This window comes from Rattus norvegicus, chromosome 4 (assembly GCF_021556685.1).
Source record: "Rattus norvegicus strain SHRSP/BbbUtx chromosome 4, alternate assembly SHRSP_T2T, whole genome shotgun sequence".
NCBI lineage: Eukaryota > Metazoa > Chordata > Mammalia > Rodentia > Muridae > Rattus > Rattus norvegicus.
The window spans coordinates 162,542,009-162,686,187 of NC_141537.1; the positions used below are offsets into that span (position 1 = coordinate 162,542,009).

The 144,179-nt window shown below is 48.1% G+C and overlaps 2 protein-coding genes and 2 long non-coding RNA genes across 7 annotated transcripts in view; 2 read left to right on the forward strand and 2 right to left on the reverse strand.

The window, feature by feature from the left end:
• Cracr2a (calcium release activated channel regulator 2A) overlaps positions 1–6,709 on the forward strand; it is a 113,963-nt gene extending 107,254 nt beyond the window's left edge. For 3 of the 4 annotated variants that reach the window (NM_001431846.1, NM_001431848.1, NM_001431847.1), the window contains 2 exon segments: positions 452–528; positions 1,940–6,709. In NM_001431846.1, coding sequence (NP_001418775.1) covers positions 452–528; positions 1,940–2,024 — 162 coding nt within the window. In that variant the 3' untranslated portion in view covers positions 2,025–6,709. 4 annotated transcript variants of the gene reach the window in all.
• Positions 6,710–20,835: 14,126 nt separating this feature from the next.
• Positions 20,836–102,174, reverse strand: Prmt8 (protein arginine methyltransferase 8). The gene is given in 10 exon segments (NM_001271385.1): positions 20,836–21,742; positions 22,415–22,536; positions 29,538–29,688; positions 35,536–35,651; positions 43,011–43,098; positions 43,649–43,791; positions 58,056–58,119; positions 61,312–61,467; positions 65,217–65,402; positions 102,100–102,174. Coding segments are annotated over 10 exon segments (1,185 nt in total). The 3' UTR covers positions 20,836–21,658.
• Positions 100,962–102,262, forward strand: LOC147995069 (uncharacterized). The gene is made up of 2 exons (XR_015686154.1): positions 100,962–101,042; positions 101,977–102,262. It is a non-coding gene; the product is annotated as an uncharacterized LOC147995069 (long non-coding RNA).
• A 7,108-nt stretch (positions 102,263–109,370) lies between these two features.
• On the reverse strand, positions 109,371–119,670 carry LOC102548836 (uncharacterized). Its single transcript, XR_015686153.1, has 2 exons — positions 111,577–119,670; positions 109,371–109,764 (listed from the first exon to the last, which is right to left on the reverse strand). It is a non-coding gene; the product is annotated as an uncharacterized LOC102548836 (long non-coding RNA).
• Positions 119,671–144,179: the final 24,509 nt, after the last annotated feature.

Here is a 144,179-nt window from a genome sequence, read left to right on the forward strand (position 1 = left end):
CCAGGTCCACCGAAGAATGGTGTCCTGTTAGAGGGGCTTTAGGGGAGCCCTGCTGTTTGTTGAGTGCCAGACCATAGTGGACCTGCCACACTGCTTCTCTCAACTCAGTTTCCCTGCCTGGAAAGTGGGAACAGTGTTGCCTGACCTGGCCTTTCTACCTGCTTCCAAGGCTGGTGTGAACCTGAAACCATCAAGTACATCCTTGACAGAGTCTCAGAGAGTGTGAAAGCACAAGGCCACGCTAGGTGGTGGTGGTTGTGGAAGTGCTGTAGCTTGCCGGTAGCTACAGAGAGAGCTAGCATCCGGTAAGGGCACAAGGAGGAAGAAACCAGCCAGGTCAGGAGGGGAGGTGAAGGTTATAGATAGAAGCAGACGGCTCTCTCCTCAGCTTCCTCTGGTTCCCCGGTCCTTCCAGTTCCCCCCACATACCCGCTCTGCTCTGTGATTCCAGGAGAACAATTTGATCTTCTACGAGTGCAGCGCCTGTTCGGGTCACAACACCAAAGAGTCCCTGCTCCACCTGGCCAGGTAGGAAAGTCATTTGATAAGTGAAACATGCTGAGCCCATGTATGGCCAGCCAGTGATGTCCACCCACCATCCCTAGCCCCCATACCGGCCACACAGGGGCTTCTTGCCCTCTTGAGCCCCCTGACTGCAGAGGCAGAACCAGGACTTTATGGGAGAAACAGTAGTTGGGGGAGAGATAGTGTTCCTTCCTGTCACCTCTACCACAGTCCCCTTCCATCTCGGAGGCTGCCATTTGCCCAGAAAATATGCCTGCAAAGTGTCCCATCAGAAGTTGTTTTGGGGGAGAGGTTGCAAGGGTAGAGGGTGGCTATGAAGGGACAGGGAGATGAGTGGGATTGGGGTGCATGATGTGAAACTCACAAAGAATCATTGAAAAGGTTTAAAAAAACTAGAAAGAAAAAGCCCCCCCTTAGCACTGGCTGGTATCACAGTGGCATCAGTTGAGGGCCAGCATGGGAACAAGTGGACTCTTGGGGTGGAGAGTGAGGAACTAGAGAAAAGTGGGGCTGGGAGAGAGGGAAGCACCCAGGGCAGCCACAGAAAGGCAGGGGCAGTGCTGAAAGGCCCAGTTACATAGACTCAGTCCCCAAGAGCCTGCCTACACCAAAAACTAGGCAAAGCAAACCACACCAGGAGTCTTTTGAATGCTCAAGCTTCTGTCCATCCCTCCATCCAACAAGTACTGAATGGTGCCCATGTTACACCCAGCACTCATATTAGGGCGTCTGAAAATACTTGACTTTGAGCAGTTAAGACTCAAGAACAAGTATTTGTCCATGGGTTATGTCATATACTGAGGAGGAAAGTTCTAGACCCTTCTCTGCCCGTTGACTCACTGACGACATTGGGAATGTAAGCAAATCAATCACGACTTCCCTGCCTGCTAACCGGTTATGAACACCAAAGGGGACATAGGAGGCGAAAGTGCCTGGGAAGCACAGAGCAGAGACAAGACCTGCCCTGTTGCTGGCACCCCTCACCTTTCATGTTTAACCTGGGGCTGTGGCCACAGGCACCAGCCCTCTGCAGAGCTGACCACCAGTCGTGAACATTGGCTGAGCTTCAGATATGTGCTGTCACGGTGGCGCCTGCAGAATCACCAGGATAAAGTCTTGGTCCTTAAGCAAATGCACGTGACCCTGTATGATGGAGTCACCAAGAGAGGGACCAGAGTGCTATTAGGCACAGAGGTTTGCCAAGATGGTCTAGGGTAGCTTCCCAGCAGAGGTGTCTCTAAGAATCCAAAGTGATCGGGCTCTCTGTCCTCAAAATTAGTTATGCATCTGTGTTGTCAGAGGAAGACACTGGTGCTCAGGGGAGGGCTGCTGGTCCACGGTGCCAGCACCCAACTTAGCCTTTACTTTGCTGCTGACCCCATCTCTTCTTTTCCCTCCACCCTCCACTGTCCAGATTACTCAAGGAGCAAGAGGACACAGTGAGGAAGGACATTATTCAGGTTGGCCCCCCTGCCAAGAAGAAATCCTGTTGTGGCTGACAGTAGTTCCCTAGCCCCAGCCAGCTTGCCCATGCCCAAGGTCACCTTCAGCCAGCAGCCCTTCGAAGCCCAAGGACACATGGCTACTTGAACCAGCACTTGGGCTCATATACAGCAACACCTAGCAAGGCCTGCTCTGCCTTGTCCTTGTTGGTGACTTGCCTCCCCTAATGGAAGGAAACACCTGCAGCCAGGAAGGCTGCCTTTTCCGTGTCTTGAAATCTGCTCCCCCCTTCTCATCTACACCCCAATACCCACTCCTTCCCCCTCCTCCAGTGTGGTTTTCTGAAAGAAAGGAGCAGATGGGCTTTTCCAGAAAAGTCACCACGTGCCTTCTCCACCTCCCTTCTCCTCTCCCCATGCCCTCAGGAGGTTCTGCACTGTGGTTGCCATGACAACAGTGCAGGGGCAACTTGCTGCTTCTTGAAGGCCAAAGATGTGCCATTTGGGTGATGCTGGGGTGGCCTGTCTTGCTTTGGCGCCAGTTCTTCCGAAACCAGAGAGCTGCTCTCGGCACACAGGTCACTGACCTTGAGACACCTGAGGTGGCTCCCGGGGCTCTCAGCTTCTCCCAGAGTTCCTGAATCACAAGATTCACAGGCCTCTCCCAGCTCCATCTGCACTCACTGGATCTGTGCCTGTAGGTCTCTGCAGTGTGCTTCCTAAGGACCCTGCAACCCAGGCTCCAGGGTAAACAGTGGATGACAGCTCCATGCCTAGAGTTACACAGCGTGCATATTCCTACTTCACTTTGAAGAAGAAAACCAAAGGGGGGAAGACATCTGAGACTAAAGACAGTGGCTATTTCTAAGACGCATGCCGCACACAGAAACCACTTCTCTGAGGGTTTTTCCAAAGAGGTATCTCTTTGGAAAATCACATCTGATTATTTACAGGGCAGATTGACAGGCGGGCATGTGGAGGGGAATGGCGTCCAACACTAGGTCTGAGATTATCGGCTTCCTTTATTGCATTTTCTTTTATTCCAGGAGGTTGTACTGGCTTTTAAAATGTAGCTGTGACAGTGGCAATTTGCAGGTGCTTGGGAGGTGAGCTGCCTCTAGCTGGTGACTTCAGCAGAGGGCGCTAGGCTTCAGGGAATGACCTGAACCCTGCCAGGGTCCATTCCCTGCTTCTGATCAGCACTAAATGTCTGGGTGCTGGAAAATGCATCCTTGTCCTAGATGGAAGGCAGGCTAGAAAGATCGCAAAAGGTGCTTTTCACACGGGATTGACATTCTGCCGACACTTTCTCTTCTTCGGCAGAAGAACCAAGCACTGGCCCGAGGACCCACACCCAACAAGTGTGGTTCACATAAGAGGATAGAATGTTAAGGACAAACTCCACATAGCCACGTAAGCAAGGAGAAGCAGCAAGCTAGAGTTCCGAGGCATGTTGTACAGACTCTTCAGCAGACCCCTCAAAGAACGAGAGGCCCATCATGCCTAACTGCTTTTGGAAGGCTTTTCTCTTTTTCTGATCTAAAATTTGCAGGGACCAGAGAGCCAGTGTAGGATGCTAACAGAACCTATGCCCACGTGTCTTGAGGAGGTCCACACTCGCCACAGGCCGGCTCCTACCCCAGACCCCTTCCCCATCAGTTAAAGGAAAGGTGGTTTGTTTGATGCGTGCCAGCTTTCTGCTAGGATACGTAGGATGACTTGTGATGACTCTGACGACATACTTATTTTCCTCACAGGCTAGCGCCAGAGCTAAGGCTCAGATCTTTCCCTAGGGGAAGGAAGGGCAATGGTTATGTTTGTGGGTTGGAGCATGGAGAGGGGGCATGGGAGCCACTCGGAAGTGGTGCCCACTCTGTGTGTGTGCAGGTCAGGTACAAGGTTGGATGGCCATGAACAGTGTGGCCAGTTCCTCTGTTTCTGACCATCAGAGATGGGACTGGAATGCACAGGACCTGCAGACTCTACGGGGATCCTCTGGGCCCCCTGATGCCTTAATGCCCAGCACGATATCCCAACTAAGGATACCATTCGTAAATAAGAGGCCTTAAAGGGATTGGAGGAGAGAGGGAGAACACTGGCACCAAACCTTTGGACATGTGACAAGTTCCATGAATCTAGAGGACTAGGAGTAGAAGGAATGGGGTCAGGGAGTTCTCAGGGACAGAGAGACCTTGGTTTGTTTCTTTCTTTAGCCCCACTATAAAGAAAAGAGAAGAATATGGATTTTGGTGGGGCTTGAGGAGTCCCTTGTCCCCAGCTCTCAGCTTCTCCCTGACTCTTTTAAAGATACTACTACGTGGTTCAGAGCCACCCTCAGAGGCTAACCCTGGCCCTGAGGCTGAGAGAGTGCTCAGAGACCCTCTGTCTCCATCCCATTTGCACTCCTGCTGATTTGCCACCTTTCTTGCTCATCTCTCTCAAAGTTTCAATGTCTACCTCACATAGAGCTCAAGAGGCATATTACAGGCTATACAGGCAATAGCCATGAAGAACTCACTATAGTACCTATTATGTCACAGGCCTTCGGTACCAGGACCTGGTTTCACTGGTAGCCTGGAGTCACAGCGCAACCCACTTTCCAGTCATCTGCCCAGAACGGGCACATTTACCAGAACTGGCTCATTTGGACATCTCTCTGTTCAGCCCATTGGCTGGGTTCCGAGTCAGAGGTGACTTTGTTCTTGACCTCGCTGTCATTTCTTCTCACGGACTCCCAGGATTCCTGGGTCTCCTGCTAGGGCCTGTGTCCCAGCAATGGTCCTTGCTGATTCCAGGCCCCAGTCTCTGCCTCTCCCCTCTGTCATTCTCCAGGACTGCGGCAGCCACTTAAATCTGGGGCCAGTCCATGGCTATTTAACTATGAGTGACCTTGCCTCATGACAGTCCCACAGCTCCCTCTCTCTCTTGCCCTTAGCTGACCCATGATTCTTTGTGTCTGCTGCCACCCACAACCCTAAGTTGCCAAGTCAGGAAGTCCTGCACCAAACCAGTATCCCAGGTGTTTCACTTCTGCTTGGGGTTTGGTTCTTTTAGCCTCACTGGGCCTCGCTGGCCTTCATGTTCCCCTGTGGCAGGTCTCTCTTCTCCTCTCCCCTTTAGTCACCTCTGTCCCTTTCTTCATCTAATTCTGGGCTCCCCACTCTCCTCAGGAGACCCTTTAATCATGTGTATGAACTTTGCCAAATGGCTTAACTGTCTCTACAGTGAGCACTGCTCCAGGGGTCTTAAACCAGTCTCAGCTAAGGTGCTAACGAGCTTAGCCGCTCCAGAGCTCTCACTTGCTTGAACAGAGAACTCTAAGAGAGGCAGTGCTTCCAGTCAAATGAATGAGTCGCTAGTGGTAAAATTTCAAGCTCCTCTGGGGTTGGGATATGGAGGCCAAATATTTAACTCCAAGCTGCCCTTACCGCTGCTACTCTTAGAGATCTGTTTGCTTCGTGTATTGAGGGCTCCTCTGCTAGGTAAAACATATTCAAACCATGACATCTTCAGTTTATAGTGGCATCCTTTGGAAGAGTAACAAATTTTTGTCTTCATGGTCCCTCTTTTATTTGCTGTTTTACATGATGTATATTTTTTCTTTTACCTTCCAATCTGTGTATCTTTAAAGCGAGTCTCTGGTACACACCATACAGTTGGCACATTTTTTTTAAATATATTTTCCAGTATCTTTTAATTGCAAATTTTTGTTTGCATTTAATCTAAATGATAAGAAAAGATTGTCTGCCACTTTGCTATTTTCTTCTTATACCTAATATATATTTCATTTCTTTGTTTTTCCATCACTACCTTTTTTTTCTGGTTCATCATTTAATTATCTTATCTGCTTTATTTTAAAAATATGTCCTTTTGGTACTTGCAATGAGGGTTACCATGAACATTTCCATTATGATAATACATTTAGATCAAGAATAACTTAATTCTACTAAGATGTGGAACTCTGATTCTGTATACCTCTATTCTCATCTTCTTTATGTTGATCTATATATCTTATTATCAACAGTTATGTCTTCATATGTCCCGAACCTTTCATATAGATTTGTTATGTTGTTTTATGCACTCACCCTTTAGTTTGACCTTTAAAGGGAGTTAGATGTGGCCAACATACAGAGAGTAGATGTCAATGGAGTTGCTCATCTGTAATTAGGATGTTTATATCTCACTCTACCCCACCCCACCACCAAACTTGGGGACTGTCACAGAAGAGAGGATGTTAAGATTGTAAGAGCCAGAGCTTGAGGAGGACTGGGCCAAAACAGCATCTTCTGAACCTAGCAGGTTCATTGCACTTGTGAACTCACAGCTGCTGTGGTTGACTGTACAAGATCTGGACAAGATCAAGCCAGTCAGCATCACCATAGAGCTGGATGTGCTCATGAACCCTTGCCCTCAGTTGAAGCTACTGATGGCTTCTAGGGAGAGAGAACCATTTTTCTTTAAGGATGTGGCCACTGGAGGTCAACCATGCTCCAGTGGATGACCCTATGTTCACAGATATATGGGCAGCACTAATTGAACTTGGTTATTAGAAACACAAAAAGGACAAGAAGTTGGGAGAGGGTATTGAGAAGAGGGAGTGGGTGTTGGGAGGGGTTGGGGGAGAGATGGGGTAAAAATGATCCGAAATATATGTATGTATGAAATCATCAAATAATAAAAATATTTATTTTAAAGGAGTTATAATTAAAGTGCATGTATATTCTTTTTCATGCTTAAGTGTATAATTTTGTAGTGTGTTTTATTCATTCATGTTTATTCATGTTATCTGGTTCCCTTGTGGTCGTCTGAAGGACTCCCTTTAGTACTTCTCAGAAGGACATACCCACCTCAGTGAGAGTCTTTCAGTTTCTTGATCTGGAAATATCTTAGTTGACCCTTAGTTGGAAAGTATCATTTTGGAGATAGAGAATTTTTACTTGACTTCCTTTTCTCTTTCAGCACTGTGGCTATGCCATCTTACTGCCTCTGGCACCCATGGTTTCTGGTATAAAATTAGCTTAGTCTCCTTGAGGATCCCTTATGTGAGCTGTCTCTCTTCTCTTTGTGCTTTCAAAGTACTTTGTCTCTCATGGCTGTATCTGCATGTCCAACTATTGGCTTCTTTCAGTGCATCCTGTCTACATGCTGTTGAGCTTCTTGGATGATGGACTAAGTTGATGGTTTTCATAAGTTTGAGAAGGCTTCTGTCATTACTTCTTCATATGCCTTCTCTGCTTCTGAACATTCCATTATGCATAGTTGGTATGCTTGACAGTTCGGTAGGTCTTTGAAGTCATTTCTCTTCATCGTGTGTGTGTGTGTGTGTGTGTGTGTGTGTGTGTGTGTGTGTGTGTGTCTGCCTGTCTGCCTGGAGAACCCCAATTGACTTGTCTTCAAAATCACTGATTCTTTCTTCTGCCTGATCAAATACAGATTGTAGGTGCATTTTTTATGATCATTATTGTACTTCATAACCCCAGAGCATACATGTCATTCCTTGTTAGGATCCCTCTGTCTTGGTTGATTTCCATTACTTCAAGTTCTTCAGGCATGGCTTCCCCCAGGTCATTTGGGCATATTTAAAATGGCTTGCAAGATAGCTTAGTAGGTAAAAGCACCTGCCACAAAAGCCTAATGGCCTTAGCTTGAGTCCAGGAACCCATGGTGGAAGGAGAGGCCTGGCCCCTAAAAGTTATCTTCTGACCTCCATATATGTGTGTGGCAATTGTGCACTCTAACTACACACACACATAAACACACACCACTGATGATGGTGGTGGTGGCGGTGGTGGTGGTGGTGGTGGTGGTGGTGGTGGTGATACTACATAAATATTGTTTAAAAATAGCTTAGATTTAAAGTCTCAAATCTGCCCTGTGTGCAAATAAAATCTCTCCTTCCTTCCTTCCTTCCTTCCTTCCTTCCTTCCTTCCTCCCTCCCTCCCTCCCTCCCTCCCTCCCTCCCTCCCTTCCTTCCTTCCTTCCTTCCTTCCTTCCTTCCTTCCTTCACAATGCATATAGTACAGTAGGAATTTGGTCTCCTTGTCAGCTCCTCCCTGAAGGCTCTCCACCCTTCTGCTTTGAACAAGAGAAGATAACATTTAGACATTTGATACTCTGCTCTCCTACCGAGCTCCCAGAAGCCCTTGGTGAGATGAGCTCTCCAAGGAAGTATTCAGTCCCTTGAGTGGGAGAAGGGATGCTGGTGGCCTCATATTTCCATGTACATCAAAGACCACTCCAAACTCCACAGGGAGATGACAAGTGTGGGAAGGTTGAACGTCAAATCTGAAGTTTGAAAAATAAAAGGTAGTTTTCTGCAAAACAATAAAAATAGAGTCTATAAGCAGGAATCTAATCCCTAAGTGGTTGCTGGTTGGGATCAAAGCCCCTACTTGGCTTCCTGGTCTGCCCCTGCCCCTAGGAGCATGATACCTCTCCTCTCTTTGTGCTCAGCCAGGATCCACAGCCTTTGACTCTCACCAATTAACCCTTCCCTCCTTATGATGGATGTGAGGATGAATCTCCAGCACCACTTCCTTGCTACCTCTGTTGGTGTTTCTATTAGAGGACATGTTCATTACTAGTAACAGCCACACTGAAGAACCTTCCACATGATTCATTTGGGCCAATTTAATCAGAATGTCCTACTTAGGAGAACATTGCTGAGAACGTTGGGATTTGGGGAAACCATATGGTGTTTGCAGAGGACCTGAAATCAATGCAGAAACTGGAGAGTACAGGTGAGGTGCTGTCATTTTTCATCCTGCCTGAATCAGGCCCAATAACCGACCCTTGTTCCTAGCTGGGACTTCATCAAGGCTATGGCTCAGATCCAAAAGGATTATGTGCAGGCACTTGTCATGATACCAGGAAGCTCCTCTCCCTACAAATGAGGACTCTGAGGACCACCGAGACCTGTGCAATCATGATGAATGATGTCTGGGTCCACCTGACCTATAAAAACTACAACTCATAAAAACTCTGCACTACTAAGCAAAAATACCTGAAGACCAAATACATGGGTATGAGATTCTGGAAGCGATGGGCTTCCTCATGGAAATGTGGCTATGGAAACACAATCCATTTAACCGTACACTAGGCCAAGGACAGTGTTGGGTTGTGTTTCGGTGCCACCTGTGTGGGCTCTCCTACCCCCTCTGTCGTGATGCCAGTCAAATGGCTAGCTGCTGTATGTGAGCCTCATTCACACACACTGACCACAGAACTCTTGAGAATGACAGACATGGGACTAAGGCCCCAAGGACAGGTCTATCCATCTTTGTAGTCTCGGTTTGGTCTACGTGGGGGAACTGCTGTGCTGGAGGTCCAGGTCCTACAGACTGGGTTCTCGGCGTAGGCAGACTCAGCTGGTTCAAATGAGGTGCTCCTTCTGGCTTTAAAATGCCATGCTGGGGAGCATTCCAGTTGCTGTGATGTGATTGCCTTTCAGACAGTGTGAAGCCCATCAGAGCGCTTCCAGCTCATCCCCCGCAGCTACCCCAGCTGCGAGTGGCAATCTATTACCCCTGGGCAGCCCAACAGCTCAATTGACTCGGGCTCGATGCCCTGTGCATAGCAGATGCTTCCCTGCCCAGCTCTCCTTTGTCCTCCTAGTATGAAACCAGTCCTTTCTACCCCACTGTGCTCATCCTGAAAGCTTTCCCTAGCTCCCAAAGGCCTGCTCAGAATAAGGCCCCCATATACAAATTGTGTGGCCTCTTTTACCCATTGCGGGCAAGGAGGAAAGACAAGACAGGGAGAGTCTAGTCAACTGAATGCTCCAAGCAAATCATAGATGTTACATTACAAGGGACCAGAGCATGGTGGGTTAGAGAGCTGGGGAAACACACTTCTAGATACCTAACATAAGTGTGTGTGGGGGGGGGTGTTCACGGGTAAAATTGCTTCCCATTACTTCTTGAAGAGTTAAGTAAATCGTGTTTCTTCAAGCTCTGAACTTTTATCTAAGCATGCTGTGTTTCTTTCTGCTGTATTTGAAGCTGTGCAGGCCTGGCATTATAAATTGCAAGGTGACCCCAGGAGAGTGCTGGTCTCCTTCAGTGCTGTATTTACCAGGGTGTGGTACAAAATAGATCCTGGGTGGGCGGATGGACCAGAAAATACTTCAGACAGCATGCTCCTAAATGACCCACCTTTATACACATGGTTTATAAAACACTTATGCCCTGAGGCGATGAGAAAGTTCTAGAAATGGAGAATGGGAATGGCTCCATGTGATATTATAAATGTACTTAAAGGTATTGAATTATACATTTTAAAAGGGTTTAAACTGTAAATTTTGTGCCCATTTTCATCACAATTTAAGAAAGACCATTTTTAGAAACATTTGTGTATACATAAAGAAAGGATTGATTTTCTCCCATCTGCAAGTGAAGCCCAAGGGTACTTATAGTTGCTCTTGGGGTACATGAGGAGCTCAGGGAGTGCAGAGGAAAACAAGCACTTTCTGCCTTGGGAACTCTAAGACACACAAGGGGAAGAAACCCCTAAAAGCCCACCAGGAACGTGTCATGCACACAGCACTATAGCACCCACAAACTTCCCACCCCTCAGACCTTTTCCAATACCTGGACTCTCCACACCTCCCTGGATCCTGCAGAGGAAGGCCCTTGGGGCTCTAGGCATGATGTCAACCATTTGCAAGCTTCTGATAATACATCTGCCTCCTCCATTGTAGGGTAAGTCCCCCAACAGGAGAACTATGAACTCCTGTACCTTGTATGCCAACAGGAGGGTCTATGGGCTCCAGAGTAGGTACAAGAGAGTGTATTGAGTAACACTTCAACAGACAACTGAAGGGAGTTTTGTTGCTCCTGGAAGTCTACTGCATCATCCAGGGCAGAAATGCATTCAGAAGCACCCAGGAATACCTGAGCTTTAAAGAGACTTGCACTGAAACCATTGCTGGCAAAGACAGGCTGGAGAGGGAGAGGGAAGCTCATACTCCAGGAGTACAGGCAGGCGTTGGCACTAAGCTTGCTCTGAGCAGCCCCAGAGGTTGAGTTAGAGCCAGGAAACAGCCTATGGCTGAAATATCTCCCACGGGGAATGGACCTCACAGAGCACTGATCAGCAGTGGAGTAATCTTTCCTGGTCCTCTGCTCCTGGGAATAGGAGCAATGGGAAAGATGAATCCCAAGGTTCACACCCCTGCTCTACCCATCCTGAAACCCAATGAAGGGAAAAGCCGCACCCCCTTCCCTATCACCCAGGTCCTCTCCTTCCATCCTCTGTCCCCTCCTTCCTGTGGGTCCCATCTCGTAGAGGGAAGCACCTGGCCTGGGTGTCCCCCCAGAGAGCTCTACAGCTTCCCTGGTGTGGGCAGGGGTGCTGAATCTCTGCCAGGGCCCTGCCAGCCTCTCTATTGTAGCAAGTGGAATTACCAGCTTCAAACCACGGGTCTATTTAAATCAGCCTTTCACATCTGATGGATTTAAAAATATGCTAGAAGTTGGCGTTTTGCATGCAGAAACACACACACACACACACACACACACACACACACACACACATACACATACACACACACACACAAACAAGCAGATGAAGCCTCTCTCCTTCCTCTTTGCCCTTCCCCACCTTGCCACATCCCAAAGCAGTTTCCACTCTTAAGATCTATGACCCTGCTTCTGCCCATCCCTCTCCTCTCAGGCACAGAAAATCTACAGCCTGGGGCTGGTCTCTGTTCAGCTCCTTGAGAACCCCAGAGGGAAAGCCAGAGTCTGACTGTTGGCCACTACCCAGCAGGGGCCACTGGAGTCTCCTCACTACTGTTGTATTCAAGTGAAGACCCAGATGACCTTCCCTCTTGGGCTCCTTCAGGTCTTGGGGACTGTGTCCATATCCTGATCAGGAAGAGGGACCTACCTAGGTTGCTACGCCAGTGAGTGGCTCTGGTCCATTGCCCTTGAAGTCTTCAGCCTTCCCAAGTCTTCACTTGGTGTTTCAGCCAGGACGTTTCACCCCCATACCCACCCACGATACACAGGGAGTGCCTTAGCCCTGCTGTTGATGTTAGGCATCTGAGTTCCGTAGCCCACAGCAGTACTAGACCACTCCGTTCCCTCATCTCCAAGGACTGCGCTCACTGGGAACCCTTCTAGGGCTGTAACTCGATTTCCTCAGCCTAACCCAGCTTTCTCTTGCTGTAAGTTAAACCGTATAGCCTCCTGAGTACCCTCTATTTGAGGCTTGACGAGTGACTCCATTTCCTGTCTTCTGTCTGTGATGGCCACCAGTGACCCAGCTAGTGCATCTGACAATAAAATCAGGAATGTGCCATTATCTGGAAAGAGCACTACTGCCCTCAGTCAGCCTTCCCTGTGCTGCCCCACAGCACAACCCTGCCACATCCAGCCTGCACTGTGCCTCTTGCCTGCCTAGTCCAGGCTACAGTCCTTAGCTCTGCTTCTTAACCTTGGGTGTGTGGGAGTTCAAGTGGTTTAGCTTTTATGCTACTTCTGATAGCTTTACTTAATTAAAAAAAATCAGTCCTTGTCACTCCCCACACCTAGAGATTTTGATTTAATTAGATGTTGGAAGAAGTCCAGCACAGTGGTGGCATTCCTGTAATCCTAACATTCAGGAGGCTGAGACAGGAGGTTTAAAAGCTCAATTCCATCAGAGGCTTCATAGCTCAAATCTGCCTCAAAAGCAAGCCAACCAACAACCGTGGGCTAGGTATCCTGTCCTAGGCCTGTAATCCTAGATGCTTAGGAGTCTGAGGCAGGGGGATTACAAGTTTAAGATGTGCATAGGCTACAGAGTAAGTTCAGGGTCAGCCTGGGCAACATGGTGATACCCTGTCCCAAATGTAAAATATTAAGACTGAGAGAATGCCACAGTGACAGGGGGTGTGCCACCATGTCTAAAATCTCAAGTTCCACCTCCCAGGAGGATGCAAAAGTAAAGAAATACAGCTCAAAGAGAATTATCAAGCAACCTTAGAATTAGTAGCAACAATAACGGAATGGATTAGGAGAAAATGAAAGATCTCAAAAGTTTGTGAATGTCTCCTTGACCTTGGTTCTGCTCTTTGATGTTACTGTCTTTGTCCAGCCCAGGTTTAGACCAATAGGTCTCGATCCTTTATGAGAGCATTGGTGACTTCTCTGTGAAAGACAGCAGTGGTTAGCACTGTAGGTGCCTAACAGTGTCCTCAGCCTGCCCATACCTGCTGTGCCCACTCTGTGGCCGAGCCTGAGAGCAGTCCATTCTGACTGCCCACATACAGGACAGAGAGCTGACTGCCTGCCCTGAGCCTTGGGTGTACCACACACATTGATGAAACTACTTGCTAACTCCCTCCTCGTCATGAGGTGATGTTGGGCCTCAGGCCTCCAGACAAACTAACTTCTGTATCATCTCTCACTGGAAGGGTCCCAGGTCCCACTTTCCTGTGTACAGGTGAATGATCAAAGTTGGCTATGGTTTGTGCATCGAGTGGGTGACAGAAAGCCCAGGTGCATACCAAACTGCAGATTATAGGGCATTGCCACAGTATTCTATGGAAACTGAGGCCTTAGGAGAGGACAGCCCTTCCTCAAAGGGAGGCTAATGACCCTCATGTTGGTCCTCTGTGTTGCCATGTGAGCTCCACATTTAGACCCGTCCTGCCTGGACTAGGAGTCTCTCACTCTACCTCCCCTTACCCTGGGCACCTCCCCAGTCTTCTGCCCTTACAAAGCCCTTGAAGCCATATCACAGGGGACCATCTCAATGGAAACTCTTGGCAGAGTGACACACGAGTGAGCATCTAATCAGATAGGCAACATGAGCAGACACAAATTAACTCCCCACACAAGAGTCACCCAGTGCTGCCAGCCAGCAGCCAGCAGCCTTAATTCTATTTCCTCTCAGTTATTAAAGTGATTTTCCCCCAGATAGCCTATCTCCATGGAGTCCAGACTAATAAGCAAAAATCAAGGCCAGAAGACTTGCCTGCTGACCCATCTCCATTTCCTGTAGCCATGCATCAAACTCCTCCAGGATGCCCTCCAGCTGCCCTGGAGGAAATTTCTTTTGCTCCTTGAATCTTTATTCATCACCCATTTCCAGGAAGAAGAAGGTGGAAGTGAGGAGGAGGAGGGGGAGGAGGAAGAGTGGGGAGGAGGAAGAGGAGGAGGAAGAGGAGGAGGAGGAGGAGGAGGAAGAAGAAGAGGAGGAGGAGGGGGAGGAGGAGGAGGAGGAGGAGGAGGAGGAGGAGGATCCCAACATCCATTATACTCCCTCAAAGTAGGAGACAGGCCCTTCTTGTAAAGGCCAGGACACATTGTCACAAAATAAAAGCAGCAGAATGGGAAAGATCCCTCCATCTAGGTAGGGACCTGGAGATCATTCCAGGTTAACACCTTCATCTTCATAAATGAGAAAACAGAGGCCAAGATGCTGAGTGAATAACTCAAGGTCACATAGTGGGTTCCCAAGGAGAATAAGAGCTATGGGCACAGTGACAGAGGCATCAAGATGACACTGTATCTTCTGATTAGTAGACAAAATTTGAATGAACCAGGATCTGTCTTCAATCCTGAAAGGCATTGGAATGAGACAGTCTGACTTATGGAGGGAAGACATATTTTAGTTCTAGTGAGACAACGTGAAAAATGTGGGCACTGGGGCACACGTGCTCAGAGGAGACCAAGACATGAGATTCCTGGACTCAAATCCTTTTATGGCTGCTCAGAGGAGCAACCTGTAGCAAGAGAGTAGCCACTGCGTGGATTGCTTAGCTTCACACTCATTCCTTACCCCTTCCGCTATGGGACGGACAACAGGGTTTCCAAGAAAGAAAACCAAAGCAGAGAGAGGCTGCAAGGCTTGCTAGTGGTTGCACAACCTGTAGTGGGAGAGTGGAGATTTGGACTAAGTCTTCTCACTCAATGTTGCTAACTACCCCTGTATCCCTTACTCTGAGCTACTCAAGGTTTGCCAGGAAACCTGCCTAGTATCTGGTGGTGCTGGGTCCTAGGTGCCTCTCATTCCAACCTTGGACTGTGTTTGCTGACCTAACATTTCCACAAGTCTGGTCCCGATCTGAGCTTGTACAGAGTCCCAATCCAGGCATCCTCAAGGCCACCTTCAGAATTGTTTCCAGATGGCATAGGGTCAAGTGCCTTCTATCTTTGTCCACAACAAGCCAACCTTTTGACCCACTCGAGACAGAGAGAGGCTCTATCACGGGGTGATCTGCTCCTTCCTCTTTCATTGGGACAGCCTTGAGCATCTACCTGTACTGTCTCACCTGAAGCTTTCAGTTCCAATAACAGGGAGAGTTCCAGTTTATATGCAGCTGTCGAGAGCCACTTATCACACAGGGAGCATCACTATCCCCGCTCCTCAGGCTGTAGCGTTTGATACTGGAACAAAACCAGGAGGAAAGAGTTATTATCATCCTTCCCATTTAACAGGCCAAGAGCCCAGGCAGGAGCAGACACAAAAGGCCAAGTAAAATGCTGCAGGTCTCACGGCTGTACGCCGGAAGAGCAAGGCCTAACCTCAATACTGTTTATCTCCAAGGTTGGCAAGAGTTCAAGGCATCGGCCATGACTGTGAAGCTGTGCTTTGGCTTCAAGCACCACAACGCGCTATCCAGTTGAGCTAACCAACCGTGGCCAGAAAGCAATCATTGCCATATCAGAAACCCATTATGACCCACGGAGCCTCTGAAAGATGCTTCAAGAACACATTCTGTTGGTTAAAAGTGATGCCAAGCATTAGGGCTCTTTGGAAACAGCTGCCTGGGTCTTGACAGTCCAGCAGTCCCCAGACAGAGATCCAGCCTTGTACTGACCCATCTGACCGACCTCCGTCTGCCTCCCAGATAGTTATGTCCATCTGAGCCAAGGGGAAGCTGTCCTTGCAAGAACACAGTAACATGGCACTAGAAAGGACAATGCTAGTGAAGTCACACAAATTGACCCATCACAGATTTCCCCTCTGCAAACCAGGCAATCTTAAGATGAATCTGTTGCATGCCATTCTCAACCCCAGCAACCGTGAGGCAGCCTGGTTTACCACACTCCACTTGAGCCCAGGATCTTTAGCAGCTGCTTGGTGCTTCCTTTCCAAGACTTCATTTCCTTAAGTCGGTAGCGGGTTAAGTCTATCACCAATTTCCAAGGGAAACGGCTGCAAATTGAGCTCATTAGACGGAGTGCATGTACGGCATGCAAATCCTTTGCTGTCACATTGCTGATTAAAATCCTTCAGTGTCTTCCTGTTGCCTAAGGAAAAAGTGTCCTCGACATCGTTTGCCAAGCCCTTGACCTTGGAGCTGAGACTGCTTCACTCGACTCTCTTCGCTCTATTCTGGCCTTCTGCTTGTGCCAATATGAGTCGTTCCCAAGATACTAAGCCTCAGTGGGGCCTTGGCAATGCTGTTTGCAGTGGATCCTTCCTCTACCTCTCCCCCCACTTTTACCCTCCCCTCTGCCCCCCTCCCCTTTTTGAGTCTCAGATTAAAGCTTCGCCCTCAGGGATGCTCTCCTGATCTTACCCTAGGACTCTCAGCTTCGCACTCCCTCTTCCATGATTTTGATCTGATCACTCACGTTTCCTGTCTGTTTCTCAGACAAGGGGAATCCCAGGAGGCCAAGCTGCTTCCTGGTTTGTCCAGAGCTATATCCCCTGCGTAGTATGTAGTCTATGGAGACACAGCCCAAGAAAGAGGAAGCTGGGAGACATCCTTCAGTTGTCTTGATTCCAACAGGGACAACTGTTTGAAAACAAACCATGGGGTTCAAGACAGAATAGTGCCACATGCTATACCTGAGAGCATTGCCCTACACCCCTGGAACAGACAGCAAGGGTACCTTGCTTCTGCCATCAACTAGGTCTGTGCTTCGTGGTGACCCCACTCCCAGGCCATCAACAGTAGTGCTGAGTTTTGGGTCTGCAGAGTCCTTTCCACAGGTCTGTGTGTTGAAGACTTGGTCTCCAGTCTGTGTTGCTGTTGTGGGGTAGTAGCAGAACCTTTAGGTGTGGGCTATAATGGATTATTGGAGGGCATGACTGTAGGATAATATCAGGGCCCAAGCCTATTCTTGTCTCTATGATTGTTTCCTAGCCACCATAGGCAAGCAGCCCGCTCTGCCTGTACCCCTCACCTCAGCATACGGTTCCACTGCAGGTCCAAAGGCAATAGGACCAAGCAACCATGAATCCAAACCTTGGAATCCAGGAGCCAAAATAACCTTTTCTCTTATTAAGTTGATTGTCTCCGGTATTTTGTCACAGTGTCAGTTATTTGTCATAGCCAATATCGATGTCAATATCTCCAGGCCTTGATCTTTTTTTTTTTTTCCTGTACACAAGTGCTCAGGAGACTCACTCCATCTTTCTCTGACCTTCATGGCCTTCCCTGATGTCACTATGGTTCTGGTCTTCAGGTCTTCTGACACACAATGCCATGTAGATATGCCTTTGTCACATTACAGCAATTGATGGCAGTTGGACACTGGTTATTTCCTACTATATAACTGAACAGACATATCTTCAAGGGCTTACACGGTTAGTGAGACCAATCAGCATTAAGTTCTCTTCCTGATCCCTTTCCTGTTCCAACCCCTGGCTTCCAGAATGAACTGCTGAGCCACTAACTCTGGGCATCCCAAAGCACAAGTAGTGTGTACGTACAAACTCAATGCATTATTAATTGAAAGTAACTGTGCCTAGGGGAAGAATTCCCCTGGGAAGTGCTGCCTGCTCTGAATCCCAATGCCTAATGGTGTTTCAGTGCTCCTGCTTCTCACTGGCTGGCTCTACTCTGGCACTCTAAATGGCTGGGCCCTGCCCCAGGGTTATAGTAGGTTCTATGAATCTGGAAGTGGGCAGGGAGCCTGGTGGCAGGTCATCCCAGTCCACATCGTCTGGGGAGGAGGGCTGAGGCAGGCAAATGGGTGGGGCTCTTTCTTTGTTAAAGGAAAGACATACATCTGTGAGTGCCAATCAGCCACCATGTGCAGGAGGCTGGGAAATGGGTTTTAAGGATGCGGCAAGCCTGGGTACTAATGAAGCAAAGCCACAAAGCAGGCTACTTCTGCTCAGGGCTGTGGTTCACTCTATAATGCTGCCCCCAAACTCTAGGCCAAGGCAGCAGCTCTGGGACCTCAGCTATCACTGACTGAAGCCCTGCCTGCACTGGTGCTGCCCTTCCAGACCTGATGAGCCTAGCCCTCAGGACTGGTACCCAGGCTGTGTCTTGATAGTAGATTGTTGTGTCATGACCCCTTTGGGGGTCAAATGACCCTTTCACGGGGTCACCTAAGACCATTAGAAAACCAGATATTGACATTAGAATTCATAACAGTAGCAAAATTACAGCTAAGAAGTAGCAGCAAAAATAATTCAATGGTTGTGGGGAGGTCACCACAGTATGAGAAACTGTATTAAAGGGCCATAGAATTATGGAGGCTGAGAACCACTGCTCTAGAGTCTCATGGGTAAATGGTTACTTTCTAGAAGCCACTTCACCAGCCAGCAACAGTGCAGGCGTTTTTCTGGGCCCTTTGCCTCATGTCTTGAAGAGGGGCACTTACCAACTAATGGCTCCCATCAGTAAAGGGGACAGCAAAGGTATGAGTCTAGGGACCAGCACACAGGAAGGGTTCTTTGCTCTGGTTGTCCTGGGGCTGAGGTGCTGGTAGATGCTGAATAAAGTTGCTTTAGCACATGTTTTGAGAGGAATGGCCTGCTGCTGGCAGTCATTGTGGGTCTCTAAACGATGGGCTGGGCTTGGGGTTTATGCATCATGATGCAATCTGAATATATTTCCTCTGTTCCTGAAGTCCCTCTGAGTGAGATGAGCTAAGTCACATGGTCAGTCTTCACTGGAAGAATCAGCCATGGGAACACATCTCTATCTGTGTCTTTAAGTATATTTCCAGAAAGATTTAATGGAGGCAGGAGGACCACCCTCAGTGTGAGTGGATCCATCTCATGGGCATAAGGGAGAAGGGCGAGCTAAGTGCTAGCATTCATACCCCTGCATTTGACTGTGAGTGCAATGTGCCCAGCCACCTCATATCTGCCACCTTGTCCCCTGCCAGGATGAACTGTTCACACCCCTGCCACAGCATCTCCCCTGCCAAGATGGACTATACGTTAGAAATGTGAGCCAGCAGAAACCCTTCCTTAAGCTGCCTTCACCCCAAGGGCTTTGTCAGAGCAGTGAGAAATGTAACTGAGCAAGTGTGTCTCACTCCTGTCCTGCCCAGGGACTGAGAAGCAAGTACACTCTCGGGAAGGGTGCACGACCTAGAGGACTCGGTGAAGCCAGCACAAAGGGAAGCCGAGTGACTTATTTCTCCGGATTTGGGCAAGAGCGACTTAAATCTACCAGAGACTGAGAGAGTGAGGGAGTTCCATCAAGTGCCTGTGGACTCAGGGGTTCAAAGTACCCCACCCACTCAGACCATTGGTATCTAACAAATATCTCTTGGAAAACCCTTCGATTATTGAACTCATATGTCTGAGTCTTTGCTGGGTATGAGTTGATGGCTTCCACTGGGCCAGAGACCTTGGAAGCTTATCTTCCAGGTTTATCTCAGAAGCCACAGGATAAGAGGCCCAGACTTTAGTACAATAGTTGATAGTACTACAGGTCTCCCTCTAATGTCCCCAAGATGTCCCTTTTCAATTAAATTTCTTTTTTCTAACTCAAGGTTTTGTCCCCTTCTTAAGTTTTCTTGACTGGCATAAGCGGATTAAATGATTATATAATTCTCGCTGATGTTTTTTTCTAAAGACAGCAAGAGTGTGACTGTTTAGGTCGAGGCTCTGAAGAACCAGCCTACGGCAGGGAAGGGCACGTGGAACTAGACTCAAGCCTGGTTCAGCTCTGCACAAACTCTATGGTTCCTCTCTGTGTCCCAATATATGTCGGCTACACAGTGGGTAGTAAGGCTTTTGTATGTCTTCCAAGGCTTTGGGGAAGCTGACAAATTTCCTAACAGAGTCCTAGAAATGAAAGAGGTATTGCCATTGGGTTGGTTTGTCAATTATCCGAGGTCTGTCCATAGACTTTATGCAGGCTCATTCCTGTCTAGGATAGACAGCATTTGGGTTGGCTTTTATTAGAGAAAAATATTAAAATCCTTCTATTAGGGTACTCAAGAGACTGGAGGGTGGGGTCTGGAGAAGGTTGAGAAGCCCCTCATAGAGTCAGGCTATGCTAGGATATGCTGTCCCTGTCACCACCACCTGTAACCCACTCTATTCAGACAGTCCCACCTGGAGAAATCTCTCACCAGCATGCTTCTCCCATGCAGCGCCAAGGTCCCACTCTGCATCTGACCTCTCCTGGGCGCCACCAATCCACAATGGACTCCATTTTTCCATGAACTCTTTTGCTTCTCAGCACTGGGCATGTTTCTGCTATGGGAGACTACACAGGTAAGACTACCTTTCCAGAGGCCAAAGAATAACCTAGAAACAAAGACCAAGCACTTGGCCAAGCCTAACAACGCACATCGTCTTTCTATCTTGTGGAAATACTGTTTCCATATGCAGACCAGGCCAGAAGCCTCTCCATAGGTCTTCAGTCTATGAGTAGCTTCCAGGCTACATGAATATCACTGTCTGTCAGTTTCCATCCCCCTTCCCAGCACCCTCCACCCCATAGCTCCAGGATCCTCTTGTCTCCTCAGGGCAGGGCCTAGGTATCTACAGAAAGATGTGTTCAGGCTGATACAACTTCCCAGATGCTCCTTGCATGGAATGTACTTCCAACGAACGATAAACACTAGTAGGAGCTGTGTAGTAGTAGTAGTCCATGACTTTCTGTCCTACTGTGGCCTCTTAGTACCCACCCTTACCCTCCAGAGCATCAGGAGCACAGGTACCCATTGCTTCTTTCTCATGTGTGTTTATTGAGTGCCCGCAGAGCCCATGGTACTGTGCTCAGGATTCAGAGCCACAGTCTAGTCAAAACGAGACCAGAGCTAGTACACAGAATGTTTCATAGCTGTGTAACATCTGTTAAGGGATCGGGATGGGGAAAACTAATCACGAAACAAATTCCTATCCAAAAGCAACAGAACCTCCTCTGAGAGTAATATAGATTCTAGGCGCACACACCCACCACACACACACACACACACACACACACACACACACACACACACACCTCAGAATGAACACCCAAGTATGCCCACTTAGTTGTATATGCATGCATATACAGATGTTTGTGGGCAAGTAAAATAATATATATGCTGTATACTCATGCGCGCGCACGCACGCACGCACACACGCTCACACACACCACCACCACACAGACAGAAAATCTGGCTTATGCTATCAAAGACGTATGTCTCCAGGTTCTAGCAGAAGTAACCTGTCCTAGATGTCTGCAGCATGCAAAACTTGGAAGATCCAGAGAGTCAGTTTAGGACAATGGGGGCACATGGGTATGCTTCCCTCCTCAGAGCCCCAGCCACAGCACGGAAGGCAACAACACAGCCTTTGTGAAGGGCTCCAGGGGCAGAACCGAGGAGCTGGAGGCTCCCTGTGATAGCGGGGCCCAGGAGAGCCCTGGGCGAGTTCGCCAATCTTCAAGGCAGAGTGGAAAGCTCTGGTTGTCGAGTGTGGTCCTCTTAACAGTATTCCTTGGGGCAGCGTGGCAGACTGAAGTGAGTGCCTCTTCTCGATTGCTCTCCGCAGCTTCCCACATGTGCTAACGCATTTTGTAGTCATTAGATACAGATGTTTCACACAGCTGTCCCTTAAAATCCAAGTCTACTGTGAAATCGAGGTCTCGCTATGAGGAAAGAGCAAAGGGTCACCGTATGAATCTGGGTAGGAGATTGGGGCCCTCCCCAGGTGTAGAACTTCTCCTGGTGCCATGGGGATAGGTAGCTATTGGATTTCTAGCTAAGGGGCCTCCATGCCCAATCCTCAGGAATCCATTCTGGTGCCCATTATCCTCACAAGAAGGGCTCTGACAGCTAACCTTCCTGTCCTCACATGAAAGCAGCCCTGGGATTTTATCTAGGTGATAACTGAGGTCCATGCATCTTCCTTGATATTACCCTCAGTCACTCTGCCTCTGTGCAGGTACAGGGGCTTCTCAGAAAGGTTCTACCAGGCTGGCTGGAGAAATAAACCAGACACTTGCTTTTCCTGGCTCAGCTCACCCTAAATGAAGCAGAACCCATTTATACAACATCCATTCTCAAAGGCTGTCCTGGGAGCTACCAGGAGCTGTCTGTCCTCAAGGTCAACTTCAGAGTCTAGAAAGCCATTGGAGTTTGGAAGAGTCAAAGTTGAGGTCACCCAATTAGGCCTAGTCCTCTGCAAACACAGCTGCTGCCTGCTTCTGCTAGAAGTTTGTCCATTAGACTAGGTGGGTGACTTCAGAGAGCACCCTAGGAGTCAGCTGTGTCTCCCTTGGCCCTGGCCATGTGGGGGTTTTGGGGGTTCCTAGACTCACCACATTTTTGGCATTTGGCTTCATGGATATGGTCCCGTAGATTTCCTCCCCTCTTCGAACAGTGAGGTAGTCTTCTAAGTAGAAGACAGTCTGCTTCCAGTGAGTGTAGGGGGCATCAGGGGCTGGAGAGGAACATGAGAGAGACATACATACATACATACATACATACATACATACATACATACATACATACATACAAAGACAGACAGACAGGCAGAGACAGAGAGAGGAGAGAGTCAGAGATAAACAAGAATCAGCTGAAGCCCAGGACCCACACAGAGGTCCTGAGCTTTCTATGGGTCTTGATTTCTGCCCAGATCCCAACACTCAAGCAGTCGGGAGCAAGACCCAGAACTCCTGACTCAGTCCAATGCCCACCATCCCATCCCAGCCCCAGCCGGACAGAACTGATGATCTTAGTGAGGGGCCAGAGGGGAGACAGTCGGTTTGCTGGAAGCTTCCTCAGGAACTAGCCTCATTGGCATAAGCAAACCTCCTTCCCATGCTCCTGTGTTAGTAAAGACTCAAGAGTGTGAGGTGAACAGAGGTGACCATCCTGTCTGTATGGTCTTTGTAGACTTATGACATCATGTATGGCAATTCTATAGCTCAGCCAGTTTCCCAGCTTTACCAGCATCCTCCTTCTTCCCTCTCCCTCCTTCGAATAGCTTCCTTTGCCTGTGAGTCTGCCCCATTGCAGTACCCAGCACCCTGGCCCAGTCCTGGTGTAGGATTCTAGCCCTGCCTTCCCAATAGTACCAGAGAGAAGCAGCAGGGGAGTCTCACTCCAGAGATCACCCCTCCTGTATAGTTCAAGGCCATCATAATGCGTGTTCCTCAGTGGTATTTATCACTGAACTCCATGTAGTCTCCAGCTAACTGGGAGGGTTCTGTCTCCTGGGATGCAGCCCTTTTCTCGGGCAGTGACTGCCTCCAGAATGCTCTTCCTTTCCTACTCACAACATCCTCCTCCTTCAAGGCCAGCCTTCCTGGACCACTCCAACCTAAATCCTGCACTCCAAGGGCATCCGGAGTTGACATCATCACAGTGTCTGGCATGCTTCAGAGTAAACACCCCCCCTCAATTGTTTACCTCCTCTGCAGGCTCCTAAAGAGTGGGGTCAGACCAGCCTTGCTTAGCAAGCTTAGCTCTCACCACACCCAACCTAGAAGCACCGAGTCTATGGCAAGAGAACAGTGTCAAGAAGCCAAAGCCCAGCATCCTGCGATGTGGGATTTGCCCAAAGATGCTCAACTGAAACCTGTGGGCCGCAGAAACCTCACTTTATAGTGAGCTCCTCTCGGCTTAGACCTTTGTCTTCCCCCAGTGGACTTTCCTTCTTGCTTAAAACCAACACCCACAGCAAGAAGAGTTGGGAAGGCCAGGGGTGTCCTTCAAGCACATCAAAGACTTTGGCACGGGAGATTTATATGCACTTTACGCGTGGCTTTGGGAATTACTAGAACCCATAGTGTTGCTGCAGGAAGAACTGGAGCTGCCTCACAGTCCTAGGAACTGAGTTACTGGTTCCTCCCTGGGTGTTGAGGACACCACCGAGAGCGAGTTCACTTGTCACGCGTCAAATCAGACGGGGTGACCTCAAAGACCTTCTGAAAACCCCCAAGATCTATTTTAGTGGCAGCAGAGAGGCCTTCCCCCTCTCCCCGCTTGTTGTTTGCAATGAGCTGCCTTGATCAAATGTCAGTGGTCAGATAGAGACCAGAGCAGCCCTCAGTGTGTGCATTTGGAAATCAATAAGAATTCAAGGTCACAGGACAACGCAGTCTGAGCATCTGGGGGGGAGGGGATACCACATACAGCTTGTGCCTTGCAGAGACTTGGGCCTCAAGCCCACCTAGCACCCAGCCTGCAAGCCATGCTGCTGTTGGCAGACCACCTGCTCTCAGCACGCTTGCTGCCAATTACCTCTAAATAAACTGTCAAAAGACAAGTTCTGGCTGTGGCTGCGGATGCCGGGAGTGTGGCTGACAGCACCCTCGCCCCCATCTCCGCCTCCACCCACGCAGGCAGGTGTCTCTCCTGTCCCTAAAGACCTTCAGTGAAGGGGACTCAAACTGCCTCCTCTCTCATCCAGTGAGAGGACTTTGAGGATCCAAGCCTCGCTGGCTAAGATCTGCTGGCCAGTGAGGCCAGTCTGCCTCCAGTGAGTGACCCCAAAGCATGCATGCCATCCCTGGGTGGAAGGAACATTGTTTCAAAAGATTAAGAGCCTCCCCAAACGTTTCCATCTTGGAGCCAGTGGCTACAGTCTGTCTCAGGGCTTCTCATCGGAGTTTTCCACCGTGTCCATTAGAAATAGAAGAAATTAAAGGTTTGCATCCCATCCCCATCATTTGCAGAGTTATGACATGATATTTATCCCCTGGGGTGTTGTATGGATGAGATAGACAGGGAAGAGTGACCATGTATTCGCTCTATGACTGTGAATATGGTTCGTGTCTGTTCATGTAGCACAGTCATCCCTAGATCTCCTAGACCTGCTCTGCATTTTTAATTCAGTAATTCTGGGAAGGTGGGACACAGAGGGGAAAGACACGGCAGGACATAATACTGCCCCCATAGCTAACGTGGCTGTCTCCTTTTGCATTTTTCTGGGTAGATGTTGTGGGAAGAACGATAGGGCCTGGTCCTAGAGTCTTCTTTGCCACAGGTTGTTATGGTGACCCTGAAAATCCGGTGCCACCAGGAGTCAGCTGGTGAGCTGGAAGCCCCCTCAGCAACTTATCTAACTAGCACGAGCAAACCTCCTCTCTGTGCTCCTGTGTTAGTACCGTAAAGCCTTGGAGTGTGAGCTGCATAGAGCAGACCATCTTGTCTCTATCCTTTATAGACTTATGACATTTATCCCCTGAGGTGGCGTATGGGTGAGATAGATAGTGAAGAGTGACCAGATATCCCTCTGTGTGTGCTGACATGACTCCTGTCTGTTCATGCAGTGCTAGATCATCCCTAGATCTCCGTTTTGCTTGCCAAAACATCCTTAATTGAAAGCTGAATCATAGGGACACCCCACTTACAACCTATTAGTTCTAACAAAACCACATTAGGGAACTGCTAAGCCATGGCAGCTGGTGGTGTGTTACTACACGAACTGGCGCTCAAGTATCCGCCTGTAAGCTGAGGGATACCAGCAAAGACACGCTGCCTGGCTCTGGTGCTCTAGAACAGCCGGGTTGTATCTGGAATGCTGCATGAGCAGGGTGGTACTCATCTTGTACCGTGAAGATGAGGCTCTGAATGATGTCTGCAGTTCTCTGAATCTGCGATTAAGCTTTCCTTCCTCCTCAGTCCCAACCCATAACCCAGGATGGCATAGCTTTGAGTCACTATGAGGATGAGTTCCTCTTGGGAATATTCTGGGTGTCAGCCAGCCCCGCTGCTTGTAGATTACTGGGAACTTTTCACTCTGGGGTGAATATGATTAATACCATCTGCAGTGCTGCAAATATAAACCCATGTGTTCAAAGGGCTTTGGATGTCAGTTATGTACCAGGTGTAGCTCTCAATTTGTCCTACAATGCCCAAGGTGGTCACAGCTTTGCCTTCTAACTCCATCCTTCCTGAAGATCCTATACCCTTACAAGACCGTCAGGCAAGTCGTGGATACTACAAAACAGAGCTGTGGGAGCTCTGGTCTTGGGTGAGGAGAGAAACAGGGAACCATGGGAGCCAGTGGGAGGAGCCTCTCATAAGATTATCCTCCTGTGTTTTAAGGAAGAGAATTCAGCTTCCTGCTTCACTTCCTAGTGGCTGAGTGATTAGTATTTCTTTGTAGGAGATAAGAATTGTTCTAGCTGTGCACTGAGAGCTGCATTGCCTAATGAACTTTTGGGAAATTAAAGACTGTGCACGGAGAGGCTTCTTTGACCTGGAACATGACCCAGGGCCACAGGGTAGGAAATCTGGAAGAGGCTGCCTGAGACCCACAAAGTTTCAAGCTCAAGGTCATTTCTGGCGCTGATCATCCTACCTTGGAAAAAACCATTTGAAGTCAGCTTCTTTTAGGGCCACTGCTTCCACCCACCTCACAGCCTTCCTGGACTGCATGGCACCATCAAATCTCCTCCTACAGCCACATAGGAGGAGTTCAAGGGGACGGGGACAGCTGTGTTCCTGGCTGGCAGAGCCTGGAGTCTTGGGTGCTGCTGCCTGTTTGAGATGGCTTCTGCCTGGTGTTGTAAAGCAGCCAAAACCATTAGCAGCATCATTTTCGAGCTGCACAGTATGTGATTTGCTCTTTTGAGTGGGTCCCCCAGAACTGGCCGCACTGAGTCTGAGACAGAAAACTTAGTAGGGAATGAGCAGGGAGGGGCGCCTTCCAGGGAGGGGAGGAATGCACCCACAAACTCCCACAACCAATATCTTGGTTTTATGCATGCATGATTGTATTAAAACTCTTTATACCATAGCCAGAACACAGGAATACTTAATTTAGGATAATATTCATCTAGAAACCTTACCAGTTGGATGGCTAGAAATGAAACATTTAGATTTAAAAAAGAGAGAGAGAGAGATATACTGATAGGCACTAAGTTCAGAGGTGGGCTTGCAGAGAGTTCTTCTGTGAGTATGAATTAGTTTATTTACATTTATTAATTATAAATATAACCATCTATCATTTATTCATTATCCATTTTAGCTGATATTTATATTTTAATTAAGTTTGCTCAACAACTCGGGCACTTACATTCCAACAGAAATAATAATAAATTTATTTCCAGCTACTCTTTGCATTGCAGTTAATAATTTAGTTCCGTCCTAGTTAATAATTCATCTCCATTCTAGTTATTGAGTTAGGTGGTAGGTTCATGAGTACTCATTGTATTAATAAACAAATAAGCCAAAAGTGAATTGTGTGCGGGTGGTCCGATTGTCATAGTCTGCCTTGAAACAAACACTGGGATTGATCAACTTGTATGCACCTGTGATCCTAACAACCAAAAGAAATCCCTCTGCCAGTGGGAGATTGAGGAGACTGAATAGAGTCCACGGCCAAGTTCATATGGTCGAGTAAAGAAGTAGTTGGCACACTAGACACAAAACTGGGGCTAACCTCCCAAGAGGACCAGGAGATGAACCGACCACATTGTTTCCTCTGGCTCTCAACAAGCAGGATCAAAGTTTACAAGAGCTATGAGACTTGGTGAGTACGGAGGACACGCCTTGCTAGGGAGACAGGCTTGGCCTACCAGAAGGGAATCAGGCTCAGCTGAACTCTCAACTGTCTTGTTCAAGATGGTCCTGCAGGAAAGCAGTGTTTCTCAAACACAAGTAAGGATCATGGCCAAGGCACAGATAACTGGGCCACTCCCAGGGTCTCTGAATTGATGATCTGGGATGATGCCCTCCTAGATATGAGGGATGGGGCAATAGTTCATGGACTACACATTGCAACTCGCTGTATAAGACACAGGAATCAGAGACTTGGAAGACTACAAACATCCTTCTTGAGCCCAGCTTTATGGAGTTCTGCAAAAACAAGAGGGGTTATGGCTTGCTAATACCTCAAAGGCAGTGGATAAGCTTCTGCCCAGATTTACCATGACTTTCCTCTTGAGTGGGGTAATGGGAGGGAGATAGTCAACAGATAGAGTAAACTGAGCCTGGAGCTAGACACTTCAAGTCCTCACCTTCTCTCAGAAAGCCCAGAGGTAACAGCTTTGAGTCTGGGATGAGCTTTAACCAAACCTCCTGCTCCTGGGGCCATGAGAATATCACCCTGCCACCACAGAACCAGTGAATCACCTCTATCTAGACAGAAGTCCAATAGCGGAGAAGACTTACTAAGAGTCATGGGTCAGGACCCAAACTTTAGAGACCTAAAGCTCTTCCCAGAGTGCCACTGACTCATCACCCACAGGTAGGCTTGGAGCTAGCATTAGCTGAAGATGGGAGAGACAAAGCTAAACGCTCTGGCCCCCTCACTACCAACCCTCCCTAACCACTCTCCCTGTCCATTGCTAAACTGAGTCTTTTTGTCCTTCAAGTTCAAACAGAATCTTACTTCTCCTCTTCAGGCTACTCCTGCCCACTGGGAGAAAGAGCTCAGCTCACCTCCTGATCCTTGAATGATGGCAGAACCTCCACAATGGCCAAGGTCAGGGGGATCTCTAGTTTTTCCAAAAGCAAGAAAGAGAACACTAGTCCTGGCTTAGATGATAGAGGCCAGAGACCCTAGTCTTGGTAGTCAAAGAAAACATTGTATCTAAAGCAAGACTTTGTGGAATTGGACATTGTGTGTGTGTGTGTGTGTGTGTGTGTGTGTGTGTGTGTGTGTGTGTGTGCACTATGTAGACAAGGCTAACCTCAAACTCAGAGCAATCCACCTGCATCCGCCTCCCAAGTGCTGAGATGGAAGGTGTGCACTACCACATCTGGCCAGATATTGGATACCAGGAGTCTTCTGCCTCCTGTCCACAAGTTAAAAGAAAAGAATCTCCATCCCCACCTAGCTAAGAAATTACATACATATAGTAGAACATTCTCTCTGCCACTGAGTGCACACTCAGTTTCCAGGAACTCATACACAGGGCACTCAATCTGTGGACCTTTGTCCTGGCAACTCACGCAGACTACCACAGAAACAAGGGGGTAACAAGTTCCCTCTGATAAAGGACCCTCTCCTTATTCCTGGGTCACTTCCCAAATGAACGTGCAGAAGCCATGGCCCGGGAATGAAATCCCCTGAGCCTAAGGCACAGGAGGGAGCTCAGGGCAGCTGTCTTGTATTTAGGAGTGATGGGAAAGAGCTTGGGTGTGCCCAGCAAGGAGAAGTCTGAGAACCTATTGGAGGGCTAGGGCCAAATCATGGAGCCATCCGCTGCCTGTCCCAAAGGCTATGAGGCACCTCTCAAGACAGAGTAGGCAGAGGACATGGCTTGAATGTGTCTGCTGAAACTCGCGTGCTGGAAATGTGGGTTTCAGTGAGTGTGTTGTGTTGGAGGGGGGGTGATTGGTCTCAGAGCTCTATCCTTATGAACAAACAAACCTATTTATGAATGAATGGATCTGTGGGTTATCATGAGTCTTAGTTACGGTGAAAAGAAACCACCACCGAGGACGCACAGAGCGAAAGTTCCAGAGATCCAGTAGAGAACTCACCTGTAGAAAAACCCATTTTCTTGTGGCACTTGGTAAATTCAATATTAAAGTAGGTGACGAGGGCATGGACATAGTCGTTGCGCTGTATCTGCAGGCAGAAGGCAGATGTAAAAGACAGCTCTTCCGTCTTCACAGTGTAAATGTCCACTTCCTGCAGCCCAGAGGAGAAAGAAACCGGAAGCTTACAACTTCTGCCATGCTGGGCCCGGCAGCCTCAGCCCCTAGAGAAACTGGATTAGCCACTTAGTGGGTGGCTTCCAGGTGGACCCACCGCCCTTCCAACTACCTCCTCCATCTTTTCCAAAGGTGGAAGGTACTAGGAGAGAATGGTTCAGACGGGACTAAGTCCACATCTAAGAGAACCAGGAAGGTATGCCCGCTGGGGGAGGAAGCCACATGTCACCAAACCAAGTCAAAATGGCTTCCAGTGGCCAACCGAGCACTACTGCCTTCTTGCAGTCATTCACAAAGTGTTGGGCCCCCATGGTCAGCATCTTTATTACCTGGAGAGACCTGGAGAGGCACAAGAATCAAAAGGGCAGGGCCCTCCAGGTCTCCCACGAATAAGAAGATTCATCCCCCAGCCACCACCATTTTCTTTTTTTGTGTGTGTTCAAGTTCTCCAAGTTAGGAACACTAAGTGTTGCCTCAGGAGTGAAACATAAGACGAGTTCCACTGACCGTTTATAACAAGGCTGGACTGGGTTTAAAAAATAAATAAGAAGGGAAAACACAAGGCGAGAAGTCTCAGTTTGGACTGGGGAAAGCAGAACACGAAGAACCAATAATTCTCACAAGTTCAGCTGGAGAGTGACTGGAAATCGATGTCGTGCGGAAAGCAAGTGTAATGGAGAGACGGTTCCCAGTGTGCTGTTTCTCCTGTGTGAGAAGGATGCTGATGAACCTGCTGCTTGTTTCCTGTCCTGAGACAGGAAATCCTACCGGAGCTTAAGAAGCATCAAGACAGATGCTGGTGAGACTCAAAGGAGAGCTTCTCTCACGTTCGGGTGTCCCCACTCTCTGTGGGACTCCAGGAAAGATAGTCAGACATCCGTGTGCCTGGTGACTCCAGGCAGTGTTCCAGAGACCCAGCAACAAGATTCAGGAAGAGACAAAATGACATTGGGTAAAGGGCCTCTTTACCCTTGGGGAAGGGGAAGCACTCTCTCAGATTGGCTGGAAAGAGGGCAGATGCAGGATTAGAAAGTAAAGCCCTCTAGTAGTTGGCAGCATGAGGCAGGGATGCAGGGTCAGGTGGAGCATTCCATGAGGCGGAAACTGCATAGTTTCTAAAGCAAAGGTGGAAAGTGAGAAGTAACAGAAGGGTGAACCTTGGGCCAGAGGGGCCACCGTAGACGGTGTAAAATTTCCTATCATAATGGACATCCTCTTGACCTTACTGACAGCACAGTGATGCTGATCGTCTCATATACTATATAGTGCCTTCCACAGGCAAGCATTTGTGCAGTGCTGGGAAGATCCCAGACCTGTTGCCCCGAGTTCCACCCACAGGGCACATTGGATGTCCACTCCAGCTGACGTGGGCCCTTTAACCTTTTCCAAGTGTGACCCGCTCCCAACTTGGTGCTTGTTTCTCTTGTGATATCTGGCCCTTCATCCGCTAATGTTTCTAACCTGTAATGTTGACTGACCATACCAGACTCTTCACCCTCCTGCTGGGAATCGTTCTGCTGCAGGGCTCTGTCTGCATTCAAGTCTGATCCCCACCCCCTCCCTTCAGCATAGAACCAGCCTAGGAGTGCATGGGGACTGCAGGGGGTTATTCAAGGGTAGGAAACCTCTTCAGGGGAGATATCCGACAGACTTTCTTGTGTTCTCTGTCCCTCTAAGCCACACCTCCTCTGAGTCACCTGTAGCTCCAGAAATCAAGAGACTGCCTCAGGGGAACTGAACAGTGATTAACGGTGTGCATATGCACTTGGTGCCTTTCTGCCTCCTCAACCAGGTCCTGTCAAGGTCCCTGAATCTTTCCTTTTTGATCCTCAGCCACCATCCCAGCTTGGCTTCTGGCTCTTATGCTTGGGGCCTTGTCACCTCCATTCTAAACCCCTGCCATTAGAATGGATCCTTCTGGGGACAGAAGCTATACACTTCATTGTCTTGTGTGTCCTTGGTATATAATTGAGCACTGACAGGCGTGGGCTCACCATCCTCCCAGAACAGGTCTCCCTGCCTGGAGCATTTCCTTCCTTCCTGGCCTTTCTTTCACAATCACTTAGGCTGTCAAACTGCCACTCCTAGTCTATAACCTTCAGAGGCTCCCTCTGACTTACACACAAACCTTGTAAATCTCCCCACCTATCTGTGTGTCACTGTGCACATAAATACATGTGCACATACGCACACACACACACACACACACACACACACACACACACACACACAGACACATAAACTTATACGTAAGCATTACTTAGGAAGAACCTATATAAGCTTCCACCTCCACACCCTCTAGTTGATTCTAAAGCTATTAATTTGGGAAACTACGCAACGATCAACGTGTTACTGGTTTCACGCTGGCTTTGCTGTAAGTGACACTCTGAATGAAGCCCACCTGCTGTGCAAAAACTGCATTTCACTATCTAGTCTGACTACAGTTGCCTGTCTCTGGCCCTCTGAGTAAGGTGTTTTTCTCTATCCTCCCCAACCCCTGGGGTCTTCCAGCAAAGTAGTCCCTTTGTCCTGTCTCTCATTCTTAGGGGTAAATCAATGCTTTCTATGTTATAATTCACTGCAGGATTAACTTCTCCTGGAAAAAAGAATTTAAAAAACAAAATAAAACAGGAATCATAGATTTGCTATGTTTGATTTGGCTTTTGCTTTGGAGACAGTGTCTCTTACAGACCAGGCTGGTCCAACTGACTAAGTAGATGAGGCTGGCCTTGAACCCTGATCTCTTGTCTCCACCTCCCAGTGCCGGAATTACAGGTGTCTCCTGTCATATCTTGCAGTGACTTTCTGATCAGTCATTTTACTTTAGGTTTAGAGAACCTAAAACAGCCAGTGACCACAGTGAACAGCAGCAGTCTACACATCGGAGAAGACCGCTAGCGATTTATGTCCTGGAGTCTACTAATCTCAAGTACCCACACATTTCCTTATATCAGCCTGCAAAGCCAAGGCAAGATGATCCTGCTGGTCCTTGCCCCAACAACCTATTCTGGAGCTATTAGCCTTTCTGGTAGTGAGCAACAAGCTTGGGTTCATGGTACAGACACACACACACACACACACACACACACACACACACACACACACACCACATAAACCGTCTAACAGGAATCCCATCTCCAGACAAGTCTCTCTGACCATCCATCAAGCAAATGTCAACTGTCATGTCTTGTGTTAGCCGACAGTATTCCCTGGGTCCTGGAGACATTTGCATCTTAATGGCGGCCTCTGAGGGAAGAAAAGGCTTCCAGGCAAAGGGCGATGAAGCTGTGGATTAAAGTGACAACAGCTGAGGCAGATGGGTCCCATCTGTGGGAATTAGATCAGACCAAGCAAGGCTTTGGGGATCCAAAGACCCAGGGCCCAGGTGCATGTCCCGGTCCACAGCTCAGCCACAGTTATCCCCATTGACGTCCCAGAGCCCAAGAGCTATTGCTGGAAGGGTTCTTTGTCTCGCATCTGTACCCTTGAGACCTCAAGAAAATTCACTGCCTTGGCCTCAGGCAACCCCAGATAGCACAGGGATCCTCCGGGAATAAGCTTCAGAAAAGCTCCTGGCCTCTGCTACCCCACCTCTCAGTAATGTCACAAATAGATGTCTCCAGGCAGAAGTCTGGTCAAAACAGAGTCTTAATTATAATAAAGTGTCACACTCGGCAGTGTTAATAGCTATGAAAACAGCAATTAAGTGTGTGAAGAAGGGCAAGTGTTTTCCCAGAAGGTTCAGTGAGATGCTGCTGCTGCAGAGAGAGAGAGAGAGAGAGAGAGAGAGAGAGAGAGAGAGAGAGAGAGAGGTGGGGAGAGAACACCGTGGGGGCAAACGATCTCAGAAAACACTGAGAGGAAGAAGGGTCACAGGGCAGCATTGACGGTGAGCTAAGGGACATCGCCACCGAGTGGAGTCCATAGACCCAAGACATAGAGCACTTCTGGGGTTACAGGGGAGCAGATGTGACACCCAACCTTCCCAGACTCCTTCTTTATCTAGTCTGGATGTGTAGTATGTGAACACACCCAGTATCTAAGGCCATGGCAAGGATCTTGCTGGCACCCATCTAGGATCCAGGAAAAGAGGAGGAGGAAAAGAGAGAAGACACATGGGAGCTGAGGATGGGGCAAAACTTAACAGTCTGAGGACACCAGCAACTAACACAGCGAAACACAGTGGCCATGTAGCAATGAGCAAGGGCAAAAGGCCACCTGGTACCCCAGAACACTGACAGACAGTATCCCTAAGCTAAGGCTGCTTCACACAGTCACTGATGGCAGCTGTGACCACTATGTCAATAGCACAAGTTGACTTCTACCTATTCTGGAATTAGTCTGTCCGTGGTACTAAGGGTTGAACTCTGAGGTTGGCACATGCTAGGCAAGTGCTCTACCACAGAACTACTGCATTGATTTCTCCCCTTCTTGCTTTGGTTTTTGAGACAGAGTCAAGCTAAGTTGCCCTCCCCCTTTAGCCTCCTGGAACACAGAGACCAAAGACCTGAATTTTGAGGGGCACGTCTTGCCCCGAGAGTGGACCTCCCTCGTTTTTCTTGTTATTCTTCAGAGTTCCAAGAAGGAAAGGCCTCAGGGGTACAGGGTTTGTAGGAAGAGGTGGCTGTATTTCCTCCCCATGGCTCTGGCCAGTACCAGGAAAGGGTTGTGCTAAGAATGAGAGGCCAAGACTCAGACCTGAAGCCAAACCTCTTAGGCAGGACGCTGCAAACTGAGGGTCATCAGGTGACCCTTCCCAATGCCTCAGGGATGGTCAAGACTATGGGCTTCAGTGGATCCTGTGTCCAAACAGTGGTTTCCTCGTGTGGGTAAACAGCAGCCTTTAGAAGCTTCCCCTCAACTTTGGAGGCCATTAGTTGGCCCCCTCACTTCTGCTAGAAATGCTTCAAGCCACCAATCCCAGACTTCCAGAAAGCCAGGGAGCCCCAGGGGCCCAGAGCAGAGGAGGATGCCCTAGCAGAATGAGAGACAGGTGGGTTGATGAGACTTACATAAGGAGCCACACCAGAAAATGAACTCGCACCGTATGAAATGGATGTCTTCCAACCCGGAAGGCTAGAGACAGTCCCAGGTCACTTGTATCCATTTCACTATATGATACGTTAGCACACGGGAGTGCTAAAACAGAAAAGATCCAACTGGACTTGAGCAGTGGTGGCTCCCGGGAGGAGCTGGGGTGGGGAAAGTGGTGAGGATGGGTTTAATGTGTATTGTTACTCTTTCTAATTAGGCATGTTTGGATTAATAGTAATAGTAATAATAATAATAATAATAATAATAATAATAATAATAGATAATAATAATAGATAATAGATAATAATAGAAACCAGTATAGCAAAGATGCTAACCAGTTAGTCATCTGCACTGAAGAAAACCTTGTAAGAAAAGATGTTCAGAGCACAGACAAAAGACGAGGCTCCAGGATGGGCTGCAGACAACGTCCATGTGCACCTGATATGTACTTGGAGGGGCAGTATCATGGGGTCTGAAGGGTAGAATTGATCACCCATCTTGAGTCTCCATATCCCTCCTGTCTCCCAGCAGTGTGCTCTCTAACTCTTCTCCCTTCAGCCTCACTCCCATCACCAGGGTCACCACTCTGGGCCCCACTTGCAGCACTGTCACCCTGGAGTCGCCGCCGCAGTCTCGCTCAGTAAGATCGATAGCTTCTGACTTGCCACCAGGCTCTGACTAAAGGGGCCTTGGTGCCCTCGATGGAGAGCCAGGCAGGAACTGACATTACTCCAGAGTGGCACAGCTAGGTCCTTAGCATACCCAGGCCAACCATGACAAGTCTCCTGACCTTTATTAAACAGGCATTGGTCACCACTTGCTTTGGGTCCACGATATCCACCAGGGGCTCCTTCATAGCAACATCCCGGATGCAAGTCATGTCAAAGCCATAGACGTTCTCCCACCCTGAGGAAAAAAAGAGAGTCATGAAGGCAGGCATCAGGACCCCCAAACACACCCAAGCTCCTGAGCACTACAACACAGCCTGACTAAGACAAGGGGGCAGGGTGAAGCCCCTGTTCCCTTCAATTAAAGTATTATAAGCATCCCTCCACTGCAAGGAGAACCTTGCAGTGAACCAGTTACTCATTCACACCCCTAGAAGAGGAAAACCACATTCTGTTAGATCAGCAGGGGTCAGGCAGGCTGGGAAACTTCTTGAGAAGTTCTCTAGAAGAATGGCAGCAAGGATAGGGCCATTACCCACATGGTGTGTCACCTTTTCTGATATGTGCTTGCTGTCTCCTCTCCAGGGCATTTACTTTCCTGTTTCTGGGCCTCTGCCTAAGCATCCTCTCCCCTAAAGACCTATCTGAACCTTTAGTGCAGCTGAGAGAACCATGAGCTCTTCAATGAACAGATTCATGTTTGAGGCCTGGCCCCATATCTTGCTCTCTGGGCACTGGGCAGACTCCCCCCACCTCCACCCCCACCCAAGTTTCTCAGAAGCTCAGCTTGACAGCAGGTGGGTCCAGAAGAATGCTAATTGCTTTCCATGTCATGGGTCTGAGGAGCACTCACTTAGGGTTCATATCTTACGAAATCACCCTATGTGGGTGGCAACCATTCTTACAGGGCTCTGGGCCTCTTGGCTTCTCATGAAATGCCTTGGGAAGAAAGCAGACTCAGGGTGCAGAATCAGGTAAGTGACTTTGAGTCTGGTGGCCTAAGACCACCCTTTAGTGATGGTGCTAATTACTATTACTGGTTAATTACCTTTCCTCAACGTACCCAACAACCCCTTGAGGGCACCTCCAGGCTACACATGAGAAAACTGACCCAGATAAATTGACATCTGGCTCACGCACAAACCCTAAAACAAAGTTACACACCAGCCCAGTGACATCAACGTGGAGCTAGGAATAGTCAAGCTGACCCTAACCTTTCGGCTGTGTGCCAGGGTAAAAACATGTGAGCACGCAAAGTTCTCCCTGACAAGACAGAGCCTGAGCAGGGGTTCTGGTCACTGGCAAGCTGGATTTCACTTATCTGTTTATTCTGAGGGGTTTAGAAATGCTTTGAAGTAGAGATGCTTTTGTCTAAAACCTTATTAACTATAAATTTTCTTTTAGTGTTCATCACACAAATGGGGCCTCAGGGAACTCGGGTCCCTGTATGTGTTGAAGAGAGTGGGTGTGGAAGAGGGAGGTGCGGAATGGCCAGTGAAAGAACTGCTGTTCTTTTCCAAGGTACACAAAGATCTCTGGGGTGGGGGAAGCAGTCAGGGAGAACAATCATTTCCCAGAGGGTGAGCGCTGGTGAGCTCCTGCCTGCAGGGAAGATGCCAGTCATGGCCAATTCAATCACCAGAGGCTGGTGCCAAACTTGAGACCCACATTGTGGGGGTTGGGGAGGCAACTCATCTGGTAGAGTGTTTGCCTGGCACAAGGAAGCCTTGGGTTCCATTGCCAGCACTGCATAAAACTAAGTGTGATGGTAACACACCTCTGATCCTAGCCCTCACGGGTAGAGGTGGGAGACCCAATAGTTCAAGGTCAGCCTTGGTTCTATAGTGAGTTTGAAGCCAGCCTGATTACATGAAACTCTGTCTTCAAAATATATATATATATAGATGATAGATAGATAGATAGATAGATGATAGATAGATAGATAGATAGATAGATAGATAGATAGATAGATAGATAATAGGTAGGTAGATAGATGATGCCTAGGTGGATGGATGGATGGATGAGTAGATAGATAGATAGATAGATAGATAGATAGATGACTGATAGATGATAGATAGGTAAGTAGGTAGATAGGTAGATGATGGATGGGTGGATGGATGGATAGAGAGATAGGTAGGTAGGAAGATAGGTAGGTAGATGGGTAGATGGATGGATAGATGGATGGATTGGATGGGCAGGTGAGTAGATGGATAGATAGATTGACACATACATACATACATACATACATACATACATACATACATACAAACATCACATTGTAGGGAAAATCCATCCAGTGGGCAGCAGGGTAGACCTCACAGAAGACCACCCTAGAGAATCTAGAGACAGCTACCCATCCTCTTCCCAGATGACACATAACATACTGAGACACCCTGCCTTAGGTTTAACCCCCTCCATGAAGAAACCCATAGCTGTGCACATGTTCTTTCAGTCCCTCCAGGAAACCTTCTACACAGGTGGTCCACAAAAACCCTGGAGATGGCATGGGTGGTTGATAGCCTGGGTGTCTGGAATTCAAACCTGAGCTCTTCCACTTATCTGTTGTGTAACTTTACATAAGCACGAAGCCTCACTCAGCCTCGGTCTCTTTTTCTTTAAAATGAAGCTGTCAGTGATAATCCACCAGGGCCCTTATGAGCATTGATGGCTTCCTATATGCAAAGTACCAGAGACAGTGCCAGAAGCAAAGCTAGACCTAGACATGTGGCAGTCCTCATGATGTGGTTTGAACACCAAGATGGGAAGCTCTTGCTGCTTCTTGCTTCTCTATCTCTAATCTTAAGTGTAAAAGGAAGGGTTTGGTTTAGTGATTGTGTGTTCTGGAATCATCTGTAATGCTTTTTAAAGTGTAAAGCCTGGGCTAGGACTAGACCTACTGGACCAGGACCTCTAGATGGGAGACTCAAGATTTTCATAGACATGAGAAACTTTCATGCTGGTTGATCTTTTGAGGTCTTTTCAAGTCCTGAAGCCATGAACTTAAGAGCTCATGTCCTGTTTGAATCCTCTTCCAGCTACTGTGGGCCCTTCTATGTCCTTGGCCCCCACAACATCTGGCACAGCTCGGGCCCGCAGCTGGCGTCTTTCAAGCTGAAGGTATTCACAAATGGAATACTACCTTTCCTAGCAGCTTGGTTCCCTAGTTACCTCTACTGGGGCCAAATAATGTCTTATGTCCCAGATAGACTGTTTTACTCCAGCTATTTGGTGACAGAGCACCCAGCAATTTTAGAGATGCCCTTTTGGGTTGGGGGGAGTCTGCTGTCCATTCGTTTTCCACCAGCCTCTCTTAACAAAGGTGAAAGCAGAGATGAGAGGAAGTGAATCAGGTGTGTTGATTTGCTATCGAGAGGATATATGGTCTGTTGAAGTGCAGCCGTTGACTATCTAAGTAACATTAGAGGAGCTTATGAATCTTTTGTTGATAGGTTGACACTTATTCTGAAACAGACCGTGGTACACCATCATAACAAATGCTATTAAGGTAACAATATCTAAGCCCCTGACCACAGGCCCCTGACTGAAGCCCCTATTCCAAAAGCCTGTCAGAGGAAAAGCCCTCTTTGTTGGGTATAACTCTCTCCCATCTCTCCGTGTTGCTGTTTAACACACGGTGCCCAGCGTCAGTGAAGACTTACAAGACAATGAAAAGATAATATCCAAAGGGAATGACTAGGTCAGGTCCAGCTATAGCTAAAGTGCTCTAATTGCCCAGGCAACAGAGACTGTCACATAACTATAACAAACAGGCTAAGGAATCCCGAGAGGAAGGGAAAGGGTATGCAATAGATGATAGAAAACTTTATCACTGAGAGGGAAACATAAAGGCCAATGAAATTCTTTAAACCAGAATCATGCAGTCAGAGAAGACATCCTGTCATGATCTTGTTAGTGGAATGGATGAACACATTGAGGAAATAATCAATAAACCTGAAACTGGTTCAGTAAAAATAACCCAAACTTAAGCACTGTAAGAAAAAAAAAATCCAGCATCCACAGTATAATGTCAAACACATTTGTAATGAAACTCCCTGAAGGTGAGAATGATCAGACAGAAAAAAAGAACCATTCATTTGTATGGATGATTTCCAGATATGGTAATCAACCTGCAGACCCAAGCATTGTGCAATAACCCCAATCAGGACGCATGCAAGGAACAACACGCCCAGACAAATCAAAGGAAAACTGGAGAGAGGGAGAGAGGGGAGGAGTGGGAGGAGAGAGAGAGAGAGAGAGAGAGAGAGAGAGAGAGAGAGAGAGAGAGAGAGAGACCTAAAAAAATACACATGTGCACACACACAAAGAGATAATGTCTGAAAAAGAAACAGAAATGCACACCCTTGATAAGCAAACAGAATACTCATTGGATAGCATAGCAGTTACCCCTCCTCTTTCTCTGATGGCAAAGGCCTGAGTTTCTCTGTGAGGGCTGAAGGCCAGGGCTGCTGGCTCAGAATGCCTCCAGGAGCCAAGGGTACCTGAAGCTCCATTTACAGCCTCTCTAGGCAGAATGGAAGGTGTTTATACTATCCTCATGCATGTTAGGCTGCCAGGAGCAAAGCAAACAATGGGGGGAATTTCCTCACATAGAAAGGTATAGATCCAAGAGCAGAGCTCTGGATGGAGGGAGTAAAGAGTGGAAAAACCAAATAGTCCTCCCCAGACCTTCCAAGAGAGTTCATGCTTCAGCCCTCCAGCCACAGCGTGGCTGCCTCTACACCAGTTCAGGCGCCCCACCCTTTGGCCTTCCACTGGCTGGAGTATTGGGTGGTTTGTGCCAGGAATGAGATGGAATAGTGACCCAAGTTTGAGGCTCCATATGTCTCTGCAGTGGGGGACTGTTTTCTCTGATTGCTCTTCTTCCAGATTCAAGCACAGTCTGTATATTCTTCTAATTGGTTATTACTTGTTTTATCCAATTAAACATGAAGACCCCAAGCCAGGACTCTCTCTGCCAGCTTCCCCCTTTAGCTAGTCAATAAACTAAGGGTTGGACCTGTATTTTGTTGTATGTACATGGCTAAGAAAGGGGAGGAGACAGGGAGAGGGGGAGAGAGGAAAGGAGGAAATGGAGAGGAGATGGGGGAAAAGCTTTCAACCTCAACAGTCTACTTTCTGTAGGGCTGGGTAAACCCCACTCTTCCAACCCATGTTCACACTGTTCCTTGTGGTTCTTGGGGCAATTGAAACTTGCTGATAACTGTTCCCTTGGTAACCAGCAACCGAAAACTGTTGTTTAAAAACACATTTCTGTAAATGGGCCTCTTTTCTTTACCTAAAAAAAATGTATTTTAAAAATTAAAAAAAAAGTAAGAAAATTAGCTGTACCCTAAGTAAAGTATAAATGTAAGACTCTTGTTCATTGGGGACTTAGGATTTTGTTGATGTTTGTTGTTGCCTTTGTTTCTTTTCTTGTGGTGCTGGTGGCTGAAATTAGGTAAGTACTCTGCCACAAAACTACAGTCAACCTTTAAAAAAAGAACTCCAAAGTAAACACTTTACAAGGGAAAAAATGGGGCCTGATTCTTGGTTTTGTTCATTAGTTGTCAGCTTTTGTTTGATTGGTCATTAATTCATTTGTTTTTCTCTTTTCCAGAACTGTAAACCTAGTGGTAGGGACTGCAAGAATAAATTACATGTTCTCCAGTTCTGGGCTGGCCCTAAGTGGCAGCCACTGTCCCTTCCTCTGGTGGGTTCAGAATGGCTCTTTGCAATGTGCCTGCTCCAACTGGTTCCAACTGTGCCTGCTCCCAACTGCTTCCAGGGAGGGAAAGGGGAGGCGGTAAATTTGTTCTGGAAAATAGAAGGCAGCTCCATAAAGAGCAGTCCTAGGAGCACAATAAATATTTAAGTAGATGTGAGTGAAGAATATGTTTGAATGTTCTCTCTACATGCTGCACAGAACAATTACGACTCACAAGCCCCAAAATGTAGCTCCAGCCTGATCTGCATTTGTTTTACACATATACTTGACCACTGTTGACCTCTCAGTAGCTTCTTCAGTCTTTGATGGGAAGATGTGTGGCCTAGATTTCAAGCCACCAGAGGCCAGCAGGCTTGGGAGAGCCCAGAACAGAATAAGAGATGCTGGGTTACTCCTTCAAAGGCTATACCTGGCCTATTCCTTCACACAGAATATGTATTCCGATTTAGTCCTTGTGAATCACTGAGATTGACGACATCACCTCTCAAAGTCAGGGAACTAGTTCAAGGTTACTCAGTCAGAAAATGGCAAAGCTCACATTTAAAATCCTTGGTTTGGCAGGTGTCAAAACATTCACCCCAAGGCATCCCACATCTTTTAAATTTCGTTCAGAGACTGCTGTCCTCCTTTCTTGGGGTCAAATATAAGAAATGACAGTGACCTAGAAGGTTTCCAAGGCATGGCCACTCCTTCATTTCTGCCCTCTGAACTTTGACTCTAATCTTTGGCCCTTAGACTTTCAGCTTCCAGAAGGGTGTGTGAATAGACTGTGAAGCATTCGCAGCCAGCCTGTAGGCAGGAGAACCCAGACAAACTGGCTTATGCATCTTAGACCTCCTCTTGCTTCTGACTTCAATGCTAGTGTGCTGGTGCGTTGAAAGGGCTCTTTGCTCCTCTGTCATGTGCAGTTCCTGGTGACGTGGTCACATCTCACCTGACAGAAATATACTGAGTAACATTCCACCAAATACCAGGGCCATGTCACTATGAAATATACTCTTTAAAATGAAATAGAGTAAAAATAGTCTTTTACAACCAGACAAAATATTGGCAAGGATTATTAAAATTTGTTTTGCTTTGAGACAGGGCCTGTAGCTCAGGCTGGCATTGCACTTGAGATAATCCTTCTTCCTCAGCCAAATGCTGAGATTACAGGAATGAGCTACCTATCACATCTGCTTCTTTTGTTAGGGGGAGAAGCATGGGGGTCTTGCTATATAGTTAGGCAAGCTTCGAACTTGTGATGTTTCCATCGCAGCCTTCTGAATGCTGGGCTATAGGCATGTACCACCACACATGAAAGAAAGAAGATGCTATTCTAACTTGTAAGACATAATGGATACATATTTACATATGAGTATACACACACACACACACACACACACACACACACACACACACACACATCTGATTGATTGGAAGTTTCTGCTCCTCCCCCTATCTCATGTATTCTTAAAGGGAACTCAGAAAAGAATCCATATTTTACGTAACGTGATGAGGGATCAAGGTGAATTTGACCAAAATGACTCTCACTGAGGCATGATTCAAAATGATTGGCTCAATGGGAGATATGCCATGTCTAGCTGCACATTCCTCCTGTCCTGCTGTTCTCATGATTCCTACTGCCCAGTGCCGCACTCCATTCTCACCACCAAGACGATTTATCAGTTACATTGTTTGAGTATTCTCTGCAGACCTTGTGCCCTTGGGAACAGAGAGGACTCCAGAGAGGACTCCAGAAAGGGTCCTAGAAAAACTCTTCTTTGACATGGACTGTCCACCCTGAAGTTTTTCTCACCACCCCTGCCCCCCCCCCCCGTTTCCCACCCAGTACCCAGTGGAAGTTCAAAACAAACCTGGAATATGACTTACAGTGGATTTTGAAGTCCTTGTACTGTCTGTCTTCAATTGCTACCACGTACAAAGCTGCCCGGTCTGGAAACATGAGCCCTCCAGGTTTCTGTTGATGAATTGTGGGGAAATGGGTCTCGTAATCTATTCACCTGACAAAGACATCACATTTTGAACTGCACATAGAATCACCGGATGAGCACCCCCTTGCCAGCATTTCTCACTCTGTGGACTGACAGCGTCGCTGGACATGGCAGGAACATTCCACGTTTATTTGAAGTGGGGAGAATCTGAGGGGTCAGGGAAGCTAAAAGGGCAAGTGACATATAGGTGGCAAATTGAAAGGGGGCAGAAAAGCAGCCTTGTGTCTCGGAGAAGCCAAGGCTAACTCCTGGCACTCTAGCAGTCTTACCAAATGAGTCTCTGCTCTAACCAGCGAGGACAAAGTAAGACCTTGCTATATTGTACATTCTGATAGATGGGCATGGTGGGCCAGAGTTGATCGCTCAGTCCCCTGAAGCATTTGTGCTTTGAAGAGAGAGCCCCAAGACAGGTGATCCCCTAACCCATTCCTCTCTGAAGTTATCATATTTCTCCAGGTTGGAAGCTACTGGAAATGTGGCAAGATAGCCACCGGAGTGAGCACGCGGATCACTTACCAACCACTTGTCCCTGGCAAAGATCACGGTGTTGAGCATGGACTCGTAGAACAGACAGTAGCCCATCCACTCGCTGATGATGATGTCCACCTTCTCCACTGGCAGCTCCACCTCCTCCACTTTGCCCTTAAATATGGTAATGACTAGAAAACAAGAGCCCAGAGCTGTGCTGTGTGTGCGAGGACCCAGCTACTGCTTTTAGGATGTGACTTACCTCCTCAACCAGAGGAATTTACTCAGTCATTGAAAACAGGCTAAGCTCTTTGAAAGCTTCTTGAGTGTACCCCCTCAACAAAGGTACTGGATGGTAACTCTGCATCTGACTCTAGGCTAAGCCTCCAGGATACACCACGTCGCGCAGCCTGCCTTAGGCAGTAAGCACATTACCATCCTCCTTTCTCTTACGTCTAAGGAAACTGAGGTCTCGAGATGAGATGGTGGCAGTAGAAACAGAGTCCGAGTCTGATGGAATGAGACTTTAACTTCCCTGCAGTGCACACCTCTGCTCCATGACAGGTGATCATGAGGACTCAGCCCCAAACTGGGGAAAGGATGCTGTGCGCGTTGCTCTTGCGTCTGCACACAGCCACGGTCCCGCGCTCAGCGGGTGCCCACCTCATGTCTGTGAGGGAAGCAAACTGGTGTTTTGACAAGACCACCGTGGATTCAGCAGACAGAGAAACTCGGGATTAAATGCTCTGGGTCTTCTAATTAGCTGTCTGCTTTTACACACTTGACCATGCAAGGCCAATGCAAATCCCTAAAGAATACCAAAGAGCATGAGGGCTCTGTCGGGGCTGGTGTGTTAAGATTAAGCAACACGTCGAAGTGCCAGGCCTGTAGCTGAGGCTCAGCAGAAGGCACGGCAGACACATTACTTATTTAAAAATGGAGAGAGGAGAGAAAGAGGGATAGGGCCTCTGTGAAAAGTGACTTCCAATCCCATTGCAGCAAGAGAGTGATCTTAGTTGGGCTTTCAATCAGTGGACACAGGACCCATGATTTTTGTATTCTTTGATGCACACATGGAGGGAAAACACAACCATAGTGTGTGCTGTAGCACTGGAGGGGTGTTGTGTCAATTGCCTGGTCCCTTCTGAATATTTCCCCTGAAGGGCCACACCTCGAAGCTCTCAAACCCTCCTTCTGTGACAGCCCCTGGGGAAAAAAAATCACAGAATACCCAAGCTTTGCTAACAGAACCGAACAGAAGCCCAGACCTCAGAGCCACGGAACAAATAGACCATGTTTGTCTGGAATCCAAGGCAGTTTCTACTGAAGACTCCTCTATAGCAAAAGGCAGAGAGCCAGGGCCACTGAGTAGTGTCTTCAGAGTTGAGGGTGCTATCAGCAGCCTAATGGTAGCTCCCTCGCCCTCGTGGTTAACCAAGGCTCAATCAGACTTTATAAAGTGTCCAACATTACTTACTCGCAGCTATCCACCCTCACCGCCCACCAGGGATGCCTGTGTCCCTTACCTGGTCACCACTTGTGACCTCATCCCCAAGAAGGAAGAACAAAGTAAAGCCAGACTGCCCTAAAAATTTTGCAACAAGTGGGAGAGTCAAGTGTTAAGCCTGTGATTCTTTGGCATCTTGAGATCACAACAAAAGAATTTAGCTAAAAGAAGAACCCGTGGCACACCTTGAGGATTCCCAAAGGGACAGAGTTAAGAGCCCACACAGTTCCTAACTTACTTCTCACTGAGAAAGAGCCGCCATGCACACTCACAGCCTTCTGTCTGACATCAGCTTGCAAAGCCTGGCTTAGTTTGCTTTGTCCACAGTTTTACACTGTTGAACAGCCTTCCTTTTTGTTTTTCTGTTTACACATACGCTAAGGCCCTTCTCTCCTGTTTATCTGCAGGGGTAAAGCTTTGGATCCTTTGTTACCTTGTAATAGGGCATGGCCTCCATATGGCCAAGGATGATACCACTTCTGCCTCTGGGATTTATAGCCCCACTCTGCTGCTTAATGCAAGTTTTTACCTAGGATGACCTCGGAGATGCTTAAAGAAGGAAATTACTTAAGGAAGAAAGGGTTTACTTTGGGCTCATGGTTTGAGGACACACAGACTATTGACAGGGAAACCATGGTGGCAAGGAACATGAGGCAGCCTGTTCTGCTGCATCTGCACTCAGGAATCAGAGAGATGAACTGGTTCTTAGTTTACTTCCTATCTTTATTCAGTCCTGAATTCTATCCCATAGGATGATGGATATCCCATGGTTAATATGGGTCTTCCCATACTGATTACTTTAATATAGAAACTCCCTCATAGACTTGCCCAGAAATTATCTCCTAAGTCAAGTAGACAGTATTAATCATCACCCATGTGTGTCTGTATGCATGTATATAGTAAATGCATTGTCTATCTATCTATCTATCTATCTATCTATCTATCTATCTATCTATCTATCTACTTACCTACCTAAGTTATCTACTTAGCTATTGTAACCCACGATGAACAGAATATAGTAGCTAATGAATTAGAAGGCCAACACAGGGAACAGGGAAGGAACTCCAGAAATATTCCACACACATGTGCCTATCGGGCTAGAATAAAACCACACACCCTCTGCTTCCCATAGCTGCAGCATCAACGTGACTGGATTTGGAATCAGCATGGAGCTACCTCCGGGTGTGTCTGTGAAGATGCTTCCAGAAAGATTTAACTGAAGAGGGAAGCCCCACCGGAATATTGCCAGTTGTGTTGTAGGACTGGGTTCCCTGATAGTCCAAAGGGAGAATGAACACCATCATTCATCTCCCTCTGCTTCCCGCCTACAGAGGCAACATGGTCTGATGTGTTATGTCACCACCAGGCCTTCCCAGTCAGGATGGAAGTTACTCTCAAACTGTGAGCCAAAAACTCGCTGCTCCTTAAGGTCAGGGACTTTTGTCACGGCCCTGAGAAAGTAACCAGACCCATATACAGTTCACCAGAGACACTCTAGATGTCCAGAGCCAACACCTGTGACATCCGTATTCAGCATCACCTGCCGCAAGATGTGGCCTACTGGGACCGGGCACATGTCAGTGGCTTGGGGGACTACTGGTTCTCACTAAGCATGAGGCTAGCTCATGGGGCTGTGTAGGCACGCATACAAAGCTCTGCTGCCCTTGTGCCCAGAGAGGCTCCTTGTGGGGTAGAAGCAGGAACCCAAGGCTCTGAACAGCTGTGGAACCCCTTGCCCAGTCTGGACCCCCCATCACCAGGACGGCATAAGTTCAAGGTGGCTTTGAGGTCACTATCCGGAGCTGTGTTCCCAGGCAGGCCATAAGTATGATGGAAAGTTTGTTCGACTAGCTGCGACAGGACCCCGGCTCATAAATTCTACAGTGATTAATCACAGCTAAGTGTACCGTGGGGAGCCATCGGCTCTAACTTGGGAGCTTTTACCCTGTGGCTTCAGTTGGAAAATTAGAAAACCAGAATTTAGTTTAGTTGTTGTTGATTTTAATGGGGTCTCTCTCTCTCTCTCTCTCTCTCTCTCTCTCTCTCTCTCACATTTTCTCTCCCTCTTTTTTTATTTGAGTGGTTATTTACAAAATAAACTAGACCAGCCTAATCTGGTTTGGGATTTCAATGTCTCCATCAAAATCAGATGCCCCAGTAAAGCCTGAAGTTCATGGCCTGCCATTTAATTTTATTTTAATTATCCATTTAATTCTATTTTTATTTACTTTATTTACTTACTGTTTGTTTGGGTTTTTGTTTTTGTTTGTTTGTTTGTTTGTTTTTGTTTTATTGAGATAGTATCACATACCGTAGCCCAGGCTGGCCTGAAATTCACTATGTGTTCTTTACTAGCCTCAAACCTAGTCCTAGGTTCTACGGAACCTTCAGCGTGAGCCTCGTAAGTGCTAGAGTATTCGCATGAGCCATCATGCCAATCCAAGAGCTAATTCTGTCCCATAGAAAAGTGAACAATAAGGTCACATTCTCCAGGACAGAAAACCCGTCGTGAGTCACAAAGTCCCCCACATCTGTCACTGTATCCACAACAAAATCCCTGTTCGTTCTCTCCATGCACTTTGCTTAGTCTCCTGGTTTTGGTGACACCTAGAGTCACCACACCACCATTCTCTTTAGTCATGACCCCCATGACCCCCTCACCTAGTTGCCTATTTTAGCTCCTGTTTCTAATGTCTAGCAGGGGGCATGTGACTCTCCACAAACATTCTAAACTTCTTACACGGGTGGGTAGATGAGTAAACAACTAAAAACAAACAAAAATAAAAGATCTATAAACAAGTCCTAATTATAACGGTAAAAAAAATTATCTGTACTTGGAAAGTGGCTTGAAGAGTGACTTCCTGTGTGTTATTGACTTAGCCATCCTCCTGGAGACAAGGTGGCTGCTTTCATCTGCCTACTAAGAGAACTGGGGTCTAGAAGAGTCACGTTGTAGACCCCAAACCTGTCCCGCTGAGTCACCGGAGCAGCTCACGCAGCCTCAGTGGGGATCCTGCCCCTACCTAGTGAATGTGTGCAATCATTTCCGACCTCCTACCACCTGTGACGGTTGTGCACATGGAGGAGGTACGTGAGAGACGGAGAGGAGAAGAGGGAAGCACGGTCTTGTCCTCACAGCTCCTCGTGGAAGCAAAGGAAGGGCAGGCCCAGCAATGGCAGGCAGCGAGGCTTGGCCAGAGCTACTAATCTTCCTCATCAGCAACCCATACTTTCCCTCTGTGCCCTGTGTTCTGCAGGGCCCAGGTACCCAGCAAGTCTCTCTCACGGAATCGGGGCCTGCACACTACAGGCTACTGGTGATAGAGAAAGAAACCATCAGAATCTCTATCTGCTTATCCAGTGGCACTGTACCAAACAGACTCCATTGAAATGGCACAGGTAGGTCCAAATCCCTATCCCGCTGAGAGCAGGGAGCCTGAGATTCCATGCCTCCCCCAGGGCGAGCTTCCTATCCTAGTCAAATCTGGGTCTTGGGGGACCAGTCTGCTCAACTTGGACTCCTAGACCTGTTAGCTTTAGCCACAGGCCTGTTTATTTTTATTTTTATTTTTTTACTGAAGGCAGCCTCTGCCATGTATCCTACCAGAAGTGTATTAACGCTCTTTCCATCAAAGATATCTGAGGACTCCTCCCTACCCCAAGCCATCCCTGAACACTGAGAAGCATTGGCGTGCTCTAGCCTGCTTAACACTTAGCCTACTGGGCAAGGGTAGGTGACCTTGCAAGCCTGGCCCACATGGTTATTAAAAAAGAAATGATACCGGGCAGAATGGCTTCTGCTGGACTCAGTTGTCCAGAAGAACACACACACACACACACACACACACACACACACACACACACACACACAGAGTCTCACACACACACACACCACACACAGTCTCTCTCTCTCTCTCTCTCTCTCTCTCTCTCTCTCTCTCTCTCTCTCTCTCACACACACACACAGAGAGAGAGAGAGAGAGAGAGAGAGAGAGAGAGAGAGAGAGTCTCATTCTCACCCTATAACCAGGCCAGAAGCCAACAAAAGAGAGGAAAAAAAAAGTTCCTCACCACAGGAGATTTACACAGATGACCTTCTGCCACTGAATGTTTTTTTTTATCCACAGATTGGGCCACCCGGGAACAAAGATTTGAAAGTCAAGTGGTGTCTGGGCTGAGCACAGATGTTGTTGTCTTTATTCCTTAGGCAGCATCGTATAGCAACTATTTACATAGCGTTTCCATGGTGTTAGCTGTTCTAAGGCATGTGGAGAGGATTTAGAGTATGTAGAGAATAGGCACAAGAAACATTCGAAATCTACACAGTACAGATACTATGCTATTTTATTAAGGGGACTTGCACATGCTTGGCTCTTAGTATCCTCAGGGGGGTCCCAGAACTAATCCTTCATGGACATTGAGGGGCAATGCCCCGATATAAAATGCTTGTCCTGTCCCCACAGAATGGCTGGCCTCTGCTCTAAATCCGTCAAGTCCCTGCCTCAAAGCCTTCTCTTCAGAAAACTATTCCTTTACTGATAGTGTTTATAAATGCTGAACAGATCCGAGGGAGAGCGAGGAGAGGGGGCAGTTGGGAGAAAAGGGAGATGGGTGTTGGGAGTTTAGGAGACAATGTATCTATCTGCTAATGCCTAGGATGTAAACCTTTCTGCTGAAGCTCACTGGGTACAGGAGACCATTCAGGGCAGGGTTGAGAGAAGCAAGTGCAAGACCGAAAGACTGGCTCTCTCTAGCAAGCGGGGAGCTGCTCCCACACGCCTCCATGATGGTTCGTGCTAAAGCATGTGGGGCCCCAGCTGCCTTGCCTGTTCTCTCTAAGCACATTCACTTCTAATTACGCAGTAGCCTTTGTTCACTGCTTTTGTGACCATGCATCTTTGTGAGGCTAGAAGCTTCGTGACAGCAGTGACTTTTTGTTTTCCCAGTCACGTGTCGAACTCCTGTAATACCTAGCATGGGGCCTGGCATATGGGACAATAATGCTCGAAAGGCCGAATCAATAAAATTACTAATGGATCATTTCGCTGCAGTTAGGAAAAGGAGATCGCCCGGAGCTTCAGGTACAGGTTCATTCAAAACAGTTTTACGTGATTAATCTCATTTCTTCTTTGGACAGCATCATTTGTCAAGTTAATAAATGAAATGATAATAATAACAACGGCTAACAGGAACTGGCTGCCGCCTGCCCACCAGCGCTGTTCTGTTCCGTACTGTGCTAGAGATACTGGACTGAATCTCCAAGGAGCCAAAGCGTGGTCCTTAGAACTTCGCAGTACGGGTTGTGAAAACACACAAGGACCAATTTCAAGCCACGGAAGTGACTGCATCCTTTTCCTCAGACCTGCCGACTATGTCTCATGGCCCTGCAGGCTCACATAAAGAACCACCACGAACTGCACAGTAACCACCAGGTCTCCACAGCGACACCGTGAGGTCTGAGTCACCATGGTTCCCATTTCACAGAAGAAGAAACTGAGGCACACACAGTAACTCATCTTAGGTAACTAGCTGCATTGGCCCAGATGGATGTGAGCCAGGAGTGGCCCCATACAGTGTCCCAAGATGGAGAAAAGGCAAGCGTCAGCTCAAAGTTATCCTAGTGGAGTGACAGATTTTCGTGCAGGTTTACAAGCAGCCTGCCATTCCAGAGCTGACCGCTGTGCGCATGACTGTAGGCATCTTGCAAAGACTTCCACAGTCACCACAGGATGTTACTGAACACGCCGCTAGTGTGCTGCTGGGAGCCAGGACCCCAGGCAAGGAACAAATGAGAGAATCTTTGTGGTGAAGACTTAATTGAACAACCCGGATGTTTAAATGAATATGAAGTAGGTCTCTCAGGCTTCCACCTGAGAGTACACCAGGTAGTTAAAGGTTTGGTGACAACACCTTCCAGCAGCCTTTGGGGAGACTATGTCCACACATGGCCATCTAGCTCCCACTAGGAGCAACTTAATATGGAATCTGCCAGTGGGGCCAGTGGGAACTACCATGCACAGTGTGTCTGGCCCAGAAGAAAGGGGCTCAGCCAAGGCCCAGTGAAGCATAGTCAGGGAGAAACTAGGAGAATAACCTGGGCTTGTGGGAGCGGGGACGACTCTTCGGCAGTGTGGTCCAAGAGAAGAGGAACAGAACGTCAGGAGAGCAGTAAGGAGGCAGAATCCACTTCAGTGGAGAGATGCTTTCTGATGAACAGAGCAGTCCAGGTGCCTGGCAGTGAGTTTTTGTCAGTGGAGTCACCCCGAGACTATGCAAGTTCCTGTCATGGAACTGACTTGCAATTACACAGTATCAGTTTGAATAACACACAGCTAACCTTTTGTGAGTACCTAATCTATGAAAGGTCCTGTGCTGGACGCTGGACCTCACAATCTCAAGCTATGCCTTGGGTGTTACCTGCTCTATAGAGCAGTCACTCTTCATTGTGCAGTGTCACGGCAGAGTCCTTCAGGGTTGGATTACAGAGACCCCTGTGTCCCCTGCCACTGTAGTGTCAGCTACCCTAAGATCCCGTCCATCTGACACATGCAGCCTTAGGCATATGCCCAAGGTGAAGAAAACAGAGGTATCTTTGGTTTTCTGGAGAGCAAACGGATTACACCTTTCTGGTCTGTTTACAGAATCGCACAACTTTAACCCCTGCCCTGTTGCCAAGCTTTACAAGGGAGGGGGCTTTCAGCAGCCTTTCTTTGGCCCCTCCTCCTCCACTCCCCACCCCACCCCCCGTTTCTGTCGAGGAGGAAATAATAGTTGCTGGTGTTTAAGTCAGAGAAAAGTGGCTGAAACAGGCACGAGCCACGTGTGGATCGAGTCACGTGAAGGTGGCCCCGTCTGTGCAAGTGGCTTTCAGTAGGTGTGTGTCTTCATGTGAATAAACCCACCCCAGGGGCCCCCCGCGGAAGTGGAGAGGGAGCAGGTATTTTGTGTGCTTGTTGTTATTTATGGCCCACCGCCCACACTGCCGACACTCATACAACTGGTGACGGCGGCATGTCTAACTCATCTCCATGGAAGCGCTCACGCAGTCAAGCTGTCCTCTGTCGAGGACACATGCCAAGGCTGAGTAAGCTGGTTCAGGGGATGTGGCCTGCTTGGTGATGTCGCCAGCCCCACCCACCTGTTCTAACTTGTAGAGAAGAAGAAATGAAGGCCACTAGGCCTGGGGCTCCCTTGTTGGTACAGTGTATTTGGGTGGGCAGGCCTGAGATATAAGGATGACTAGGGGGGTGGGTGTTGGTGACAGTGGTCTAGCCTTCACAGGCCTTTGCTTCAGTAAAGCATGAGACCAAAAGGAACCAAGTATGATCCTTAAAAATCCAGGGCATGAAATGAATGGGCTGGGGCTGAGCAAACTAGATGTCCATGCTGGGGAGTGGGGAATAAGGAGAGGAAGGGGAATGGGGAGGGGGAAAGGAGAGGAATAGATGCTGCAGGGCACAGCATGGGAAGGGAAAGTCAGGAGAGAATGGCCCAGCCTGGCCATCCAACACCAAGTTGCGAGAGGATGACATTCCTCAGAGGAGCATGCTGGGTGCGGCAATGGTACTTCAGGGTGGAAGATGCCCCCTTTAAGGCAGAGGATGAGGGTCCAGCACAGGGGGGCCAAGTGACAAAACATGCACATGAATCAGGAGGCTGATGACTCATAGAGATTGGTTACATGCGGGAGGAGTGATCCTGTAAGCCAATATGTCAATAACAGGACTGTGGCTTTTCAATGTCAGAGGAAGGAGGTCTGGATATAAAAAGGGGGAAATGGAGGGTGGATTCATGGGGCTGGGTTAGCAGTGGAGGAGTCACATGAGTTTAGCTTCAGCAGTGGATGAAGACTGTGATAGCAATGAGTATTGTATATGTGTGTATACATATACACATACATGCGTGCACACATATACACATACTCACACAATACACACACATACACACATAGCACACACACAACGCATACATGTATATATATCATATATACACACATGCAACATACACCACACACCTAGCACACACACAACGCATACATGTATATATATACCATATATATACACACATGCAACATACACCACACACATATATAAATCACATGCAGGCATGCACATACATATACATGTATGCACATACATATATCACATCATACTTTGTGTCCCAGATCTCTACCCTGAGAGACCCTGACACCCTAAAGCTGAGAACATGTCCCATCCCTTCTTAGTTTCTGGTTACTATTGGACCTTGGAGAAATGGCCAATTGAAGAATAGAGGCAGATGAAGTGCAAGATGAGCCGTAACAGCTGGAGCTAAGAAATCGGAATCTAGGGAAAAAGGGGAAAGTACACAGGGGCCAGACATAAGATGCCCTCAGAAACCCAGTCAGGGCTGGTTGGAGTATTGAAGTACTGATAGCCAGATAAAACCCACCAAGCACAGTATGGATGGGCAGTAAAAGTGTTATAATTAATAAGTAAAATTATGAATAATTATAAGAAGTGATAACAAGATGATAGATGGTGGGCAAACAGATCGATGGTAGAAATGGATGAGAGATGATTGATAGATGATAAATGATAGCCATAGACAGCGTAGATAATGTATATAAAATGTATATAAAATATTAGAAGATAGGTATACATGGTAGATGAAAGATACATGGTGGAGATGGGTGATAATAGAAAATAGACACATGATAGAGATGAGAGATAGATGATAGATATGATAGATGATAGATTAGATAGATAGATAGATACATACATACATACATAGATACATACAAAGATAGATATATAGATAAATAGATACATAGATAAGTAGATAGATACATAGATAGATAGATAGATACATACATACATACATAGATATGTAGATACATAGATAGATGATAGATACATAGATAGATACATAGATAGATGATAGATACATAGGTAAATAGGTAGATGTGGAGAGACAGAGTGACAGAGAGATAGATGTAACACATGGAGAATGGAATGTTTACAGGATTTCAAAGTACCTCCCCCAGAACTAACTTGCTTCAAAATATATTGTGAAAATTACAAGAAGAGAAATTAGTTCAGCCACCAGCAAAATAAAAAAAAAGTTCAGGGGGAAAAACAGACCACGGAGGTTGAGTCACATGCATACAAGGAAGTCTACAGAGGGATGGCCTAAACACAGTGGAAGGCCCCTGGGGCCGAGGGATGACCCAGGATCCCTCACAGTAAATCTGATTCTGTCTACACTCACCCCTGTTCCCACTTCCAGGACTGTGGAGTACAGAAAGAAGATTTCAGGCCAGTGTTCTGACCCCTCCCTCTTTGTCCCCACCTCTCCTTACCCTACTGTCCACATCTGTTAACAGGAAGCTGGGAGGAATCATTTGCCTGTTTAGAAGGATGGAGAAGGGACTGAGGGGGACCTGGAAATGGCAGGCTGTGTCACCCAGACACAAAGAGTGTGGCCTGGTCCTCAACCCCACCTCACTCCCATACATAGAGAAGATACCTGTCCTCCCTCTGTCCAGGTCAAGTGCTTTTCAGAAGAGACCTGTTCCCATCCCTGCTGAGGAAGCTAGAAGATGTTAGATATCTAGCCAGAGGTCAGAGGTCAGAAGTCAATATTCGCCCTGCTCAGTTTGAGGGCATTGCTCATAGCCATAACAGCTACTGCCCATACAGTGCCCCAGCCTTGTGCCTGTCACCAACACCCTCCCCTCCCTTCACTCTGCTTCCTTCTTTACCCAGCTAGATACTGCTACAGCTTGAAAATGGCTGATGTGCCCCCACCAAAGCCCATGTATCAAAGACTTGATCTCCAGGGTAGCATTAATTAAGGTGGTGGGCCCTTTAAGGGGTGGAGTCAAGTGCGACATCCTCAGGACATTGAAAGCATAGGCTACTTCTCTTGAAGACAGAAAAGAAAGAAACCTGGCCTCCCCAAGCACCCTTCCCCTCTGCTTCTTGTCTTATTTTACCTCTAAAACAGAACTACAAGCTTCGTCATAAATAGTTGCTGTCCAGTATTTTATTCCAGAAACAAAAGCTGACAAAGCCACACTACGTCACCAGTTTATTGTCATTGGTTTCTGGAGCCTCCCTCACTGCTGGCTGCTGTGTCTTCTCATCAAAGCCAGGCTGCCTCCAGCACCACACAGACAAGCCAGTGAGTGCGAAAAGAGAAAAGCCACAGAACAATGAGAGCTGGGCCCTCTGCACAGCGGGGGTCCACAGCTCACTAAGAGAATAGCACATTTCCCAGCAGTCCTCACAACCCCAGAGAGCCCTCAGAAGGGCCCCCAGCCTTGCTTTTCTCCCTTCCCTACCTCCCTATCTTTTATGCAGAAGACTGCATTCACATCGCAGAACGAATGGAAATAACAAACTAGAGGCCTTGGGCCACCAACCATTTCTATCTAGATGACCCCATTACTGTCTAAACTGTCCCTACTCCGTGAGAAAGGTCACTCCCTCCACTAGAAACTGCAGCTAGACCTTCAAGGTCAGTGTCCCATCGCACACGTCTTCTGGTATCTCTGTTTAATCACACACATTTCCCCAGCTCCTTTCCTTCCCTTGACCCCTATACCCTCTGTAGCTTCTAACTCCCCATTACTGAAAGAAACATCACATCACAGCTTCCCTTAATCCTACTCTAACTGGACTCTGACCCTGCTACCTTGAGTATTCATTGGTGACCGCCAATACCTAGTCAAATCCCATTGCTTCTTCTCTGACATTGTCTTGCCTCACCTCTTAGCATCGCCTGGGCTGCTCTTGAATATTGAACAACCTCCCAGATATCATCTTCTTGGTTCCTTTGCTGGCCCTTGCTCGCTGCAGAATGTCCAAGTAATGAGTGGCCAATCAGCCCTATCTTTGTCTTGTGTCTTTACTCCTAAAGGTTTGAGTGACATCGCCATGTTGATGATGGCAAATAGAAGTCTCTGGTGGCTCTCCCTGGAACCCTAGAAACATAAAGTCTTCCTCAACATTTGGGTACCCGAAGTGAGGCACCTCAGATCCATCACAGGTAAACTGAGGTCTGGGTTACTCTTTCTCTCCTGCTGCCCCTGTGAGCCCTCTGCCTGCAGACAGCCACCTTCACTCTATTGCTCCCCATACTTTCTCTCCAACCCAGCAGCAGTAGGACTTCTGGCCTCTGCTTCTGAGGCTAAGACCCAGCTCATTTCTCTCCACCTCTGTGGCTACCTCTCAAGGCGTACACCTCCCTCTCTCTCTCAAGCCTCTGGAAGTGCAATGGTGTTACTTGTATCTGCAACCCATTTCAATGTGCATCCACCATAGGCAAGACTACTGCCCTGCTTAAAAACCCTCCAAATGTTCTGACCCGAAGAAAGAAATTCAAGAGAGTGGCCTCTCTCTCTCTCATCCCTTCCTTCTCTGTGCTGTAGCTATGGGCCTTTTGTGCCCTGGGCATGCCTAGTTCAAACCTGCCCAAAGTTCTCCCCCTCTGAACTTGGTATTTTGGGTTGAACATGGCCTCAAAGGTTGTTAATTCCTGAGCATGACAGTGTTTGGGAATGGCACCAAGCAGAATGTCGGATGATGGGAACACAGTGCCAGCAAATGGATTCGATTGATCTCAAGGGAAGGAACAGTCATGCCGGGAACAGGGTTTCGGCCTCTTTACCCTCCCACATTTCCACTGTGAGTTGAAGCAGTACAAGTCCCTTACCAGATACAGCCAGCCAGTCTGGGACTTCCAAGCATTCAGAATGGTGAGCCAAATTAAACATCTTTTCTTTATAAATTTCCCAGTCTCAGATATTCTATTGTAGCCACAGAAAACAGACAGTTGGTCAGCCTGTTTCCTTCATGTTCCTCAAACTTGAACATAAATGTGCTAGTCAGAGGGCGTATAACCTAGCATTGAGTGGCAGGTCCCCGGCAACCCTACCACCCAAATGATCGGAAAAGCATGGTCGCCATGTGCTCTTTGACTGGCCACTGCCTTCTTTAGCATCTGTAATTCTGCTTCCCACTGAAAGGAAACTGAGTGAGTCAGAGACCTACTTGTTATATTCCTTGCTCTGTCCCCAGAGCCAGACTCATGGTGACACAAAGAGAAGTTTGTGGAATGAAATATCTTTCTGTCTCTCATGGAGTCTGTGGCAACTGGGTCAAACAGCTAACGGCACAGGTGGCAAGCTGAGGCCACACCAAAGTAGGTCTCTGACCTATTTCGAAGTAGTGTGTAGTAGAAGGGCCCCATGGTGCCTGGTCTCTCGGGTCAGACCCATGGGGACATCTGGCACATTATGGGGTAGCAGGAGAGTTCTGGGGGTACAATAGGAGGTGTATCCAGGGCATTTATCCTTATAGAATAAGAAGGCTAGGCTAGACAACTCTTCATGGCCCAGGGTTCCAGCTTCCTGTTCCACCCTGTTCCCAGGTCTGCCAACGAACCCAACCTACTTCTCTCAGGAACACCCCTCCCTTCAGGCTCTTTACTCTCCACCCTTTGGAACTCTGAACGGGAGCCTTGTCTTTTGGATTTGACCTTTCACCCAGCTACCTTAGCCCCACTGCCCCTGCCAGCCCTGCCTATGTTCCAACCCACTCCTCACACTGTGGCTTCTGATCTACCTGCCACTGTCCAGACTCCACCTCCACCCAGCACCAGGTATGCTCCCATAATGTTGAGTGCCCTGTAGCCCAACACTGAGCACGGGGCATGGCAACTCTAGTCAGTTTTGCTGATGGAGAAAGATTCTGAGGAGGTGGCCTAGTCAGGGACCCTTGCAGGTCTTAGCATACTGAAGACGGGTCTCTGAGGGAGAGAACTGGGAAAGTCACAGGTCGTGGGAAGGTAAGGGAACACATCTATTGTGATCAGCGTCCAGCCTGAGCCAGGCCTCACTCCCCAGCACAGCCTGGTAGACACCCCCTAACCCACCACGCTGAAAGATTCAGAGGTGGGCCTTACCATTGTCCAGGTGGTTGGCCTTAATGATCTTCTCTGAGTAGTCAGAAATACTGGAACATTCAATCTAGAAAGCACACAGAACAGAAGAGACAGGAATTTTAAAAGCACAGCTGGCTGCTAAACTCTGAGCCTTCAAAGTCCCCAAAGGCTCATGGGAAAAGTCCCAGCACATGACACTCCTGGGAAGCAATGGGGCCCAGTAAGAGGAAGTTAGGAATTGGAGATATGACCTCGGTTCCTTCTCTTCTTCCTCTCTTGGCTTCCTGACCTCCATGAGGGAAGCAGCTTTGCTTCACCAAATGATCCTACACTGACATGTGGCCTCACCAGAGGCTTGGCAACAAGACCAACAACCAAGTACCAAAACCTCTGAACCTGGGTCAAAATAAACCTCTCTACCTTTTAAGTTGATTATCTCAGGTATTTTGCCATGGTAATGCTAATCAGACAAAGCACCCAGAACCAATGGGAAAACAGTTGATGTCCAGAGAGATGAACGACCTTGGCCGCAGCCACACAATAAAATTGTGGTAGCTAGAAAGCTAGAATCTGTTCTTTCTAATCAGGTGGCCAGTGTCATTTTACTAAATTGGCCAGTTTGCCAAGAGATTGAAAGCCAACTGTGGAGATCCCGAGGCTATGCTGGAGACTAGGAGTAGCTGACTGATCTCACCATCCTGCAGAGAGGGGGATGGAAAATGGCAGAACAGACTGACCAATCTGAGGAGGTGTGAAGGTTTACCATGAACCTCCCTCTACACCCCATCACTAAGTCCTGCCTGGGTAAAGTGGGCACGTTCTAGGACAGGAATTTCAGGACAGTTATCTGGGCTGTTCTTAAGGTTCCCTTCCACCAAGGAACACAAACGCAAGCTAACTCTGAACCTTTGAGCAGATATGGGTAAGTGTTCCCGAAAGACCCCATGTTGATGTCTCAGTTGGTGTTACTGACACTGGTGGAGCCTAAAGTTAGGTCATTGGACACACTTCCTCAAATGTGATATTAGGATCATACACCCTTCTTCTTCCTTCCTGTTTTTCCCCTCCACCAGGAAGTGAGCCCAAACCAAGGAACCGACTGACCGTGAAATGGAACCTTTGAATCTGAGCCAAGCAAAACCTTCCATCTTTTAAGATTGATTGTCTCAGGTATTTTGTTATAGTAACTAAGGCTGATTAATATAACCCTGCTGTAAACTCTTCATTTGACTGACAGAATCTATTCTCTTTTGCTCGGAACTCTTTAAAAGATCCCAAAATCTCTAAGAAAGGACTAAAGTTTTTGAGAAATAAATTTACCATCAGCTGAGAGCAGGGCTACATAGGAATGATTGGAGGTCAAGATCCATTCCAAAGGTTAGAAGCTTAGAATGTGTTGTCAGAGGGCTCTGGGAGCAGAAGGGCATTTCCCAAGACCTTTACCTGGCTCTCTGACAAGAGGCCTGGGGTTAAGGCGCTGGGGCTTGGGAAAGGTCTGTAGAGGTTGTTGTAGACAGTCACTGAGGGGGTTACTGATGGCCTCTGCCAACTGCCTAGCTTTGGAACTGGAAATATCTAAGCTAAGTGAGACCTAATTGACAGATGCCACTAGCTGTGCTCTGCCCTAGGAGGACCCGGCCTTCCTTGGTTGTCAGGCCCTTCCTTGGCTTTCAGGTTTCATTTTCCCATAGGCAGTGCTTCTGTCCTCTTCCCCTTCTTGGTACTCTGTCACCCCATGCATGTGTGGCTCCTGAGGTTAGCATCAAAGAACACAGCATCTCCAGCTAGATAGCCGGGCACATCCTAACCTCCTCCCAGTCCAGGAGTTGGATGAGGGTGAGTTGAGTCCAGGGCCATCCTGCATACAGATCGCCTACTCTGGGAAACCCACAGGCTGGGCTGTGGGCCTTTGCCCCTCCCTTTCTTCGTTGGTTATCCCCCTTTCCTCCCCTCCTCGGTTTCTGTCCTCAGTGGTTGCTTCATTCTTCTTTACTTCTACTTCATGGGCTTCTAGCTTATCTCCGAGTCTCTCTAGCCTGCTTCTCACCTCATATCCACCTCCTCCTGTCTCTGACCATGACTTCTGGCATACCCCATGACCTCCCTCCCTCCCCTGAGGACTGGACTGTGGTCAAAGGAGAAGCCTGGAACAGGAGCAACTGAAACGAGATATTGAGAAAGAAGCTGGTCAAGCCTGGCAAGGCCGGAGCCACTTATGACAGGCAGACTCTGCCATGTGACCACTGGGAAGCACTGAGCAGGAGTCCTAGCAGAAGCTTATCTGTAGACCCCCATGACACAGGAGCCAGGGACAATGTCCCCTGCTTAGCCTCACCAAGGTTGGCACTAACTTAGGTCGCAGCCCTGCAAGAGACAGTGTAGGGTCACCAGATGGACTCAAGGCCACTGAGATTCATGGCATCTGGGCTCCATGATGATGAGGAGTTTTGGGAGAAGGAAGTCTGAAAGAAGGAAGGGGTGTGGCAGTGATGTCGATGCTGCCGCTGCTGATAGTGATGGTGGTGACAATGATGGTGATGATGATGTGATGATAGTGATGGTTATGGTGGTGGTGATGATGATGTTGATGACGGTAGTGATGGTGGTGATGACAGTGGTGGTGGTGATGATGGTGGTGATGGTGGTGATGATGATGATGATAATGATGATGGTGGTGATGGTGGTGATGATGGTGATGATGGTGGTGATGGTTGTGGTGATAATGATGGTGATGGTGGTGATGATGGTGGTGGTGGTGATGATGGTGGTGATGATGATAGTGATGGTGGTGATGACAGTGGTGGTGGTGATGATGGTGGTGATGGTGGTGATGATGGTGATGATGGTGGTGATGGTTGTGGTGATAATGATGGTGATGGTGGTGGTGATGATGGTGGTGATGGTGGTGATGACAGTGGTGGTGGTGATGATGATGTTGATGATGGTAGTGATGGTGGTGATGACAGTGGTGGTGGTGATAGTTGTCATGGTATTGGAACTGCACTGTAATCGATTTTCTCTGCTCCTCTAGCACGAGAGATGGATTAAGACTAGGGATGTGGCTTGGTGGTACAATGCTTGCCTAACATGCGCAAGGCTCTGAGTTCCATCCCAGAACACAACAAAATAATAATAATAATAATAATAATAATAATAATAATAATAATAATAATAAAGAGGTGATAGATCAGGGCAGGTTCTTTGAGGCAGGTCCAGAGAAAGCAAGAGGCAGGGACTACTCTGCTGAAGCCAACACAAGGGAGAGTGACATGCTTACCCCAAACACCTTCTTGGCCCCTGCTTTGGCAGCAAACATGGAAAGGATCCCTGTACCACTCCCAACATCCAGAACCACTTTGTCCTTGAACACGTGCTTATTATGGTACATGGAGTTCCGGTACGTGAGTGTCCTCACCTCATCCTTCAGCATTTCCTGCAGTGGGAGGAAGAGAAAGATGCCGTCAGGGGACTCACGGCATGTGGGAGCACACCTGGATCGTAGGCAACTGAATCATCCCAGGACCGTCTTCTGGAACCACTGGCATTGCTGGGCCATTAATGAGGATACTGTAGTGCATAAAGGTCACCCGGCTCATCCCAAACAAAGGCTGCTTTAAAGTCTACCTGAAAGATAGCTGGGAATTATAAGAAAAGAAGTTTGTGTCCAGACCAGCTCCAGGTTGCACGAAGCCTGAAAGAAAGGTCAGTGCAGCACAGCACAGGAGATCCAAGAAGGAGTCAGTAAATGGTAGTCCTCCTTAAGCTCCCAGCAACTCTGTTGGTTCACATCTTAGAAAGTTAGTACCTGGACAGAAACCCAGGAAAATACCCAGAAAGGGACCCTATTCCAGGGTGCTGTCCCAAGCCCACTTCTGACCAGCAAACAGATCTTGAGATTCAAGCTGATTCTCGGTGACCTAGAGGATGACCTCCCTTTTGGAAGGCCTCACAGCTCCCACTCTGGGTTCCATTAGAAGTTTCGGATCACCTTCTCCTGGCCCTGTCCTCTTAAGTCCTCTCTAAGTAAAACCGTGGATGGAGAGAACAGAAAGGTCCATGGTTGATTGTCTCTTACGTATCCCTCTTCCTGCCACCAGTCTTGTCTGTATTTACAGAATGACCATGCTCTGTCCATTCACCCACACTGTGATTCAGCCATACTCTGACCACCATTGTTTCAGCACCCTGTTGATGATTGGTGAATGACATCAACACAGCCAACTTGCTCACTCCAAGGATCCGGAGGCTCTGCGTAGAATGTCCAGGAAAAGCATCTCAGTGAGCCTTCTGGTAATGAGCAGATCCCTGCTGCTAAATCACAGGGGATAGGTTTCTCTGCAAAGGGCGCCATTCAGCTCATCCCTACTCCGGTATCCTTTCATATTCGGTGATCCAAGAAACAGGGGGTGGGGGTAGGGGGCTGGAGGCCATCACAGGCCCAGTATTAAAAGACCAGTGTGTTACCCTAGTGGGGTTTGGAGATGGCCTACAGAAGCAACAGGAGGGACTGAAGAAGCACTTCCCCATGAGAAGGTTGCTAAGGGTGGGGTAGAGGTGTTTTCTGTGACTTGTGGACTCTTTTAGTCAGCTCTAAGGTACATAAAAGTTTGGGTTTTCTGCTAAAACACCTGACTCAGGGTACCTGGTCTGGTATCCAGTTGACGGCTCTTTCCCAAACATCCAAACATAGGCCAATCACCCACATGTGATAAGTAGACAGGTCATCAGATGAGTAATAAAGCCGGGGAGAGCCAGGTTCGGCAGTACTGCAATCCCAGCACTTGGGAGAATGAGGAATGAGGGCTACCACAAGTTCAAGGCCAACATGGCTATATAGTGAGGCCCTGTTTCACACACACACACACACACACACACACACACACACACACACACACACACAGAGCCTTGACAATGTGGGTCATAGCCAGAGATGTCAAGTCCTGAAAGAATTAGAGATAGTGTAGAGATACAGGGAAGACTGTCTTCAGTGTGCTTGGGGCTGGTTTCCAAAGGGAGAGTTTCAGGCAAGCCAGCCATTCAGGTCCTGGATCTAGTTCCCAAGTATGGTGGATTGAAAGAGAATGGCCCCATAGTCTCATATATTTGAATGTTTGGTTCCCAGTTGGTAGAGTCTTTAGGAAGTTTTAGGAAATGTGGCATTATTGGAGGAGATATGTCATTGAAAGTGGGCTTTGAGGTTTCACAAGCTCATGCCCAGTCTCATGGTCTCTCCCTCTCCCTCTCCCTCTCCCTCTCCCTCTCCCTCTCCCTCTCCCTCTCCCTCTCCCTCTCCCTCTCCCTCTCCCTCTCCTCTCCCTCTCCCTCTCCCTCTCTCTCTGCAAGTTTTGATTAGATGTGAGCTCTCAGTGACCGGTCCAGCAACATATCATGCCTGTCTGCTTCCTGCCATGACAATCATGGACTAACCCTTGGAAACTGTAAGCAAGTCCCCAGATAAATACTTTCTTCTAGAAGTTTTCCTGGCCATGGTGTCTCTTGACAGCAATAGTATAGTAACTAAGACAGCAAGTGTCAGCTAAAGTGAGAGCACAGAGCTATGGGCACTTTTAACATCTGCTACATAGGTGCACCCTCTCTCTGGGATGGACACTTCTGCTACATAGGTGCACCCTCTCTCTGGGATGGACACTTCTGCTACATAGGTGCACCCTCTCTCGGGAGTCTCTTCTGCTAATATAAAGTCTACACAGCCTTAGCACGGTTGATGCTGGATGGGAAAGCCAGGCCAAGGATGCTTCGAGGAAGCACACGCATTCCGGAGCAAGCATCTGCCCCTTCCAGGACCAGGACCCTTGGAAAAGAGCACTTGTCCTCAGTCCTCCTCACAGGCCAGGCTCACCACATACACAGGAGTCAGCATGGAGGACCTCTGACCTCCCTGGTCCAGGCAGAACTGAGCCTCTGATCAATGAAAGGCAGCGTGTGACAAGGGCGGTTACAAATGAAGTCACCGAGCCAAAATGAGAAGGCTGAACTTCTAGCTGCCTTCATTGGTTTCTAGCATTATTCGAAACCACGGTTAGGACAAGGACCGGGCTGTTTTAAGGCCTTGGATCACCCGGGAACACAGTAGCGGCAGAAGCATAGGGAGAAGCTGAGGAGTAAATGAGGCAATAATCCAAAATGCTTGGAACGACACCCAGTACAAATAAGCATTTCACAACTTAAAAACCGCTGACTCCTGATATTAAAAACCTCCCCAGCCTGGCAATTTGTTTGGATGCAAGCAGACCTTCCAGCACCATCACATCGCCAGGGAGCCTCAGGAGCTAGTTTGCAGAGACATCTTCACAGCGAGAGCCAGTAAACATTCACACCTCCCTCACCTCACTACTCTCCTCTGTTTGTGGAGGATGGGGATGTCTTCTTCCCAGGGTTCACAGGATGGAGTAAAACAGATATAAATGACATGGCTAGAACTATACCCAGCATGTGGCAAGGAGCAGACAACACTGACTGCTTGGGGGCAGTTTGGAACCATGTTGGGGAATTACATAATGAGGCGTGGTGTGGGACTCACATCCTGCACCCACAATAGCCCTGAGGCTTGCTTCTTTCTAGGGCTGCTACAAGACTTCCCTGTTGGGAAGGGGGGGTGGGACCAGAGTGTCAGAGGCAGGCCTGTCTACTCGGTCTCAGCCTCAGCTCTTCCCCCTGGAGATACCCCTTGGACAAATTAATGGGCATCATGGCCTCCAGGAGGCCGTGTTGGCTTGGAGCACTTCAGCTCTTCTCCAGTGTCTGGGGCTGGTGATTAGCAATAGACTCAGGGCCAGAAGGTAAAAACAAATACCCAGAAGCACCCCTTGGTTGCTCCCTGCCCCTCCCCCAACACTTGTTGCTGTACGTGTGTTTTCAATTTGTAGTTCAGCCTGACCAGGAACCCACAGTGTAGCCCAGGCTGGTTTCAAACGCTCAGCAGTTCTCTGACCTCACCTCAGCTCCCAAGTGTTGGGATTATAGATGGAATACACAAACACCTGCTTCTACCTACTCACCTGCTCCAGGCACTGTCTTAACCATGACTTCCCAAAGGGTGGAGGGAAGGTCACTGTCAGGGGCACTTGAGGAGGTAGGGAGCTGGGCATACAAGCTCTGCCATCTCTGTAAACAGGAACAAAATTACACCCGTCTGACTGGTCCCCAGCCTGGGTGCGTTACCTCGTGGATCCCAAAGTGAGCATATGAGTCAAAATAGTAATCTCTCGATGTCATCTCCTCGGGATTCAGCAGCTTGGACATCTTGCCCCGTCCTGGGCAGCTGGGCTGTGTGGACACATGGTGGACGCATTGCACAGGCTTCGCTGGAATGACAGGCTGAGGGGGCTGAGGGGGGGCACTGCTCACCTGAAGGGAGAGAAGGTACCCAAATTAGTCCTGCTTCAGAGATTTCTGATCTTCTCCCCCCCCCCCCCCGCTCCACCAGCCCAGCACTAATTGGCAATGACTTTTCCACCACATGACTGACAGCAGCCTACTGATGCTCCAAACAGACCCCGATTGACCTCAGTTTTAGCTCTTACAAACTGAGTAGTTTGAACTGATCTGGGTCTCAGTTTCTGTATCTGTCAAATGGGGAAACAGTATCACCATTTAGCAGGACCAGGAAGAAACATTCAGCAAACAGAAGGATGGATGTGTGGAGAAGACGGAGGTAGAGCTGGCTCTCAAACAGCAGAGGTTTTGGTATGACTTACCCAGGGCTCACACAGTTAAGGTTTGCTCTGCATTGTAGTGAGGTGAGAGGTGAGAGGCAGAGGAATCATTAAGAGGTAGAGTGGCCAGGTCAATGGGGACATGCACACGAAAGTAATTAACCTCTATGAAAAGCAAGGCCTCTCTCTCTCTCTCTCTCTCTCTCTCTCTCTCTCTCTCTCTCTCTCTCTCTCTTTCTCTCTCTCTCTCTCTCTCTCTCTCTCTCTGGATTTTCAAGACAGGTTCCTCTGGCTGTCCTGGAACTCCTTCTGTAGACCAGGCCGGCCTTGAACTTAGAGATCCGCTTGTCTTTGCCTCCCGATGCTGGGATTAGAGATATAAGCACCCCTCACCACCCCCCAACACACACACCTGTTCTCCTTTTCAAACCTATCCGTTCCTGCTGTCGAGAGGTTCTTCTCAAGGCAGAAGATAGCACAACGCTCTTGAACCTTCTGAACCACATGTCAAAAAAATTGTTTTCTCTATAAAGTACCAGCCTTGGGTATTTTATTACAGCAGCAGGAAAATGGCAGCTACAATACAACATCAGGTGATATTATCCACCACTCCACTCTGTGCCTTAAAAAATAAAATATCCCATACCTCTTAAGAGGGCACTGAAAATTAGCCAAATTGGAATTTGTTTTTAACGAACCCAGAAAAGGGCTGGGCATGTTGGGCATGTAGTAAATGCTCATTAAACCAAATCAAATCTCATGGACAGGAATGAGCTTTGGAAGTGAAGCCCCTGAATTTATCTCACCCACCACATCATACCGGGCTACAGACTTGCTACCCTCAAATGTGGGTCTCCTATGTTCTACTACACCAGGGCTGTTGCCTCAACCCTGAGCTCTGACTCTCATTTGACCTTGAGTTTTAGCACCACAAGCCCCCCACATTGGCTGACCTCTTGCCTGAGCATTGTCAACTACTGCTTCTCTGGGTCTTCATTCTGACGGCTATGCCCCAACCGCTGCTACTTGGTCTTCACTCCTCAGGCTAAGGGAGGAGGGAGATGGAGGTCAGAGGTGACCCAAATGAAACAGTAATGCCAGAGGTCTGCCTGTCTCTAGGATGTGTACATTTCAATGACAGGCACGGAAAGGGCCTCAAAGCAAGACACGCACTAAAAATACCAAGATAAATAGCTGGGTGGGTTTTCCCAAAGTCTGGTTTTCTTCCATTGTGAATCAGTCCTGATTCAGGGATTCCATCCTGACTCGTGGATATGTGACCTTAGGAAGTTGTATATCACCAGTACATCTTTCTTCCCTCCTCAATAAATCCAGAACCTAATAAAACTTCCCAAGGAGCAGGCGAGAGAGCTCAGGATGTAAAGTGCCATTGGGGAAAGCTCAGCTCTCAGCTCTTGGTTTGCATTGCATTTTATGAATGTAAGAACTCAGGCATAATCCTGTCACTGGGGAGGTGGAGACAGGAGGGCACTGGCTAAACAGTAGCATAATGGGTGAACCCCAGCACCCAGAGAGAAACCTCAAAAGACAAGGTAGATGGCTCCCAGGGAATGACATGAGGTTGACCTCTGACCTACAAATGTATATACTTGCACATAATATACAGTTGTGTGCACATGTATAGGAGCTTGATGTGTGTGAGCATGCATGGGTGTGTGTGTGTGTGTGTGTGTGTGTGTGTGTGTGTGTGAGAGAGAGAGAGAGAGAGAGAGAGAGAGAGAGAGAGAGAGAGAGAGAATCTCTCTGAAAGAATAGTCAAAGCACCAGAATCATTTTCTCGGTTTCTCTTAGCACTGGATATCAGCATGGCATACATACAATAAGGGTTTCACTATTGCTGCTAGTATTATTACTACCATCTGGATCACATTAAAAATTACATATTTCCTGTCTTAATTTGTCTCTCCATGAGCTGCGTCAGCTCAGACTTACAGTCAAGGGGAAAAGTGACCCCTGGAATGGAGCAGATGGAGAAATACAAGTGACACCAGCCCCGCTCCTACATGAGGCAGAGCCTCAAGACTGTCCTGTGCCTGAGACTAGACAGGAAGGAGCTGCATGGGTCAAGGGGTGTATCGCATCCTCATGGTGCCTCTGGGCTGCCACCTCTAGCAACAGCAGGCTTCCCAGTTTAGCAACACAGGCCTGCGGGTCAGCGAGAGGCCGGGCTGGCTGGTAAGTGGGCCTGCCTCATCAAAATGCTGCAGGTGTGCCCACCCTCTGCTTGGGATGTTGGTCACGGTCTCTGGAAGGCTAAAAATAGATCGTGTCAATTGCACGCTCCCGTGCGGGCTGCAGAGTCACCTCCAGAGCTGAAGACAGCTGTGCACACAGTTGACCCCAGCACTGACTCCATTTCAATACATTGAAGAGAGAAAAACTTTCAGCTGGCCCAGGCACTTGAGTGTCAAGGTCATGGGGCTTCCAACACCCTTCAGCTGTCATTCAGCTCTGAGTGCAAAGACTTCTTTTCCTTGGAATTCTCTGGCTTCCTGTCTTCACGGTCAACCTGGGAGGTAGCTTCTACATGTCACACATTGCACGAGGCAATGAGCTGAATGACTACTTGGCCAAGGACAAGGGAAGGGCGCTGAATTAAATAGCTACAAGTCATGAGGACAAAGAGGTGATCCTGGCTGGTGCGTAGTCCCCAAGGCCGCCCAGTAGGCTAACTCAGCCTTCTGCAACATAGACTTGTGTGACAGGTATGCTCTTCTCATGGTGGCCTTGAATTCCGGAGCATTAATCTACAGGAGAGTTGCTTTGAATTCTAGAGACAGCTGCTGAATGCCTGCTGCTATGAGGCACTGCATAGAAGAAATAGACCCAGGGGGAGGTGCCACCCAGAACTTCTGCTTTCTAGACTCTGAGACCTTTTGCACCCTCCCCAGAGGCTTCAATAAGGCACACTCTACAAAAAAAAAAATACAAAAGAGGTGATTTCCCTTCAAGTGGGAGTCAAGAAATCCTAGCAGAGGTGGCTATGCTATGAGCAGGAGCAGGGGGCTTTGTCAATGGGTTTTAAAAGGTTCAGTTGATAGGGGTGAATTCGGAGAAGAAGAAGAAGGGTGGTTTGAGCAAAAAGGACAGAGGGTGGGTAGGTGGTGAACTTGACTTTGACGGGGAGAAGATGTTGAGATTGCAGAAGAGACTACTGAGAAAAGGTCATGCTCAGGCTAAGGGGGTGGATTTAAATACAGTAGGCAACGGAGATCCCCGCCCCATGTACACGGGGTCCCACGTCCCCGTGTTTGAATAACGCTTTTGGAAACGGAATGTGATCTTCGAGTGCAGGAAGGAGCAAGGAAGGAAAGGGTGTCCACGGCACAATTTAGGAGGCCATCTTCAAAGTCCAGTTAAGGAATAATGAACATCTGAACCCCTGGGGTGTTTGGAGGGGCTGCCTGCCAGCACAGCCCAGAAATAGAACCCATAGGGTTGGCAACTGGCGGAACATGGGGGAAGAGACAGAAGCTGGGAACCGAGATGCCGTCCACATTTCCAGCCTGGATGAGTAGGAAAATAGTGGTGACATTAACAGAAATAAGCAAGTCAGCAGGAAGAGCAGGCTGGGGTGGGGGAAATAATGAATCTCAATTTGGATATGTGGAGTTTGAAATGCCATCGAGCCATGTAAGAAAAGCTGTCAAGCAAGCGGATACGAAGGAGGTTCCAGTCAATAAACACCTTCTACAGGACTAAAAGGCGCACCCTCACATATGCGGCAAGGAGAGGTTAATGCGCGCTTACGGAGAGAGCACCAACAAACCAGTGAGGAAGAGATGAACGCCCCAGCCTAATGGGGAAGAAGAAGCTTCTCATCTGTTCATGCACAAATAAAGACTAATAGCAAATTAACACACAACTTAAATGCTGGGCTCTGCTACAGATGCGACTAAATTCAAAATAGAACAAAACCTTACCTTATCCCTCAAAACGATCAATCTCTCTGCACTTGAAAGATTGTTTGGGACAGGGGAAGGGAATAGGGGGAGGGAGGAGGCACTTCTGTGCGTGTCTTGTGCAAATGTAATTAAGTCAAGACTTTTTAGAAAGCAGTTTGATAAAAATTCATTAAGCGCATTAAAAAGCACAAATCCTTTAACCCGCAATTTGCTTTCCCTACATTTAACACCGAAAGAGAGCTATTTATCATCCTAAGTACGTAGCTCTCTGAATTTCATGATGACCAAAGCAAGGGTCAATAGATGCTTCACAGAACAAAACTGATTGCAGTAAGTCATGTGCATCTTGCCAGAGAATGCTATGCAGCCCTTAAAAGTGTAAGAAAAGCGGATTAAGACCACAGGCAGGTGAGCACAATAAACTGTTGGTTGAGGAGGACACGCGGGAGAATAGACGGTGTGGTTGTGTTTTAATTAAAACCTGCTCACACTGGTGCTCGGAGAGGAGACTTAGGGAAGGCACCAGAATTGGCAGCTCTTGTCACTGGGTATCGACTGGGTCATGAATAATTCATTCTTTCTGATGCTGCTTTCGCAAGTAGCAGGAGGTAATATTAGAGATGAATATGAAGTGCAATTCCAGACCCATGGAGGGAAACTGAGGCTGGGACTCTGTCTTGGGAGCCTTTGGAAGGACAGGGTGAAGTAAGGGCATGCATGGGAGAGACCACAGGGAAAGAATGGGGGAAATATGTAGGGAAAGAGCCCCAGTCACCAGCCTTTAAGGGCCTGATTGGGCTCAGGGGACCCAGAGGAACAGGCATGGAAACAGGAAGACAATGGGGAGAGAGGATGTGTCTTCAGACAGCCCTTCATCTGGGGACATGTGACCCAGGTGTTGATTTCAAGTAGGGGTCTCTAGAGCAAAGCCTTCTTTCCTTCAACTTTAGTAACCAGCCAGGGAGACGAAGGCCAGGTTGTCCCTGGTTCTGAAGTCTGCCAGCCTCCTGAGAGGCGACCTTCATTCTGTCTGTGGACAGAGAGGTGTGACCTCTCCCAGGAGGCTGAGGGTGAGTGGGCAGTACCGGGTTTCACTTTGCCTTCCACAGCTACCTGCTGAGCTACTGTGAGTGTGCTTGGAAAGAAATTCAACAGAGGGGTCCATGATGGGGAATACAGACATCCAGTCTCAAAGGATGGTTCAGTCACAAATGAAGGCTCACTCTGGGAACTTGGTCATGTAGCAGGCTCAGCTGCTTGGGCTTGGGGCTCTAGAAACATGGAGGAACAGAGGCCATTGGTCCTGGTAGCCATTTCTGTAAGGTCAGAAGGTCTGACTCCTCCCTAGGAAGGAGGCTCAAAGAGGGCCCCAGAACATTCTTCCGACTATTTAGTAAAATTTATGGCTGAGAAATCAGGAAGGTTTGAGGGTACACTGGAGCTTACAGCCCAACTGATGCCCAACTTCAGCACCTTTGTCTCCCATAGCCTTGGCCATTGAGCTCCAGTGTAACTCCCAATCCAAGCCCCTTCCTCATCCAGTACTCCAGTAGGGATCGAGCCCAATCTACCCTCGGCCCTGACCATGTCTGCTCAAAACAGCTGTCCTGCTCAGAGAAAGTGCTCTGCACAGTGACCCTCACCTGGTCCTGCCCATGGCTAGGGCCCCAGGTCATGCAGAAAACCCTGCAAGGCTTATTTCTGCCTCCTCCAAGATGCTCAGGGTGCCACTGTTTCCCAGTAGTCTCTCCACATGGTACATGATCTCTGTGTGCTGAAAACCTTGCCCCCTGTCTGCCAAGGCTAAGGGGAAGATGATTTCTGGATAAAAGGTTTTGAACGGGTCCTTCCAGGGACTGTAGGACTTCCCCCGGTGGGATAGGATGGGAGCATTTCAACCTAGCCCTATCTCCACCTAGAAAGGGAGGGAGGCGGCAGGTGATTGGGGGATGATGGTTCATTCTGATTGAGTGCCCATTCTGCTAAACACTTTGCAAACATTGCTCGGTGAAGGTGTAACAACTTGACAAGGTGCTGGAATGCACAGCCCAAAAGGGAAAAACCTAAAACTCTCAAGCTCTAGACTTACTGGCAAGAGTCCAGAGTTACCGCGTCACAGAGCCAGGCAGTAAACCAGTACTGCAACAATGCCAGAGACCATGCTGTCAGTGCCGAGACCACTGCACGCTTGGGTCAGCCATGCCAGGCCTAACACAGCTGCTGCCTAGACCAGGGCAGGCTAGCCCAGGAAGGAGGTCCAGCATTCAGTCCAGAAACCAGGTGCGAGCCAGTGAGCTGCTCTCGGAACATGCTTCAGAGAAGCCGGGTAGACACGTCTCCCATGTTTCTAGGTTTAAAGAGAAACCACAGTGGGTTTGAGGGTGCAGAAGGAGAAACTGAGGCCCATGTAGGACGGGGACCTGCTAGGGTGAGCTGGAACTGGAGCTGTGAGAGACAGGAAAGACTTGGAGAGGGGACAAAGGAAATCACAGGGTGAGCACAGGAAGAGAAAGGTAGGCTGCAGGACGCAGAACTGCCAATCTCTTCTGCATCCAGCAGTCAAAGCCCACCTGAGTCCCTTGGGCTATAAATGACTCCTCTTGGCTCCTAGTCCAAGCTTTCAAACCCTCCCTGAAAACAGAGGACCACTACAGGAGCTGGCTCCTGCTCTAGCCTCCAAATCCTGAGAGAGCTTCTAACATCACATTCCAAGCAGCCTGCGTGGCGTGTGGTTGCCACCGAAGGAAAGAAGTTGAGTGTGGGAGACAAGACTCTACAGGCAAGTGGGCTGCCCTGGGCTCCCACACTCCTCTCTCAGATGCCCTCCTTTTCCATCCTCTCACCTGGTGCTACCACCAGAACCATTCCTAGACATTCTCTGCACCCTCGTGCCGTTCCATACACCCTCCTGAGGCTGTGATCTAAGCTGTGGCTGAGTCTTTGATGATGGCATGAATAGCTATCTGTGCTAGCGCCATCTGTCATCATTATTGGGGTACCAGAGTTCCACACAGAGGGAGAGCATTCTCACAGGGGGTTTCTGAACAGTCCCTACTTCCTAAGACCATATCGGGAATAGGGAGCTTTCAAGACCACAGGTGGTCAGAGTGCATCCTCCCATGCACCTATGTTTTCTGACAGCTGGGCTACAGAAGGGGTTCCTGGATCCCAGGAGAGAAACTCTGTGGTCTGTGAGCTTGGAGGGAAGCAGTGTTTAGGTAGGTTGGGTCTCAGTCACCGCCAGAACCCCAAGAGTCGGGGGCAGTGGTTGGGGCTGCAATGTTCAAGTAACACCAACCTTGCCTAATGCTGTCGCCCCTTCACACCTGGCCGCTAGATCCCTAATTTGCTCAAGATCGTTCACCGCACAGCCACCGCCAAATGTTCTCACGAAGCCCAGAGGTCGGAGCACGGGTCCCCACCCTGTCATCCCTCTTCACATGCTGTTTTGTGACCATGGAGTCAGCCACTCTCTAAGCTGGCTTCTCAGAAACCATCTCTCTCAAGTTGTCACACCACTCGCTGCTCTCTGTTCACCTCACTAAACGAGTTGGGATTAAGGGGCTACGAGGGCAAAAGGCAGTGGTGCTCAAAATATGGATTCCAGACCACCAGTATCGACCTCCACTGGGGAGGGGGGTCCCAGACCACCAATATCAGCCTCCACTGGGGGCTTAGAAAAAGTATAAACTCTTGGGCAACTCAAGAAATCACTGACTCAGAATCTACAATGGGATTCCGCAGTCTCTGATCAGAAAGCTCCCAGGGAATTCTGATGTACTGTCTGGTCTGAGCACTGCTGGTCCCTGTGGGTACTTCCCCACCTGGCATGTTACAGAGCAGTGAATGACTCTCAGGGGGGTGGGGAGGATGAGGGATGGGGGAGTGGGAGTGGGGTACCATGGTCAACTGGAGTGATGAGCTAGGAAGAGCTCTTTGTGATGTCTGTAAGCCTTTGATATGCTAAAATGAAGTGTCAGTCTTGGAGGAAGAGGGTGAATTCCTGGCTGGGAATGCTCTTTTCCCAAGGGGTTCTGAGGGAGTGAACCTGGACTATGATTTAGCTTGATTTCTAGACACCAGCCCTGTAGACCCTCTCAGGCTCCCCCAGGGCATGGAAACAGACCTCATGGGGTGAGGCCCACAATCTTCAAGCATCCCAAGCTCCCAGATGACGATGCTTATGTTGACCTGCCACCCTCGGCCCCTCTGAGCCCCTGAACTCCTATATGGCCCTCACCGTGGAAGCTGGGTACTACTCAGGTGCTACTAAAATTGACACAAGGCCAGAACAGGCTGCACACGCCCCCGGGGACGGAGACAGCTGAACGTTCTAGAAAGCACATTAGTTCTGCAGTAGGTGCTTGGAGACTGGACGGGTTCCATCACATTTGGGCCATGTGGCCTGGATTGATCCCTGACTGACTCACTAGAACTCTAGAACTCCTTACGGTGCAACTGGAAGGCGGTAGTGGTACTGCGCACGGTGTCCCAGTGCTTCCTGTCAGCCCCTGACTGTCTCTTTGTGGCACAACAGCAATGCCTGCCTCAAATCAAAACCACACGGCTCCCACACAGCACTCCCTCTGTCTCCTGGATCAGTAACCGCTGCGAAAGCATCGCCTGGATTTGTTGGGCCTGACCTATTTTTTAAATAAACCGGGGCTGTTTTCCATTCTTAGTCACTTTTCTCCCAAGCCTCCACATATTAAATTCTCTTCTTATATCCTCAGATATTTGGGCTGCAAACGATGTCAGGTTAATTGGATGCTTGGCTCCTGGTTCTTCCTCTTCAATGGGCTTGGAAAGCAGATTTCCCAGGCTAGCATCCCCTCCTCCTCCCTCTCCCCTCCTAGGGCAACAGGATCCTCTCTCTCTCTCCCTCTACTATGGCTGGAAGGAGGCTGCTACTCACCTGGCTTCCCCTCTGCCACTACAGGCAGATTTACACGACAGAGACCATCTCTGTTGTCTCTTCTGACCGTCTCCTCTGACTCTTCTCCTCGATGGAGTTAGGGAGCCCCTTCCCTTTGGACTTTAGTCACATCAGCCCTGTGGGGTCTGTACTGCGCTCCTGAGTCTGGTCTTCTCAGGCTGGGGTCTGAGCAGAGGGGTCTGTCCTGCGCTCTGATTTCTATTTACACAGACCGGAGACCTGTGGATTCTGCCTTGACAGATCATTGCCATTTTCAACAAACATCCCAAAGCTGTCCCCTCCTGTCCCCTCCCCTGCTTTCACTTCTTTGTAATAATGCATTTTGCCTCTCCCCCAGGGCCACTAGGGTGACTAAAACTCTGAATGTGCCAACAGATGGAGAAAATTCTCATGTGTGACATGGGACCGTAAGAGAGACGGTTCTGGGCACCTAATTTCAAGCCACAGTGTTATTTTTGGACGTTCTCTGGGCCCTTTAACAGCACTAAGTACAATGTCCATGGCTGCCCTTTGTGTGCTGTTGTGACAACTGTTACACACACACACACACACACACACACACACACACACACACACACCTACATTGTCTGCTCTCCAGGGGTTCATCAATTCCCCATCCCACTTCCCACTATTCTCTGAACTTCCTGGATTCTCTGGGACTGACCCCTGCAGGAAAGGGCCACCACTGGAGACCAGACCTTTCTGAATCCTGGGGCACCAGAGTTTCACCCGCCTCGATCCTGAGATGAGCCTGAAGCTGGCCTGAAGCTAGTAGTTCTGACTGTGCCACGACTGTAGCTGTCCATTCTCCAAGAAGGAACCCCTTTAAACTGGCTTTCAGACAGACTTCCTATGTCTCTGGTTCCCCTGACACACTAGACACAACGGCATGTTGATGGCACGGCCCTTACACTGGTCAGTTGGCATGGCCAGTCACCAGTGACACCTCCACCAGCATCCCTTCTGCTTACTGAGCTCTGCCTGGTCCTAGGAGAGTGGAGAAGCCTCCCTTTCCCTCACGCAACCAGACAGCAGACACTCCTTGAGAAGATGGCCAGGTGGCTGTGAGAAAGACAAAATTGAGCATCATTGGAAGGAGGCCAGTGATGTGCTCAAATCCCTTTGGAGGGTCCACCGCACTCAGGAGATTTTTACCAGGAGTGTCTTGTCTCAGGAAATTTCTAGGAAGCAAATATCTCAAAGATGCAGCTAGCTTTGACTAAGACTCCTAACTCCGTCCGTATAGACCACAAGTGTCTTCAAGTGCACACTCAAGTGTTTCTGTTAGGCCTTTCCAACCATCTTTTCGTACTCCAGTGGCACAGGCAGAGGAGACTCACTGCGGGCTCAGCCCAGGAGCTGGTTCCTCATAGCCCACAGGTCCTATCATTTGGGTGTTATACTGAGAGCTTGGATTTTACTGCCTTTGGATTTGGGGATTTTGTTCTGATTTTTTTGGTTTGTATTTTGAGACAAGATCTCTGACTATGTAGTCCCGGGTGGCCTGGAATTCCGTGTGTGTGTGTGTGTGTGTGTGTGTGTGTGTATCAAGATGCCTTTAAACGCACATAGATCTGCCTCCTGAATGCTGGAATTAAAGGTACAGCATGACACCTGGCCAATTAATTTTTAACACATTTGTGTGTGTATGTGTGTGTGTGTGCGTGCGTGCATGCGTGCGTGTGTTGCAGGGGCGGTGCTTGCCGTGATGCGTAGAACTCAGAGGACAACTTGTGGACTGGTTCTCTCCTTCCACCATATGGGCCCTGGGGAACGAACTCAGGTCGTAAGAGCGGGCAGCATGTGATAATACGGAAAGATATTTCAAGAGTCTGGTCCAGATGATAGCTACACAAGCTTACGATGGATGGTTCCCGGTTCTCATGGATTCCTTTAGACATGTACCACCTGGTCCTAACAAGACTATTTTCCTCAAAAAAAAATATATTTCCACCTGGAATTCCAGCAGAAGAAGTTGATTTCTTTCATCAAGGAATCTAATATGAATATTTTTTTTACACTGGCACACACGGAAGAGGGATGAAGCGTGCCAGTGGAAACACAAACTTTAGATTTTTTTTTAAAAAAAAGCATTCCCAGATAATCCCAACAACTATTTTAAAGGGCAAATGAAACATAGGAAACAAAGGTTTAGACTGAGTGCGCTGGTGCACTCGGGACGCAGATGTAACCTGTCTGATTTGTATACAGTTCCACATTGGCCAGGGATTACAGAATGAGACCAGTCTTGAAAGGAGAAATGCCAGTTCTCATGTCACTGAACACCAGACGATGGAAGAGGTGATGCCTGAGGGGTGAATTGTCCCAGTGGGGCCTGGGAGAAGTAGCCAAGCACAGCAGAGAGGAGTCCACACTAGGCAGAGCTGGTGGACCTCTGTCACTGAGAGAGACGGAGGTAAGACCCGATGCTGGCAAGGCAAGCACTCCTAAAGGGAAGTCCTGGGGAAGGACAGTCTTCAGAGAAGGTGAACTTCTGCTGGGAGTTCCCAAGGATTCTGCCAAGGCGGACCACATCAAGAATGTGAAAGAACCACATAACACCAGGAGAAGAAGCCCCAAAAGGACAGAGTTACTAATTGGCAGTGTTCACAGGGCCTGGAAAGTTTCTTGTCCCTCCAAACCGATGTGAAAAGTCTGCGATTCATGAATACTAAGAGTGTTTCATTGCTAACCCCTCCAATACAAAATACCTAAAAATACCCAGCACCCAACCACAACAGCAGAAACCATAGTGTAAAAATTTATCCAGTAAAAAATTATCAGACTTTCAAAGAAGCAGCAAAACACTGCACAAAACATCTACAGTTAGGAGCCATTCCTGTCACATGCGTGTTACACTACTCCCTAGAGGCACATATATGTTGAGAGTATACACTGCTGCCCTGTTTGGCCATTTTGTTAACTTAAAACAAACTAGAGTCATGTGGGAAGAGGATACCACAACTGAGAAAATTTCCTCTATAAGGTCTGGCTGTCAGCAACCTAGGGGACATTTTCTTAATGAGAGATGATGTGAGAGGGTCCTGTCTATTGTGGGTGATGTCACCTCTGGGCATATGATCCTGCATTGTATATGAAAGCAGACTGAACAAGCCATAAGCCAGCAAGCAGCACTCCCCGGTGCCTCGGCCTCAGGTCCCTTGCCTTTGATTCCTGCCCTTACATCCTTCAATGACTATGATGTGGAATTGTAAGGTGAAATATGTTCTTTCCTCTCCACTTGCTTTGGTCATGTTTTATCACAGCCATAGAAACCTAAGACAAAACGGGTACCAGGTCATTACAGACCAGACCGTTTATCTTTAGGAAGTTTGAACTTTGGGCTGTAGAAGCCTTTGAGTACACAGAGCTCTATAGACTGTTTTGTGGGAGCTTTGAAGACAGTGGAAGGCAATGCAGACAATTAAACCAAACCAAGGAAGAGGTTTAAGAGTTCTTCAGTTGACAGGGGCAACCTCCAAGACTCTACTGGGATGGGTAACACGATATTTTTTTAGATTTACTTATTTTATAATTGTGTGTATTGCTTGCATGTTTGTCTACGAGCCACATGCATGCCTTGTGCCCTTAGAGGTCAGACTACAGCATCTGACTCCCTATTAACGGATGCTATAGATGATCATGAGCAGGTGCTAGCAGTTAAACCTGGGTCCTCTGCAAGAGGAACAAGTGCTCTCAACCTCTGAGCCAATTCTCCCACTCTTGTTCATGTGATTTGGCGGGGGGTGGGGGGGTTGAATTAAGAATCTGTAATCCTGGTCAGCTGGGGCTAAAGAATCAGCAATGATTAACAGGAGAACAGCACCATATAATCACAAAGTTTCCTGGGAATGATTGATGCTGGTTAGCCAGTGTTGAGAAGCTGGCAGTAATTAAGAAAAGACCAGCATTGTTGGGGTGAAATCTGGAACAATTTCCTCAGGCTAAGCACACAGAAGTTAGGTCCCAGAGGGCTGCATTTCATAGAGACAGTTGAACTTGGTCATTTATAAGAGTCCCTCAAGAATAGGGAGGCAAAGTTTAGAACAGAGGCAGAAGAAACACCCATTCAGAGCCTGCCCCACATGTGGCCCATACATATACAGCCACCAAACTAGATAAGATTGATGAAGCAAAGAAGTGCAGGCTGACAGGAACTGGATGTAGATCTCTCCTGAGAGACACAGCCAGAATACAGCAAATACATAGGCGAATGCCATTGCAAACCACTGAACTGAGAACGGGACCCCCCTTGAAGGAATCAGAGAAAGGACTGAAAGAGCTTGAAGGGGCTCGATACCCCATATGAACAACAATGCCAAGCAACCAGAGCTTCCAGGGACTAAGCCACTACCCAAACACTATACATGGACTGACCCTGGACTCTGACCTCATAGGTAGCAATGAATAGCCTAGTAAGAGCACCAGTGGAAGGGGAAGCCCTTGGTCCTGCCAAGACTGAATCCCCAGTGAATGTGATTATTGGGGGGAGGGTGGTAATGGGGGGAGGATGGGGAGGGGAGCACCCATAGAGAAGGGGAGGGAGAGGGTTAGGGGGATGTTGGCCTGGAAACCAGGAAAGGGAATAACAATTGAAATGTAAATAAGAAATACCCAAGTTAATAAAGATGGAGGAAAAAAAAAAGTCCTTCAAGTCGGATTTTTGAAGGCAAGAAAGGGTCATGGAGAGCGGCTGAGGCTTAGCACTGTGAGAGGCCACTGATGAAGAGGCAGCTTCAATATCAGTTGAAGGCTCAGGATTGAAAGAGTCATAGAGAGAGTCTGTAGCAAGGTTGGAGTCCCTGAGGAGAGCCCAGTAGACTCTACCAGCAAAGGAGCAGCTGAGATAACCACCAGGACAGCAGTGGGTGTGGGATGGGGTTGTTCTGATCCTTTCGAGTTGTGTGTGTTGTGGATGGCAGAAATGGAGAAGAGGAATGGTCTAAGACTGCTGGAGCCTGAAGGATTATGGGTAGGTCCCAGAAGTCAGATATTGAGTTTTGCACTGTTAAACTATGTGTTTGCTTTGGTTTAATTGTGGCTGTGCCCTGGTTACTCCCTCTTGGAGCAAGAATGTGTGTAACTTATTTGCTTTTTCTAGGAGTCAAGAGAATTTAAATTTTAGAGAGACTTTGACTTTTTAAAGAGTCTTTGGGGCTTGGGGGAAATTTTGGATAGTTTGGAGACTTTCGATATTATTTTAGAGAGGCTTTGAACTTTAAGAGACACTTTGCATGTTTTAAAACAACTTCGGGCTTTTGAGATTTTTAAGTGTTGAAAATTTAAAGACTTTCAAACTTTTAAAAGTCAGAATATTTGATGTTTGTGATAGTGGTATTAGTATGAGATGCTAGGAACAAGTAAGAAAGGCAAGGTTATGGCTGAATAGTGGTGTGCTTGTGCGTCAGGTTGACAAGGGCTCAACTGTCCCTGTTGCCTTTCTTTGCTTGTCAGCTTGACTCAGTAGTAATTACCTGAGAAGAGGGAACCACCACAGAGAAAATGCCTCCATGAAACTACCCTGTAGACAAGCCAGTGGGGGACATTCTCTTGATTAGTGATTGATATAGGAAAACCTAGTCAATTGTAGCTGGAGCCACCCCTGGGCCAGATATCTTGGGATTTATAAAAAAGCAGTCTGTACAAACCTCTGAGAAGTTTTTCTCTGTGCCTTCTGCTTCAGTTTCTGCTTTCAGGTTCCTCCCTGACTTCCCTCAGTGATGGAGTGTGACCTGAGAGCTGCACAGTAAAATAAACATCCTCCCCTAAGTTCTTTTTGGGTCATGGTGTTTTATCACAGCAATAGAAACCCTAAGACAAGTGTGAACCCTAAAACAATGATTGTATAAAAGTAAATAGATAGATTACACAGATAGTCCTCCAAAGGCAGAAAAAGGAGACTTGGGGTAACAAAGAATAATGACAAAGAAACAAATAGCAAGATAAAAACTTAAACCTAATTGTGTCAGAAATTACATTAAACGTTAATGGTTAAAACAACTCTATTAAAAGGCAGAGGTTGTTGTAATGGATTTTAAAAAAACAACCAAGTTGTAAGATTGAATGAATGAGGAAGCCATGCCAATGAGAGGAAAGCTCAGCAGCCATGCTCACAGCAACATGTACTGGAGAGCACAACAGGAGGAAATAAAATCACTTCACAACCACCAGTTTACCAAGAGGATATAGCAATTCTATACATTTATCTACCTTAAAAGATGTTGCAAAAAATATCAAGGAAAACCTGACATGATCATTCGGGTGAAAGTGAATCAGGAGCTTCAGCTCAGGGGTCGGGCCCACAAATGGCATGAGCAAGGTCCTGGGGTTCACCAGGATGGATCCCTAGCACTGACAAAATAGACAGCAGTGGGTTACCCTTACACTGAAGACAGCAAGCAGTGACGAGACTGGCAAGAAAACCTTGTGTGCTGCTGGTGAGAAAGGGAGATGGTCTTGCTACCATGGAGAACAGTATAGTGGGTCCTCAAGAGAAAGTTAAAAATAGAACTATGTATAATGCAGTGATTCATTTCTAGGCGTGCACTCAGAATAACTGAAAGCTGGTTCTGAATGAGATATCTGTGCATCCGTGTTCACTTTAGCATCATTCACAATGGCTAAACTATGAAAGGCAACCAAGTGCCTCCTGGTGCACACATACAGTGGAATGTTATTCGGCTTTTAAAAGGAAGGGAATCTTGTCCAGAGGTGTGACTCCTTAGCAGAGGGCTTACCTGGCATAGGGAATGCCCTGAGTTCAATCTCCAGCACCATCAAAAGCGAAAGCAGGCAAGTCAGAAAGGAAACTTCAAGGAATGCCACAACACAGAGGAATTTTGGGCACACCGAGGTCTGTCAACCAAGACAGTCACAAACACCAAACACTGTACCAGTCCACCCATCTGGGTCATTGAAGCAATCAATAGTAGTAAGATAGACAGTAGGACAGTGACTGCCAGATGCTGGGCAGCCATGAGAGAGGTGTGATGTCAGGGGTATGATGTTTCTGCTTTGCGAGATGAAGAGGGCTCAGGGAAAGATGTCAATGAGGACAGGACTGCACGGCAATGTGAGGGAGCTGGGTGCTGTCGTGCCCCATGTGGGGTTAAGATGGTAAATGCTTCCCCAAAATAGAAATGTATAGAGACAAAGTCTGATGGAATAACAAGGAAAAATAGAGCAATTCCATTATTATGGTGGTTTAATTTTTTTTATTGGATATTTTATTTACATTTCAAATGTTATCCCCTTTCCCAGTTTCTCCTCCAGAAACCCCCTTCTTCTATAAGGGTGTTCCCCCACTCTTCCACCCACTCCCTCCTGCCTCCCTGCCGTGACATTCCCCTACACTGGGGCATCAAGCCTTCACAGGTCTCTCCTGCCATTGATGCCTGACGAGGCCATCCTCTGCTACACATGTGGCTGGAGCCATGGGCTGCTCCCTGTGTACTCTTTTGTTGGTGGTTTAGTCCCTGGGAGCTCTGGGGTGTCTGGTTGGTTGATATTGTTGTTCTTTCTATGGGGTTGCAAACCCCTTCAGCTCCTTCAGTTCTTTCTTAAAGACACTCAAGTAAGCCAGCCTCAGATGCCTGGGATCACAGCACCCGCTTCAGTAACTTTCAAACTCCCCAGTTAAGGAGTGAACACCTTACAGTGATCTCACTTATCAGGCCTCTTTTCTGAAGAGCAGGGAGCAGGGAGAAGGAGGACCAATTTCAAAGACTGATTTCCCAAGGAGTAGCTCAGATGTTCGAGGTGGGGGTGGTAGTCATAGGAATTTGAGTAAAGCTGGTGCTGAGAAGGTGTAGGAAGGTCAGAGGTGCTCGTGACAAGCTTTGGAGTACCGGAGCCCCAAAGGCACACCAAAACTCCTGTATCCTCTACAAAATCGTTTGTGCTGCACCTTCTGCACCTGCGTGGGGCTTTGTTCCCCTGGCCGGCCTGCTGCTCTGCGCACTCTACAGACTCCGCCTCAGCCAGGGTCTGAGCACCAGCTACTGTTCACACACTGAACAGTTCACGTCTCTCCCCACCTGTTCAGATGCCGCCACTCCAAGCACTGTCTCCAAGCACCCCTGTCTGCAAACACCAGCACCTCCATCTCCCCTCCTTCCTTTCCATTCCTGCTCTGTTTTACACAGACCTCCTTCTGGTTCCTGACCCTCTTTCCTGCACTTGTTTGTTGCCTGTCTCTCCCATAGGGTGAAAGTTCTCAGCTGCTTGGAGCTCTACCCAATTCTACACTTGCACCAGTACTGAGCACCACACCTCACACAGTCTATCTGAGGAAGGCTTCTGTTTCATGTAAAAGCTGTGGCTTTGATGTGTCTCCAAATGGCAAGGACATGGTAGCACACATTTGTAATCCCAGCACTTGGAAAACTGAGGCAGGAGGGTTGCCCTGAGTTTGAAGCCTTCCTGGGTTGCAGAGTAAGTTCCAGGTTAGCCTGTACTATAGAATAAGCCTATCTCAAACACAAGCATATGCACTACACACACACACACACACACACACACACACACACACACACACACACACACACTGTTTTATACACAGTCACACAGTCACACACACACACAATCTTACATATCCACACATCCACTCTTACAATCACACACATGTACTCTTATATACATTCATACACTTACACACTCATACTCTCACACAATATACCCTTTTACACAAACATGCAATTTTACACACACACTCTCATACATTTTACACTCTCACACACACATATAAACTTTCTGTCTCACATACACACACAATCTTATACATACACACATAATCTCACACACACTCTTACATTCAGTCATACACTCAGACATTCTCTCTCTCTCTCTCACACACACACACACTCACACATACATAATCTCACACACACTTTTACATACAGTCATACACTCACACATTCTCTCTCTCACATACACACACACACACACTCTCACACATACATAATCTCACACACACTCTTTCATACAGTCATACACTCACACATTCTCTCTCTCTCTCACATACACACACACACACACACACTCTCACACATATATAATCTCACACACACTCTTACATACAGTCATACACTCACACATTCTCTCTCTCTCTCTCTCTCACACACACACACACACACACACACACACACACACACACACACACACACACTCGGGGGAATAGGCCATGTCTTAGATAGTTTTGATCACATCCTCTTGTCATCAGAAACGACATGAGGCTAGTGTCAGAAAATTCCATTTGTTGAGAACACAAATGATAGGTGGACAATAGCCCTGAGCAGGTGTCTGAGGCTAATCGACTTCACTTCCAGTCCCTCTTCTTCAGAATCTACCACACCCTCTCTCCCTCACTCCTTGGGCATCATCCCAGAGAGCCAGGGCTGAGATTCTGCTCTTTGCTTTCTTGGAGCTTATTATTATCTTGCAACCTGGATCTGCTTTTCAAGTTTCATACAAGAGGCAAGCATTTAGCAACCCTGAGCAACCGTCGCCATCACAACCAGAATGGCAGCCACCCTTCATTGAGCAGCCCTGGCGCTAAAAGCTTTGTTAATGTTTCTTCGTTTGACCCTCACACAAATCTTTTGAAGGAAGAAGAGGGGAAGTGAGATCCAGAGAAAATAACTCAAGGCCATCGAGTTAGAAGATAGGAGATAGGAGAACTTAAGCTCTGTCCTTAAAAAAACACCTCCCATATTTTGGCCGAGATTTGAGAGTCAGTGCCATTCGAAGGTCATAGGTGTAAGCGGCCAATGATGGCAGCCCCTCCCTGGAGCACTTTCCAGCCAAGGTTCTCTGTAGACCCCATGAGGTAGTGTTCAGAGTTCTTCATTAAGTACCTCCCTGCTTTCCTAATTGGACACAAAATCTTGACCCTGTGCATGAATCACAATGCTCACAGCCCCTCTCCATGACCACAAAGAAAACGTTCTTTAGTTAGGTTCATAAAGAGATCTTAGAGAAAGCTTCTACTTGGGCTGTTCTAGGGGGCTCAGCAGCACAGAGATCCTCAGTCTCAAAGATGATATTGGGCCAGGGTCTCACTTCTAGTCCCAGCTTAGCCCCTAACTCCTCATGTGTCCTTGAATCTGACTTCCTTCTCTCTGGTCTTAGACTTCTATCTATTAAAACAGGGGTGGGGGGATAGCCATGGTTAGGCATTTCCAAGGGCTACATGAATGTGGTGAGAAGGGGAGGTGACGTCACCCACCTTTGGTAAGCAGGGTGACGGGCAGAATGGGCCTTTCCTCTATGCAGCGGACAACAAACTATGCTTTTATCTTCTGATCACACACCTGTTGATTTTTAAATGGTGGCCTCCATGAAGCCAAATGAAACACGTTTATATGGGCAGGCTTGGCCCGTGTCCCCCTGTTATCTAGCACCACTGTATTCATAATTAAGGAGAAAACCAATAAAAGACAAATCTAGGAAAAAATTGTACACAGTTCTAAGAAGCCAGACAGGGGAATACTCCAGGCTTCTGGATAAACACAATCTTCAAGAAACTGCCAAGGCCAAGGGCAATGATTGACCTTTAGGAAAATCTGTTCCCTTAAGTAGGCTAGAGAATGGTTTGGTCCTGATCTGTGGATAATGGAGCCAGCCGGTTCTGGTGAAGGCTAGTGATGAGTGCTGATAGACGGCATTTCAGCATTGTAAGCTGGTCATCAGGTGACCTCGAGAAACATCTACAGAGTAGATCCCTGGCCCCGCTTCTAGAGCTTTTGAATCCAGTTGGTCTGCTCTGGGGAAGCTGTTTTCTAAAAGCTTCTAAAAGCACAGAAAACGCTGTGACTGACGCAGGGGATACCTGAGCAACCAGGGACCATGTAGGTTCTAGAAGGTTCTAGAAACCAGCTCTGGGACTGCCAGACCTTGAAAAATTGCCTGAACCTATCTGGGTCACAGCTTCATCCTCATCTGTAAACTGGGGTTAAGATGTATATCTGCTTGTAGGTTTATTTCCGATTGCTAGGTGAATGAGGCTCTTCATTCATTCCTGTTTGTGAACATGGCTTAGTGGAAGCCGGAGCTGTAGGAGCTCCACAATGACCCCTAGTTCTCAGGTGAGAAGAGAGAAGTTGCTAGAACTCAAGAGCCCATGTTCCTTGGGGGAAGAGCTAGGCAATGACTTCACTTCATAAAAGGAGACTTGGTCTGTAGGGACCACGCAGAGAAGGGACAAAAGGGTATACAGTTGACTGTACTCTCTTCCCTCCCTGATGCTGCCCTTGCCCCAGGTCACACCTAGACCTGTCAGGGGCCAGCTCTCCACAGGAAGTTTCACACAATGTCCTGGTGGTGACAGATGGTGGGTGAACAGGAGGAGCAGACTTAAGATCACCAGCCTGCTTCATTTCCTCAAGTGAAAACTATGTAATCAGAAAGTCTCCACTGGCTAGGCCGGCTATTCCCACCCCACCCCATCCCCCATTCTGCAGCAGCGGCAGCCAGCACCAGGCTGTTCCCTGGCATTCCTGGCAGCTCTGACAAGATGAGCCAAGAAGGTCCTGGGGCCACAGCCAGTTCCAACACTATGCCAACCAGGTGCTACTCTCCTTGGTCCTCAGAGAGGGACAAGCTACCTTCTCCTTGCAGGGCTCAGTAAGGTAGGGTGAGTTCAGAAGGGCCTGGAAGTTGAGCACATGGCCCCAAAGCCAACTCTGACTCAGACAGAGCAATTTGTCATCAAGGGGCAGTTGCATCTGCCCTTTCCCCTTCTCTGTCCAGATCCTCCTTGTCCTTCTGGACTGAGGCTGAAGAAAGATTCCAAGGTACACTAAATAACTTTAGGCTCCTTAGAGGACACCCACAGTGTTGCATTCATTATCTAAAGCTGGATGGAATAAAAGCCTTTTGAAAGGTGTACGGTAGGGTATGGGTCTGCCTGAGCCAGGTATGGGACTGAATTCACCACCACCATTAAACATATTCCCAAAGCTGCTGACATTTGATGCTTTCTTTCTTTGGATTCTAGCTCCCTTTGTCAGAAAGCCTGAAAGAGACCAGTAGTGGGAAAATGCAGGAAGCTCAGAGCTTGATCTCCAAAGATGTCTGGGAACAATGAAATACATACAGGCGATCTGACAGACTGCACCAAAAAGAGATAGATGGCTGCTCTATTTGGGGTTGAGTCAGAGTCGCTGAAAACTGTGCTTGGAAGAACAGATTAATGCATGGGGACTCCTAAAAGGACCTCCAAAAACCATGGGACTCCTGCTCTTGAGTAAGATGTTAAGGTCTAAAGAATCTAAGTTTTCTTCACTTGCCAAAATGTAAGGGGGCTTAACCAGGCAAGTCCAGTACAGAGGACACATGCCTAGCATCAGAACTCTGATGGCTGGCCAGCGGAAAACCTCAGACACCATGACCCCTGGCTTCACAGCACTCTGGAGGACAAACGTAGTCACTGCGAAGGCCTAACAGAGAGTAAGCAAGTCATTGAGTGGGAATCTCCAGTTTTTGAATCCTGTGAACCTTGTTCTAGAATTATTTAATTCCCACCAGACAGTGGGCTTCCATGACAGCACCCTTTCCAAATGTTCTAATGCCATCATCCACGGTTATGAAGGGGTCACTCCATAGGCAGGATGGATAGGAACCACCGTGACTGCTTTTCACAGAGAAGCCACCGTACTCTCTGTATGATAGCCTCCAACAACAGGATCTAGACCACCAGAGCCTTTGACTTGGTTCTCTGCTTTGATTATTTATACGCTACCACATCACTGGAGTGAATGAACCGGGGAATGGAGGCAGTTTATTCTTGGGCTCAGGATGGGTCCCCAGTGGCCAGCTCAGATCATGTGGCCTACAGTGTAGCAGGGGGCAGGCTCAACAGAGCCTACGAGACAAGCCACCAGAGTGGCCTGCGGCAGATATCACAGTGCTCTGCAGCGCTGGCTGCCCACGCAGTTTGGGTTTCTTTACATGGGAGAGTAGCGAGTGTCTATTTTTAACTGTGCAGATAAAAAGAGTCAAAACCAACACTGAACCAAGAGCAGGTGTGCAACAAAGAAGCTTGAACCAAAGTAGAAACAAAGTCTGATGGTGTCTGCTTGAAATGTCCCCTACAGGCTAACATGTTTGAACCCTTGATTCCCCAACTGGCTGTGCTGTTTTGAGGGGTCATGGGACCTTTGAGAAATAGGCCCTATTTTGTGGAAGTGGGTTGCCGGTGTATTCCTTGAAGGTGATAGTTGACCCGTCCGTCCGGGCTGGTTCTCTCTGCTTCCTAATTCAGCCATGATGTGAGCATCTTGCCCATAAGCTCCCACGAGCACAGAACTAGTCTACCGTGCCTTTCTCACCATCGTAGGCATCACCCTCTGAAGCTATGAGCCAGTACCAACATTTCCTCCCTTACGGTTTATAAGTCAGAATGACAAGGACAGTGACCGATGCAGGGTGTCACGTCTGTTTCCCATGCAGAGCCACCGCAAGACGGTCGTTAGGAGTCAGAGCTTCAGGACGATGGATGTCCAATCTCAAAGTGGCCAGGGATGATAGATCAAGCAGAGGAAACATAATGGGAGATCCAAACTGTTAGCCCCTTGCCTCCAGCCAGGTTTTTCCAGGCCCTCTCTGGTCTTCTCTACTGTCTTTGCTGTGGTCAAAGGGCAAAGGGGTTCTAGTCACCACAGACGAGGCCCTGGCTCCTAGTTCTTGCTGACTCTTGTGCCTTGACAGTTCTCCTGGACCATGGAAGACAGACCTGAGACTGTGGGGTATCAAGTACCTAAGGTGCCCGAATGGGACTCAGTTGATGACAAGATGGGTAAAAGCACTTCCCATGCAAGCACAAGGATTTGAGTTCAAATCCCTAGCACCCCAGCACCGTGTAAAAAGTGAAGTATGACTGAGTATATCTGTAACTCTAGCAGTGGGAGGGGCTAGGAAGGGATCCTGATAGCCTGATTGCCTGCTGCCTTAGCCAGTAAGCCTCCAGGGCAATGAGAGACCTCACTTCAAGGTAATAAAGCAGGAAAGGACAGTGGAAGACACACCATGATGTGTTTTGTTCTGGCCTCTGCATATTCACAAGCACGTACCACACATACCTATGAAACAAATGCACATACATGCATGTATACACACACAACACATACACATGCATGTGCACGCATGTATGCAGACATGTATGTGGGAATGTACACACAAGTGCATACACTCACGCAAAAGATTCTTAAACAGAGTCTTCAGGCCTTGTTGAGGAGAAAGGAAGGAGAAGAGTCTAGGTTTCTAGGTTTGGTGACCTAATACTGAGCAAGATAAAACACACAGAGCACAATCAAGTATGAGTTAGAGGGAAGAAAGAGCAGACATACACACTTAAGAGATTTGGGGTTCCAATGAGGCATCTGATGGAAAGGTGCTGTCTGTGTCAGATGTGTGGGGTGACCTTGGAGGAGAAAACTCAGATGTGGCTCTGAGATTGAGAAGCAGCTGCAGATGAACCAGAAAGAAAGCTGCAGAAGTCAGCTTTGCAGTACTCTAACGAAACACCTGAGTGAGACAGGCTACTCGTGGAAAGGGTCTCACATAGCTTACGATTACAAGCTTCAGAGTTTGAGGTTGCCTGCCACACTGGCTTGACCTCTGGTGAGGGAGGACCAGTGGGAGCATATTATGGCCGAAGTACACATAGATGTGAACCATTCCATCCTGACTCAGGAGACAGAACGAGGCGATAGTCCCCTGGCCTGCTGAGAGCACTTCCCAGGAGACTCAAGTACCTCTCACTCTGCCCCACCTCTCTGGAGACAGGTTTCACAAAGGTAACGTCTTTCAGCTCTATCGTGTGATTTGATCATCTTTACTCCTCAGCCCCACCTCTCAAAGGCCCGTCTTCCGTTCCCACCACCATTCTGAGGACAAAGCTTCCAAATGCACAAACCTCTGCACACTAACCACACACAAACCCAGGAGAAGCCAGGAGCAAGGATATAAGCAAGCCTTCTCTCACCCTGGAAAAAGCCTGGGGGTGAGAGAAGGCTACCCAGACCCCAGCCCTTAGGACGACTATTGTGCCTTATGACATACAATGTAGATTTGAGGCTGCGAAGCCTTTCTAACCCCAAACTCAGCTCTCTTTCCATGAGGCTGTGCCTCAGCTGTTCTCACAGCTGCCTGTGACAATTCACCTTGACTATTAACTTGACAGAATCTAGAACTACCTAAAACACCACTGGGAGGGTCTTCAGGGAGTTTCTAGATTGATTTAAATATGGGTGGCAGCGTCCCATGGGTTGGGGACCTGGCCTACATAAAAGGGAGAAAACAGACAGAATACCAGCATCCATGACTCTTTTTCCTGACTGTGGATACAATGGGACCAGCTGCCTCGAATTCGTTTCTTCCCTGCCCCTTCCCTGCCCCTTCCCTGCCCCTTCCCTGCCCCTTCCCTGCCCCTTCCCTGCCCCTTCCCTGCCCCTTCCCCCAATGCTATGGCGGGCTGTACCCTCAAACTATGAGCCAAAATAAACCCTTCCTTCCTTAAATTGCTTTTGTCCAGTATTTTTATCACAGCAGCAGGAAAGATAACTAATTCACCAGCCTACTCTAACCATGCCCCACACGGAACATACTCCCCCATCCCGAGACCTCAGACACCGCCCCTATTCTCAGATGCCCTCATGCACTGTATGAACTGGGTCTCGAGTCACGCAAGGTGAGTGTGTAAGGGCGTGAGCGAGCTTGTCTGTGCACTGTACCTACCCCCTCAGATGCGGACACACCCCTCCACCACTCCCACATCCCGCCGGGGTTCTCTGGTTTACGTCAGCTCTCCCAGAACCTTAGAAGCAACTCTTCCCACTCTGAACTATAAATCTTCCGTTAACAGCAAAACAGAAGCTGGGCGAGTAATGTTCCAACAGGAAGGAAAGAGAGAAAAGATTTGTCAGGCTTCTTTATATCCAAAATCAGTATTAAATGTGATGCTTCTGGCTGCCCCATGAAATGGGCTTTGTAATCCCACGGGGACGAAAACGAGATAAAAACTCAAAACTGATGCCCAAACCCACTCTATTCCACACTGGGTCCCTCAGCTGTAGCTTGAGCAAAGGGACACAAAAAGGGATTATAGCAAAAGGAGATTGTTTCATATGTGTGGGACTTGGGTATAACACCACTAACTAGGCCTCAGATCGTCTAGTTTGCCCAGGCACGTCTAGGCCAAAGAACGCATCTGTGTTAATATTGACCCAGGGTAGTCCTCAGTAGAGATCCTATCTGCACTTGTGATGGGCTGTAATCATTTTGTGGATTCTCTGATTAAGCCTCTTCAGAGAATTGCTGTCATAACTGCTTGTCAGGGAGAGATGGAGTCCTTGAATCGAACGCATCTGTGGGGATTCCGGTCTTTCATTTTCTGGGAGCCCCAGGCTTGAAAGGCTACCACTTTGCTTCATCTCGGGAAATTATCTCCCACAATGCAGTGGCAAATGGGGCCCTAATTGATGAATTTGCTAATTGCCACTCCCTTTGTACTGCCATTAGCCCAATTTGGTCCTACTTAACTAGGGTAGCCTGGGTCAGGCCAAGCACACAGTGTCTTCTCCTAAGGGATTTATGGTCAAGAGGGGAGGGGCCTTAACTCATTGATTAAGCATCCAACCTGTCCGGTGAGACTGGGCATCCATCCCTCCCCTGATAATCTTCTCCCCTCATGCCTCAGTTCTCTCTGTTAAGAACATAGAAGTGCTACGTCCATACACTGACTGACAGGCAGGGCTTGCTTCTTTGTTTGTTTGTTTGTTTATTATAGGGGACAGGTTAGGGAAGGGTACAGAGACACTCCAGGCATTGTATGCTTCCTCGAGCTTGCCATGGCCTGGGAGACTGATGAGCCATCTCCATTTTCCTCAGATTTTACAGGGAGGAGCTGAGATTTCACTTCTGTTGTAGCTGTTACCAGGTACCAGGGTGTATTCAGGTACCAGGGTACAACTGAATGAATTATGAGGTCCCAGCCCAGTAGGCCAGCCGGTGGGTCACAGAGAATCCCCATCTTCCCGGCCCAGTGCACCCCAGGGCAACAAGACTCTGGAGTCCTGTCTCCAGCTGCCTTTGGAACGCCTGATCTGAGCCTTTCCTCAGCTGCTCAGCTTTTGCCTCTGCTGCCCTGACTGCATGATGTCACCGGCTAAGGCTCTTTATTTGTCTGTTCCCACTTTAAGAATCTACCAGATAAGCCCAGGTGATTAATGATGGCTCCAGTTCCTAAGCACAAACCTCGCACTAAACACTGTGTTTGTGTGATCACACCCACAGCACTCGGAATGGCCCCACGGGATGAAATGCTGTTATAGATCATAGGTGAGTGCTGGGCATGGATACATGGAGTAACCTGTGAGAGCAGGCAAGCAGTGGATGGATAAGGTCATACCTCAAGCAGAGAGGCCAAGAGAGGCTTTCGACCTTCACTGGAGGCCAAGGAATCAGTAGGTCACGCTTTAACTTTTAATAAGTATTAGAGGCTGACCCTTTAAGTCCGGAGTAGCTGGACAACTCAGAGCGTTAACAGCGTCGCCACTAAAATAACTCTACTGGCAAATCCAAATCAAATCTCCCAAGGAGCTAACCCAATCCAAATCAAATGCCCCAGGGAGCAAACCCACCAGTTACAGGTTCTGCAGATTTGAATCTGTTGGGAGCTCTTTTCGAAGCCTACAAATTTATCTGGTGGGCAGGAGCTGGTGTCTGTGGGCTCGGGGAAAGACGAGATAGAGGTTAGGAGTGTGAATAGAGGAGAGGACAGAGTTGGGAGTGGCATTATTGGTAACACTCTTATTGTCCAAGCGGGAGGACCTGAATTTGGATCCCCAGCACCCAAGTTAAAAGGGGGAGCTGGAGACTTGGGCCTGGGCTTGCTGGCCAGTTGATCTTGCTGAATTGGCAAGCTCCAGGTTAGGGGAAGGGTTTTTGCTTTGTTTTTTCAAAAATAAGATGGAGAAAGATAAAAAGATAAATGATACGGTCTCTTACATGTACACACACGCAACATACACTTGACACATACACATGCATACACCACACATGTGCCAAAAGCACAGGGAAGAGGGAGAGACAGAGAGAGACCCATGCCAAGAACAGAGCACATTCCAACTCAAACCTTATGTCTCAGCTTCCCGCCAACTGTATACTCTTGGTCAAGACAATTAACCACCACAAGTTTCAATGTCCCCAACTTACAGAACGCAATCAGCAAGAGCTGCATTGCGTGGCTGCTGCTGCTGCTGCTGCTAAGGAAAATGGAGTCCACAAAGCATTAACTGCGCCAGAGGGAAATGAAAATACAAACATTAAATAAGCGTGATCGCTCCTGTGATAACTACTATGCCTCGAGGAAGAAAAAAAACACAGTAAGAGACCCTGGATGAGGTGGGCAGCTAAGTGAAGGGAAAGAGATGGCTGGGAGGAGAGGGAGGGGGAGGGGTGACTAAATAAGCAGCTTCGGAGATTCAACCATCCAGGCTTTCATCAGCCGGGTCTTAGGCTTACGGTGCTGCGGGTTTTACATTGGTTAATCAAAAGATGTTTTGTATTTATGGGCTTCAGTATTTATGAGAATGACTGTCCCGGATGATCTTGGGGTTTCTGTTGCTTGCCTGTTTGTTTTGTTATCGACATAAGCTAAAGTTACCTGGGAGAAGGAACCTTAACTGAGAGAAGGCCTCCATCATATTGCCAGTAGGCAAGTCTCTGGAGTATTTTCTTGATTAATGATTGACACGAGAGGCTCCGGCTCATCATGGGTGGTGCTACCCTTAGGCAGGTGGTCTTGGATTATGTAAGAAAGCAAGCTTAGTAGACTATGGGGAACAAGCCAATTGGCAGCATTCTTCTAAGGCCCCTGCTTCAGTTCCTGTATCCAAGGGCCTATGTTGAGTTCCTGCCCTGACTTCCTTCAGTGATAGAGTGTGACTTGGTATTTCTATGAAGAAATAAACCCTTTCTCCCCCAAGTTGCTTTTGATCATGGTGGTGTATCACGGCAATAGAAATCCTAATGGAGGCAGTGACTTTATTTGGGATTGTAATCATGATAGAAATGATCAAGTTGGGATGGAGTCCCACTACAATGGGGAAGGATGGCTAATCCAATGTGGCATGTGGCCTCTAAGACTTACACATACACACACACACACACACAGAGAGAGAGAGAGAGAGAGAGAGAGAGAGAGAGAAAGACAGACAGACAGACAGACAGACACACACATACACAGAGAGAGAGACAGACAGACAGACACACATACACACACAGAGAGAGACAGAGACACACACACACATACATACACAGAGAGACAGACAGACAGACAGACAAGAGAGAGAGCGACAGACAGACACACACATACACAGAGAGAGAGAGACAGACAGACACACACACAGAGACAGACAGACAGACACACACACAGAGACAGACAGACAGACACACATACACACACATATACACACATACACACACATACACACACACACACACACACACACACACACACACACACACACAAGCACTCCCTGTAAAGATAGAGGCAGAGTTCGGAATGCTATGTCTACAAGCCAAAGAATGCCCAGCACACTTGGCAACCCCACAGAGCTAAGAGAAAGGGAAGGAACAGGAAAGGATGCTCGCCAAAGCTTCCAGACTGAACCAACACTACTGGCATCTGGATTGCAGACTCCTGGCTTCCAGAACTGTGAAAAAACAAATTTATCCTGTTTTAAGCCACCCAGTTTGTGGTACTCTGCTACACCACCACTAGAAAATGCGAATACGTGGTGAAACCAAAAGGATCTTTTAAAGACCAAACAACAAAGCCGCCTCTGGTGTTCATGGCATCCCCACTAAGCAGCCGCTAGATTAGAATCTGAGTGTAATGATGACGACCTTGAGGTTAACTTCCAAAGTGGTGTGCTTTAGTAGACAGGAGGGCTTTTCCCTGGTCCATCAACACAGTCTCCAGGATGACATGCATGTGAACACAGGGCAAGGGGAGATAGTTGTTTCCACCACACCTTAGGACATATCCTTGTTATCTTCGGGCTATTAGTGAGGACTGTGGAGGTGAATGTGGTAAGACAGTAGCGGACACCACGGGGATACCTAGAAAAGGGAAAGCAGGCCCGAGATCTCTCTCTCTAGATGTCTCCCAAGCCCACAGGTCCTTATTTCTTCTAGTGATTTCTCCCTTCCTTTGTTTTCAGTTTTTAGTTCCTTTAGATTCTTTTTAGTTTCTGTTTAGATTTTTACCATGTCTTGCCAGACTCACGGCAAAATGTGGGTTTTGGTGACTGGATAAGTCAAAGTCTGAGGTCTCAGTCCCATCACAATCCCATTCATAGTCATATACACAATGGGAATGACGAGTGTCTCCCGGGGTCCTGTAGGATAGCATGTGTAATAGCATCTAAAGGTCAGGAAAGGAGCTCTCTTCGTGCACAATTACCAAGGCCTTTGTGTATGTATGTGGGGGTGGGGATCAAGCTTTGGATGATATTATGGGTCAAAATGTATCAGAAAGCATGCACAAAAAGTCAGAACCACAAGTCTGATACTCTCTTTAAAGGGGGCGAAAGCATCATGCTCTAAGACTGAAGGAGGGTTTACCATCAGCCATGACATGGAAGACTGTTCTCTCTTTGTCTAGATTGAGTTTCTTTCCACTTTAAGATTGTGACAATATAAAAAGGGGCATACCAAACTTTTGGTATTCGTCAAATAACACAACAAAGGACATGGATCTTTACTTATGGGCAGCCCATTACAAATCTGGGAAAGCCATGGTGCTTGAGAAATGTCTAATGACAAGTGAAATGTGAAAAGACATTTAATGTGTGAAAGAGACAACCTGCTGAGTGATACGGGAGATAGAGTCTTCTCACACGCTCCCATCTACGTGGCCCCTGTGAGAAGGCGATCACTGAGTAGCAGAGAAAGAGAGGGTGTGGGATTTGAACACAAACTAGAAAAGAAGTTAATAGGCTTAGCATGGTGCTGTACGACTTTAATCCCAGCACTTGGGAGGCAAAGGCAGGTGGACCTCTGTGAGTTCAAGTCCAGCCTGGGCTACCTAGTGAGTTCCAGGCTAGCCGGAAGTACAAAAGTAAGACCCTATCTCGAAAGAAAGAAAAAATAAGAGGCAGTAGCTAAACCCTTGGCTAGAGACCTAACCATCTAGTTTACAAAGGTAACTGCCATTAGAATATGAGACACTAAGATTCCAAGAAGAACTCCTCAGCCAACGAGGTAACTAGCAAATTTGGGAAACCATTTTCTCTGAAACCTTTTGGCAAGAAACCTGTGAGTGTACCACAAGGCATCTTGGGTAAGAGCATTCAGAGTCAAGATCAATAGCAAAGCAACTTTTGGGGGGTCCCTGTCCATCCATTGACTGCTTCAGTTTGCACGGATGAAACCCCCGTGTGTCTTACACACAATAGCCTCTTGCAGTTACCTTGGCAGCCCACATATTGTCAGGCTGCCCACTTCTTCCCTCCCGGCACAGTACAGTCCAAGGTGTAAGTAGTGTTTTTACAGATTTTTGCATGTTCCCCACTGGTATGTGAGAATCACTTCACGTTGCAGTTAGCGAAGAGGAGGAAATGAAGCTCACTCCAGAACTGGAGACAGGAGTGTTGTTTCACTCTCTTTGACAGCCAAAAGCCAGTTTAGGACTCTCTACAAAGCCAGATTTGCCAGAGGGGGAGGGGAGGACATGTGGGTAGCTTCTTAATTCTCCCAAGTTCACTTCAGGCTTGAAATTGGTGTTTACTGAAGAAAGGAAATAGATGTGGGTTATGGAAAGGAGGTCATTTCAACAAGAGAAGCAAGGAAGAGAGAGTCCACCAAGACTGAACTCCTGGAAAGATTCTTATCATTTTCAGCAGGATGATCGTCAAACACCCAGTGTTGGCCTGGAACAAGCCAATATCTTAACCCCCATGCAAGTCCGAATATGTTTAATCATCCCAATAGTCTTCTGATGTGACAGATTCAACACAGCAACACATCCAGGGATCCTAGAACTGGATTGAAAAGCCAGCAGCTGGACTCCAGGGTCTGAGCAGGTAGTTGGTGCTTACATTCTTCAGAAACATAGAGGCAGACCACCCTCTTCAGAAACATAGAGGCAGACCACCCTCTTCAGAAACACAGAGGCAGACCACCCTCAGAGAAACAGCTACCCCTGCCTTCTCTTTCCCCACCTCTCAGTTTTTGTACATTGATATAATGGGGCCATACACGGCAGCCTAAACTGAAGCTGAAGCTAATAGTTATTAGCCTAACCTTCCAAGTATATGCACCCCTCTGGAAACAGCTCAGTTATACGTGTGACTCCAGCAGCGCTCATGGGTACCCAGACCATGTCATCCCTGGGTCTTCCTCAGCTTGCGATGATTCTCTTTCTGCGTCAGCAAGTCAGCAGAACCTCCAAGAAGCATTCTTTGAAATGAGTATTGCTAAAGCCATTTCTTTTTTATCCCTGGTGTTCTCCTTTAGGGTGATGGATCCCCAAACAAGGAGTCGCCAACCGTTGATAATGCACCAGGTTTTCGCTGAGAATCAGTAAGGCAAGAAGAACAGAGAAGGGCCCATTAACCTACTGGCTCATAAGAGGACCTTGTGATAAACACATTTATCTTCTCTTAGATGAATACCCGTGGCAAGAGGCAGTGATTACCGAGTGTTGAACGGGTCCATGAATAACCAGGACGCTTTTGGGTTTGAGCAGTCTTTGCTCTCATAGCTGGATTTGTTCACTGGTCCCCACTATTTCCCGGCTATACTGTAGATCATATATGGGCTAAGGCTCCCCCCGCTATTATATTGATAGGAGTAAATATAACATTTCCCTCTCAATACTTCCTAGATCTTTCAGGGAATGCCCTGGTGGTAGTCTGATTATCCGGATGCCTATGCCACATAGGATACAGTTTCCTCTGTATAGTCACTTATCTGACTTACAACATCTGGATCCCCAGAATCTTTGTCCACTGTTTTAAAGGACTGTACTAGCTCAAGGGTGGAGAGGGGTGCAGGCAACCAAGGTGGCCTAGAGAAGCATAAGCTTGTCAACTCACTCTTGGGCTACAATGTGTCTTCCAGTTTCTGACAGACTGACGCACTCCTTGGTCAGTAGAGTTTTGGCCACTTTGTATTCCTCTGTACGTTCCCTCAGAAGTCAAGGAAGCATGGAAGCTCCTCAGGACAACTGGTCTTAGATAGTAGTCTTGTGTACCCTGTAAAGTTTGCGAGCACGATTGTATCCTGGCAACTACAACTGTATCGAGCCTAGAAATTGCCATTACATTCTGTGACAAAAAGTCTGATTGTTCCCAGTAAAATTGTCACAGCCTCAGTCCTGCTATGGACCCTCCAGCCTACCTACTTTAATCCCTAACAGTCAAATCAGGTGACCCTGGCCAGGTAGGTAAACACGGGTGCTTACAATTTCTAGAAAGTCAGAAGGCTTTTAAATGTCTTATAATCGCACAAATCAATTCAACCTACATATTATTTACTATGTAGCAGACACCAGGCTAAAAATAAGACAAGTTTTTAAAAAGAGGAAATGAAGTTGCCTATTCAATTGGAGAAATAAACATATATAAAAGACAATTATCTTGTGATAGGAAAAAGTCAGAGACAGGCAGTACAAATACCTAAGAAGAAATCATGGATTGCTCTCCCTAGGGAGACCGGTTAAATGAGAGATCTGGGAAGGCTGCCCAGAGGAAGCAACATTTGATTTGAATCTTGCAGGTTGAGGAAGACTTTTTCCCCCCAGAGAGGAGAATGGGAAGAGACATCATGGATGGGCGGAAGATCACAAAAAAATTCAGCATAGATTCAGCTGCCTCGGAGTCTCCCATAGGACAGTTATTAAAGGGGCTTGTTCACTATGATAAGAACCGGAGTATCCTGTAGGAAATGGGGTGGCTCCTAAGTTTTCAGAGAGCTGACCTACCACAAGCAGATGTGTCCTTTAAAATCCAGCCATGCAAGGATGGTAAGACTAGACCGGACATGGCCAGCTGCTGGGAGCTAGGGTCCTAGCATGGAGGGAAAGGCCTTGGGTACTGAGGGTAGGCTGCAGAGTGGGAGTGGAGGCTTTACAGATGTCACAGGAAGTCCCAGCACCACACTGAAGATGTAGCTCAGTTGGTAGTGTTTGCGTAACGTTCACAAAGTTTGATCCCCAGTACCATGTAAATCCCAATGCAGTGGTGACTCCTACCCATAATCCTAGCTCTCAGAAGGCAGAGGCAGAAGGATAAGAAGTTCAAGATCTTCCTCGAGAGCCCAAGGCTTGCCTGCGGTACAGGAGACCCTAGGAGAGTCAGAAGTGGAAGAGAAAGCAGGAAGTGAGGTCAGGGACTGCCCTGGTGTTTCCCTACGCCTCACACAGAGTCTATGCCACAAGCAGAATCAGCTCGGACAGACGGACAAGTTTAAGAAACCAAAATCAAAGGGGTTGAAGACCAGCTTTAGCTGCATAGCCTTAGCTGGAGGCTCCATGCCCTAGCTTCTCACCTTCTTCCAGATCTGGAGATTGTGGTTACAGTAAGTGTCACATCCTCAATCTCAATACTACATGTCACCCCCTACCACCACCACTACTTCCTTCCCCCTGCCTAATGACTGCCATCCTCTCTGCCTCCCTCCCCACTGCCTCTCCCTTCCAAAGTAACTGTCTCCTCCCACTCCCATACACTCCCATTCACTCATGGCATCTTGCTAGAAATAGCAAGAGTGGGGCAAAGAGCAATGAATTGAAAGCAAGGGCAATCGGTATTCCAAGCCCCACTTAACCCAGCAACCGGCTGTAGTCGCTGCCTCACCTCAGGCTTCTCTGTGGTCTCAAATACTAACCTTCCTTCGCTTCTCTCACAGCCTTAGCATGAGTGCAGAACACAAGGAGTGTGCTAACACACCTGCAGGAAGCAGGGAAAGATGCAATCAGGCTCTCCAGCCTGTGCTCACCGGTTTGTGAATTCTCTGAAGGCAAAAACCAGGCACTGGGGTCTTAGGAACCTACTTTTCCCTGGTACAGAGTGTGTACCTGCTGGAGACCGGACAGGAACCATTGTCATCCCCCGCTACACTCCACACATCCACAAGTGTGCTCTCGCCACCCCAAGATGTGCAGGCAATGCACCCCCTCAATAGCCCACTTTGGAAGCACTGCTTTGCTCTTAGCTTATTCCAAAAACAGCCCGTTCCTGGAGGAAAACCAAGCAGTAGTCACGAGGCCTGTATGCCTCACTGGGCACGTTTGACCAAGTCTGTGTACCATCCTTTCTCCAAGGAAGTTGCTGAAAGCTGAGTCTCCTCTGTCCCACTTTGATTCATTGTCATCCAGGAGGACAGCTGGGTCTCTCTCTCTCTCTCTCTCTCTCTCTCTCTCTCTCTCTCTCTCTCTCTCTCTCTGCGACGTCGTCGTTCCCCCCCCCCACCCCCACCCCTGCCACCGCCGCCTCTACCGCTGTTTTCATTGATGCCTTGAGCAGAGCTGGCATGTGCGACTGCTGAGAAGGGGGAGCGCAGAGCAGCGGGGGAAGCAAGTAAAAATAGCCTGTCGCGCGTCGCTCTGCCTGCTCCGGACGCCTTTAACCCTCACCGAGGTGGAGGGAGCCGCAGCCGCCACTGCACACTGCGGAACGTGGCCTGGGTCCGCACTAGACCCCCACGCGCCAGCCCAGGTGGTGGTGGACTAGGACCCAGGAAAACTTTTTATTTTTATATATATATTTTTTAAGACAAGTAAAGATGAGGTGGGATAGGGAAACAACAGGGGAGAGCTATAGTTACGGGGCTGCAGGGACTGCTACGAGCTGGCTGGCCCAACACTTCACCAGTGAGCGGCCTTGAGACTCCAAGCTATTTTTAGAAACCTGTTCGGCGGGTGGGCGATCAGAGGGCTGAGGGGGAGGGGAATGCTGAGCGTCTGGTGCTATACTCGGTTTCAAAGACTCTGCTCTCAGGTTCGGTTGAGGAACGACATGCAGGATATCTTTGCCCTAACTCAAGGAGAAGACATTAGCTGCTGTATGCCCGGCGCCTTCAAACCCCAGATCGTGTTTGTTTCAAAATCGACAGTTGCCAGAAGCATGCTGCCTCTAGTGCCCAGGGAATGGGGGTTCTTTAGCTTTGCTGCCTATACGGTGGGGTGGGGGATGAGTTGTGACCTCTAGGAAAGAAAGCCAGGAAGGGTCTTCACGTTGTTTTTGCATTCCCAAAAGGCCTGGACAGTCTCCGCGCCACACCCCCATCCCCGCCCCACGCTGCATATGGGTTACCGTATGTGAAATGTACGGCAGCCCCACCAGACACTGGACTATTAATAGAGCCCTGGAGTTTGCTCTGTGTCTTTTTCCTGCCACCGAATAAGGGATGATCACACACACCCCACTCCGCCCCCACCTCGGCGCACAGTTCCTCTGTGAAGGTAAGGGGGCTGCCCACGCCGATCCCTTCATGACTACAGGTGCCCAAAGCCAAGGAACAATCCCATTGTGATGACAGCGGGGTCAGAGCGAGGCGAAAGAACACACTTGCTCGGGACGCAAAGACCCGCTGGGCTCTCTGCAGCTCAGGGCCAACTCCGGAGAAGAGAAAGGGCAGATATGGGGCGGCCGTAAGGGCTGCGGAAGACGGAGGGCAAGAGTATCATTTGCGGACCTAGAGCGGCCTCCTTAAAAGCTGCTGCGGGACAAGTGACCGCAGACCCGTTTCGCGCTGCAGCCCCGGGCATGCAACCCCCTCCGCCTGTGTAGGCTCGGCTGCGGCAGGCGCGGGCGCTGTCCCTGGTGCTGAATGGGGCCGTGGTCCCTGCGCCCTCCCAGGGTTCCGCTCTCCCGTGGCGCCTTCAGCACCCTTGGACTGCAGACCTCGGGTCCGGCCCCGCTATGGCCTGGGGACTGCGGGGGAGGTCAGGTGCAGGTGCTTAGTACTGCCACCAGGTTGGCCCCCTGAGGCCGGGAGCTCTCCACGGTGTTGCAGGGACCCGTAGCTTGGGGACCGCCTCGAGCTTGAAGGGTAAAGTCCAGGCAGCGGTGGGAGACAGTCGATGCACTGCAGGGAGCAGACCTGGCCCTAATATAACCCGCCCCAGCTCTGCGTAAAGCCGGGATCCGGGATCACTATCGGAATCCAGTGCACAGGGGCAGAGGAGCGGGACTGCCCAAGGTTTGGGACTTAGGGGAACAGAAAGGGAGCAGCGGGTGGCAGGAGAGGGTGATGGGGCTGAAAGCGACTCAGATTTTCAAGAGGGAAAGGAGCTGAGACGTGCACCGTCGCCCCCCACACACACTCCTACACTTCTCTCTCTCTCTCTCTCTCTCTCTCTCTCTCTCTCTCTCTCTCTCTCTCTCTCTCGGCAGGGACAAGCGGGATGGGGAAAGTTTGGCACCACGGAGGTGGTGGTGGCAGCAACCAGCGGCGGCTCACAGGGGTCCCGATAGGAGGCAGGGTCGCCGAAAACCCCGGCCCGGTCGCCTCCTTACCTCCGTGCTTTCGACTGCGTTCTCCGCCATTTTCCTCCGGAGGAGCAGGCAGCGGGAGGAGTGTTTCATGCCCATAAGAGCCAACAAGGGTTTGGGGATTCGAGATAGTAAAGAACGAGAGAAGGCTGATGTGGCTTTAAAAGAGAGCCTAAGAATGCAAGAGGAGGGGGGGCAAAAATCCCAGCCAGCCCCTCTGCCGGAGCGTCCTCCGCGACAATCGAGCTCTGTGGAGTCCCTCCTGCGGTCGCCACTTTGTTCACGTTTCCTCGCTCTTCATCTGCCTCGCATCCCTTCGCACACTTGCAAGTTCTGGTCGCGCTCACGACCCCCTCCGCGCCCCTCTCCCCTGCGCGGCCGGCTGGGCGGGAGGGAGGGAGGCGGCCCCGCGGGCTCGCCGGTGGCAGAGGCAGCAGCTCCGAAGTCCGGCAGGCGGGTGGCGGACGCCAACTCTCCCAACTTCTGCCGATCTCTGGGCGAAGCAACACGCGTCCTGCTCGACGCTCCCGGGGGCTGAGCGGGTGAGTGGGGGCGGGGTGGGAGGTGCGCGGGAGCGAGCGGCGGCGGGGCGCTGACGGCGGGGACCCCCAGCCCGCCCCCGTGCCCGGGACCGCGGGGTCTGGGGGCCGCCTGCGCTCGGCTGCGCTCCTGGCGCGGCGCACACCTGGCACGGGGGCTAGGGCTGCGCGCACGCTGCAGGGCCGCGCGCCAGGCTCCGGGAAGCAGGCGTCCGCGAAGCTGCTGGAGATTCTCAGCCCAGTACAAGTCCTTCTAACGATGGCAAGCACCGGACAAGACTCAGCCACGGTTACCTAGTGTCTACTCCCCCCGCCCCCCCCCCCGTCGATTCCTGGATCCTTCCTGAGCGGATCACTGTTTGGGGCGTGAAAAGGGTGGGTGTCTGAATGGGAGGGGACAGTCCTTAACTCCTTCAACTCTAGGCCCTCTCTATCTAGCTTTTCTTCACCCTCAGGACCCAAGACCAGAAGGCCTTCAAACCCCTCGCAGGAGGACTGGGTTGAAGTGAAGGTGGCCACCCGAGGTGGCTTGGGAAAACAAGAACAAATCAATAAAAGGGCCCGCGGTCTAGCTCCCCTACCCACGTCTTGCCTGTCAGCCCCTCCCCCACCCGGGGCCCACACGTTTCTCTCCCCCCCTCCCCGCAGCCCCTCCCCCACCTTCACCCTCTCCTGAAGTCCCTTTTATGGGAGAGAGCTGTGAGGATGTCACGTACCCATTAGGATTCTCTCGCTCCTTTTTTTAAGGGAGTTTGGGCGGCAGCGGGGGGTGTGAATTTTTATACAATGCATTCCTGTCTTCACTTTGAGAGCTTTTTTCTCTCTTTCGGGCCATCTGTCAGGCACTGAGGGATAGAACAATGGGGGAGGGAGGCCCCACTCAGGACTCTTTAGCTGGCTACCTCAGGGAAAGCTGAACCTTCAGGCTTTCCGGCCCACAGGGTCAAGGTCGGGGTCCTCACAGATGTGCCGGGAGCATTCTGCCCCCTCCATCTCAGTTCTTATTTGAGTTATTTAAACCAAATGCCCTGTTTAGTCTGATCATAACCTTTGATAGCCAGGAAGTGTACGAGTGACTGTCCTCAACTAACCCAGGTTCATTGAGGAAAAGGGCCAAAACCCGGCTCGGCATGATAGATACTTCTATTAGACCAAGATTCTCAGGCACAGAGAAGAGACACTGCGGTGAGCAGAGGTGAAGAGTGAAAAACAGGAAGAGGATGGAGATAAGAAGGATTAAAGAAAATGTAGCAAGAAGCTTGGGTTAACCACATCTATAATCCCAGTAAATTCACCTCAACCTTCTCAGTCCACAGACCTGAATTCGAGTTGGGCGTGAATGAGCAGAGTCTTGGCAATGCCTGGTCCTTCTTCACTCCCATCCTGCCACACGTTGTATGGGGTAGGGGACATAAGTGCCTCTAAAAAGTGACTTTTACCCTTCGGTACCTTCTTTTTCCCCCGTAAGTATCTTCCCTCAGATACGAAGACTCTGAGATGCTGGATCAAAAGAGGCTTAGTACTTGTGCAATCAAATAAGACCAGAATAGCAAGATCCCCACCCACACATTGGGCCAGTCCTCTTACAGGTAAGGACTCCAGATGAAAGAGAAGGGGACATTTGTCTAAGGTCCCTCAACAAGCTGCAGGAGTTTAGGAAAACAGCTCCCCAGCCAACCGACTTTCAACCCAACACTGTCCCCACCCCACACTCCTTCTGCTTGTTCATCCATTCTGTGACTAACAGGGGAGGAGGGGAGCTGAAGCAGGCTCCCACCGAAATAGGCTGCTGTTGTGCGTGATTATGTTGCTATGAGAACCTCAGTGGGGGTGTTTCCTCAGTTCTCTGTTGAAATCTTTTACTGTGCTTGGCTTCTCCCCAAGTACAGACACAGCTCCTGTTGGAATGGGAAAGGGACTTGGAGAGCTGTGTTTTTACAGCAAGAGTTTTCTATTCCAACTCAAAGGCAGCCTGGGGCACAGAAATATCTAGGCCACTAGGGTTGCTCTGCAGTGACCAGAGGAAAGCATGGTGACCTATCACAGTTGATGCTCCACCCCTCCTGGAAAACACTTGGAACGGAAATTCTGCCCCTGCTGTGCATCCATCTAATTACAAATTCACAAATCACTGAAAGGTGGAGTTTGGAGTGGTTTGGTACTCCTGAATATCAGAGGTAGAGAGATGGCCTAGGCCTACACACACACACACACACACACACACACACACACACACAGAGAGAGAGAGAGAGAGAGAGAGAGAGAGAGAGAGAGAGAGAGAGAGAGAGACACGTATGCCCATACAAGAATTACATGAACACCCACCTCCTAGGGCGGTGAAAATCTATGGTGAATGAAAAACACATAGTAGGACTATTTGGAAGCCAGCCCTTTTCTGTCTCTTTTGCCCGAGTGTCAGAATATTCTCTTATCGAGTTAGCTTAATCATCTTAATTACTCCACGTGATACTCACTGGGCATCTCTCAGGGTCCCGCTTGTTCTAGGAACTGAGCATAGTAAGGCAACAGAACACACCAGACTTCCTGTGGGTTCTCAATTTCAGTCACCTTGACTGGGACAGAATGGAAGGCTTCTGGGGAGAGTTCAGTGGCAAGTGAGAAGACGGGGGATGAAAAAGGGGTTCAGCATGGTGTGCATCTGATGTGTTCTGTGTCAAGTGGTCCCCAAGACCCATTCGCTCATTTCCCTTGCACTAGACCTACAGCAGAACAGAATGTGTTGAATGACACACAGGATGTGCTTGGCACCAGGCTGACCTGATGGTGAGAGCACAAATATGTGAGCATTTTCTATAACTTGTCTTGGAGCCTGGGTTAAGCTTCACAGAGCACTTTTCACCTGCTGTAGTCTATATCTGCATGGCTTTTCCTGTAGTCCTTTCGGCTACTCTTAGAGGTATAGTCATAGGTGTGAACATACCACAGAGAAAATACTCTGAAATACACAATCCCCCCCCCCACGCCAAGAAAAAACTTGCCCTCAGGATGCAGTCAAAAATGGAGGTCCGGGGTGCCTGATCCCATATACAGCTCTAGGAGAAGTTAACTCAGCTCGAAGAACAAGGCAGTGGCTCCCAACCTTGGCTGCATGATAGAACCATCTAGGCAGATTTACACACCAGTGTTCAGTTTCCACCGCTGGGGATTGATATTTGGTGGATCAGGGCGTCGGATTTTTGGGAGTTTAATTCTAGTGGAGAGGCATGTTTAGGACAAATATCCACAGATATTTGAGGACAAGAACTGGAGACGCTCCCTGGGTACAGAAAAGACCCTTCCAACCCATCGGGGCTGCCCCACTGTTGAAAGATCTTCCTCCAGCACACATACCTCTCTGTTTTCCTCTAGTGCTGGGTTCCAACCTGAGCAGGTTCTAGGTCAGCACTCTCCCACTAAGCCACATTCACAGCCCTTGGTTTTTGAGATAGGATCTTTCTATGTGGTCTAGGTTGGTCCTTTCAGTGTTCTATGACACCGATATCAGTGCTGGTTCTTGGGATCTGTGGAGTAAAGTTGTGTTGGTGCCTGGGGTGACATGGAGGAGGATTGGAATAAGACCCTTGGGGAAGGGCATCCTAAGAAAAGGCTGTCTAGTGTTGTGAAATGCCACTGAAGAAGTGACCAGTAAACAGAGGAGGCTTATATATTCCCATTCTTCCTATTCTGGAACTCTATTCTTCCTGGGAGCCCATGCTGGGATCCCAGAAGCAAGCATTTCCTTGGCCACCTCTCCTCAGCTACCAATCCAGTGACCCAGCATAAGGGTCCAACTTTCCTAGTCTATAGACCCTGCCACTTAGGAAGAAGCAGGCACAAACCCTGCTCCTCCTTTCCTCATCGTGTGTAGCTAGGACTCACACAGGAGCACGGGACATTGTAGCACTGCATCCATGCCTCAAGAATCAGGCCACAGCCATGATTGATCACCACATGTGGCAGCTAACCCAGCAGCGAGCATTCTGAGTGTTGTCTGGCCAGATGGCATCCAGCCAAGGCTGCAGCGACCCAGCTACCTGGCTAAGCTGGCAAACAACCCCACACCTGGGTGGTTCTCCTGCACAAAAGCCTCTTCCTGCCTTTCTCCCTGACCTAAGCCCCACTGTTTTCCTTTTTTTGTTTTTTGTTTTTTTTTTTTAAAACCACTTTCCAAACAACAGCCTACGGAAGTGCCACACCAGGGCCTGCAAAGCGATTGTGATTCCTTTTCTCATTTTTGACATTAAAACCAGAATATGACTTCCTCTGATAGTGTCCGGTCTAAGTCATTGTGGTTCAGTGTTGTATGTGGCATTATTAGGCTTGGCAATTTGATGTTTGGGAGGCCTTTTGTTATGGTTCTGCACCTATTGGGTAATTGTTGGTGCTTCACACTCTTAAAAATCCAGCTGCTCTTGAGATGAGGTATAGCTCAGGGCAGAGGGTGTGCCTGGGCCCTGGCTCCAATCACCAACACTACAAAATAAAAATAAAAGAAAAATGCTAGAGGCCGGTGAGATGGCTCCCTGGATGGTGCCTATTGTATAAGCATAGAGACCTCAGTCTGCATCCCCAGAACCCATGCACAAGCTTGGGAGCACTGGCAGCCATCTACAGCCCCAGGGCTGGGACCATGGAGAGAAGCAGGGGGATCCATGGAGGTTAATGATAAGCCAGACTAGTCAGCTGATGAGCCCTGAGCTCAATGGAAAACCCTGCCTCCAAAAATAAAGTAGAACGTGATCAAGGAAGACACTGGACATCGACCTCAGGTCTCCATACACATATAGACATTTATGCATACACATATGCACACGCACTCATGCACCCCCATGAACATGCACATAGAACACATCCAAACCACATATACCCTCTGAAATCTAATACCCAGGTTACCTACCTTTCTTTCTGGATGAGAAGGGCCCAAAGATACATATTCATTTTTCTCAATGGTTTATGATGGAGTATAAACCTCTTTGGAGACACAGAAGAGCTGAAGTTACCAAAATATTCCAAAATGCTGTCACAACAGACATAGCTTTATCTACTTGCTAAAAACCACCTATGTCTTCCTTTTCAAGGCATTCATATTTAGCGTTTTACAGCAAACCCAAGCACCCCCTATCACCACCAATACTAGCTGGCAACCATTCACCATCCCCTGTACAGTAGTTCAATGCATATTTTTCTTAAGAACTCTTTTGCAGAAACGACTGTGGGTCACACATGTGAGGCTTTCTGCACTAGGAGGTGTAAAGCTGGGTGCCTGGCCTGGTGACACTTATCTGGAAAGACTTGGCCAAATGGCCAACTCTAGTACAGTCTGCATTCTGATAGGCTCAGATACTTCTGGAGTCTTGTAAATCGGTTCTTACTGGTTAAATACAAGTATGATCAATGGCTTATCAGGTGTTGCAATGAACAGGGAGACTCTAAAAGCTGTAAGTTCTATACCAAAAAACACAATCCTCTGTGGTGGATTGAATAGTCTTGGTCCAGGGAGTGGCACTATTGGGGGGTGTGGCCTTGGAGTAGGTGTAGCCTTGTTGGAGGAAGTGAATCATTGTGGGTATGGGCCTTAAGAACCTCATCCTAGAAGCCAGTCTTCTCCAGGGGAAGAGGTAGAACTCTCAGCTCCTCCTGTACCATGCCTGCCTGGATGCTGCTGTGCTCCCGCCTCGATAATGGACTGAAGCTCTGAGCCTGTAAACCAGTCCCAGTTAAATGTTGTCCTTACAAGAGTTGGCTTGGTCATGGTGTCTGTTCACAGCAGTAAAACCCTACATTCCGTTTGTTATATATATTTCTGAGAAGTGCTGCAGCCTTGATTCTCACATACTATATGTGACTGATCTCAGGTAGCCTGAAAACTCAGTGAGCCCATGCAGCCAAGTAAAGCCATGAACAAGTTCACCCGTTTTGTTCATTGACCATTTAGCCACCATGATCACTTTCCTCTAAACTGTGTTAGATTTTCATTTAAGACTTCACCACACTGGAGAAATAAGTCAGTGAAGTGTTTTCCTTGCAGGCGTGGAAAGCTGAACCTGATCCTCAGAACCCATGTTGAGAGAGAGGCCAGGGGGTGGGGGGTTGGGGAGGAAAGGAGATGGGAGGGAGGGAGGGAGGGAAGGAGAGAGGGAGGAATGGTGTTAATGTGCTTGTAACCCCACACTGCAGAGGTAAAGACCCAAAAGACCATTGAACTGTCAACCATCCTAGCCTACCTGGCAAGCAGCAGAGAACTGAGAGACTCCATCCCCCAAAAGCAAAGTGATGGCTTTTGAGAAAACCAAGGATGCCCTTTGGCTTTCACATGCATGCACAGATGTGCAAACACACACCTTAATCTGTGCACCATTGACATTTTCCTGTGTGGAGTTTCACTCCTGCAAATTATATAACATGCAATGTGTGTGGGCACATGTGTGTGCATGTATGCATATTGTTTGCATATATACACAGTGTGCATAGGTACATGTTGTGCACACACGTGAATGCGTGTATGCACATGAAAGTATGTGCATGCATGAGGTACACACCGTTGCTATGGCAATTGCATCATTTGAAACTTGTTTGTCTAACTAAACAAGCTCCTTTCCAGGTTGTCACACATACGGCCAAATTAATTTTTAAAACTGTAAAGCTCTTGTGTGGAAGAACTCCACTTTTAAAAAACAACCCCTTATTGGGCTTCAAGTTGTTTGCTGCTTCCTGTCATTCTGAGAAATTTATAGTAAATGCTCTTTTACACACACCATGTGAATAGGAGCCTTTATTTCGCTGTGATGGTTTCTCCAATGTACTATTGTCTGAGTGTAGACTTTTCAAAACCTTAACCACACTAATACCTAGAAGTAGAGCCTGAATCCTCAGGAACTCCACCTTTCTTCCCTTATCTGCCCTAAAGTCATGTGCGAAAGCATACACTGTATTCAAAACTGGGATCAGGATCTGGAGGCGGACGATCCATGACATCACGGTCACAAGCCAGTCTGAGAGGCAAGTCCATTGCATGAGCCTTCCAGTGCTAAGAAGATTCCGGAGAGCCGTTAAGAGTCGTGGCGCTTTGCAGTGACCATCTTTCCAGAGCCCTGCTGAGTGCTCCCAAAGCTGAACAACAGCTTTTGATGTTTCCAAGTCCTTCTGTGATCTGAAAAACAGTAAAAATTATTTTTTAACTGGTGTCAATCTTCTATGTCAAAAGATAGCCAGAACCAACCAGGTCCCCTTTCTTCCAGGCTAGGCTGGGACAAGGCCTAGGATCAATAGCGGCTACCACTGTTTGTACCTGATAGAAATGTCACTGGGAAGCCACTTTCTACCTCCAGGAGAGCTGTGTTCTATGCCTCTGGAGAGCAATGTCCCCTGTATTTAGGGTCGCCTCTCAGATGTGACTCATTTGTTACTTTTCCATACAAGGAAAGCTCATTTGAGTCTTATGCTTCGAAATATGAGGCCAGGTGTAGAAGAAGGAGACACTCAACAGAGCCTGAGAAAGATTTGTGGCCATGGAAAAATGGCAGACACTGGCTAGCAGAGGGTGCGAGGCGGAGCAAGCTCACAGGATAAGACACACATACAGCACAGTTCCTTGTGGCAGTGTCTCAAGACAGGGGTGTTTCCTTCCTACTTTTGACTCTCAGAAGATAATATCTACTCTAGAGGCTAAAGAAAGAGCAGCAAGACCTGTGTGCTGGCTGAATCTGGGACCCATTTCCTTAGGACCCGTTTCCTGCTTTTTTAGAGCAGGGATTTCCCTGAGAAGGGCCTACACTTCTATTTCTGCTTTGTCACCTTATGCCTTCTGTGACAATCACAGCTCTTGTCATATGTTCTAGTCACCAGAAAGACTGACCAGACACATCTTACACTCCAACTCAACCCCAGCAGTACAAATGAGGAATGAAGATCAGAGACCTCTCCCTCCCAGCTGTCAAGAGCACCTATAGGCTTCAGTGTCTTAACACTTGTTTGCCAGCTGGTGGTGCTGTTTGGGGAAGTCAAAAGTCATGGGACCTTAGACAGCAGAGCCTTGGTGGACAAAGTGGGTGACTGACAGTAGGTCTTGAAATCTCTCCACCAGCCCTACTCTTCATCTGATCTGCAAATGCAAGGCTTCCCAGCTACAGTATCATATTGCCATGCACTCCCATCACCACGACTCCCCCTCCACCACGGACTGTATACCCTCAAACCTTGGGGCAAAATAAAATCTTTCTCTTCAGTTGCTTTCGTCAGTTATTTGGTTACAGCTGTGAGAAGGAATCAATACAGAAAGGAAATCCAATTCCAATGTGGTCAGAGGCTGATGGAGTCCCACCGTACTGTTAACCGAGGTCGAGTATCCCAGTGAGCCATACCTTGGCCTTTCCCCAAGGTCGAAAGGCTTTTCTTTTGTGTTTAAGAGCAACCTCAGTAACAGTAACCAAGCAGCCAATACCACAGCCATTATACTTTCCTGGGGCTGGTGAAGAGTAGAGCTCAGTTGGAAAACTGACAGATTTCTCTACAGCAAGGGCTACTGGACCTAAGAACAGCTCCTGGTGATGTAGGTTGATATGCAATTAAAGTAATCCATAGATTAACCTGCTTCAAGTGCCTATATACATAAAAATAAAAGTTGGGTTTTTTTTTCTTTTAACCTGCCAATCATTCTTGACATCAAAACTCGTCTAGGCGTCCCTACTGCCCCAGCATATACAGTGAAGGTCATCAAAATGCTCCCAGTAGCAGCCATCTGGTGGCAGGTGAGGCAGGCAGTGATTTCCCTTTTTGGAAGCCATCTCCCTGTAGCAAGCCTCCTTGTGGGAGCAACAGACAAGGCTTACTCTCCTGCCTAAGTCCTCAACCAGCACTCCCAGACTGGTTATGAGTAGCTCAAGTTATTCCACAGTAGAAATGGCGACACAATTCAAGAACACAGCAAAGTCACCCAATTGAACATTTTGCTTCTTGGGCTTACCTGTAGCCATAGAATTCAAATACAGCTGCAGCTCGCCATAGCCAAGGACTGTCTTCTCCTGGGATGGACATTTTCAGGTAGATCTAAGCCGTCTTCTGCAGCTGGGATTCTCACCACCTTCCACTCCGAGGTATCACAATGGCAGAGAGGACCTAGGGTGTGTGTGTGGGGTGGGGGGAGTGGCATGTCCCCCAGTCACTCCCCACTCCCAGGTCCTCTTGACAGAATAAATTACCAGCACCATCTTTAACCCACTGAGTATGTCAAGGGCAGATGGCTGAGAAAAGTGGAGAGTACAGGCTTGAGCTGAAGGGACTACATCATGTTCCTCAAGGGGACTGAAATTCACATAAGTTTCTTTCGAGCGATGCCACCAGTAGAGGGTCACAGACTTTGGAACCACACTAGCTTGGTCTTAAATTTGGGCTCTCTCGTGTAACACATTCTGACCTTAACATGTCACTCAATACAACAGGGAGTAGAGGGCTGGTAAGGCCTGCTGTTTGGTGCTGCTATGAAGCACATAACCCAGAACGAAGTTCTTTGTAATCCCTAATAAATGAGAACGACGACACAAAGCACACAGCTGGATGTGACAGATCAGCAAGGCTGCATTTGCTGTTGGACTATGGGCCTCAGGGACAAGTACAAAAAGAAAGTACACCCAATCCCCAAGGCCAGAGCACCTGTCATCTTGGGAATGGCTATGGACAGAGCCACTGTACCTAACTGACACCCATCAACCTACATTCCGGCCCTCAGCACTGTCTGTCATATCTGCTTAGTAAGTTCTTTCTCTCAGGGGTGTTACTCAGATTGCATAATATCTTTGCAGGTATGGAAGTCCTCACTTGATTGAATATATATAAACTGTTGTGGAAATTTAGCTTATACAATGCCCATCCAAAGACACCAGAGTTTAGCTAATAATGCATCCTGAAAAGTGTGGACTTTGTCAGAGGAAGGGAGAAAACTACAGCACGTGGACAAGAGGGCAGAAGAATGAGGGTGGTAATGTCGGGACAAATTGTGTGCCTGCCCATTTCCCAGCATGCAAAGTTGGGCCTGCTGCTTGGCTTAATTTCTTCTCTCATCTCCCTCTTCGGTCTTCTCCTCTAGCCCGTCCTTCTGCACTCTTCACTGATCTATCATCGATCCTTTCAAGAGAACTTAGGCTACACTCGGTGTCTGTAACTTTTCTTCTCAGTCCAAGAATAATGCCTTGAAGCATTCCATTCGGTTTCCAACTGAAAGACCCTCTAAATCTTACACTCTCCCTTCTGCCTCCTTTAGTCTCTGGGCAACGAGGACAAAGAGGAATCTTTTCCTTCTCCTGGTTGTGCAGTGGGGTTCTTGAAACGACTCCCAGGACTCCCCTCCCCAACCACGACAGACCTGAAAAGCCATAGCCTGCATTGAGCAGTGAGGAGTCATGCACGTGGGCTAATGGGCCTCTGGGTCTTTTTCCTCCAGCATCTCAAGTCCAGATGGGATGGTGTCACTAGGATGCTGCAGCTTCCATAGCAAAGCTCCAGGGACCCCCTCAATCCCTCTTCTGATGCAATGCCTGTAAACAGGTCTTCCAGGGGCTTCTAGGAGACCACACCATGCACATTCACAATGACCTCGACCTCACCTGGATCATCTTCTGTAAGTTGAGATTGCCAGGCTGCCACCTACATTGACAATGACCCTTATGAGAACACGGAGGGTTGTGCCCAGAGCTGCTGAGTGTGGTACAGAAGTGTGAGAGGATCCAGTGAGGTTCCAGAATTCACCTGTGTCCTGAGGCTTATAAAGTCTCTTGCAGAAACTGCCCGTTTCATCCAAACTCTGCCCCTAACCCATTCCTCAGAATAACAGAGTAAACACGTGACCTTTGTTCTTCCTGTCTCTCCTGTCTTCAACTCACACAGTAGCCACACATAAAAGTGCCTTTAATGATTTATCAACCTGACTGGATTTAGAGACATTCTTCTGCATGTGTCTGAGGATGTTTCAAGAGGAGTTTGAGGAGACCTACCCTGAATGTGGGTATCACCATCCTACGGGCTGTTATCTTGGGGCAAAGGAGGAAACCAACCAAATGCTCACACTTGCCTCTCTCTGCTTCCTGGGTATGAGGAAATGGGACCTAGTACTTCACCCTGCTTCTGGCTACACCTTCAGCACCATGATGGACTGTACTCTCATGCTGACTTTGTCAAGCATTTTGCCGTTGAGAAAAGTAACTGATATCCTGCTCATACAGGACAATTACCAGAGAAGGAAGTTTTGGGTTGATGGGAGGCCTGGTTCTCACCAGATCTCAGGCTCAGTTATGGCGTCTTCTGGCTCTCGTGTGTGGTCAGTCCTTTCCCTCTGAGTTTCTGGTTTGCTCGGGTTGGTGTAGGTTATCCCCACCTCCAATGTAGCTGGATTACATTCGATTTTATATTTCCAGTGTGGTAGGTGACTCCATTTGTGGAACATTCTAGAGTGGGGACCCAGTCTCTCATAAGGTCTGAAACTACCAGTCCTATTACAATTTCCAAAATCGTCTTGTCATGGCTTCCTCTCTGTCATCACCAACCACCAAGGCCGACTGACTCTTGGGGAAACAATCCTTTCCAGATCTGAGCTGCTCCCATCTGCTGTTGACTGGCTGAAGACATTTTGGAAGATTGTCCAGCCTCCACAAAAGAATGACTCTGTAATGGTGGGGCTCAAGCATCAGATACAGGATGGTGCGACTATACCGTGGAGTGCTCCCAGAGGTGCTCCCAAGTGATCCCAAACCCATAAAATCATCTTTTACTTGTATATAAATTATAGTTACATAATTCTAATTCTTTTGCCAACTGCTAAGTTGAACCCTGGTGAATGAGCTTCAGAAAAAGCAGGAAGCTATAGGAAGAAGTGGAGGAGGGTGCTGGATGGGAGCAGAAGCATGTCAAGCTATAGTCCCCGTTGTACACTGCAAGCTGCTGAAGGTCCCAAGGTGCTGGGTCTGTTAAGATGGAAAGACTCCTGGGAGATTGGGACTGGGTCTGCCCCTAAGGTCCTCTACACTAGCAAGTTGAACTTCTTCCTCAGTATTTAGTGGTGTTTGGGCAAGCCAAATTGGTGGGTCTTATTCAAGCCTTCAATAGTATTATTGTGAGTCCTGTGGCTGATGCTCAAAGTACAGGCACTCTTCCTATCTCTTTAGGCAGGCAGGGGAGGGGGGTGGTAAGGCAGTATTTAGGAAGCTTAAATACCTGGGGCTCAGGTATTTGGTTCTCAGAAGTAGCCATATCCGCCTTCAAAATTTATCTTATTTTGAAAAAAATGTAAATACCAGTAAAAATAATCTGCCTTGATGTCAAGTCAGGCTTGAAGAGATGTGCCCTCTGGAATTGGCCCCTCCCCTCACCCATGTGCACTGGAAGGGAAATATTAGAGATAAGCATCTGGAGACTGGCGCTTCTGCGTATCCATCCTACAAGGTAGCCCCTCTCATCTTCCAACTCCATTTTGCCAGTCTCACCAACTACCGTGCATCTACCATGCAGTATCCTCTTGTTGTACTCAGAGGCTTTTCAGTGGGGACAAGGCACATGAAGCACGCACGATAAGCCGGAGGGTTGACCTTGACACTAACAGGCAACGTGAAACGCTTTATAGCAACTACAATAACCAGGAGGGCAAAGATGGCCGGAGACCAAGATCACATATTCAGTCCTCGTAGATAGATGGGATAATCCTGATTCCAGTACTGTTCTAAGTCATAGTGGGTCTTCAGGGACAGCTAGAAATGAGGGTAAACCTTCCTGGTCATTACTGTAGCCAACTGCTTCCTGAGGAGTGCTTAAAAAACAAAAACCCAAAGGAGGTGATGAATTATATTAGCTAAGGGAACTGCTTTCAAGTTGATTCTGCCTGCAGCTAGGACAGGACACATCGTGGCTCTGAGGTCTCCTTCTACACTTGTAAAACAAAATACTGGTCAGGTTCGTGGTACAACTTGGAACACAACCGGTGAAGCACAGTGTCTGCTCACCCTAACATCTGGACAGGTGAGGACAAAGTGAAGAGCTGGGACCAGCTGTGAGTTGCAGAAACCAGCAGGGAAGTACGAACTCAAGCTGGAAACACAGCCTCGCGTGGCTCTCTCCCAAACGCAGCAAACAGTAGGCAAGGGCAAACGTTTGAAGGGGAAGAATCATTTTCATTTTTAAAAAGTTGTTTCTGAATCCTAATCTCTGGAGAGGCTTCCTAAGGGATCCGGAAGGACATGTGCCCTTACTGGGACCCTGGCAAATGCAACCAGACAAGCCTCCTTTTCACTCACAGCCTCCCACACACAGTGGGGTGCCTAAGAGGCAGGCCGGGGATCTGCCCCGGACCAGCTTCCAGAAACAACAGCCTCCCCAAATAGGCCCCAAGTCTCCCAGAACCACTTTCTGCCTGACCCCTGTCCCCATCCAGTAGGGCTGGCCATGCCCCAGGATGCCAAGCCACTGGGTCCAATACGAGGCCTCTCTTAATGCCTCTGTTCAGTTCTCTATGCACCTATGGTCCTAGGCACTCAGGTCTGCCTCTATGCTTTATTCAATAAGATATTGAGGTATATTTACTGCAAACCACAACTTCATCTTGGGAGAGACAATTATTCCAGTCTTTTATCTAGGTGCTCCGAAGTGAATTTAATGGACAGTAAACATCTAACAAAGCACCATTCCAGGCAGGCAACTGTAACTTTTTTCCCAAGGTATCTTTTATTATTTTACATGTACATGTGCCTGTGTGTGCACACGCATGAATGTTCCTGCCCTGGAGAGTCAGAAGGGGGCGTCGGATCTCCTGGACCAGGATGTACAGTTGTATGAGCCACCTGATGTGGATGCTGGGAACTGAACTCAGGTCCCCTGCAAGAACAGTCTGCATTCTTAAACACGGAGCTCTCTCTCCGCTTCTCCTAATTCTCAGTGCTAAGCAAGAGACAAGTCTATTCTCCGGTTTGAATGCATACAGTGCACCTGCAAGATTGCTGGAGACTAAGACCTTTTACCAGCACTGCTGCAGTCTAGCCACTGATCCTGAACACAACTCAGTTCATGTCTCCTCGGCCACCACCCGGCTGCTTTGCTTTGCCGTCTGTAAAGCACAAGGGTGTACAACTAGCAGAGTGATCTCTAGACCCCTATTTCCAGTGTTTTGCTTTTAAATAGTGACTTTTAGTGATTTGGTATGTGCAAGTCAAGGAACGATAGACTGCAAACCCATGTTACCGAACAGAACTTTTCAGTCACAAATTGGTCATCATGTTGATGGACCAGGCCCAATATCTTCCTCACCCCAGCTGACTTTTGAGGCTCTGTTGCTCTTTGGCAGGGACACTGTGGAAGGTCAGTTGTCACGTTTCCTCCTGTTCAGTCTACATGTTACTGCACGCGCTTCTTGCGTGCTCTTCCTGCCCCAACCATCTCTCTCTCACGTCATCTTGGCACCATGATGTGTTTGGACATGGTTATGTCCTTAAGCACACTACTTGGCTACCTGGTCGTGCTTTATGCTTGGATTTTTATCTTGTTTCATTTCTGCTGCTTCTGCTTTTACTTCTCTCCTCCACCCACCTCTCTAAAACTCCTTACAGAGAAATGTTGATCTGGCCAGCCATCCTTCCCATCTCGACTCTGAACTTCCCAGTCCTCTACCTCCTCATCTTCTCCCACAGTCAAAGAGAATCCTGCTTTGTTTCCACAGATTCTCTCTCTTCAGTTCTATTCGCTCTGCCATCTGAGCAGATCTGCTGGTTTTCCATGTTGAGCCGTTTAGTTCCCGAGGTCTCTCTGTGTATTTGCTAGCCACGTTTATTTCAAAGCTTCCTTCTGCTTACACTATCACCTTTTCCTCTTCTGCAAACTCTGGTTAGGCAGTACATCCTCAGTGCTTGTGTACAGAAAAGGCCCTGTGAGCTTTGCAACCAGGAGAAAGGTACTGTGTGCACTGGGAGCAACTTTTGCTTCCTTCTGTCCGATATAGGCAAGGTGCCTGTCACTGGTAGAGTCAGGAGGCAGCAGGGGTGTCTGTCTTCTGGCTTACATAGACTGAAGAGTTCCACTTGGACCCCACGACCTCAAGGTCTGAGAAATCTGGATCAAGGGGGGTTATGGGACAGTCACTATCTGACTGTCCTGGCAGCCACAGCCACTCACTCCATCGTGTGCTCTGGGGTCTTCTACCCTTGTCTGTCACGAGCCCAGGACACATTCTTCACATGCATAAATGGTCTGAAGCAATGCTTCCTTCAGAAACAGACCCGCAGCCTTCCCATGTTTCAGAGATTCCTCCCAGTTTTGCTGCATCAAAGGCAGTTCCTGTTTTCTCTCCCTTGTTCATAGTTTTAAAACATACACTGCTCTTCCTTGGGGGAGTTGAGGGGAAAGGTGAGGTTGCTACTTTTCTTAATCCCACCTCTTGGGCCAAAAGACTTGATATGTTCTCAATAAATAGTTGTTGGATGGATAAATGGATTTAATGTTTCCTTACCATTAAAAAACAATTTCAACTTTGAAAAAGAATTGTTGCTCAGTAAATCATTAATTTAATGAGCTGACTTCTTTCTTGCCTCTCTTGCCACTCAAATTACGTGCAGAACTTAGTGGATACCAAGACCCCAGATAGGCAGAAGATTTCTTGTTTGCACTAATCTCTAGAAGTTACTTCAAGGATTTCTGGATTCCCCGTGGATAAACCTGGCAAAACCCCTAAGGACCCCTAACAGCTGCCCACAACTGCTACCCCTATGTGTTCACGCCCAACTACAAATCAACTTTTACCTTTCCTAAAGTATAAGGGAGGTTTTGGTTCCAGGAGCGATATAGGTCTTTGGCAGCACATGGAGTAGATGAAACCAGTCTCTAGCCTTCACCTTGGAGGTACACGCCGTGTGTCATGTCTCATTTTGTATCATCTGAGTAAAAGTCAGGGGTAGGGCTTCTTTTCCGACTCACCCACCCTGACCAGGTAGCAGCCAGAGCCAGTTAATGTGCTGTGCATCTCACAGAAGGTGGAGTGGCCAAGCCAAGGACCGAGATGTCTCAAAAGACAGGCAGGCAGACAGACACACAGACACACACACACACAATTAAGATTGCTCAACAAAAAAAGTTGGACTTATAACTACTCTTTTGCTGAGCAAAATAGTAAGGGGCATGCTACTTAATTGATAGGGAAATTGTGCAAGCATTTCCCCTAAACCCCCAGAGTCCAGAGGATGAACCCTAGCTATGAACTGGCGGCATGTGGTATAGTATCACTTTGTAGCTCTATGAGTATAAACATCTCACAATGATGCCATCTGATTCCACTGGAGAGTTTAATCTACCCCTGTCTTGAAAAATGTGAGTGCTTCTTCTCTGAACCCATCTGGGCCCTGTTGGGCCCAGTTAAGCTTCATTTCCATAATCCCTTCCCTGGGACTAGCTTCTCAGCCCATGGAGGTCCTTTCCCTGCTCTATTTGGCCCATCGGTACAGATGCAACCACAGTCACTTTGACACATCAAGTGTCAGAGTACCTTAGTCTAAAGTTGTGTCCTTCAGCTCTGATTTACGGAAAACCCGGAAAGCAGGGACAGACAGACAGCGCTGGCAGGAAAGTAGGGGATTAGCTCTGCTTACCGGCGCATTTAATCATGACTAAACTAAAAGCCATCTGATTCCATTGGAGTTGGATGCAAACTTAAGTTTGCTCTTTAACCAAAACCAGGTCTTTCATAGCTCCAGTTCTGTCACCATTTCTCAGTGGGGATAGTCCACTGGGATGCAGCCACAGTGAGAGCCGTACACAATGAGAATACAGTGGCTGTACTTCTCAGACTCACAGAACCAACAACTAAAAAAAGTTCAGGAACATTCAAAGAAGGGTTGAATTAGGACCAAGTCACCTAAAACAGAATAAGACTGTGTCCTGAGAGCTCTAAGTCAGAGTGGGGCTATCTTTTTTAAAGGTCCCATCGTATGTCCTTGTGTAAAATGTTTTTGAGCTTTCTTTATACAACAATTAGACAACTAGAAGACAATAATATCCACTGCAGAAAAAAATCAAGATGCAAGTGGAGATGAAAGTCTAGCCAGCCAACCTCTTCCTGTGTTGCACAAGCTTCTGGTCACTGTCTTAGTTACAAGCTCCAGAGGGCAGTCATGCCTTTGTTTTATTCATCTCAGTACCAAAGCAGCACCACGCACATAGTAGGTGCTTTTAACATACCGGTTGAGTGAATGAATGAATGAATGAATGAACACATATCAGTAACTTAGGCCCTCTGCCTCTCCTTACTCTAAAATATTTTTGGACTAGGAAGCATTTTCAATAAATCAATTTTAAGAATATTGATTTGAGGACCCCATAGCAACCACCACCTCTTTCAAACCACAGAGGCTGGTGATTCCCTTTAAATTCCCTACCCAGGTTCCCCAGGTGGGGCCTTTGAGGACCAGCTTCTACAGAGTCTTTTCTTTCCATCACCCATCAGATAAATGGAATCTCAGCCCAGTTCCCGTTAGCTCACTCTGTGGCTTACGTGCTTAGATGCTTACGTCCAGAACCTCAGCCGTAGCTACAGATGCTTTACAGGTAGAAAAGAGAAGCTACTCAAGGAGTTGCTGTCAAATTTAATGTTCTAGCTTAATGGGATCTGGGGAAGGACCTACTTAACAAAGTAATCTGGGGGTGGGGGGGAGGACTTGTCCGCTCTGCCTTGTCTTGTGACTTCTTTAAAGAACACTAAGACAAACTCTCACTTTAAAGAGAAAGATTATGAGAGAAAGATAGGGAATGTGTGTGCCAACAAGATAGGAACAAGGCCCATGTCAAGAAGCCAAGAGGGTTTAAAGCCTTCCACTGATGAGTGGATCTGCTAGCAGGCACTTCCCTGGTTCACTGTTTATGGACCTGCTGAACGGAAGAAATCAGACTTCTCAAAGGAGACGTCTGCTGAGGACCAGCTGGTTCAGACACCATGCCCCAGCAAGCACTCTAGCACCCTGCAGAGTCAGTCGGGCACCCTGCAGAGAAGAGAACTTGTGTCCTCCCTAACGACCTCCAGAGAAAAGGCCTCCTCCCCCATGCCCAGAAACCTGACTGCCCCAGCAGGAAGAGCTGATGTGTCTAAGTGTGACAATCCGTTAGAGCTGAGATCCCTTTAAATACTCAAACACTCAGGCCTCAGAGGGACTGGAGAATGTTTGAGTCTCTGTCTTGGACATTCAGAGTGTTGGGAAGGCAGAGGAAGTGAATTTGGATTAAAGCTGCTCTTAGAAACAGCTACCGAAAGGAGGGGCTTCCCTCGAGATCCTGAGTATTTTGAAGCATCTAGACCTGTCTCACTTCTTAGCATATTGGAAGGTAGTAAAGCTCTGACATGGAGAAAGGTGTCTAAAAAGAGAACCCGAGGCACAAAATTCCTGACTCTTCAGCCCCTCTTCCCCCCACATCCCACTTCCCCACATCCCTCTGCTGCCAGTAAGATTTGGAAGAGAGTGAACATTCGAGAGGATACTGGGCTGAAAACCTGATGCCCCTTTCCTAAGGACCAGCTGCCCTAGCTGCTCGTTCCAGGGCAGGAGATAGCCTGGCCTTCCCACTGTGGCCAGAGGCTATCTCACCACCAGGGCCTTGCAAGACAGTAGACATAAAGATAGACAATAGAGATTGAGGCTTGCCATCTTCCCCTCACCTCTGCTAGAGACCCAAGCAGCAAAAACCAGTCATGTCTAGCAACATAGAAGATGATATAATTGCCCCCATAGAGTGGAGTCTGGCAAGGAGGCTTAGCCAGATGGCAAAGCTGAAGAGATCCCCAAAGGACTAGGCCTAGCAGTGGTCAGAGAGCTGACCATTCATCCCAGAGACTCTCGGACCCTTTAAAACAAAATCAAAGTCCAGGGTGGAGGCTTAATAGCCCCTGGAGCAAATTGTATGTGGGAGAACACAGAGGCAAATAGAGGATTCCCACACCTCCTGAGAACCCCAGGCAGCTGGAATAGGAGGCCTCACTTCACTCTCCAATGTGGCTCTGTCCCTCCTCATCTTTCAAATTTTCAGTGCAGCCTCCCTTCACCCATGAGTACCACCTTCCTCCAACCCTATCCTGGGACATCTAAGGCCAACCCAGGATCCCTCTGAGGCCACCGGGCTCAAGTGGGACAAAGATTGGATAGAACTCGGTGTCACCAATTAGCAGTTCCTTCCTTACTGGGACTAGCCAAGCAGTCGGTAATGGGCGCTCTGAGTTTTCCGTTTCCAGTTCTCCAGGTCACCGCGCTGCAATGGGCTTTGCCCTGGGTGACTTGCCCTTCTAAAGTTGAGCTGACATGACAGTCCCTTCATATAAAGTTGAGCTGACAGTTCCTTGCCGCCAAGAGGAGCAGAAAAGTGAATAAGAAACAATTGAGCAGAAGTTTGAATGCCACCTAGAAACATTGCCAAGTTTGAAATGGCTCATTTTCAAGGATCTATGATAGCCTAGCATGTTCAAGGACACTGCTGGGCCCTAGGGATATAGAGATAAATAAGACATGATCCCTGTCCTAGAGAGTCTGTTTGCCCAGGCAATAACACTTGACTGAAATATAATTGCCAGATAGGGAAGTGAAGGTCTTGGAAGGCCGTCTAGGAACAGCACCTCTGAGGTATTTCTGACGTATAACTCCTGAGAAACACCTTAAACAGTTAGGGGAGTTAAGAAGAGGAAACTGCTGGACTAAGCATGAGCTTGGAGTGGGTGAAGGATGGGCCTGGGGCTTATATATGGATGGGGATGGGAAAATGTCCACTCCTAGGAAGGACCGCCCCCTCCGGTGCAGGTAGCAGGGGGCAGACATGGGGTGCAAAGCTACCAGGAAGAGTGGACAGGAGAGCGGAATAGAAACAGTGAGCCCCACTCACTGTGTGCCTACAAGTGAGGCAGATGCCAGCAGAGAATCCAGACAGACAAACATGTACGTGACTTCATTCTAGGGAGGCAGGCGTATTATCCTTACATAATTCAGAGACTCATAAAGGTTACGCCACTCCCTCGAAGACACACAGCACAAATGTTGCTAGGTTGAGAAATAGGGTCTCTTTGAACCCCATTCTCAGGAGCACTGTGTGATGGGAAGGGCCCTTGGACACCCCCACTGAGGAGTTCACACTTTATCCTGTCACCTAGAGGATTTTAAAGAGGGAAAGCATGATCAGATCTGCATTCTTAGTGACCCTGTCAGCTGTGCTGTGGGTAAACTGAGGTCCCAATGAGGTCCCAAAGAGGTAGGAGGTGGCTGCTGTAAAGAGGCTGTGAGTTGGAGGGAACGCAGATGGGCATACAAGAAGAGCCCTTCCAAGCAGTCCCAAGGGGAAATCAGCAGGACAACTGACAACATAAGAGGAGTCACCAAAACGAGAAGGAGCTGTGAGCGTGGCCAGCTGGGCTGAGCACTGGTCAAGGCCCCCATATAACGTGGGCCTCCAGTGGTCAGAGACAGTATTTACCAAGACCACAGGTAATAAAGGAAAAAAAGACAGAGGTGTGGAGTTACCTCAGGCAAGAAAAGCAACAGACTCAGGCCGCACTGCAAATACAAGCTGCCGGTTGCTTCTGCAAGATGCCTGCGAGCTCCCCCAGTGGTCCAGTGAGGCAGACCAGAGGGGACGGGGACTGGATATCGCCAGCCAGAGAAGAAGCACAGGCAAAGATGGAGGTGGCACTGTTACTGGAAGGAGAGGCAGGAGAGCACTGCGCCACCAGCTCTGCGTGGGCGAGCCTTGCTCACCTTAGAACTGAGAAATGGAGGCCAGCGGGCTTGCGATGCAAAAGTCACGATTCAGTCCAAAGGGTCAACAGAGAGTACCCGAGTCATAACGGCTGACAAGGGGCAGGGGACCCCCAGACACAGGTGCAAACAGTACTTGTAAGAACTTTGACTTGTATAAGGGGAGTGGTGACAGGCCATTGTCATAGAGTATCAAGTGGCGAGTCAGAGCCAGCAGAAGAGCTGGCAGTGGGCGAGGAAGACACTTAAAGGGGGTGGGCGTTAAATGGTATAATCTCCCTGAGGAAGGGTCAACTTTAGTCAGAAGAAAGACCTTTCTAGCAAATTTTAGAATGAGTGCTACCGGGAGGCAATGAGAAAGCACTTCCTCATACAACTAACGTGACTTTGGCCTTGGGATAAGGGAGGAAAAATTGAGAGTTGGTATCACAGGAGCAAGCTGGCCAAAAGCGGGCTGAGAAATCCAATGCGAGTTTCCACTGATTAACATGGGGGACAGATGTAGAGTTGCCAGACAGAGGAGGATGAAGGCTTCAGGCAACTCTGGAATAAGCCATGGTCACAGAGCCTGCCCTAGCTACAGTCAGTCACACTGTGTGACCTTTGGTAGCTCTCTGTCACCCCAACAGGAAGCAGAGGGTATCTGACTACACAGGGCTGAGATTTCATGTCTTATTGGCATGGGTGGGGACGGAGGGCTACCGCAGACACAGAGACACTACAGGTCAGAGAGAAGCAAGCCAAGATCCCAGGCCCAACAGGGGAGCCTCAGGAAGAAAAGGCCAAGCATTGGAAGAGGACTCCCGGGGATAATGTGGGGAACATGAGACTGAGAACTCGAGAGGAGCTTGGCATAGCAAGCATCAAGAGGAGAAGCAGTTGTGGAGGTCAGGCTGGGGTGGGCTGGCTCTACAGGTCAGGGGAATCCAGAAAGCCTTTGTTGCTAAACAGTATGACACGTGGCACCTTGCTTCAGTAGGAGACTTCAGTAGGAGCTCCACCCTGTCACTGCTCTCTGCAGTTCCTGTGAGCATTTCCTGTGCCTTCCTCATGACCACACCAGGGCCCCACTTGCCATGCGAGAGTCTGCTCAGAAACTGGACCTGGCGGACATGCACTGGACTCCAGGGCCACTATCTTTAAGAGGAGGCCTAGATTATCTACACGCCACTGGCTCTGTGCCTGCAGCATAGAGACCAACCTCTCCCTCCTTGCTCACTGCTGGCATCATCATGGATGTTGGTATGCCACACATGTGTCCCCCACCCCATCCCCTCACTGTTGTTCCCCAAGACCTGGCTCCCAGAAGACCCTCCTTCCCTCTGCTGTCAAGCACCCCAGTCATGCCCTGGTTATATATTTAGTATTTCCGATTGGGCCTCTAAAGCCCCTGAGTAGTGAAGAGCAGGTGTGTGTCTAGGTGATGGGCCTCCCCTCAGTTCTCCCCTTTTCCCAAACTTTCCACTAACTGAGCAAACCAGGCTCCATGTGCCGGGGAAGCTGCTCCCAAACCCTGTCCTCTTAAGCTAGCCCACCATTACAGGGCTGTATAATAACCAGCCCCGTGCAAGGAAGCGAAGGTAGCATCACTTGAACTTGAGATCTTTGGCATGGACAAAGTTGAGGAAAGGGAGGCTCGGAGAAGTTAAATAGCCTGTCCGCATGTCACACAGCTTGTAAGTGGCTGGCCTGGGATTCAAATCCAGGCCTGTCTTCTATGAAGGCTCGCACTGTGAGTCTCTCCTCCCACACCTGCAACCCCAGCCAGAGCTTATGACAAACTCATACCGCCATTCCCTTGTCCATCCACATATCTGTTGCTTCATTTGTCAAGGCTCTGCGTTTCCAAGGCTGGCTGCAAACACTATCTTAAGATTCAGAATTGTCGATGCTCTTATGAACTGAGGTCTGAAATAGGACCCATTTCTTAGGGTTATTTATACATCACCTTCCACAGCCAGAAAGGACTTCACAAACCCTTCCAATCACCTTTGTTCTTGCTTACAGAATGGTGGGGGGGGGGGTCCTAGTTGAGAGCTTAATAGGCATTGTACACTGTGGTGCTGGTCTTCCTCCACAATCACTGTGGAGGCTCTGAGTTCTCCCAACAGCCTTTCTCCAAAAAAAGCCTCTTTCATAACTTTTATTGCTGGGACAAATCTTCAGGCCTGGGGGAGTCTGTCAGTCCATTGCTTGCTTAGCATCCGTGCTCATACCCGACCCTCACCAGCCCTCCCTCCACCAAGACTTCACCTGAGGGTCTGTGAGCCCCTGCTCTCTGCCCTCCAGGCCTGTTAGGCAAACTGGAGAAATGAGTTGGGGGCGGGGTGGGAGGGAGGGTGCCGCATCAAAGTGGCTACTGAAGCAGCCTGGCAAAGAGGTTCTGTTCCAGAGTAAGGGAGATCTGGGGAGCATCAGAAATCACAAAGTGGAGAAAGAGTGGCTGAGAAGTGTTCAGAAGCAGGAGGGGCTCTTCCGCCATTTGATAACAAAATACTGTGAGGTTTTTGTTTGTTTGTTTGTTTGCCCCACCCCACCCCCCGGGCAATCCTTCCCAGTTTGAAGAGTTGTTTCTTTGAAGTCTCAGCAGCCACACCAGGTCCTCAGGAATATAAGCTGAGGAGGGCTGCTCCTCTGGCCATAGTAGCTAACCTGTTCCTTCTTTGCAGGGACCACTTAGTTCTACTTCACGAATCTGCCTGTCCCAAGAGTCAAAAATCTTGTCGCTGCTGGGCTTATTCTCCTCAGCCCACTGGGGTCGTGGTTAATGTAGACATCAGGTTCAGGTGCTTCTGCCAATGCACTACTGTGTCCTATCTGCCCAGGACAACTGCTAGAACCAATCGGGTGGATCCGATCACTGGGGTTGGTGGTTATTAAAAAACGAAAACATCTAAGAACCTCACCCAAAGGAGCCACTTGAACCATGGTAGGACTACCTTTGCTCACTGTGACTTCAGTTCCCACAGCAGGTATTAATCTGAGAGGTAAAGGTAGTTTGAACTCGGTTCTGATCCTGACACACGGCAACATGTAGGACACCACCTCTGCTGGAGCCGGCAACACGAGCTTCAGCTTCACGAGCCAGGGGTGGCTAATCACAGTCAGTCATGTCCCTTTGCTGCCTGCCCCTTAGGTCTTGGAATACAACCCTCTGCTCCAATACTCCCTGCTGTTCTCATACCAACGCTACACTAAGTACAACTAGACTAGGAGCCCCCTGGCTTTCTAAAGCAGACCCAGACTCTGAAAAACCCTTCCGTTGCCTGAAGTTGCTGATTTGAGTTGTTGGCCCGAGGTGTGGCTCGGGGGCAGATCTCTTTTTTGCTTCTCACAGTGGCCTGTGCCGAAAGCAGATGTTAAGGGTCACTTTAAGGGTCAAATCAGAAAGTCAACTCATTCCCTGCAACAAAAGCCACCAAGGGTTGGCCCTACATTCTAACTTCACGCAGCCCATACCCTGCAATCACTTCTGGGTTCCGTTTTAAGACCGAAGCTTCAGCTGTGGTCAAGAGCTGGATGTCAAAGGTGAACTGCTCACAGCACTGTTTTACCTCCTTTGGCTGGGGTTGGGGGTGGGAGTGACATTCATTGGTCCCTCTCGTTTTGTTTTGGTTTTGGTTTTGGGTTTTTTGTTTGTTTGTTTTTTTTAACAGAAGCAAACAGAGGCTCAGAGAGATTCCGTGGTCTGCAATAAATAATGTGCGGCTCTGGTCAGGGGCAGGGACAAACGTGCATCTTGTTGTATGGTCTCCCTTCTCATCACCGAAAGAAAAAACTGGGAGTCCGTCAGACCTGCCATGTTAGTTCAGCAAGCAGTCTTGATTAGTCAGGACCATAAGCCCACAGACAGCATAAGGCAACATTAAAGGCCATCCAACCTCGGCCCTCTGTTTACAGATAAGAGGACTCGGGCCCCAAGAGGAAAAGTGACTTGTTCAAGGTCACACAGCAAATTAGTGGCAATGCCCAGGCTTCAAGCCATATTGGCAGAGTGCGGTGCACGCCAGCACCCAGCCTTCCCCTCCTCTCCATAAGATTACCTAGACTCTGTGCATGGATCATATTACTGTTGGTCTCCTGTTTCTGGCCACTCCTCTTGGGAAGTCTGTACTGGAGTAGTTAGGGCTTCCCTTTCAACCAGGTGAAAGCCGCCCCGCCCCCGCCCCCCCCCCCCCCCCCCCGCTCCCCAACTCTCTCGGCATTTTAGATAGAAGTATTTACATTTCTTAGCTGTCCAAATCTGTCTCCAAAGAATCCAGACTTTCCTTGGTTTCACAGCCGTCATTGCTGCGACTCAGAGGGAAGGAAGGTAGGTAGGTAGGAAATCGTGCCTTTATAAAGCAAGACGACAAGCCAGACTGCTATCCCACTGCTGAACAGCCTCAAGTCCAAGTCCACTAGTGACATCATTTAAAGTCCCCTCACAGAAACGAAATTTCAGATTTCAGGATCTGATGTCACACCTGACACTGATGCCACTCCTGACCAGAAAACTAAATGTGCTCACTATGCCTCCCTCCTAAATCAAGTTGTGTAAGGCTACAGGGACCTGCCTCTAAGCCTCCTGTAGTCTGTCACTCACTGATACCCTGCTGATACCGTGCTAGGCTCTCCTGTCTACCAGACAACCTAGAAATCTCTGCAATCCCTCCTGACCCCTACCCCTGTCCCCAAAACCTTTTATCTCCCTCTTTACAAATCACTGTCTGCCCAAATTCGAATACTGTGATTAGGTTTGTTTTGGTTTTTTGGTGGCTTTTTTTTTCGGTTTTGTTTTTGTTTTTCTTGTTTTTTGTTTGCTTGTTTTTTGTTTTCTTTTCTCCTTAAATGCAAACCTCTTGGATTGTTTTTATCATCCCCTTCTAGCAGGAAGCGCAAGAGCACATAGTAGCCTCGAATAAATAGTAAATGAGTATGTGCTATGGAAAAAAAATACATTCTCTCTCTACCGCTCAAGGCCTGGGAAGAATCAACTACTACAGAAGAGAAAATAGGTGTGGGGATCCAAAAAAAAGAAAAAGAAAAAAACCTCCGATGAGAGAACAGGTCAAAGAAAAGAGGCACCTCCTGTTTTGGTGCCTCCCTTAATCTTTCTTAAATACAAGGACAAGTGAAACATCCCACCACTTGAAAAGGAGAAATAGTGTCACTTTGTAGCCAGCATCTGTGGCTAAGTAAACAAAAGACATTTCTTTATCTGTGAGATTCTCCCCCCTTTATTGCTTAAAGAGGCGAAATGTAGTCTACCCCTTCCGCTGTGACCTCCGTTTTGTTTTGTGCTCCTAAACCAAAGTCACTAACTGTTCACAGTGCCCCCCCACAAACATTGAGGGATCCACCCCACATCTTCATCTGGCTCAACAGCCAAGATCAAAACTGCAGTAGATGGGGCCTCCCTCTGCTCCACCTCACGTCGACTGCAAATGAAGCCGTAGGTGGTGCATCTCATCAAGAAGACCCTATCATCCTGCTAGAAAGAATTCTCTCCTCTAGGAAACAATGTGCGGCAGCCACATCTAGGTCTTGGGTAAAGAACATCACTCCTGGGGGTTGGGGGGGCACCTCTTCATAACTGACGTCTCTTCTCCTGGCTTGTCTCCCCCTTAGCCACTAAAAGAATCTTTTCAGAACACAGCTCTCCTAGAGTATATGCTTAGCTGAGCCAAGAGGAAAAGTTAAAACTAGGGCTTTCCCTCTATGTTGCTTTGAACCCCTCACTAGAATTTCATGGAAGTCCAACTTCTTTGGGTTACAGAGGAAAAGCAACTATAACCTTCCTTGATATTTTAATGTACCTCATCATCTCCAGCCTAAAGAGAAAGCCTCCTAAGAACAAAGATAAGGACATCTATATACGTGTGTGTGTGTGTGTGTGTGTAAAACAAATAAATGAGTAAGAAGACATCTTTGTCATCATGAAGTCTACCTTTCAAAGCCAATTATAAAAGAGTTATATCTCCGTCCCCCCAGATGTCTCTGTCTTAACAAAACCAAACCCCTGGATCCCAGAGCCTTTCTTCTGCTAATTTCACTCTTTCTATACACATTTCCCCAGATGTGTGCCACTCACTGCCTTCCAAAGGGAACTGATTCCTAAAGGTTTATGGAAATAAATACTCTCATCTGGCTCCAGCAAGGTTACTAGATCTCTAGGGAGAAGATTAGCCAGGTCTGTTGAATAAACACGTTCATCTGACTTAAACTGGTTCCCACTTCTCTCAGCAGGAAAGTCAACAAAGCTGGTTGAAGCTGGAGGATAGACATCCCAGGCTAAGCTTTTTAAAATCTCTCTGCTCTTTTGTCCACTCTCACCAGCCTCTCCTATAAGGGATCATTTGCATACTTGGTATGAGGCAAGTGGGTCCCTCTCGGGAATAAATGAGTAACTCCTTCTCTGTCTGATGCTTGCACCCCACACAAGAGGACTGCCTACTCCAAGATAGTGGGGAGGCTACTTCAGAAGAAAGAGAGGAGTTGGTATCTGCTGACTCGGTGGGCGGGTTCTATCCAATGAGGTCAGAGGAGAGCTGTTGGCAGTTTCCGTTAAATTCTGTTGGGGCCGGCAAGTGGCCACTGGCAGTTAGTTCTGAGGTGGCGCTAAGGATGCTGGGATAGATTAAGTGAGAAGCTGACCCCTTACATCATGAGCCTCACACAAGTCCCCAACGAAATGGAATACAAGAGTGAAGGGCAGTCACAAATAATGCCAAGGCCCCTTGTTAGTCTTTGGCTTCCATATCCTTCCTCAAAACTTCAAGTGCTCATAACTCAGCATCTCCACCTCCTGTCAAGGCCTTGGTGGCAAGGCCTGTAGGTAAAGCTGAGGAGTAAGGAGTACAGAGAATGCAGATATTGCCCTAAGCATTGTAGTCAGGACACTGACATCTGTAAACGAGTCCCCTCAGGCCAGGTCTGCTAAGAAAGTGCAGCCTCTCAGCCTCAGTAAAGTGGGCAAGTTGAAGTAAGTCCGGACGGTCAAGAGACATCCTGTACTCCTTCCCACTTAGTGCCAGAAAGTCTCATGAAGATCAGTCAATTAAATAGCAAGATAGGAGTCATTTAGACACGTCTTCTTGGAAAGCTGGTTAAGTTCTCTACTAGTGTGTGATATTGGAGCTCCGGCTCTAAAATGAAAAAACCCTGAATTTCAATTCTGGATCGTGTTGGAAACTAGAAAAGACTTTAGACAAGTTACTTAACCTCTTTAAACCTCAGTCTCCTCAATCTGTAAAATGGGGATAATATTGGGTAAAGCACTAAACGGTGTAAGGAATAGGCATCATGTTCAATCCATGGCTACCTTCCATACTCCTGTGTCCCACTCTGCTACTCTCTCCTCTCTTCCTCTCCACAACAGCATTGCCTATAGACAACGTGAAGGGCTCCCCACTCCAAATTAGGCAGCATCAGACAGTCTAGAAATGTCTAAGCAGACTTGACAGTCCAACCAGCCTCCTAGGTTTTGGAGAAGCCTAAGAAGCTGGTGATGTGTCCAGAATCTCACATGGATATCCTACAAAAGCCAGTTAGATCTTTTAGAAAATGACCCTCAACCCTCTTTCTAAAAGAACCACAAGTACATTTTGCTCATTTGGTTTCTGAAATGGATGCTGGATTGCAGAAAGGATCAGCTGGGTATTGAATGGCGATACCCAGCACCCAGCCTGTCTATGAGCCACTTCAGAGTGCCTTGATCTCTTGACAGAATCTTCACCCTTTAAGACTTCAAGTTTCAGTGGTTTGGTGATGGCCAGGTGGAAGTTGCAGACAAAACCTCGATGGGGCACACTAGGAACGCTTTCAATAATGATTCACAGTTAACTAGTGTGTGTGTGTGTGTGTGTGTGTGTGTGTGTGTGTGTGTGTGTGTGTGTGGCAGGGGGTGTCCTTTCTCCCTCATCTTCAATACGGTGGGCATGTGGTCTAGGAAAAGTCTCAATCTCTCTCTTCACCCCAGGAGTAATGGGAAAAGGGCAGGGCAAGGACTCTGTCAAACCTCTCTGCTCTTTTGCTGGTTGCATTCAAAGTGAGGAAGCCAGGAGGAAGATACCTAACCATCCATCACTGTTGCAGATGCCAATTGAGTCTTTCTCTTCCTTGCCTCTGCTTCAGTGTTCACCTGTGCTTCTGACCCAAACTATGCCCCCACTGCTAGGCATCCAGCAGCACTTCGCCTGCCAAAGGGCTTCCTTTTCCAAATTTATATACATTTGTGGTAGGTAACATTTTAGAGGCATTGTTTCTAATTCCTTAGGAGAAAACCACAATGGCTACATTCCCTATCAAAGAAGGTTTTCAGGAGACTATGCAAGTTGAGTGCTGGTGACGGGCACACTCATGAGGCTGGGCTGGCAGGGACAGTTTGGTTTTCTGTGTTTCTTCCTTCACCGTTCAGGAAATCTCAGCTCCTTCAGTATTGAAACGACACTTAGGTAGGACAAAAGGCTTCAGGGAGGGACTGGCAGTGTGAGCAAGAGTAGGGGAACCCCTGTCTTTCACCAAAGAGTATAAAAGGATTATGTCATACATGACTCCGGAGTGCTCCCCAACAGTGAATGTCCACCATCTCCATCCTGATGTTCTTAAGTTTCCAGTTCGCCTAGCCAGGCTCTGATTTCTGAAGCAAGTAAAGCTAAACCCTCGAATCGTTTGGGAAATGAAGGTATCTGGTTAAGAGACAAGAGTCAGAGCAGCTCTTTTGTCCTCAGCTCTCAGGTCCTCTGCCCATTCACTTGGAGAGGAAGCAGAAAAACAAGCCGATGAATGTCAACCGAAGAAGACTAATCAGCTATGTGTGGAGACCCTTCTTGATATTGAGCAACTTGAAAATGAAAACAAGGCTCGATGCCCCAACCCTCAACCCCAAAAGCTTGGAGTTTATAAGCACCTGGAAAGGGGGAAACTACCTATGGGTCCCAAGTAGGGATGACTGGAAAGAGGCTCAAACCATGGGAAAACCCACAAAGGCCTAACCGAGCAACTGAAAGCAAACCTTCAAACTATTCTTTTTCCCACAAAGGGGAGGCCCATCTCCTTCATAGACCTCATGGGGCCTGTCTGAACCAAATGCAAAATGCAAATCCAAATGGAACAATATAGAAAAGAATGAAAGATTTGCCCACAGTTCTGATTGGCTCAAAGGACAACTTACAAAGGCATTTGGGACTGGGCTTGCATGTTAGCAGCACAGGTAAATCTCTCGAAAGCATGTCTTCAATAATGTCACAGGGTCTCTTGTGCCTTATGGGGAGAGACATTCAGTTCCAGTAAAAGGATCCCTGAAGTTTCTGAGGGTAGGCAGGCTGCATAGCTCAGGGTCTAGTCCTTCAGTTCCATCCCCACCCCTTTCTCTGGAGGTTGGCGAAGTATCTCTCCTAAGCAAACATTGGCTAGCTCTTGAGAGCAAGGAGTATGAAATTTTCTAAACAGTAGAACTGAAAGACAGAGAGCCTCAAGGTTCACAGGTTGAAGAGTGTATGACTGAAGCACTAGTGAGCAGAGGCAAAGTGGAATGAGAGCCCTCGGTGTCAATAGTCTCCAGACCTGGGTATTGCCCATGTTTATTCTCTTCTGTAATGACACTCAAGATCTTTTGGTGCACGAGTTCAATGCTAATATTTTCCATGTTTTCTACAGTGTATGGTTTTGAGCTCACACAAAAATTTGTTGATGCAGCAAGGGTGAGCTCAAGGTTAAGGTGTGCTTAGCAAAGTCTAGACAGTGCCTTAGCCCAGGAATCAAACGATTTAGAGCTTGCAGCAGTATGGGGACCCCTTGCTGGCCGTAGCCCAGGGTGCCATCTGAAGCCTGTCTCTCTCTTCCCTGCCTCTGGGAGCCCAGCTATGCACCGGCTGAACCTGGGATGTCTCCACACTCATTCTTAACAAAGCTCACTCATCTACCAATGGATGAACAAAAGACAACAGAATCACCTCCCCGTCAAAAAAAGAAATACTAACTTTGTGTTTAAAAAGTGGGCTCTTCTGTTTTCCAAAACTGGCCATGGCACAGTCCCACAAAAATTCTATTTCTGTGGCCCCCATGCTGTCATAGCAGGCCCATCGAGGATAGCCCTCCCCCACCCCACCCCGCCCCGACCCGCCCTGCCAGCACACCGCAGGGCTGTCTCCTTGAATTAAGAGAGCCCACAGCTTCTGTTGTTTGCCTTCCTTCCCTGCTCAAGGATTTCAGTTCCTTTGCCCTGGTGACATATTTTTTTTCCTTCTTGTACAATCCTTGGAGGAGGGGTGGTCACTTTGGGTGTTTCAGCCCCTTCTCAGCCGATCCCCCGCCGCTAGGTCTCCTAGGGGGTTAGGTGCATTCAACCCCATTCTGCAGCCTTCTCTCCAAGGCACCTTCCTGACCCCCTCCACTTGCACTTCTTACTCTTTGTGCTCACCCCACAGGGTCACACCCTTGCTTTTGGTGTCCACCGTACCCAGGGCCACGCCCTTTGCTCTTGATATTCGCTTTTATCAGGATCGCACCCTTTGCTCTTGACTATACCAGAGCCGACCCTCTTTCTTTTGGGCCTTACCCCATCAGGTTAACTCAAAAGGATGGATCACCTGGCCGGTTCATAAGGAAAACACTGTGAGCTGGGGGGTCTCGCCGGGCAATGCCACTCAGGAACTGGGCTCTATGCCCTCACGGCCTGACAGTGAATCTGCACATGGTTTCAGCCTTCTGGGAGTTCCCAAAGTTCTGCTGAAAACAGTGTGGATGGCAAACCTTCGAGATTTTTGAGTGTTCCCTTCTTGGCACAAGAAATGGTTAGATCTTGGATCACCTCCTAAAATGTCCAGAACATTTCACTGAGGGACTCTGTTCTCTAATCACTGCGACAAAAATTATAGAGAAAAGGGAGGCTGGAATTGGGGTGCAGGGAACACTTCTGTGGAGGTGCAGTGGACGTGGCTTCCCTAGGATGCTTGGAGGATGCATGCAGTAACGCCACACAGACTGCCCACTGGGACCAGTGGTTATCCCTTCACTGTAAAGCAGGTAGCTTCTATTATCCTCATTTTACAAATGAGGAACTAGGCTCAGGGACATCAAGGAGTCTCCTTTATGTCACAAAGCTAACAAGAGACAGACCTGGACCTGGAAATTGGACCAGTGAACCCAAAGGTTCATGATCTTTTTATTACCTTACACACCACTCTCCCAACTGTGTCACTGGTAGGGCCTGCAAGGTACAAGTGGCATAGGCCAATCACCTGATCTCTTAAAGGTTTACATTTTCATGTCTTCAGTAGAAATTCTGTCTGCTCCTCTTCCTTCCACCTGTCTAGCAATTTTTAAAAGAGTAATTAAGAGAAGGTGGGAGAAAGCTAGCTAGCTTAACCCACCTTCCCTTTCGCAGACAAAGTGACAAGGTGCTGCAAGAGAGGGTCTGGAGGTGACCAGCTATATACTCAGGACAGAGCTCAGAGACCAGGCCAGGTCACTCACCCGCCTCCTCTGTCAAAATAGGTGATGGGCAGAGCCTGAACTGGGGTGGCGAAGGGAGTAAGAGCCAAGACTGCTGGTGGGGGGTAAGCAGGTCATGTACAATATAGACAATGCAGTCTTTCCAAAGTCAAGGCAGAATAGAGAGAAAGGTGTCAGTCCACACAGAGGCAGAGAAGCCAGGGTGGCCACTGCTAAGGATCTGATGCACCAAGATGAGCTTCAGACCACGTTTGCTGCCTGAGCTGATGACTGATTCCTCAGGACGCTTTGGCCTTGCATCTTTTACCTGGTCCCTAAAACCACGATGACGTCTCTCCAGTGCATGCTCCACTCCAAAGACAGCAGCACCAGGCATTCCTTAGACACTGGTCACCATGCTTTGTACCCTGTGACACCACCACCCTAGTCAACACAGGTTTTCTAGTAGGCAGCTGGCTGGCATCTCAGCATACAGCAGCCACTTTGCGACCTCCCAGCACAGTGACTTTGCTGGAGCATCTGTCTAGTCCACGACCCCCAACTCATCCTCCCTCTTATGAAGTTGCAAACTGAGACCCAGCAGAGAAGCAAAGCAAAAGCCAAGAGGTCCAGTGGGAACGGCCGGCAGTGGGGTTTAAAGGCCAAAGAGATGACCCTGCTGACAACAGAGCTGAAGGATGAGACACTGTAGAGGTGGTGTTATATGGTGCCTAACGTACCCCAAGGTTCCCATTTGAATTTCCTTGTTTGAGTCTATAACCTTCGATAAGCCCACATCGCCTAAGGAGACTAAGCACATCACTCCTTTGTGATACTGGAGAAGGTCCCAGTAAGTTGCTGTGAGAAGCCCACCGTGGTGTCTCTGAAGTGACACAAACCTCCATTTTAATGTCCACCCACTGGAGTAGATAGAACAGATGCTGAAGGACAGACTGAGGGTGGAACGTGGCTGGGGAAATTGATTCAACAAAGGAGAGGACACAGCTCTGAAGGGCTGACCAGAACACCAACTAGCAGGGCCCTAGCCAAGAGGGGTGAGCAGAGCAAACGGGCAAAGATACTGACACTGTACCAGAGGTGAGGGCTTGCTCTACGTGTGCATTTGTGGAAACGAGATTTCCCTGTGACCTGGACAAGGGCTGGCTCCCCTGAGCATAGGAAGGGTGCACTGAGAAGTGTGAGTGTGACCAGTTGGTTACCACGACAGATTACTCCCAGCCCATTTTAAAGTGACGCTCGCACATGAAGCAGAGTCTCTGGATTCTCCCAGCGATAGCAAGGTCTCTGAGGTCAGAAGCCAGAACCTAAGCCTTCTTCTCCAAGCCTCAAAGTAGTGGCCTCCAAATGGCCCACTTGAATCAGCAGGAGCCAACTAGACTCAGGAGTCTGTATTTACAAGCGTCCTCAGCTGCCTACACTAACACTCAGTAACATTTACAAACCTCTGCCCTGAGGGGTTAGCCACTGGACTCCATTCAGTGCCCATTGAGGCAATGGGTCTTCAAGAGGTTTTTTTTGGGGGGGGGGTGCTTAATCATATGAGGGCTGTGAAAAGAGGGATGAGACTAAAAGGGGGAAGGGCCAAGAAGTGGGGGGAAAGTGACTTCTTTACCCTTTGAGAATCTCCCATTCTTTTTGATTAGTGCCTTAAATCTAAGGGGTTACCCTCCTCAAGGCTGTTTGATTCTCTTCTCCAGACTTTTTGCCACAACTCCCTGAGTCTTGCTTTAAATTGTCCTGACACTTTTTAGTTGTTTTCTTGTACAAGTTTGGAAGGTCTGAATAGGTAGTTTTTTATCTTCAAAAGACATTCCCCACCCCAATCCCAACCCCACCCTGAATCTATACAGCCAGCCCAGGAATCCTCTTACCTCTCCTTTTGACCCTGCTCTTAAAGACACAGCTTAGGCATCTCTGTGGTAACCTTAGGAGAGCCAGGCCTAGCTCCACAGTGGCTGAAGCTGTCAGACTGTCTTTAAATACCCACCCTCAAAGAGCAAAGAGTTTTGAAGTCTGCATCTTTACCATTTGAGGGACTTATACTACTAGGAAGCCCATTTTAGTAAGGCTGACATAAGGCTGACTCCCCAGGACTATATCCCCTCTTCCTGAATTCAGGAAATCCTGAGCCAAAACCAAGACTTCGTGTGCTTCGAGGTACAAAGCTGCCAAGATGTGGGGTCCTTCATTACCAGTGCTAGATGTGGCTAGAAGAAACCACCTAGCCTAGTCTTTTACTGCCACAGATGACTCTTAGCCTGAGGAAGTTTGGGAAAACACCTAGGACATCCATGTGGAGAGAGAAATGTGGCTAGAAAGAATCCTCGGAGGTCTCTGTCAGCTCACTTGTCGCCTGCTTCTTGCTTCTCCAAAGCTGTGAGCACCGACCAAAAGGGCTGATGTTCCTATGGCTGTTGCCCTGGAAATACTGGCTCCAACTGGGTACAAGATGAGAATAGGTGTGGCTCACTTTTCCTGTGGCAGCCAGGGGCCCATGTCAAAGAGATCTCTCTCTTCTTCCCACTATTTCAGTACAATGAGGGCAGGATGTGCACCATAAGACTGGCTTATTGTTTTGGAATGCCTCGGAGGAGGGACGTTGATTTGTACATGCCCACCAAGTGATCTAGTGGATTTAGAGAAGTGTATCTGGTGAGAATAATTGGCCAGGAGAGTGGAGATGGCAAGCATTGGAGTAATAAGTGAGGATTCTAAGTAAAAAAAAAAAGTCCTGGACAGCAGGCAGGTTGCAGCTCCCGGTACGTCCCTCAGTGTTAGCTTAGGCTGTTCCCAGTTACAGTTGTTTTTGCTTGTTGGTAGACTTATGATCTGGTTGGTCCACAGCCCTTTATAGCAAGGGAGTCAAGGGTTCAGGCACAGCCTGCAATCCTGACCAATTCCAAGCTGGGAGTGGTTAAACACTGAACTTTGTCAGGAGTAGTGAATATAAAGGGAGGGCTCCCAGCCCCGGTGCTGGTGGGGACTAGAGTTAATATTTTTGGTGTCGATTAGAACCAATCTTGTGGGAGGAAACATTGGTCAGGGTCGGGGCTTTCATCTCAAGATGTGTAGGAGGTCTGTTGGCTCTGGGGGCCCCAGGAGGTGGCCTCCTCTAAATGGTAAACTTATTCCTTTGGGTCTCTTTTGGTAGCATAATAAATCTTATTTCCCAGGTTTTTTCAGTGTACCATAGACTGGACACTGGACATCCCTATGTTGTCCCCAATCTCTGTCTTAAGGTTATGTGGTTATAGGTAGGTCTCTGTCCTGAAGTGTTTCAGAGAGAGCCCTATAAGTACTTGTTGACATGCTTCCAGGGGGCTCCAGTTTCACAACCCCATTTAGCACAATTGAAATCCCCCCATTTCCTGGCCCCTGACAATGTAGGGGGGTTCATTCACAAGTCATGAATAGAACTGGATTTCCTGTATTTTTTTTCAAAAGATAGGTCCCCGAAACCACCTCTTCTATAGCTTAACCAAACTCCAAAAGTGGGCATAAAGAAGTGTCTACATGGAACCTGGGGTTGTTCATCTGTCAAATTGACTGTCATCTTCCCTGAGCCCATTATTCCTGATTCTCAAGTCCAGATAAGGGGACAACTTGAGGTTCTCATGCCCATATAAAAAGAAAGCAAAGGGATTAATGATCTTGTGTTGGTCTTTAAGGATCCAAAGTCCTAGCAAGAGTCCATTTGTTATCAATAACTTAGTTAGGGTTATTATTGCTGTGATGAAACACCATGACCAAAAGGCAAGTTGGAGAGGAAAGGTTCTATTTGGCTTACCCTTCTATATTACTGTTCATCTTTTAAAGAAGTCAGGACAGGAACTGGCACAGAGCAGTAAACCTAGAGGCAGGAGCTGATGCAGAGGCAGTGGGGGGTGCTGCTTATTTGTTTGCTCGACATTGCTTGCCCAGCCTGCTTTCTTATAGAACCCAAGACCACAAGCCCAGGGATTGGCACCACCCACAATGATCTGAGCCACTTCTATCAATCACTAAGATGATGCCTTGCAGCCTGATCTTATGGAGCCAATTTTCTCAGTTGAGGGTCCCCCACTTCAGATAACTCTCTCTAGAGAGTTTGTGTGTGGAGTTAACACAAGATCAGCCTGAATAGTCAGTCATTCTCAATGACTTTCTAATTGGGAGTGATGAATTCAAAGGACGACACTAGCTACTTTCACAGCAGTTGGGATGGTGAGGATGACAGGGTCAGGTCCCTTCCAGGCAGGTTCTAGAGTCTGGACAGGTATCCTCTTTATCCAAAGGCTCCTGGCAGGACTAGTGGTAGTGGGTGGGTTTAGACATGGGAGATGGCAGAATTTCCTTCACAGTCTGCTCAATGACCTGTCACGATTCCTGTAAAGGAGAAAGGAAGGATTAGACATTTCTGCCTGGGAAATCAGAGTTTGGGGAGAATGGGAGGTGGCCTTTCAGAGGAAGAAGCCCCTCCAAGGAAGGAACACATCTGGCCCCAGGCAGAGCAAAGGGAGGAGGTTGACCCAATTTGCTCCAGTTTCTAGGACCACTTCAGTCAGAATCTCCTGAAGAGTTCTATTTATCTTTTATACCTGACCTGAGCTCTGTGGCCTATATATACAATGTAATGTTTAACTAATATTTAATCCCTTTATCAGATTTTGAGACACTTTGACTAGGAAGACCTGGACCATTGTCTGACCAGCTAGGGGCAGCCCAAACCTAGGAATCATCTCCCGAAGAAGTTTCCTAGTAACTGCTGGAGCACTGTTTAAGTGGGATGGGACTCCATCCATCCTGAGAGGGGTACCTATGAACATCAGCAAATATTTATAGTTCACAAATGGTAGGCCTGATTTTCAGGCAAGTCCAACTCCCAGTGTCTCCAGGCCCATTTTCTCCAGCTTAGATCCTCTGTGGGATCTTCCTTCCTTTCCCCTTTGGAGTTTATCCCAAGCACAGGTGGCATATCTAAAAATGGTGTCTTTAATCGGGTTTTCCAAAGCCAGAACATTAATGCCCAAGTCAACACTTCAGCTGTTTTTATAGCCCCTAGCTGAGTGTCTTGATGGAGATCTATAACCAGTTGCCTTAACCAGACTCCCAGGAAGGATGGGTCTGACCTCCAGCAGCATTCATCCATCTTCATTTATCCTGTGTGGCCAGTTCTTGTTTAACCCAGTCAGTCTTGACTGGGTGACCTGGTGAATGAGCTCTGGCAGGGTTACCAGGGTTTGGAGAGACCCCACTAGTTCTAAGGTCATTTCCTGGATGACTACCGAGTCAGCTGCTCTGTTGTTGTCTCTGGCCTCTGGGGAATCCCCTTTTCTGCATCCGTTGCAATGGGAAATGGCCGCCCTCTTGGATAACCAGATAGCTTCCAATAAAGCTAAGATTTCTTGTCTATTTTTTACTTCCTTTCCTGCTAAGGTTAGCAATCCTCTTTCCATATATGATGCACCATGGGCGTGGGCTGTCGTTAAATCTATGATATCTCAGTATCAGCACCATATTGGAGCATATGGTGATAGCTTTGTCTCCCCACCTCCCAACTCCCATGGAGAGCTTGAGTCAAAACTAAAAGCTCCGATCATTGAGCTGAGGTTCCCCTACTTAAAGATGGTGCCCACATAGTCTTATCTTGGATCACCATCACTGACACTGCATACCTGATCAGTCTTGACAAAACTGTTTCCATATGTGAACAAATAACTCATCTGGTGTCACTAATAGGTCATCAGTCAGGTCAGGCCTGGTGGATTGGATCAGATCAGATACCTCAAGACAGTCATACAGGGGACCCAAGGAGTCATTCTGGCAGGAGCCTTGTAGGGTTTAGTGCCGACATCTTATGAAACCGAATGCAGGGTTGATCCAGAGCAGAGCTTGGTATCGGGTCAACAGGGCATTAGACAGCCATCTCTTGGGTGTCCCCATCAAGAGGGCCTCAACATAGCATGGAGTTGCCAGGAACAGTTTGTGCCCTAAAGTTAACTTGTCAGCTTTTACTAGTAGGGTGGTGGTAACTATGGCCCTCTAGATTCTGGCCATCTAGCTGTGACCAGGTCAAGTCTCTTGGACAGATTGTGTTCACTCTTTTCCAGAGTCTCAGGGTTTGCATGAGGACTCCCTAGGCAATGGCTCTGGCCTCATCCACATATTAGTAATGCCTGAGAGAGCTGTGACTTTGGAAGTCACCAGAATTGGGAAAATCAGTCACTAGGACCTTTTTCAAGGCTTTGAAAGCACTCTGTGCAATCTCAGTCCATTCCAAAGGCTGCTGCATACCCTTGGTGCTGGCAGAGGAGTTTGGTTATCTCAGCAAATCCCAATGTATCCCATGGCCAGAAGTATCCAACTGCCCCCACCTCCACCAGGATTCTCATACTTGTCTTTTCAATGTGGGAGCGAGGAGATAAAGCATCATGAGACACCTTCCCATTAGGTTGAACAGCCTAGGTATATGACATAGGGACATCCAACTGACCCTTTTTGGCTGAGACTCTGGACTGCAGGGCTTGGAGGGTATCTAAAAAGCCTTCTATTGCCTGTCTACATTCTTCCTCAGTGGGCAAAGCTATGAGGAAGTCATCTATATACTAGAGTGGAGTGCTTTGTGGATATTTTTGTCTAAAGTTCATCAGACCTGCCCTCAGGCTTTCATCAAACAATGTTGAGTTTCTGAACCTTTGTGGCAACTGAGTCCACATGTGTTGACCAATATATCCACACTCTAGGTTGGTCCATTCAAAGGCAAATTTGCTTTGGTTGACTGGAGCTAGTAGGAGACAGAAGAAAACATCTATTATATTTAGGACCATATAGATATTCCTTTCAGTGGATGGGGGCAAAAAACTTGGGAGAATATAAAGGTTCATACAATGGGGTGGATGTTTTCCACTCATTCATTGTCCTCCATTAAATCCTTTACTGATCAGAAGTCTCAAGTGCTGTGTTTCAGGACAGGGAGCAAGAGAATGAATGTTCCATGAGGAGTGGCAGGGAACAAAAATTCCTGTCCCCTCATTCAATTGATGTGTTTGGCAATCCTTTGCTTGGTTTCCTGACCCATTGGGGTATTATTTGACCCATGCTGGTCTTGCAGAACATAATAACTGAACTATGATGGATGGCCAGTGATGCTACTTCTGGTGGGTTCCACTCAGCCTAAACATCAGGGTACCTTGCTTTGAGTTCCTGCAGGTAGCCTGAGAGTAGCTCTTCCTTCCTTGTGACCAAATACTCATATAAGAGGTACTCATAGGATGGAGGACAGGTGACCAGAATATTGGCCTGAGTCTAGAGTTAGACTGGCCAAATTCTCCCCCAGAGCAATGGTGGCTCTTGGTTTTTGTAATAGGTCCCTTCTTGATCAGTGGGTATGAGCATTCTGGCGTAATCAGAATGAGTCATAGTATCTTGTTCCTTGGTCTACAGTTTTACAGGTTGTCTATGAAAGTAGGCCATTTGGCCTATTGCTCCTTGGACTGCTGTCTTCCTGGAGCTAAGGGTTACTAGTAGTTCTGTTAAGGCAAGAGTGTACTACTTAGTGTCTATTATAATGTTGATGGATTTGTCCCCTATTCTCACTGTCATCCTGGGCTCCCAAGGGCTAAGTCATATGGAGTCCTGGCCCCCATCCATTTTCAGCTAGCTATAGGATTGGACAGCTCTCCTCTTTTTCTTTCCTGCTAGGACACTCCCTCTTGCAGTGAACCTTCTGCTTACAATAGGCACATTAGTCCTTTTACCATTTTTCTGGCCTAGCTCCCCATCTCCTCTCTTGTCTGTTTCCCTGAGGGCAGTTATCGCCACCCAGAAGAGTTTCTTTCCCTGTCTTCAGCTGAGTCTCAGCTGTTATAAACTGAAAAATTTTCAAGGTTGAGAGCTATTCATTCCTTCAAATTCCTCTAATTTCTGGAGTCTTCTCTTTATGTCAGGCTGATTGCATAAGAAAGGCAGTATTCTTGGCTCTCTGGTTTCAGGGGTTGGGGGGGCAATCTGGGTCTATGGGGTTATATAACTGATATACTTCACAGAACCTTTCCAGAAATCCAGCAGGTGATTCAGCAGGTCCTTGAATACAAACTGACTAACCTTGGGTAAGTTGGTAGATTTTTTGACTACTACTTTTAACCCTCCCAGTAAAGTTTGGTGAAAGGTGTTCAATGACCCTTACCTGCATGGGTATTAAGATCACAAGTGGGTCAAGTACAGGGAAAAGTTTACTTTGTCTGGGCCTCTGCATCTGGAAGTGTCCTGTTGCCCAACCTCAGAGCCAACTTCCTACTTTCCAGCTGAATTGGGTCTTGCTCCTCTACTTTGATCAGGGTGGCCAGGAGTTGCTGACAGTCATCCCAAGTCAGCTGGATTGTATAGAAAACAGTCTTTTAACAGACCAATAACATGTGGCTTCTAGGGAAAAGGGACACTTGTGGTTCTTCCAATTATAATAAATCATTGGTGGAGAAGGGAACATATACCCATAAATAGAGGCAGGGGACCTTTCCCCTTTTCCTCATCTTCCTCTTATGTGTAACAGGGTCCCAGTTCTTCTTTCAATGGGAGAATGAACAATGATCATGCAGCCTCAGACAAAGCCTGTCTGACCTCCCCATAGGCTGAGCTGCTCCTCATGTACAGCAGGCAGAAGGAGCCAGGTGTAGTAGAATTGGCCCTCTGTCCTCCCCACTGGGGTGAATAATTTCCTCAAGAGCTCTTGAATTTCCCACTGATCTAGTCAAACCATAAAGAAGAATGTCTATCTCTTCGGGTGGAGCAGGGGGAACCTGCAGTACTTTTAGCTTTTCTGGGTGTTCTGGCCTGATCAGCAGGACCCATGGCTCCCAAGAAAAGAGAGCAAGTCTTCAACCATAGGGATAGATGAAGGAAAAGGATTGCCAAGGGTTCCTCAGGCAGCCATCCTACTTCAAAAGAGGGCCATTCAAGTTCCCAAAGAGGATGGAGTCTTACTGGAGATAAATGAACACAACCATTGTCCCCATCCAAGAAGCCCTTTAAAGAGTTTTTAGCATACACTTTAGAGGGCTCCTTGGGAACTTCCATGTGGTCTGATGGCAAGGGCAAATGACAAACTGACTTAAAGAGCCAAAGACAATGCAGATACAAATAACAGCAACCAGATAGTCAGACAATCATAGGTAGCCAGCTGCCAAGCATTCATTCAATAGACCAGGGGCTCCAGTAATGTCTCACAAGGACCCCTGACATGGTATCTGCAGTTATACCCAATCTTCCCACTTGTGTCCTAATCGGATGGTGTCTCTACAGACTAAACTTAACCTCCAGAGGTGTTCAGAGCAAATGACTTTCAATTTGCCTTTTTGGGTGGTACTGTTGGTTGCCTTCAGAGTGCTCATCAGTGGTTGGTCAAGAGGATTTT